Source organism: Bactrocera latifrons, unplaced genomic scaffold, assembly GCF_001853355.1.
Source record: "Bactrocera latifrons isolate USDA-ARS-PBARC rearing strain unplaced genomic scaffold, ASM185335v1 scaffold_2, whole genome shotgun sequence".
Lineage (NCBI taxonomy): Eukaryota > Metazoa > Arthropoda > Insecta > Diptera > Tephritidae > Bactrocera > Bactrocera latifrons.
The window spans coordinates 4,531,055-4,665,328 of NW_017535518.1; the positions used below are offsets into that span (position 1 = coordinate 4,531,055).

The following is a 134,274-nucleotide window of genomic DNA, read 5'->3' on the forward strand; positions in this document are numbered from 1 at the left end:
TTATCTTTTCTTGTCTTATCTTATCTTGTCTTATCTTATCTTATCTTATCTTATCTTAACTTATCTTATCTTATCTTAACTTATCTAATCTTATCTTATCTTGCCATTCTAAGCTGTCCAAGTGATATCTAGAACTAATAAAGACTTACATATTTTGACCTCATTCTCCTCTAAACAACTTTGACAACTAGCATCCGACACGATTTTAAGCCTTACTCTATGATTGCGGCAAGATGAAAGTTGCTCATGGCAAGTAGTTCGGTAGAGCTCTTGAGTTTTACTCTAGACCAGAAAATTCTTGCTGTCGTATGTTAAAAGCACACGAGTTTGAATGCTAAAACGCAAGACGTCAATGGAGATCCAGCTCTGACTAGTTGCCGCAGACCAATTTTTTTTGACAGTTATGTGATCACTGACAGCGAGTTCGGAACGGCCGTGAGGGCAAGGAAATTTCTAGAGATTTGGGGTGTTAGATTAATTTATTATTATGTCATATTAATGTTGGTGTTTCATAAATTTCTAAAATGTTCCGAAACTCACTCCTCACTCCGGAACTCGGGGAAATTTTCAACAATGCAGTGCTACTTTACGCGGGATGCTTTATTCGCAGAGACATTCCACAGCTATCATAGAACCAGTCAGCCAGCTGAGGTCCTAATCTTTTATAGAGATATAGGTTAAGTGAAGGATCGAGCTACAACAGCTCCACATGAACTGACCACTTCGTAATGTGGTTTGTTTCCTCCAAGAACTCATTATATATTAAAGATCCTATAGTTTGGCGCGTGGTTACTAGCTTTATATTGAAAATAACTTTGTTCCTTTCACAGATATATCTAGGTAGGTGTTTCTCAACATACCTTTCATATTGCAACATGTCGACTTCATATTATTGCACTCCATTGTCACTACATTCGTTGTTGGCCTATGATTTATACTCGTAGCTGCAACCTAGCTGCTCTTGCCATGAACGCTACATTAGTGGGTTGCAACTGCCAGGCAACACCCCAACAACGCCCACTGCACAAATGAACGCAAAGAACGCTTTTGTATGTGTATGTGTGTGTGTGTCTGAGTGATTGTTGGCATATGCACGCGTGTGTATTGCACCGGCAGTAGCAGTAAGAGCGCGCTGTGGCAAGTGCGCACATTTGCAACGCATCCCAAATCACGGCAGCAGAGGCGGCGTGCAACCTTGATGCTATTGAAGGCGTCCGATTGCAAACAAAGGCTTTTGTAGCAGCCGCGTCTAATTAAGATGCGTATCGTTTTAATAAGAAGCATCTATTAAGGCAGCGAGGTAGGGGGCGTTCATTTCGGGAAGTTAGTGGCGGGTCTTATGGCACATAAAAATTATTCGCTGTTAGCGGAAAGCATTTATTACACGTCCGCGTGGCAATCAAGTGGGTATATGCGTAGCTGCAGCGGAAGCGTGGATTTTGTTTGATATTTGATGTTGAGATAAGCTTAAAGAATATACTATTTAAGTTGCTCAGTCTTAACTAACTTTAGGTTTAAAGTTTTGGGTGCTATTTTGTCACTCGATTCGACTGGAAGTGAACATAATTTCAATTTGCTGTAGTAAAGGGTGGTTAGCATACTATTTATCAATATATTAATGCCAAATAAAAACTTTAAAGTTGGTAAGTTTCCTACTATCTTCGCATTAACACAACCTACGTTTTCTAGAAATTTAGGGACGACTTTTTTTCTCAATATTCTAAATGGGTTGCTCGGTATTTGCATTAAGGGTCTGCAGGGTAAGGAATTGTTCGTATTAAAGCGGCGTTCACCGCAGAACTCAAAGAGGTCGACGATTATGAAATGTCCAATTAATATCGTTTATACAAGGGGGAATAGTTTATTTAGTAAATTTAGAAAGAACCAATCCAGATCATAAGATGAATGCATAAGAACATTACTAATGACATGTTGGACTCACTCAGCGACGGACCAGATCTGCTCCACAGGGTCATAACTAGTGACAAATCATAATCAATATCATAATAATAGCAACTGCCGCATGAGCTAAAAACAAAAAAGGTCTAAGTTAAAACTTTAAGTATTGACCACAGTTGCCTTCATGGGTGATACACTGATTATAGCGACGCTCCAACTTTTCGATACCATTTTTGGCAGCACGTTTCGTCCTTTGCTTTAAAATTGGCTTCAGTTTTGGCGATTACATCTTTTTGTTTGCCGAAAATTTCTTTCCAGCGAGCATTATTTCAAAATCTGAAAACAATAAAAAGTCGATGGTGCGAAGGGGAATGCAGAATCAATTCGAAGACCAAATCATGAAGAAGTATATTATTCTTGAATACCTCTGTTTGAAATCATCAACTCCGTTGTTGTTGTTGTTGTGACGGCAGAAAATTTTCTTAAAGTAATTTCGAGGAATGGTGTCAAATTAAGAACCTCTCCTGGATAAAAATCCAAGTCCGTTCCGGTTACTTAGACCCGACTTTGGTGGGAACGGCCCATCAAATCCTTCGTTGTTTTTGGTTAAAAGTGAACTTGCGCGGCATAGTGTGGACCGAGATTTCTCATAAATTTCTCCCAAATATTCGTGAATGTTATGATGCACACATATCTTCAGAGGGCCTTCTATCTCGAGCAACTTCAATTTGCTGTCATCCAACACTATTTTGTTGACTTTTTTAACAATTTCGTTTGGAACAACTTCTTTTGGCAGTCCATCGTCATCGGGGCTCATTTCAACCAGTCTAAACTTAATATACCAATCATTGATGGTTTATGTTTCATTGTCGCGAAACTCGTCACCAAGTCAAGTTTTTGCTTCAACTGTATTTCCTTCCTTCAAAAAGCAATATTTTATCACCTCACGAAATTCCTTTTTATCAATTTTGCAAAGTTGCTTCACTCAAAATGCTATAATTTACATACTTATGTTCCGCCAGATGTCAAATTTCTAGGTGCGCCTTTTGAATGTAAAGGCTAAACCCTATAATGATTTATTTCTAGTAGCGCCATCTACGTATGTGTCAAGCCGGAAACTTTTTAATTTTTAATTGATTATCTACAAGTTATGTGCAATTCGTGGGAAGCAATCCGCCAGAAAGGAAGATCAAAATTTTCTTTTGCACAATGATTACGCCCCCGTTCACGCAACGGTGTTTGTGCCGCAGTGGCTGTGTTTTCCAGACCTGACCCCTTGTGACTTTTGTTGTTCGCAATACTGATGAGGACTATGAAAGGACAACGCTACGCTAACGAGGTGCTAAACAATATTAATGAATTACATGATCATAATATTTTTCGCTTGACTCTGTGGTAGGTGGTCTTGAACAGAAGTACACCAGTAATCGTACGCTTCAAAAATTATTAGTTAGATTAAACTGGTAAGCCAATGAGTGACTGGTTCTTTGCGACAAAAGCTGGAGTTCAGTTCGTAGGTTCAAGAGAAGTAGTTATTAGTTGTGTAAGATCATTAGATATGTAATGTATATGTTGTCTGAACATAGAACACTTACGGCACCAACTGGATATTGGAAATGATGTGTGGGGTTTCTTACATGTTTTAAAGATTATTATGAATGTAAGATAAACACGATATTCAATTTAACAAAAGGGAAAGTAAGTATGTGAACAATTTCTTTCACTAAAATTGTAAAAAAAAAATATTTCTCACCCACAATGTTTTCTCTGTATGTATGGACGCATTTATGTACTTACCCACATAATATCCAGTAGTATGTCCATTAATCCCGGATACAGTTATGTATATTACACGCACTGTATTACTCCCATTCCCTTATGCTGCTTTTGTTCATAAAAACTCATTTACATTTAATGAATGCTGGGTCGGGTCATGTCAGAACAATTAAGTTGTTAATGCACGTATCGACTGCTTACATAATAAATGCCATGAATACGGGTCGGCGTGGGTACAAACATACATAACGCAGTATAAATAATTATTGTAGCAAAGTCAGAGAAATCCCAGAAATGAAATGGTTGCTACTGCCAATGTGAGCACTCGTGTTCACTTGTTATTTCATGCAAAACGAGCTCGTGGAAATCGATTGGTAGATAGGTTGATTAATGACTACATCTCAGGAGCAGCTAAGACTATGAGTTCTAAAAAGAAATTTTAAAATCTGTATAAAAAAGACATAAAACTAACACAAAGTTTCGTCATGCCAGCATACATAAAGACCCAGTAATAGTTCCAAAGTAACCAGTTTGTAATTAGCTCGAATTTATACAGTGAAAAAGTGCAATCAAAAATTGCAGGCAAGTCCACAAGTAACTATAATTACCTGCAAAAGCCAGAAGCCAAGTGGCGATTTAATTAAAATGCAATACCATCAGGCGAAAAAATATGTTTATTTCAATAAAATGTTCAAGGGACTTCAGCATACCAATATTGATTAAAATTATGCGTTTTAATTTCTGGTTAATTACACAATAATGGAATGGCTGCATTCGCGATATAGTGAGCTTATGAAAGTATTTTTTATTTTAAATTGAAAAACCAAATATGGGAATGTATAGGTAAAAGCTTTCCATAAATCTAACAGTAACAGTAAGTTCGGTTAAAGAACCTTTTTCAACAATTTTTTCTCACAAAAATTTAATTTTTTTAATATTTTATTAGAATTTTTTATTTTTACAATATACACTATTAACAAAGAAATTGTGAAATTTTTGGAAAAAAAAAAAATTTTAAATTTGGTCATAGCGCCGCCATTTCCGATGCCCCTCGGAAAAAAGATGAAGCTCGCGTTGGCTAGGTAATTCCTTACAGGATCATCTAAAGATCGGTAGTTCTCCAGAAATCTTGAAAACACACTTCAAACATACAGTTTCGGTAAAAAAGCGTTTAAAGATGGCGCACTTAGCCCAGCTAGCCTTGAACGCATAACTCCTTGAGAACGGCTGTATCTCCGAAACTATTACTCGGATCAACTTGAAAATTTAGGAAAATAATCTAGAGGTGTTATAGAAATTGATAAGAGAATAAAATAAAACCTTAAATGCATGTAACCCCTCGAAAGATCGATCCTGTTAGAACGGACATCTCACTTGGATTACACTTGATGGTTCGTAATGATACCTAAAACTCTTATATAATAGAAAACCCTTTGAGCTTACTACACATTTCTGAGAACAAGTAGTTGAGTGAAAATATTGCGTTTTATTGTAGGCCAGAAGAATCTCGTGGAGTGGCACAAGAGCTGGTCATCAACAAATGGCTGGTAAACTGACGCAAGGATGTCATTGTTGTTGATGCATCGGTTATCTAATCCCTTCTTTGGTGATAAGGTTAAGGGTAATGGTCATCGAAGTAATCTAACGGAGCACCTTCTTTTTCGTAGGGGCCGGACCATAGAAGTAGAGTATGCTGGGCTTACAAAGATATGGTTAGAATCATGCGATGAACTAGTGCACTCCGAACAGATATTAGGGTTAGATTCAAGCGGCAATTCGAGCTCTCCTTCTGCAATAGGATGTGGTTTGACTACAATTCACTGAGAAGAAGTTTGGGAAGGTGTTGATGGCTCCACTGGCAATGGCGCTCAGTGCATCTCTAATATTTGTTGCGTGATAGAAGTTTTCGATATCGTCACCGCAACCAAGTAGGGACCTCTTCATGTTCCTAGTAGCGAGAAACACCTCAAGTAGACGACGCAGGGATAGTTTCTAAGAAAACATTCCAACAGAGGTCTTTAGATGCAGTGCCATAACACAGGGTGACAATCGGGTTCCAGTTTGTTTTCACTCCAATGTAAGTGTAACCATAATGCGTGTGAACTCATCAGCCCCACATTCACTATAACATCGGCTGTAATAATGAAGTAGCTTGATAATAGATATGGAGGAGAGCCACTCATTGTCAGAAACAGTAAAATTTAGGTAAAATACTGGATTAATTGAAACATCTATGATTTATGATATACAACTTTTAACTTAAACATCTCCTTGAAATTTGTATCTTGTTGTGGTGAGGGTGGTCAATTAGTACAATTATCCTGCCCGGTGGTCATTTGTCGATAACAGTAAATTCTAGGTCAAATACCAAATTACTCTGGACTTGTAGGTTTTTACAACTCTAACTTTAATCTTAAACACTTCCTCGAAAATTTAGTTATTGGCACGTCGGAGGTTAGTAACGAAGGAATCCTTCAGCGGGCGAAGTCGAAGCATCTCACGAGATGATATTGAACTAGAAAACCTGAGCTAATCAACATTTTTTCTGAAAATACTTGATTACAGAATCCAATAAGAAAGTAAAGAACAAAGACCCGAAAACAATATTGACGACCTGTTTTTATGCTCCAACCGGAGTAAAAGGAAATTATTTATTATTTATAGTCAAGATTTTTCCTTTTTAAATGAAACTGATGATAAATTGTGGGTTCTATTCTTGCTTTGCCCAGTTGCGAAGTACAAGCTGAGCTCTGGTAATTCCTTGGGGAATGAATGCGTGAAATGCGTACAATGTTATCAGCTTGATTTCCTGGTATCGTTGCAAGAAGACTGATGAATTTTGGTCAGATTTTTAATACTTGAATCTTCAGATATAACACTTTGTTTCATTGGGCTTAATTAAGACGATATATTCACAGTTATTTTATAGTTTATCTCATTACAAATATTGGATATTTCCTTCAACTTCAAAGTTTACGAAACCTCTTCCTCTCCGCCTCGAGGAGTCAAATTTAGCCGCAATAAATTGATATGCCACTCACATACAACTCCTGCTGGAACGTGTCTGTTCAAAGAGTTTTTAAGATGCATTGGAGAAACGGAAATATTTTTATCGCTCAATAGTCCGTAAGGCATAGCACGAGAATAGAAATAATTTACGTCACCTTGACTACAAATATACTCTATATATAGTTGCATATATATATAAATTTTATGTGTATGTATGTTTGTATGTTCCCAGTTGTCAGCAAATAAATGCCTGACGCCCCCAAACACGTACTTTTTGCTCGATACGTGATTTTTCACATTTTGTTCCAGTTAACTGTAAGGCTATAGTAAAACATTCATTAGCAATGTAGTCACACCTGCATACGAATGCTGTGGATATATAACTACGTATAAATGGGGCTGGCCGCCACATACAGCATAGCCTTAGTGCCTGGCAGCTCGTGATCACATCGGCATCAAAATGTAGCAGTAGACTGCGGAAGACAAGGCCAGGCACTAAGCGCGTATGTATGTGCATAGTAATTTCCTTACATGTCAGTGTATGTATGGGTGTCATAACATCCTTAAATGTGTCACAGTATACGTGTTGACTTTACACTCCGAGCAATAGTTTTTTTCCACATCCACCTTGACCATAGCCTTTTCGGTGCCTTGAGGCTCTGCACAAGGACGAGAGGCACACAGGCGTACAAACATACAAGAATACATTTATATATTCAGGAGAGTGTATGTGTGATCAAACTTTAGTATATTTAGCCACTCATGGAGTTAATTGCGAAAATAGAAATACTTGCAGTTATCTATTTAGATAAACGGTTTTATGTGTGCATGTGTGTGTCAGTGTTGCGTGGAAGACGTTGGGGTCTACATTTTTATGCTGAGTTGTGCAGACCCCACAGTAGGGCAAGTGTCACACTGACAAGTGTGTTTAATTCTCTGTATACAGCGTAAGTTGTAGCGCCATTGCAGACTGGAGAAGGAAGCAACAGTAAGTGACCATATGTATACATACTTATATATAGCACAGGCCCTGGGTAAGACCTTGCCTCGCCTACAGCTGGGTTAGTGCGGGAAGGCGCACACACATTAAAAAGCTGTGTGCGTGTGGTCGTTGCTGATAAATGAGCGTAATTAGTAAACTAATGTATGTAGGTTAGCTTTAGTTAGTCATTTTCTAGCTTTATGCGCCGATCCATTAAAATAATCACACGTAATTTTTATCATTTTCATTTTCTTATTTACTATTTGATTACAAAATAAAGTTTTCCGCACTACTTAAGCTAATTAGTAAGCTTTTATATTTTCTTTTATGTTAAGAATCCAAGATCATGCCCGTATTTAAGTACGAAAGTATAATATAATAATATAATATCTGCACCTAAAATGCAAAACAACGTATCATCAAAAAAAAAAAATTAAATCATTGTCAAATGTAATAACCAATATATAACCATTTTATAACGAAAGCTAACTAATTTATGGGTGTATAATAACCAATATATAACCATTTTATAACCAAAACTCAATTTCTTTCAATATGTGTGTGTGATAACCAATATAGATTCAATTTATGGCCGAAACTAAAATGTTGTTTCAATGTAAGTGGTTCTATTACATAATTTTTCTGTCGCCTATAAACTTATGAAAAATGATTTTATGTTGTTTTGCATTTTAGGTGACGGTATATTCGAAAATATTCTCCGAAAATTTGGGCTTGCTTCGGCATATAGTTTCGGTACATGAGCCTAAAGTTTTAAACGCGTTTCTTTCGAAATACTGAAAACTGAATCAGAGGCGGTGAGGAAAATTTCTTCGCGAGATTTTGTATGTCCGTCTTAGATACAGTTACTTCTTACGTAATGATGTAATAAATAGGATTTACGATACAGATTTCGATTTTTAAAAGATAAAATAGTCTGAATTATAAATTCTGTCACTAAATAATACGTTTTTGGAGAAGTCACTTATCTTATCAATAATCAAAATTTTGCCTCGTAATTCGATCAATTCTGGGGACCCATTCTGTAACTCGATTCGAAAAATCTTCTAATATTCGAATTTTTTGAATTTAGTAACTTGATTTTCGCATTTGTAATGTGATTTTCGCATAAACTATTCCAAATAAATTCACAAAAACACGTTTTCCGACTTACAATTGGATATAACCTTTGTCTCCGAAAGTATCGGAGAATTCGGCAGGATTTCAACTATCGAAGCTGCATCGACACGCTTCGTCTGCGTTTCGGGCGTGATGCGCCCGTGTCCTACGGTGGCACTTAAAGTCTTGCTCTAACTTACACCACTTATGGTAAAGGATAAAGTCGGTCAAGTGACAGCTGAAGAGTTCTTAGAGTACGGCTCATACCAAAATTGTTTATAGAAAAAGAAACAAGCAGCAATCAGCTGTTTCTTTTACATTATTTTGTCTGAAAATTCTATCAAGATAACTATAAAATAACAATAATTGATAAAAGTCTTGATAAATTATCAATATTTTGTTAATGTAGGTTATAAAGTATATGAGCAGTTTTATAATGGGGTATATAGTATATAATAAGCCAGTAAATAAAATAACGAAAATAATCCTTCCTACTGTTTAATAGAGAACATAGATTCCACCACGATTATATCTGCGTAATGTTAAGCTCATTCAGTCACCCAACATGTCATTCAATAAAACATATTTAACCCTTGTGGTTTCAAACATAAATATGCGTTTAAATGTGTCAAACTCTAAAAAACTTGTAAAATGGCGAATGGAAAGTGGAAAAAGTCGAGCATTCAAATAAGTAAGTAAATATTTAATATTAAATTGCCACGAACCGACTTCAAAATATCTTAACGGATAGACATTGCCAGTGACATCGAGACCGCTGGGGCAGACAGTCAAAACAATTAGCGCAGACTGTAAGCACTATGACATACAAACAGACGTGTATCAAAAATACACAATGAAGTTGGCTGTGGACAAATAAGATGCTGTATTACATAGGAAAGGAAAGTCGCAATGACGTAACTATGCAGCACGAACAACTGACGCTGACTGCTTTGAAAACTCTTAATTAATTTAAATTTAAAATGAAATTATTTAGACTATAATATGAAACATGTGATAGGAAAAAATTGCTTTGGATAATCTTAAAGCTTCTAAACTGCTCTGTTGACTTATCTTTATGAAGCGCGTATTTTGCATTGCAGAAATTCACATGAAGGCTTTTGAATGCCTATGAAATTTTATTTTGTATTTTCAGTAAATTCTTAAGTAACGCAATTTCAAGTGAATGGAAGTGAATTGCAATATTTTTAATCATCGTTGAATATTTGTGTCAGGTGGAAGGTGAAGGATTTACCATCACAAATGGAAAGTAACCAAAATGCTATTAACTATTTACCCCAAACCAATCGTTTGCATGTCATTGCCCCGTGTCGTTCGGTCTATGATTAGTTAACGTTTGTTTTGTGTTTTCTATTAGTGCACATTTATCAATAATATATTTTGTGCTTATTTAATTGTTTTTTATACATTTCGATTTCCGCTCAATTTTCCCCCTCAAAGCATTTGGAATAACGACCATGCAGTCAAGGCCATTCCGTTACACTCTGCAATTGTTATTGGGTGGATTGTCATTTGATAGTCAACTGATTTATTCTGCGACACAATTCAACTTGTTCTAATGCTAACCACCTTCAATTGGCTCTTCTCATCGTGAATATTATATGTCTGGGGTATCGTGTTTGTAGTTATTGCATGTACATATTATATGTATATACATAGATAAAATCGCAGTAAACGATAAGCAAATAAATTACAACAATTTTAGCTACGAAAATAGGTTAAACAATGTTTCAGATGTTGAGAGATTTACATGTATAAATATTTTTATATTGTCAATGCTATATTATCGGGAATTAACAACGGAAAGTTATACTTTTATAGCAGCTATCAAAGAGTGGAAAAATTAATATAAATCAAAGCACAATATACATATCGCTTTATCATTGAGAAGGCATTTTAAAATAATAATTAATAAATAGTTAAACAACTAATTTCACTCAAATTGTTATCGTTTGTTGTTTTCATTATTTTCGTTATTGATGTTGTAAGGGTTCGCGCTTTAAGTCGCTTTTTCCACTCGATTGTACAGTAGTATATTCGGTCGCCGTGACTGCGTGGGACTTAAATCAACTGAGGTTATATGGCTAGTTTAATGTCTGTGTTGTGCTCGTGGTCGGCGGCTGCCGTAAGTAAATTTCACAGCTGGCCTACGTCTTGCAGGAGGGGGTTCACTTTCCACCATATGTGATCTCGGCCGCAGAGCATGTTTAGGGTCCACCATGCGAGGAATAGTTGGAAAACTGCTGTAGTCCACCAACAGTTTCGGTCCTTACCACCGCGCCAACCTGCTCTATCAAATGACGGCATGGGTGTGCTCGATTCGACTTCCATTCTCGAAAGGAGGGTCATCAATAGCTTCATTTCCACCATTTTCCACCGCTTTTGTGGCATTTGTCCCGACTGGTTACTGCGCTCTATTAGCGCGACGGTCAAATGCCGTTTTGCATTCTTATTGGCTGTCGCCGCTACCTTCCCTCCTACGAAGTCCTTTTTCGTGGCCGCCTTTCTTTCGCGATTCGTCAAATACTGCCTCATTCCAGCAATATGTTCTTCAATGCAATTAGCAAATGCTGGATCCGAGACATTACATTAGTTTCGTGTGGCGGAGTGTGCCCGGCCGTTCTTCCTTTTCTCTCTAGAACAAGCCAGCCGTTTCATTTCTTCTTTATTCAGACTGGACTTGTCCTCGAGATGGTTGCATAATCCGACTGCCGCCTTGTACCTCGCTTTTGCCTTCATCCCCTCCTTCCTTGGCTTATACTGGGGCCCCTCTCTTGTTGCCAGAGTTGGAATCCTCGGTCGTCTACACAGGAGAGCGAAGAAGTTCTTCTTCCTTTTCCGCGTTAAGGTTTACAGCGCTTTCTTGGTCTGAGTCTTAATAGACTGTGGTAGCCTCGTCTGCCATCGAAGTTTGGACCGATATCCCAGTTCGCTTCGTTTCTTTATAGTCCTCTATTGTGATGGCAGCAACGGTGGCAAATTTCATGCAAAGGACCTTGGACCTACCGACTGATTTCGGACATACATTCGTGGATAGGAAGATAACATGGGGACCTGGATTTCTACCTTACCCAAATACTACCAGAAGCTACCTTTTCAAATATCGTCATGACTTTAGTCCATACTGCCCTCGGTTTCAAGTATAAAGGGAGAATTAAACGTCATCTTCTATTCCTTGAAGTAATACTTTGTTGAGTGGTCTAGTGGGAAAGACATCAGCTGGGAGTAGGTTAGGTTTATCGGCTGAAAGTCCCGCACCCCTTTTTTCGATGCTTCCTCCTAATATAAAAACAAAACCTGTACAGGGTATATTAAATTTGTCACGATGTTTGAAACACCCAAAAGGAAACGTCGGAGACCTTATATCTAAATTATCCGCGTGACGAGCTGAGTGATTGAGCCATACCCGACTGTTTGTTCGTCCGCCAGTATATCCGCGAAATAGTCTCTCAAGTTTTAAGATATTGGTTTGAAACTTATCTGGTATCCATTTCTGAGCAAGAAGCAGTTAAATAAAATGTTGTTATCCGCCCACTAGAGCATACAGCTGCCTTACGAGCTGAATGATCGAAATAAAATGCTTGTATGGAAAATTTTTTTATTTCACGAGATAAATTCACTAAATTTGCCATGGGTTATTTTTCAAAGTAACAGTGTAATCGCAGATCGAGTGGATATAGCATATAGCTGCTATACAAATTGGCCGATCAAAGCTCTTGTAAGAAATTTTTTGTATTTCTGAATAGCAGAATGCTATTGCTTTGATATAAACGAGCGAGATGGAAGTTTATGGTAAGATGATGCAACAAATTAGTTCACAACAGTTAAAATAATTCCTTATCCATTGTTGTATTGAATATTTTACCTCATTACATCGTAATAATGGCACAAATTATATATTATATTAGAATTAACCAAAAACTCCTCGCTTAAAAATCGAAAATGCTTTGTTTTTAATTTACACTTTAAAAATTCAAAGCTCTCAAAGCACTTTAGCTGCGCCACGCTTTATCGCTTTCGCCAGCCACATTGTCAAAATACATAAATAATTCAAGAGCACAGCACACGCCCAGCGAAGAGAGACAGCACAATCGTACATCTTTTACAGCTGCTGACCGCTGGCAGTAAAATAAAAAGTTAACTGCATTCGGTCCTTCCACAAGAGAAACGATTTAAGTCAACTTAGCCTTCGCTCTCCACTCTCCCGCTCACCAAACACCTGCCTACAGCTGCTCCACATCTCACCAGTAGTTGTTGTTTATTGCTGCTTAGCTTCGAGTAAGTAAGTAAGTAATGTCTTGGCTTTGTTGTGTCTCGTGCACTTCCATTACAATTTTGTGCTTTTCTTTCTAACAACAACAGCAGCAATGTAAATAAAAAGTTTGCTTTATTTATCTTTGGATTGGTTTATTATTCTCTGCATGCAGCAACTTGGTTAATTTTTTATGCCCGTTCACACTTAACAGCTTACTTTTTTCAATTTGTTGTTATTTTTATTCATTATTTTATTTCTGCATTTGAACTTTATTGTGTTTGCTGATTGTGTGCTACCACAACAACCCCAACTTAAGCAACAATTGCGCAGTAAATGCGATGGCCGGCAAGTTACTTGCGGCAAGAAAGTTTCAGATAGCAAGCAGTGAGTATAAGAAGAAAAAGTTTAAGACAGAAATTAGACATAGTCTCAGTATGGTTGGAAATAATTTGCGGAGAAAGTCCTCTCCTAAGGGCTGTGTAAAAGTGTGCAATCCGATGAAGGATTTAAATTATTTAGATTTTGCGAAATATTTATAAAATCGTGTTTTTTCGCGTTCTTCTTCAATTCAAATGAAGGTTATTACTTGTATAAGTATCGCTGGAGCTAATGCATTAAATAAATAACTAAACTAGAATTTCGTTAATTTATTTTGAAATCCCGAAATTTTAATTAAAACTATTTTTCATTTTTTACTCCAAAATTTCAGATATAAAAACATAAAAAAATTAATTTCAATACCGGATTGTAAAAGGAAAAAAAAAATAAATACCAAAATTCCAATAAAAATAAAATGTTTAATATTATTTCTGGTAATTTTTAGTAAAATATAAATATATGTAAGTGACCCACTTGTCTTTTCCATCCAAATTTTGTTCGGCGATGAGACCCATGTCTGGCCCAATGGATATGTAAACAAATAAATCCTTCAAAGTGTAACATGAAAATATTCTAGAGCTGACATTTCATCCAGAAAAAAAAAAACGGTTTAGTGTAGTTTATGCGCCGTTGGAATCATCGGTCGATCTTTCCTGATGTTTGGATTAAAAATTAAATGCACCAGGACCGCGCAAAAGTTAACTCGCGAGAAAGTTAAACTTTCGTCTAAGTTGACCGGTTTTGAGCGTTCACGTTAACTTTTGGTTAAGCTTGTGCATTTTTCAGTCCTAATCGTTTGTTTGGCTGGAAAATCAATTGCTATATATTCCCCGAAATTCTGTGTAGAAAATTATGGGTAGTGTCGCGTAGTAAATACGTAGTTTCTCATGAGGATTTGAACTTTAGAGTTGTTTGTAGTTAATGTGTTAGAAATGTCAACACAGCAGAAAAAATCATTTCAAATCAGATTAAATTTGCATCAAAAAAGTGAGATTTTCAGAAAAATCGATGAAAGTATTCATGGAAATCGATTTAAGGCGGCCAACTCAAAAATTAAGAAAAAACGGCAGAAAACGTTTCGAGGCAGTGGCAAACGTACATGAAGGTATAACGAAGAAAACTTTACATAAATCGGAATATGTCGATATGGTTCTTAAGCCAAAGACAACATAATTGTGCAATGAGTGTAACAATTTTAAAGCCAAGAGCGAAACTCGAATTTGGAAAATTGTACTATGGAAAACAATTTCATAATGGGTGGCTAGCAAATTTCAAGAAATGGTACGGTATTCGCCACTTGTGGTGGAGTCCCCTTAAGCGATAAGTCTGAAATAACACCGTTCATTCATAATTTACGGGCAAAATTAACGAAACTGAGATTTGGGACTTTCAGCTATGTAATGCAGATGTATTAGGACTGTTTTTTGAAAGCATTGATAATTAGTAAATCCTAAAACCTCCGTTGCTTCAAGGGGTCTGAAAACTAATTAGAACATGCTAACTCGCAAAAGTCATGGATAAATTCGGAGCTTTTCTACAGGTTCCATCATTCCTTTATTAAGCAGGTAAATTAGTTTTTTCTATCACTTCAAAATTGAAAGGATGGTAAAAATACGGAAAATGATGAAAATTTCCAATTGTCTGACAAAGAAGTTGAAGAACCAGTTATCGAGGAATATTGAATATATTAAAAAATAATTAAATTAAAAAATTGCTTATAGTGGTGATATTAAGGTGTTTCACATAGACTCATAAAGTTATAAGTTATAACGATCCGAAAACACAGCGTTCAGAGTTGTTGTATTTGTGTAAACTTATTTTGGTATGCAATCCAACAACAAATTTTCTAAACTACTATAAAAATGGATGATTTTATGATTTTACGATACTTTATGACACCTTGTGTGTACCTCAAATGTTGCGTATACGCACTGGCGAATTTTGTTTATGGTTGGGGGGGAGGAAAGTGCGTAGAAAAGACAACTTCTTTAATACTTAACAATACAATTCATAAAGAGAAAAATTATATAACTTAATTGCAAGAAATAAGAGAAGAAAGCGAACGAGAAAATATGAGGAAGTTATGTAGGTATACCCATGGAGTTCAATAAAAACGTACATATAAACTCTGTAAATACTAAACACATCATAAAAGGTGTCAAACACAAACAGAAGCAACAGAAGCTTCATAAATTGGTGCCACATTTGAGATAAGAGAAAATAAAATAAAATAGAAACAAGTAAGGAAGGGCTAAGTTCGGGTGTCGCCGAATATTTTRTACTCTCGCATGATAAAGTGATAATCAAGATTTCATTATCATTTCATATTATTATTTACATATTTTTTTATTTTGCTGTAAAATTAATTAGATTAGATCAATTTGTGTACTTTGAGTATTGAGTTGTATTTTCATGTATTTTAATTGTATTGAAAAGTTATAGTACGATCACGAAAATTTTTCCACAAGGAATACCTCAGGTCAAATACCGTATTTGTGTAAAGTTTTATTTTACTATCATCATTGGTTCCTAATGTATATATTATACAGAGAAGGTATCAGATGGAATTCAAAATAGCGATATATTGGAAGAAGGCGTGGTTGTGAACCGATTTTACCCATATTTTGTTCATGTCATCAGGTAAAAAAAATATTATATACCGATTATATTCCTGAGATATGGTTTTTGGTCCATAAGTTGGCGACGCCACGCCCATTTTCAATTTTTAAAAAAGCCTGGTTGCTACTTCTGCCATTTCTTCCGTAAAATTTAGTGTTTCTGACGTTTTATGTTAGTCGGTTAACGCACTTTTAGTGATTTTCAACATAACCTTTGTATGGGAGGTGGGCGTGGTTATTATCCGATTTCTTCCATTTTTGAACTGTATATGAAAATGCCTGAAGGGAACGACCCTATAGAGTTTGGTTGACATAGCTATAGTAGTTTACGAGTCATATACAAAAGTAGGGGGCGGGGCCAAGCTCACTTTTCCAAAAAAATTACGTCCAAATATGCCCCTCCCTAATGCGATCCTTTGTGCCAAATTTCACTTTAATATTTTATAGGTCTTCGGTTTTCGCCATTTTGTGGGTGTGGCAGTGGGCCGATTTTGCCCATTTTCGAACTTAACCTTTTTATGGACTCAAGAAATACGTGTACCAAGTTTCATCATGATATCTCGATTTTTATTCAAGTTACAGCTTGCACGGACGGACGGACAGACATCCGGATTTCAACTCTACTCGTCACCCAGATCACTTTGGTGTATATAACCCTATACCTGACTCTTTTAGTTTTAGGACTTACAAACAACCGTTATGTGAACAAAACTCCTATACTCTCCTTAGCAACTTTGTTGCGAGAGTATAAAAATATGTTTTCCAGTATTCGTAATATATTGGAGCAGGCGATGCCGATGCCAATAAAGAAATTATCCTAAGATGAAAGTTAAAGCTGGATACTAAACTCAAACATGCTTCAAAACTTCTTAAGAAATGTTGCCACAACCAAGATATTAAAGCGATGGTGTGACCTGTTCCATCCCTTCACCTAAAATCCAGTGATTCTCAGTTTCAAACAAAAAATTTAATTATTATTTTTCTAAGCGCAAAAAATTTTAACAAAAAAAAGTATTTGGTGCCTTAAAAAGAACTATACTTATTCTACATACATATGTATATTAGGAATCAATAATTGAGTAAATATTACCTAAGTTTAACGGGATATTTGCAGACAACGGACGCAATCAGCTTGTATTTATTAATTTTTCCGTCATTGTATACAGCATAAAATGTCAAATGCATATATATAATCAAGCACTCCACATATCTACATATCAGCGATCAGTGCTCCATAAAACTTGGCAAACACTATAACCAGTACTTATCGGCAACTCCTCCCCGAGTACGTGCAACACAAAGGACAAATGCGCAATTACTTTTAAGGCACACATGGATGAGCCACTGCTGCGCTTCCCAACAGTTTCGCATATTTACAGAAGCATGTGTGCAGCTATTTATGCACTACAAAAGCAATAACAATAAGTTAAATGCAGATTTGCATCACTTTCGCATAATGTTGTGCAACCGGTTGAGTGCACGTGTGTGAGTGCATAATGCTTATTTGACGCTTTTCTAGGGAATTAACCGAGTGCTTTACATAATTCCCCAATAAGCTTGTGCTCGCTAGTTGCGCGCATAAAAATGGAAATTAATTGGACTTAACATGTTTACTGTGAGCATATACCATATGCATGTTTTTGTTGTATTTGTAACAGGTATTAGGTTAATTGAAGGAAATAAAATACTTTGAGATTGTGTAATATAAATTGGCGTTACTATCGCTCACAAAAACCTAAGCTTGCCTTGCCATGACAACAACATTTTATACAAGGAATTTTCTTCAACGTTGTACAATTTCTAATCTCTCTTAAATTCCTCATATATCCTCAGCAAAATTAAATTTCTGATGCCGCTTCCCCACATACCGTTTCAAATGGATTTGCGCAATCAAACACACATACAAGCAAAAGCACGTGGTAAACTTAAATCAATTCAGAAATGAGAACGTGACTAGGAAGCTGACGTTTACGAAATCTTACGTGACGCTCATATATTTTCGCTTATGGAGCACAAAAATACAACAGACTTGGAATCAAATAAAAATAACAAAAAAATACAAAGGACTTAGAATCAAATAAAAATCACTAAACTGTACACAACAACAAACGTTGCGAGACGCAAAACTTCTAAGCATTTAGAGCAACAAATATATAGCTGAGCGAATAAAACGCAAAAGGTAAACACAAATAAATTTTCATCCACATTAGCTGAGCAAACAAAAGTAAATAAAACAGTGGCAAACAAAGCAGCACTCTGCGGCTATAAAAACTGCAAACAAAGGAAATAAGGAGCGGCGGATAAGAAGAAACATTAGTTTTGGCTGCAGCGAAGCTATGATATCCTACATAGTTGCATTTCTTATAGCATAAAGGAATACGAAAAGACCTTTATCTTGCTTTGGATGGTCAGTTTATATGACAACTATATGTTATAGTTCGTTGATTTGGAAAAAATTTTCACATCTTTTAGCAGTGCCTTGAAGTATCTTTTATGGTAAATTTCGTGAAGATATCTCGTCATTTAAAAAAGTTTTTCATTTAAGGACTTAATTTTAAATGTCTGTTTGTATGGCAGCTATATAATATAGTAGTCTAAACTGAAATTTGTTTTTCCGATATTGTAGTGTAGCTTTGGAAAATAAGTAGCACTGAATTTCGTGAAATATCACTTTAAATAAAACAGTCTTTCATATAAGGATTTAATTTTGATCGGTCAGTTTGTATGACAGCTATACGCTATAATGATCCGATCTGAAAACTTTTTTCAGATATGTTAGTGTTGCTTTGAAAAATAAATAATGCTTAATTTCGTGAAGATATTTCGTCAAAGGAAAACGTTTTTCATATAATTCCTTATTTTTATAGGTTAATTTGTATGGCAGCTATGTGCTAAAATGTTCCGATATCGGCGACTCCAACACATTAACAGCTTTTTAGTAGAAAAGAAAGTACGCAAAATTTCAGATCATTATCTCATAAACTGAGCGACTAAAGTCCTGCAGATCATTTATATAATACTTTACAGAGTCTCCAACAATTTCTGTTGTGAGTTACAAACCTCGTGTGCAAACTCAATATATTGCGTAATATGTTCAAAAATAAAGGAATTACAATAAAAGTGTTTAAATCAGCACATAAAATACATGTGGGAGAAGAACTCATATACATATACTATGCTCTTTAGTATTATAGAGATGGTGTGTACTAAAAAAAAAAAGGAAACTAAACAATATATGTATGTGCATGCGACTCCATCACTTTATTGCAGCTCTTTTGAGATTAGGGTTGAGACCGACGCGCGAAATTTTACTTTCTTTAACACCTGACACGTGGGCCTGACACGTGGGCCTGACACGTGGGCCTGTCACTCAGACAACTCTTAAACCTTTTGCTGCATTATTTAAAGTGTTTTTAAACGCACAACTACCTACTAAGTAGCAAACATTTTTTAAAGAACATTTTGCGAATAAAATTGCCAACAATTGCCTACTTATAGGGTTAGAAGCTGCATTAAATATATTTCTGTATACAAATGATTTTTAAAAAGTGAAAATTTATTCAAATGTGCTCATATACTTATACATAATAAACCGTTTCTAACAAGTTTCAGCAAAATAAATTATATAAAAGGCGATAAAGAAAACAAATCAATTAAGCCACGTACAAAAGTATGCAATAAATATAGTAATTGGTTGAAAAACATACTCCACATTAGGCGTTTTTTATACAAACAAGCAGCAAAGACATACCTCTCAAAATATTGTCAATAGAAAAACAATAGAAAACTTAAATATTCAATAAAATAATCCGCAAAATGCGCTTTGCTCTCCGGCGCCTATTAGCATATTTAAAGCGAACACAAACAATCAGCGAAATCGAAACGGGTGAAAATTCCATGGCACAGATTTTTGCATGTTCGCCAAATAAACGTCGCCCACTAATTGAATCAACATGACCCTTTCTGTACCTACAGACTGCTAAATGCCGGCTGCCACTGCTACTTTGCATACTTTCCGGCGCATTTCCAATGTTTATATAGGCTAAACATGTTTTGTGCAAACAGCAATAGAAAACGTATATTTAATGAGGCACAAATATTTGATTTACAAAATTTAAATTAACTCGAAGTTTTTGCGTCACTTCGGTAAGTCGTTGCGTTTGTGCCTAGCAGCAAGTGGGCGTATGCTACACGAAAGTGCAGAGGTAAACTATTTGATTTAAGTAAATGTGCTGTATAATTGGAGTAGGAAAATGTAACTGTAATTACCATTAAATATGGCGGAAAGGTGATGTGGGGGAACATATGATACTATAATTTGGTCTATAATATACATACTATATATCTATTGTGCTCTCGTATAAAATTGAGTATAAGAGGCACAACTGCGGTACAAGGAATATTTGTAAAGAAGAAACTGTTTTATTTAATTCAATATTTGGACCAAATTTTTTTTTATTAAGTCGCCTGGATACTTCATATTTCCAATTGCACTTTATCTTTTGCACAATTTTACAAGGCATAGAAATATAAATTTGTATGCTTATCTCTGCTTTGTAGTGTTCTGGCTATGAAATCCTTACAAGTACAATTACAAACTACAAACTACAAAACTACAAACTACAATACAAAACTACCAACTACAAATTATAAACTAAAAACTATAAACTCCAAACTTCAAACTTCAAACTACAAAACTACATACCACAATACTACAAACTTCAAACAACAACCACCTACTACAAAACTGCAAACAACAAACTACAGACTACATCCTGCAAACTACAAACTGCAATACCAGAAACTGCAAACTACAAAACTATAAACTACAACTACCAACTACAAACTACAAAACTACAAACTACAAAACCACAACTACAAAGTACAAGCTAAACTATAAATACAAACTAAGAAAATAAATACAAATGCGAATGCAATTAAAATCACAATGCAAAGTCATATTCAATAACAATAACTAAATAGTTGGGAGTGATGAATGGAATTAGAATTACTAAGTTTTCCCGTAGCACCACGTAATATTAATAAACCCATACCATGCATCATAGTTAATTCATTGAATCTTCAATCATATTATGTGAAAAAACAATAAAGGCGTTAATAAAGTAAACAATCATTTTCGTTGGAAATACTCTACTTGTTTATTAAGAATTTAACAGCTAATTATCGAAGACAATTAAATGAAAACGCATTAGAATTAAAGACAAGTTGCTATAAAATGAAGTGTATTGACAGCTTTCGAATCACTTATCTACTTAAGTTTAATAGTGAGTGAGACCAACCGGCCGCAACAGTGAAATGATGACAAAATTCTTTTGTGTAACTTTATTATCATCCTTCATCATGGTACAGGTAAATAATATGCATATAAAAATTTTCAAAATTTCTTTTTATTTATTTACGTGAATATTTTAGAAGAAATATGTAGATAGCTAAATATCCCAAGTTAAAACTAAACTTACTTCATTTCAGCTGATCGTTACCAGCTCAGCTGTACCTGTGCAAATCGAGGAGGCACAAGCAGTAATCAGCACAGGCGTTAATGAACTCCCCGCTGATAGTAAACTCGATTTAGCCGCACGCCATAAAGTGTTGTTGGAATTTGAAAAGCATTTTGCGCAATTTTCTTGTGAGGCGATTAAAGTTATTTTAGTTGACTTGAAAGCTGCGCCAGAGCATATTGTTGCGCATGACGACAAAATCACTGCTTTGAAGAACGCTTTGGACAAAATTAAGAAAATAAACTTAATCAATGAGCCGTTAGATCCGCTTGAAGTACGCGCCGCGACCAACATAATCGGCGAATTAATTTCTCAAACAAATATTAACTTAGTAAGCGCTGTGAAGGAGCATGGGCAGCTGGCATTTGAGTTGCAAAGATTTAATTTTTTCCTTGGCGAGGCCTTTGATGATCTCATTGCAACACTGACGCCAGAGGAGCGGGAGTTGGACGCTGGCTTGGTGAGTCTGCATAAGCAATACAACGAAAGTGACAATGATGAAAAATGGCAATTTTGGATTAAACTGTGGAATTATTTTGAGTAATAAAACTGCTATAAGTAGCAGGGAGTTTGATAGTTTTTAAGCTCAATGTATACATATATTAATTCATAATAAAAGTGGGTTGGTTTTCTGTCGTAAATAGTACCATTTTCGTTACTTAAAATTATCGTACGATCTATCGGATCAAGTGACTTGTTAATAATTGACAAGCATGTCTTCCTGGTGGTAGTCGTCAAGTAACGCATGTCTTGATACCAGCATTGAAAGCCATAACTTAGAACTTGCAGGCAATTTTATTTTGTATATAGACACCATTATCGGAAACGATAATTGAAATATTGCTTGAATTAAAAATTCGAAACTAAACCTCTCCTGCCAAAGCTACCAGCTAATGTCTCTCTCAGAGTCTCTGGCATAGTCTGAGCGAGATGTTCTTTGTGGTAAAGGCGTTCTATAGTGGAAAAGTTTAAGGACAGCTCTCGAAATGAAATAAAGAAAATAAAAAATATATTTTTATATATAAAATACCACGGAAAAAGTAAAAGTAACAACAATTTAAAAACTTTTCAATATGAAACCGAAAGGAATTGAGCTTTTCTCATGAATTTTCTCAAATCAAACAATTTTACCACTCAAGTAAATTTCTTTTAATACTTTCCCTGTGGTTCCCCCTTACAGGAGGGTACACAAGTAACATAACTGTTATAAATTTTTATTTCACAACAAACCTTTAATTGGTCATTTCCCTTACAAGTGCCCAATTACTTTTACAGCACGCTATAAATCTGAAAGTTTCGTGCATGGAACCAATAAATATTGAAAATGCTGGCGCTACTTCGGTAAAGTAAACTTCTAGTAACAAGCGCGCAGCCGTAAATTTAATTAAAACTTTAATTTGCTTGAACTTTATGGCTGCCAGAGTGACCGAAACCGAAACAAGGAGCCGCGCCAGAAGGCTAAGCGCGAGGAAGAAGGAAAGGCCGCCATTAAAGAGTCGCATTGAAGGCAAAGAAAGTGTGAACAAGTCCAAGTGAAAATACGTGGAAACGTCTTTTATAGGAAACATACTACATACACATGCATGCATACAAAAAAAAAAAGTAAACGAAATACCAAAACAATATGGTCTTGCTGCAAATTCAATGTCAAGTGCAGCCAACATTGTGTTATTGTTGTATTATTTTGTCTATATATAAAATGTTGCAGACTCGTGTTGGCTTTGTGGCAGCGTAGGTGCCATTGGTGGCCTTATAATAATGGCGAGAATTGTTTTGTGAAAATTCACTTCTTTGTTGAGGTTTGCCTTTCTTTGCTCCAAACCCTGCAAATCCTGAACCGTTAGCTCTCTCCTTCTTCAATCTTCAGAAGACTCGCTGCAGACGGGATGTGGTAAATATATTTAAGACAAACAAGCAGATTTGGCTCAGATATAAAGTAGCAAATTAAAACAGAGGAAAAAGCAACAAGTGTTAACCTTCAGTCGCAATCGTGGAATAAAAACTTTTTAGGTAGCTTGCTCTTATCCCAATTTAATCTGACCTCAAGCGATATTCTACTTTTTATATTATATTTATATCCGAACTTTAGCTTATTCAGTGATTAAATTACGTCAGGTCGTACTTAGAACTTGGATATATGTTCGTTTTGAATCCATAAGCTACACAAAAAAGGATGGATTTTAGATCTGAGCCACTCGTCTAAGCTCGATAATAGAAGATAAGGTGACAAGATGATTTCAGCTCGGCTTGGTTCAACTGGAACGCAAGGGGACTTCATGAAACCGACACATTTCCAATCGGATGAAATTGGTTGCCCTCTCTAACAAGCTCATTGAAAGTTCGCGATTCGTTGTTACTGGGTATGCATACAATTCTAAAATGAAAGAAGCTTGATACTACTGCCAACGAGGTTATGTACTCCTTGACAAGTTTTGTGCACACATTCAACGAGCTCAAAGCTTATGTATTTTCTCGGCCATTGTAGAGAATGTATGTACACAAATTTTAAGTAAGCTGCACTTCGGAGCAATACATCTACTGCTAACTTGATGATAGCCACCTCCACTTGAAAGACGCTACAGTGGTCTGTTAGCTGTTAGCCTGAAAGCAGTATTGATGGATAGCTTCCGACACAAGATTTCACCTCTAAACCCCGCCTAACTGCAAGCCATCCGTGAAAAAGCTTGCCAGTTGTTAGTAGTTAAAAGTGAAAAAAATGTAGGGGACATACCAGTTCCCATCATTGCAGCGGTATTCTAAACATGATTACGTTGATCAGTTATATAAGATATTTGATTCGCTTCAGCTTAACTTTCAAGGTATCTTCAGATATCGTCTTGTACTTCACCTAACTTCAGACAACGTTTCGTACTTTACCAGTAAAAAAACAGCCTACCGATTAATCTGCTTTCATTTATAACCCCTAACTGTAATTAAATCATGTAACAATCAGAAGAAACATCAGAGATCAACTAATGGTGTTTAATAGCGTACAGTCATACTTCTGGTTAAACAGTTACACTCTACTTTCTACCCTTGTGTCCTCGCCACGCACCCTGAAAATGTGAGCAACACAGGTAGCGGTCGTTCTTGAATCTCGCGACTCGCTATATGAATGTGTACCATATTGACGCAGTGATGATTAATTCTTTTATCTTCTTCCGCCGCCTGGCCTCCAGGTCTGAGAGTAGACACATTACCCGCCGGAAGAGAATGATCTCTACTCTGTTAGAAATACCTGGTGGAGAAGGACCAGGCTACAATCTGCGATTGGCGCTAAGCAGTGAAAAGGAGGTACGACTGACGCGCTGTTGTAAGTTCGGCTATAACCACGTAAGCCGTGTCTACTCCAATAAGGATGAAGAAGATATGAAGAGCTATTTCGTAAGAACTTATCGCGACGTAATTTGCACCGCGCTAAATGCTTATTCAGCTGTTCTAGATTGCACCATTACCGTTATGTAGCACTTCGTCTTATCAAATAAACAAAAACGCTCGCGTCTTAAATATCGCTAGAACGACAAATCTCCTCAGCTTACTCAGCGGCAGCTTAAGCAGTAATCCTCAATACTGCTTAGATCTAACAATTGACTTCCGAAATGACTGGAGATTATTTAAATACAGCCAGCTTGTGCAACAGTGTCAACACAAAGTCCAGCAAGGCAAAGCCAGGAAGCCAAAAAGCTAAAACAACAACAGCAAGCTGCTAAAGCTTCCTTCGGCAAGCCATGTAAATATGTAAGTGTGCGTATAAGTGTTTTTGTAACAACGCAAACTAATCCACAAAGCCGGAATGAACGAGCAAATCCTCAAGCAGTTTGAATCTTTTCAATAAGTGGGCAACGGCTGGTTGTTGTTGTACACAAACTTCTCAGAAAATGAAAGGAACAAAAAACACTTTGAAGATATTTGTTATATTTGAGCAATGTGTTAATAATAACTTTGAAATAAATTTCACAAATATTCAAAGGTCTGCCTGTGTATTTTGGTTAGTTAGCCGGTTCTTCAAGTTTTGCCAGCCAAATTAAGCGTTGAAAAGAGAGTAAATTGCGTAAATGTGCAGAAGAGCTTTATATGAACAGTATAGTTTATTATTATATATTTTGCACTATATACTATAAAACAACAACATGTTGGCAGATATCCTATTTAAAGCGCTTCAAGTCAGTGCTCGATTCCGGTGCGGAAAAAATATTACATATGCATATTAGGGTGGGCTAAAGTAACATTTTTTAAGTCAGTGCTCAATACTTTCCCAAAATAAATTCAGTGATTCTGGTACGGAAAAAATATTATATATGCATATTAGGCTGGGCCAAAATATTTCTAATAAATGCACTGATTCTGTGGCAGAAAAATATATAATATGCATATTAGGGTGGGCAGAAATAAAACTTTCTTAATTCATTGCTCGACACGCTCTCATAATAAATGCTCTGATTCCAGTACGGAAATTTTTTTATATATACATACATATTAGGGTGCGCCAAAAAAACCGTTTTTAGTTAGGGTGGGCCAAAAAAAGCGTTTTTACGGAAAAATAGTATACGTTCATATTAAGGTGAGCCAAAAAAACTTTTTAAGTCAGCGCTCGATACTTTCCTAAATGCACTGATTCGGGTAAAATATCGGAAATAATAGTATATATGCATATTAAATATATTATATATACGTATTAGGGTGGGCCAAAATAAAATTTTAAATTGTTTGTCAACAAGTTATTCGCAGTCACATTTCAAGCTTACATCGGAAAAGATAATTTTTATAAGTTTTTAAATTTGTTCACAAATTACAATTTACCAATTTGTTTCGTAATTTCGTAAGATACATATGTTCACGGTGGCTAAGCGAAAAAAATTATAATTTTGGATATGAAGAAAAAATTTTACCCACCCTAATACATATATTTATTTGAGGAATCACGTTCCTTTACACGTTTTCAAAATTCGGCACGCAATCATCGTCTTCGTTTCTTGGTTCTCCCTGCGAATAAACGTAGCTTTATCCACTGCCATGCATCAAGGACAAGCGCTCCACAATTATTCACCCAAGCAACCAAACAAAACGCAATGCGAAAAAGCTTGCAACGTGCAACAAATTCACACTGTGTACTGTACGGTGCATGATTGCTCAGCTAACTTCCCAGCGAATGCCAAATATTCATGTTGTATAAATAAATTTCCATACATTGTGGTTTCTGTATGTGTGTGTGTTTGGTCTCTCGTCGACACATTTGTATGTATTTATTTCCGTTTATTCACGCGCACAATGTTGCCCGCAAGTTGCCGAACGGCAGCCATAAGGCAACCACTTCTTGAGGTTGACAAATGCATTCTAGAATTTCATATTATACTCACACTTATAAATTTATGTATGTAGTTGTATGCGGAAGATCCAGTCATGTTTACAAATGCTGTACAGTAAGCTCTTTAAGAGGCAGTGAGAAGTCCGTTAAACATTTTATATTTTATCACTCTTAAAGAAATAGTAATAGTTGCCCGATAGTTTTGACAAATTTTCACAAAAATAAGAAAAATAGAAAAAATATCGTGGGTTTGCGAACATCCGCGTGGAGAGATCCTTCTTGATGGTTTTTCTTTGATAATATTATCAGACGACTGAATTCGTTGTGGTCGGATTTCAAACATTACAAACTCTTGAGAAGCCGAAATAACATTTACCATATATTCCATGTCCTAGAGACTTCTAATTCGTTCCAACTCAATCAAATACAAATATCTTCCAAAGGTTAACGCAGAAATTCTTTATTTCTTCAATCGTATTTCTGTAAGTTTGGACCAATTGACCACAGAAGCTACTGCTGATGGCTCTTTCTCCGCTCACATATCGACTAGGAACATGTCGTAACCACCTATTTCATACCCTGGATACTTCTAACTCGTTCAACTTCGTACTCAACTGAAGTAACCTTCCAAATGTTCACACTGAAATTCTCATTGTCTTCAATAACATGTCTGTAAGTTTGGACCACTTGATCGCAGAAGCTATGTGGTTTACGTGGACGGGGAGAAGTCGCTGGAAAAGAAGCGTCGTGATCACATATTCCATGCCATCCTCATTCCAACTCAATCTTATACAAGTACCCTTCCAAGGGTTCACGTTTAAATTATCTTCTCCTTCATTCGCATGTCTTTAAACATAGCAGAAAATACAACTGATTACTATACATATCGACTAGGAATATGTGAACGGGGAGAAATCGCTGGAGAATACGCATGGTGAGCTTTTTCATGGATGAGTCGAGACTAGGAGGCAAGCTTGGAGAGAAATCTTCTATAATAGTCTTATAATAAAGTCGCCGGGAACTACATAACTGATGAGCTAGCTAAAAGGGACACCCTTACTCCAGTTAAATCGGAATGGGAACGAGTTGGATCTCCGTTGTCATCTTGCAGCTTGAGGCAGTGAAGCTATGGGCCTCGTTTGTGTTTAGTAAGTTTTAGTTGACGACCAGGCATTGCGCGACTGAGAGATCATTCTGAGCTAGATTAGAACGTAGAGATCTATTGAACTGTTTGCTAAAGTTTATTTTCGGCAATCGTGGAAGTTTTTATTGAACATTGTTCAAAACTGACTCCATTTGTGTTTGTATTCATGAACTGCGCCGGCATGTCGGCCAAATATGACTTAAGCCAAGTTTTGATGCATTACTCTAATGTCAATTGTAGTCCAATGAGGTTGTTTTACATCGAACTGAAAAAATTATAATCGGTAAGTGCACGGTTTGGACTATAATTCGGTCAAGGCAAAACTTCCCAGCAGCTGCTTTATAAATAGTTTTTAACTGGTTTTGCAAGATAACGCCAAAGCTGTCATGATGCAAAATTCTTCACTCAATTTTGCGGTAATTGCTCGCTTCAATTGATGAGTTCTTATTTGTAGAGTTTCCCATTAATGGTTTTGGCCGGTTTTGGAAGCTCATAATTGCTGTTGTTGTAGCAGCAAAATTTTTCCGAATCCTTGGCTGGACACAAATCCGGTTCATTCCGATTACGTAGACCAGACTGTCGTGAAAATGGTAATACAGTATGCTCTTCGGAGCACAATAGCTTCACAAAATAAAACAGAAATACTTCAAATGAGTAAAGCAGCCTTTAAATTTCCTAATACATAGGTACATAGGTACATAGGTACATACATAGGTAACTGACGAAACTATAATATGCATAAGTATTATTGTAACGAAATAGCGATAAATTAGGCATAATCGATGCTTCGTTCGATAGTTCAAAAGCTTAATTTGAGCTTCATCAAGATGCAGCCACCGCAGAACACTCTGACATTACAAGACCATGTGACCACTTACAGCCACCGCAACAACCAGCGCTCATTACAAGGCCTGGGAAAAAAGACAAAACAAAGGTTCACTCTTTTCGCCAGCTCATGCAAAATGCACAATGAATAATTACTAATAATGATTTTGATACATTATGATGCCTGCTAACCTTCAGAGTAATGATTTTACGCCACAACCTCAAATGCAATAAAGCAGAACGGACTAAACAATTCATCCATTTCAATCCATCCATCCAGCAGGCCGACAACTGTTGTAGACAAGCGCACGGAGATGCATGCAGTCGTCGCTCAGTCGGCCAGTGCTACAACAAGCCGAACCATAGAAGCGTTGAAAGACTATCCGCGCCTAGTCATTAGAGAAAAGTGAGGCGTCCGTCAAGCTCCATCAGCCTCCTTACAAATGAGACGCGCTGAGTTGCGTTTTTGAATGATTTGTGCTCAGTACACGTCCTTTGTTTTTTCGAGATGCAGATGCTCGCTAATACTCATATACATATATATGTGGTTTTGTGTATATTGAAATAAACTTTTATACCCTGAATAAGGTATGTCAAGTTGCCCACGATCATTGTCATATTTACAGAGACCATGCCGTATCAGTTCGTGTAGTATAACAATGGTTCACTCGCTGCCGGTCTGGAAATTTCAATGTGAAAGATGCACCTCGCTCTGTTCGCGCTATCATTGAAAAAGTCGACGAAATTATGGAAAAGATTGACCAGGACCGTCACATAAGCAGCCATGACATCGGTAGGAAATTTAACCTTCTTCGTCAAACGGTTTTGAACCATTTAAAGAAGGCTGGCTACAAAACGAAGCTCGACGTTTCTGTACCACATAAATTGTCCGTGTAAAATTTAATTGACCGAATTAACATCTGTGATTCTTTGCTGAAACGAAATGAAATCGAAGCATTTCTGAAGCTAATGGTGACAAGAGCGAGAAGTGGATGAGGTACGACAATACTGTCCAAAAAAGAGCATGGTCCAAGCGTGGTAAAGCTCAACAGAAGGTCGCAAAGCCAAAATTGACGCCTCGAAAGTTATGCTGAGTGTTTGGTGGGATAGGAAAGGAATCATCCACTAGGAGCTACTGCAGCCTTGTCGAACAATTGATTCTACATTTTACTGTCAGCAACTGATGAGATTGACGCAAGCAATCAAAAAAAAACGGTCAAAACTGATTAATAGAAAGGGATTCGTCTTCAATCAGGACAACGCTAGACCACAGACATCTTTGATGACTCGGCAAAAGCAAGGAGAGCTTGGCTGGGAAGTTTAGATGCACCCACCATGTAGCCCTGATCATGCACCATCGAACTACAAATTTTTTTGATCAATACAGAACTCCCTTAATGGAGTGAAGTTGCCTTCAAGAGAAGCATGTGAAAATTACTTGTCGCAGTTTTTCGCTGAGAAACCAGAAAAGTTTTACAATGATGGAATAATGTCTCTAGCGGAAAAGTGGCAGAAAATTGTCGACCAAAATGGCAAATATTTGGTTCATCAAAGTTCATAAAAAAATAAGTTAAAGTTTGATTAGAGATACGAAAAATCTTTTTCGGCTACCCTATATTTGAGAAAGTATCTTCACGAAATTTGGCACAGCTTATTATCCAAGGCTTTCCAATAATGTCCAAATAAACTGTTCCGATCGGACTACTATCAATTACCATACAAACTGAACGATCAGACTCAAGTCCTTATATGAAAAAAATTTGTATTTGGCAAAATTTCTTCACGAAAAATGGTTAGAATATTATCCAAGATATTGCTACAATCTCCAAATATATCGTTCAGATCGGACCACTATAGCATATAGCTAACAAACATTTAACCAGTCAAAATTAGAACAAAGATATTTTTGTACAACAAAAGTGATGCAGCAAAAAGTACACCTGTGAAGGGTATATAGACGCAGTTAACATTTTTTCTTGCTTTTATCTTTCCAGTTATGATTTACATTGTTCTGTGCTATTTGTAATCTGCCATCCAGATATGGCTAAGCCAGCTTACATTATCGCGCTATATTTTCATATGGACGTGCATGTGAGTATGGGTGTGTGTGCTTGTGAAATTAATGTCGATTACACATAAATTCACAGATATTGATGGCTTTTGATCGCCAGCATCGGTCATGTTTTGACGATAAAATTTTATTACCTTCAACAGAAAGGGCGTAGAGGTCGCTCGCTGGTCGCTCACGTAGTACACATGTCGCTGCCACATCATGTTGCAACAGCCTCACATAGGTGAAGGTAAAGGCGTTGAAAGATGCAACTTTTGACTGACAGCTCAAGCAACTAAATAATGCTTATTACAATTGTTTGTTGTCGTTGTTGTTGGGCAACTGCAAAGTATATAACAATCGTTGGAGTTGTTGTTATGCTTGTTGCATTTGTGCGCAGCTGTCCTCTTTACAATTTCAATTATCGGCTTTTCACACGCCACCGACGTGAAATGCGTGCAACCGTCTACCAACAACAATAAAAACACAAATGGGTATATAGAGCTTGCAACATTATACTTCCCCACCTTCAACTTCTTACTATAACAGTGCGTTTGGACTGGGTGCCAACAACTCAAAGCGCACAAACTACTTTCAATTTCCTTGCCAAAAGGCAACAAAGAAACAAAATGTTGCATGAGTGTATAACACAGTCTGAGTTCTGTAGCCGCGTGCCAATGGCGCTTGTTGTTGCTGCAATAGTTGTACTAGTTGATTGTTTTTGATGACGATATATATGTACACATTTATTGTAGTTGCCTATTTTGTTGCTCCGTTAGTTGTTGTTGGCAGCCAAATTTTGTATACAGCAATTCATTGCTGTGGTTAAAGGTGAATGTTGCCACACCTTCGCCTCGTCGCCGCATAAATTTCGAAGCTGTTTGTTAGCAATTGTGGCATAACTTAGACTGACAAGTTGGATGAGCTTAACAAAGCAACTGAAAAGCATTTGAAAGCTCTGCTGAAAATTCATAAAAAGGTCAGCAGTAAGCTTTAGAAAGGCTCGAGGAAGTTTTTCTATTCAAACCCTGCAAAGCTTAGAGGCTCACTATGTCGTCTGAGTGCTTCACTAAAATATTTTCTTAGAAAAGATTTTCTAATTTCGCTTAAATTTGTAAAACTCTAATCTTTTAAGCTTGTAACACATCCAAAATATAATCCGCAAATCTAAGAAGAATTCATTGAAAACCCAAATCACATAGGGGTATTCCGAACGAAATATATTTATCGGGTAATCAGTTAAACGCAAGTATGCTTCCCAGATTCCACAGGGTCTCAAAGTTCTCAAAAATGTCTCCATAGTGTTAATATTTGAAAAGCTCTACTCTCTTATGAAAACCAAGAATCTGCATTGTTTTCATACTCATGTGCATTTATTCTTCACGGGCAACTCGAAGCCCCCAAACGGTTGTGTGAATAATTTGTGCGGCCGCAAGTCAACGTGTCAGAAACGTTGGGTGCGTTTGATTTAACCGATATTTGTAACTTAATGCAGCTGCAGCTAGTCAGATGCGCCGCTTTTGTAGGCGTTGTTGCTTTTGTTGTTGTTGAGTCAGTTGTACGGCAAATTGCAATTTACACTTGCAAAATTAAGCTCCGCGGAGGAGGAGGTTAGGCTGCGGTGAGGCAGCTGCAGTTGGTTAGGTGCGCTCTGCGGTCAGTGGAAGTGTGAATGAAGTATTATTTTGTGGTTGCGCTGGCGGGATATGTCTGCGGTCAAAATTCGCTATTTAATTATATACTTATTTTTTTAGTTTACAAATTTTCGTAGATAGCCATAAGCTACGGCAGGGTGGGTAAAATAATATTTAGTCGGCAAAAGGTTATATGTACACAAAAATTAATAAATCACATAAAGATTTATCATACTAAAACATTATTCTTAGATACATATATGTACAGAATGTAGACCAGGGTCTAGTAGAATGAAACTCATTAGAAACAAAAAAGAATAAAAGAAAAATTTAAGGAAAAATAATTTTCGGATTTATTTTGAGTCTAAAAGTGTTACGAAGGTGGAATGGTTGAGTTTTTATGAATAAAAAACGTATAATATTATCTCTATTTGTGGAAAAACTACAAATCGTATGTACATATGTATAAAAGATAAATGGTAGGGTTGTAGGTAGTAAATGGATCTACAACTTTTATGTTAACACTTTTATCAGATAGCATTAAAACTTCTTTAAAATGTCAAATAAAAAAATCCATGTTTTTCTGTAATACCACATAACCTCAAAACTTATTTAAAAAGTTGAAATAACAAAATCTATTATTTTCTTTTCTCTTTATAAAAAATGTTTTTATCACGAAATTTTGTGTTAAAGTAACCTTTTTTTTAATGTTTTGGATATAAAATATTTATTTTTTTTTTACATTTTTTACTTAATATCAGAAGTAACCTAATTTTCAATCAAAAATTCTCAGCTCAAAATATCTGCATTTTCTTCATTGAAATCACTAATTTCTGCTTTAGTAATATACATTAATAAGGTAAATTATCTCATCTAATGCAAAGAAAGACCCCACTGAAAGGTTCAAAGCTGTTTTCCGTAGCTGCTACTACGAAGTAACATATTGTATCGTGATAATCGGCAATTACGACACTCTTGCAATCTAGCGCTCAGCGTACAGCGCTTTCAAAACGTTCAACTCTCAATGCGCGTGTAACATCCAACACGTTGGTTTGTGTTTTGGCTGAATGTGGCACAATTTAGTGTGGACAGGAATCTTTTGAAGCGTAGCAATAAATAAATATAAYGCAATATCTTTAACTTCAGCAAATTAAGTATGAATAAATATATATTAAATACACATATATTAAAAGAAGCTGTACCTTAAACTATTTATATATATATACTTTTTTAATGTGATGGCAATAAAACACTCAAACTGTGTATTACAGTGGCTGTCAAACGGAAGGAAATGGCTGCAACACTGCTTATGGCGTGACTAGACGTAAACATAATTATATACGTTCTCTGACGTAAGTACGTGGACGCAAGAAAAATTGCGACAAATCAATCACAGTTTGGAAGCCAACAAATTTGCATCAATCAGCAACTGTTTTTCACAGATGTTCAAAGTACGGGCTAGTATATATTTATGAATTTCAAGAAATCATATTCTTATGCATTTGAAATACATATACATACATATGTTTATTTCGATATTGTCGGCGAAAATTTGAAGTTGATTCGGCTAATAGTTTCGATGGTTCCAAACGGCTCTCCAAAACTTAAACTTGTTATACTGGAAACAAAAGAATCGCAACTATCAGTCAAGGTTTTCCTTACAATGTTTCGGAGGCTGTGTGCAGACGAAACTTTTTGTCCTGATGAACTTCGTTAGCAGCACTGGGTGGTTTAGAGAGGCCAGAGTTGGTGAAAAAAAATTCTGCGAAAAAACTTGAGCAACTTTTCATAATTTTTATTGAGAACACGCTATTTTGGAAAAATCGAAATTAGAATTCGATTATTATCTCTATTCATCCGTTGGTCTCACAATTTTTGTGGTTTTGGATTTGGCATAATTTTGGGAGTACAAAATATTCCTCACCGTCAGACACTTACAATGTTTCGGAAGCCTTTCTACAGATCGGCAAAGGGATCTATTTATTACATACAATGCCTCTTCTGACAAAAATTCACAAAAACGTCTTTTTCTGACTTACAAGTGGATATAACCCCGTAATCGGTACCTATCTGTATTTTGCCTTAAAACTGGGGCTCTTGAAAAGTGCCAAGAAGATCCGACGTTTTCAAGTCAAATTTTGTTTAGCGATAAGGTCCACTTGGGACGAAGAGAAACTTGAAGAGATTCAAGAGCCACCATTTCATTCAGTGTGTGGTTTTTGGGCCGATGGAATTTAATGTTGCCACTTCCCACACATCGCATTAATCAATGGATTTGTTGAGATAATACTTCGGTGAGCAGTTTCACGTTTTGCGCCGGTCGATCGGCCACCAAGATAGTGTGATATCAAACCGTTAGACTTTTTTCTGTGGGGATAAATAAAATTTAAAGTCTATGCGGCCAATTCCGCTTCATTCAGTCCTTGAAGGAAAAAATCACGTGTGTTATTTGCCAGTTACCAGTCGAAATGCTTGAACGTGTCATTGTAAGTTGAACTCAGCGGATAAACCATCTGAGACGTAGTCGCGGCCAACATTTGAAAGACATAATCTTCAAAAAATTGATGCCAAAGAATGTTCTTTTGAATTTAATGAACGTTTCCAATTAGATTTGAAGTTTCTGGGTTTTTTCATTAAAAAAAAAGTGCGGTACCTCGAAATGGATCATCTTTTATTTAATTTTTTTTTTTCTGAAAATTTTTTAAAATTAAACGATTGATTTAAACTTTGAATATTAGAATTATACTATAGAAATCTTTAAAATTAATAACCCTTACTATGCTAATATATCAAATACTATAAAATTGACACAAGCCGCAAAACTTCATTGGAGTATAATCAGGCTCTCTGGAATATGTACTTCCTTCTGTCTGTCCTTAAAACTATCTCCACCTCATTGTGTAAGAAAACTCAAATCGTTCATATAATTTAGTGCATTTTATTTTATTTTGTTATAATTTTTTTCAGAAAATTGTCATTGCTACTTTATAAACTAATTGGATCAACTTTAAAATACTATATTAATAATTTTAGAAATTTAATATTATTTTATTAATTATTAAATTTGATTTAGCCTGTATATGCATTTATATAGAATGGCATATATAATATATACTATAATTAATTGTTTTGTTACTTCCCCCCGTAAGTATTTGTGTAAAAGTTGAAATTTTACAACTGGCAACTTTAGCAACTAATTGACAGTTAGATGACAGCATAACAGGTTTTTGAATTGCTTTTCAAATTATGATTCAAACACATTGTACGAGATTGAAGTTTATATCAAGAGCCTAAAAGCAACAAATTGTTAAAAGTGTTTGAATTTATGATACCAAAAATGTTTGAATTTATTATACCAAAATTAACTGTTTTTGCTTTGTTTCATAATTGAAAGTTATATTTTTTCTCTATGCCAAGCAAAAAGTGTGTGTTCTTGAGTGAAAACTGACTAATAGGTTACCAATCATACAAAATCATGAAAACGTTAGAAGGAACTTAAAGAGAAAAGAACAAAAAAATGTTGCCATTATGGTTTAAAAAATATTTTTGTAAGAAGAGCACTCTCTCAAGCAACACAACTTTATATAATTTAGTCATGTCCATAACTCAAAATATATAACAAAAATTATTTTTTTAAGTCATTTTTCTCTAAAAGTATCAAAAATAAACAATGTTTAAAATATTTTTGAACGTTTTTTGTTTTTTAATTCCTGGATCTTCAAAATGAAACGATTTTATTCAAGTTTTTGTAATGAAAACTGGTCAAATGTACTTTGGGAATTGAATTTTATTTTAAAGTTAAAGCTAAAAAATATTTTTGCCTTGATTATCGTTGCCAGATCGTTCAAAAATATTTTGAATCGGTTCAACGTATTATTTTAGAACTATTGGGTAATTCACTAAGTAATTAAGTAATTTTTTCAGCAATCTCTCGAATAAATTTGCGTCGACCCACGACTTTATGTTATCAGCAACGGCTTAAGAAATATACCTTCCAAGGCATGCACCTCGCCTTGAACATGCACCCTTTCCTGGAAGGTCTTAATAACTCATTGTTGATAACAAAAGATCTGAAAGTATCAAAATTGCTGGAACGAATTTTTTCCAAGACCAATTTTGGCCCTGGGCATGCAATCAACACCTTTGGCGTTTCGTTCACATAATTTGCGCATTGCTTCAACTGCATTTTAACCTTTTTCTTTTAACTGCAAAACAGTAAAATATGACGAAAATGTTGTTTTCGAACTTCCATCTGCACAAACAAAAAAAAAACTATTTCAAAAAATTGAATAAATCTTGTAAGTAGACAAAAATATATCAGCTATATCAGCTGTTCAAATATATTATATAACGCTAAATCGTATGGAAAGTTGGCTGCGAAAGCGTTCGATAAGATCAGCTATTGCCATCAACCGAAATAACTTTGTGAACGACCCAATATCATAAACGTTTTTAAGTACTTGAATTAACAACAAAACATTGACATTAAAAATAGTTTTATTATTATAATTTTATATATTATATATAGACAGGGAAGTTTTGTGTGGGCATAAGTCCAATAAATATAATACAACTTGGCAGAGAAATTTCTCTTAGTTTTGACCGCGCGAAACGCATTTAGGCAACGAATATTTTTTTTTTTTTTTTTTGTTTTCACAATTTCAGTGTTATTATAGTTTATTTTATTTATTAATTTATTTAATAGTTATACTTTACTTTTACTAAATACAATGATTAAGTCTTTTAATCTTTAGTGCGTATATTTGCTTAGCTACGAATAATATTTAATTTACATGCAAGAGATTTTCGCTTAGTTAAGTAGTTAAGCAGTGTTAATATTAGAATAGTCATCATTTAACTCATATTTTTTACAGTGTAATTGTCGCGCTGTATAGCCAGAAGCAGCTGCGCGTCTTTCATAAGAAACCCATGTCGAGCGCCGTGTAGAGCGCGCGTATATCACTATGCGACGATATGCGCCAGAAAGGGAAATTGTACGTCTTCGCCGCGTTTTCCTCCTCCGTGCCATCGCCGATCACGACGTAGGTGCCCTTGCGCCCGAAACGCGTCATAATACGCTCGAAGCAGGTGTCGTGGCCTGCAAACAAAGCGAAAATTGTTTAAAAATAAACAAATAATAGTGCATTATTGTTGTAATCGAACACTCACCGATCTTGTGTGCGCTGTAGATATTTTCAATGGAAAAGATCCCGCCGAGCCCGAAGAGCAATACTTTTGCCAAGGCGGGCGCCAATTGCGTCTGCGTCACCAACACATTCACGCAATTCTCACGTTGCGCAATCATATTCAGACACTTGGTGGCCAGTGAGGCCCAGTTGTCGGTGGCCATCTCAATGTCCGAGCGTATTTGCAGCCATGTATCGCGCTTCTCGGGACCCAACAGACCGCCAACACTATGGAAGTAGGAAATGAACAGTAAATAAATAAACATTTCTCTAGCGATAGCAATAGTGGTACTCACTTTCCTCTGTAGGTGTTGTAGATCTCCTTGATTTTGCGATATCTGAACGCCAGTTTGCGCATCCAGTCGACGCCGCCACGCACGCCGGTCGGCAGGCAGAGATTTGGCGGAGCGCCGGGTGGTGCCCCCGAATGAAAACCGTCCGTCGCGAAATTGTAACTGCTCAGGTCCTGTCCGTTGTCGTCGGAGGACACATCATCGATGTGCACCTGATCACATTCCTCGATTTCGTTGAAGAAAAAATGCGTATCGGCCATATTGAAGACCATCTCCTCCATGCGGAAGGCGATCGTCAGCAGCGTGCTTTGGTCTTTGGTGTAGCGATTAGCGAAGGAACCGGAGAGTAGCGTATGGAAAATGATGATCGTCTCATCCAGATCCCAGATGAATACGCGTTCTGGCGGCTTGGCCGCATCACTGTTCGGTGTGTCTGATGTGGTGCTGCGCGTTGGACTCGGTTGCTGATGACGTCGTCCACGCGAGCGTCCACTCTTGCTGGTGGGCGTGCTCTTGGCATGTGCCGCCGACGCGCCTGCCGTGGAGTTTGTGCTGAGCGTTGCGGCGGCAGCATTTGGTGAGATCGGCAGCGGCGAATGCGGTGAATGTGTGGCATGCAACACCGGTGTGGTCGAGTGCGTGTCGGTGGGACTCTCGGACAAATTGGAAGCGCCCACATGGAAGCCATGACTGGCGCCGCTGGAACTGGGCGAACTTACGGCGGCGTATGGTGAGTAGCTGGCTGGGTTATAGTAGTTGCCATACTGATCATTGTAGTAGCCGCTGTAGTCCTGTTGCGCCGCCGCTGCTGCTGCAGTGCCGAATTGCGCAAAGTTGTTGTAACCGTAGGCGGTTGGGTAGAGCTGTGAGGAATTGTTGTTGCTTGCCGCAGTGGCGTACGATGAAGTTAAGTACGGCGAACTGGGTTCAATTTTGGTAGCTGCACGCGCCGCAGCCGTTGTGTACGGCGTGCCGTAGGTGGAGTAGAAGGGTGGTGTATACTGCTGCATGCTGTTGTAGTAATTGTAGTAATCATGTTTGCTGGTGTCGTACGCAGCCGCCGCGGCTGCGGCTGCAGCTGATGAATTCACCGCCGCTATGGCAGCGCTGGAAGAGGAGTTTGTACCAATACCCGCCACACTGCTCTCCATGCCACTCAGCCCGCTGACACCGACCGATGAGCAGCTGTAGATGGAGCTGTTGGCTGGCACGCCACCATTGCCCGTCATCACGCTACCGCCATCCAACTGTGCAGCGTTGCTACCCAGCGCGGACTGCGCCTCAATGCCAGCGCCGACAGCATTTACATTAGATGAGCCACCGCTGCCGCCGCTATTATTAAGACCCGGGCTACGATTCTCCGACTTTACAGATGTCAAATGCGTTTCAGTTGGCAGCCAGTGCGACATACCCGCGCTACCGCTGCCCGCCACACCAACACCTAAGTCGCCATGTCGTCCTGCGCCTGTAGTTCCTGTGTTGCTTAGACCTGTTGTAGCATCGACACCGCTCGACGCGCTTTCAGCCGTCGCATGTGGATGCTGATATGTGGAGAAACTACTGCCGGGCGATTGAGTGAATGAAGCGGCAGCAGCGGAGTTAAGTGATGGGTAGGCGCTTAGCCCGGATGATATGCTGCAACTTGAATTAAGGTTGGGCGCTGCATTGTAGTGGCCGCTGAGTGACGCCAGTGAAGTGATTGTTGGTTGTAGCGGCTGTGATTGGGGTGGCAGCGTCAGTGGGCTGCATTGACCGGACGTAGCGGAGGAAGCGGCGCCACCTCCGCCCAGCGGCGACTGTGTATGTGGCAGGGAGTGAGGATGAAGTTGTGAAGTGTGGTGTTGAGGCTGCTGTGACTGTTGTTGTTGATGTTGCTGTTGCTGCTGATGATGCGGCGATTGAGCGGTGGTTTGAGAACAAAGGCTGGAAAGCAATAGAATATGTTTTTAGATATTTAAGGTAAGCTTTATTTTCTTGGTATGAATTAAGAAAGGACTAATATACGTAATACAATTCAAATTTGTCTCGGAATGAACAGCACTAAACCTAGTACCAGAGTAGTTGTTCCTAAATCTGGCAAACTTGATTCGGACTTGTCCACTTAGACTACGCGAATGAGCCAAATGGATACAAATTTTACCAGATGGGAAGTTTGATCTTAATACCAATGTATTTTACCACGAATACAAGTATTTGAGTGCCACAAAGCATTCACTGAACTTCGGGAAATCATCGACACTTATCTCATGTGTGTCGTCCAACCATCTCAGTTAAAGGCAATTACATTGAAAGAGTTAAAGAAACAGTGTTCGAAAATCGTCATGTCGGCATCTGGGAGATAGCAGAGGATCTCAACATCGCTTTGAATCTGAATTTGGATCTCAATACTTTTTGGTTAATATTTTGGGTATGAAGTGTCTCAATGCTAGGCAAAAACCACGTCGAGTCAAAATCGCTAAAGCGATGCTTGAGAATTCAGGGTCCATTCACCAAAAGAATCATTACTGGTCATGAGACTTGGATTTAAGAAGAAGAAGATAAATCTCTTTAAAACTTTAGTGCCTGACACTCAAGAATGATCCGAAACTGACAAACCCAAAAATTCGCTGAAGACACTGAAAATTTGATAAGGCGTTAGCATGCATGTATTGACACAAAAATTATCTTTTAGGAGATAATAAAGGTTTGTGTTAAAATTCACGAAAACAGTGTGTTTTTTTTTCGTTAGTTCAGATCTTAGTTGGATATGCTTTCAGGTATGTTCTGGTAACATCTTTTTCAAAACAACAATTTTTTATGTTTTTTTTCTTTTTTGTTTAAATTATAGATCAGAACAAAATCTATATATCTATCCACGTTTGTAACACAATGCCAGACAATAAGGTATACGGCTAAAATAATAAGAGTTTCAGCCCGAGAGAGCGAATTCTAATTTATTCGTTCGATCTAGAAATGTTTCAATGAACCACATACATTTATCCTTCCAATACTTATTCCTCTACACTAAAATAATAATATATTCTTCTAAGCGCTTAATTAACATTTTAATGGAATTTATCAAATAAGAAATCAAATAATTTGACTGTTTATATTTTATAGGCCTCTCGTATCTGTATATTTTGATTTTGATCTACTCTGCAGACAAAGCACCAAATTGAACTTAATGTGTGCTAGAGTCTCACAGCCAAATGAGCTAATAAAGCCAAGAATTATTACCCAGAGTTCCACGAATTGCTAGTGAATGGCAGTGAACTATAAGAAAACTGGACACGAAGAATGGTAAAAAATATAAATAAAATGCTTAAACGTTAAGAGTAAAGCAATAGAAAGAAAAAATAAATAAAACAAAGGAAGGATAGCAGAAAAGTAACAAAACGCTGGAGATGTCGCCAACGACGGCAACGAAAATGAGCAATAAAAAATCAATAACTCTTGGCACAAACATAAAAATCAACATAAACGCTAACAACACTAACAACAATAAAATAAATACAACAACAATAGCGCACAAAGAGAGAAGTGGCGTGAAGGAAAAACTAAACGAAATGGAAAGGCTGAAAATGAAATTAAAAATAAACACTTGAAGCATATATGTCCTGCAGAAAAGTCAAGTGTGCCTTCCTTAAGCTGAGCGAAAATAAAACGGTGAATTACTGTAACACACATGTTGCTATGTGCAGGATGTATGTATTTGGCTTGCAATCCATTTGTATGTGTTTTTGTATTTATACGTGGGCTGTGGATTGCTGTCAAGTGACTTTAGTGGCTGTTTTAGAGCTGCATTAAAGTATGCTACAGGCTCAAGCATACATTCATACACACACATACTAATAAAAAATTTAACAAAATAGGCGAAACTATGCAGAATTACAAAAAAAAATTTAAAACTGTGCACATCCTAATCATCTGCTTCGGTCCCATTTAGCGACACACTTGACTTGATCCGTTGCCTGTTTGGATGTAGCGTGCCTCGCTGGCAACCACGTGTGAACATGTGCGCGGCAAATGTTGCTGCTCTTATGCTTTTTGCGTCTTCTGCCGTTTAGACCGAAATTTGCCGCAAAACATATACAAATAATTTTAGTTTTTTTATTCCTATTATTTCTACCTTCCACTATATGAGATACAAGTGCTATATACCTATAATATAATATATGCATGAAGATGAAGTGAAGTCTAAAAGTTGTCTTAAAGGCGATTGATGACGGTTATAAATTTAAGTGACATTAAGCATATACAAACATATGTATGTATCTAAAAAGACATACCAACATATGTACATGCATGTATACATATATTGTGCACATGGGTATTATACAACTAACGTATAATTTTATGCATTTAACTGGATGATGATGATGACGATGATGATGATAACTCCAGTTAGAAATTATTGTTCGTTGACCGCTAAACATCAACTCATGTCAGGTTGATTGAATTGGTTTTGGGATATTGTTTTAAGGACGAAAATGTTGAAGGTGCTTCATAAAAAGCTTCTTATAAAGAGTGATCCATTTTGAGGATCACTACTACTACTTTTATAGAAGCAACACAGAAACTTCAAATTTAATGGGAAATATTTATTATCATTCAAAAAATCCTTAATTGGCATTTATTTTTTGAAGATTATCTCTTTCAAATGTTGGCCGTGGCTGCGTTTCAGATGGTTCATCCGTTAAGTCCAATTTTCCACGAGTCGTGCAAATATTTCGACTGCTAACTGACACACACACGCACAGGATACTCTGCTCAAAGACTTGACTCAAAACGGGATTGTTGGCATAGACTTTAGACTTTACATACCCTCACATGAAAAAGTGTAACGGCGTGATATTCGTTGAACTTGGTGGACAACAACCGGAATGTTTAACGTAGGTAGCTGGACAATCGACCCGCCCAAAACGTGAAGTTATCTGCTTAGCGAAGTGTTCACTCAATAACTCCAGTGATTTATGATGTGTGGGAAGTGGCGCCATCTTGTTGAAACCGATGTTTCCAACGACCCACAAACCACACCAAACCGTTGTTTTTTCCGATTAAAGTGGTAGCTTCTAAGTCTTTTCAAGTTGCCCTTTGCCTCAATTGCGGCAATTTTTCTTGTTTACATATCCATTCACGGGCCTCACCGCTGACAAAATTTGGCTCGAAAACGTCGGTTCATTTTGGTACTTTTTAAGAGCCTATAGAGAGAGGCGATGATGCATGAAAAGTCGAGCGACTTGAGCACTTGCCCAAGCTGTTTGTTCGCTTTCAATTTAAGATTTCGAATAAAAATGTTCTAGTATAGAATCAATTTCATAATTCAAAGGGCTAAGTGATCTCGCCGGGACGGAGAATAACACTGCAATTACGTTTGACAACTAGGTCCTGCGGCAAGATGCGATCTTTCTGTTTATTTTCCATAACTACATTCCTGTATTCCTATAGAAGTAATTATTTGTCAGGTTCTCCGAAGAAGAAGAGCTGTAATGGTCGAAACTTTGTATATGAACAACACGAAAAAATATCTCTACTAAATAATATCTACATATTTTTCTATAACCATTAAGAGCTACCATTTCAAAAATATCTATATATGTCTCCCACCAGAGATAAAAAAAGCGAGACACGAGAGACACGCACTATTGAAGAATGGCATAAGCTTGCAATGCCGTTTCATCGTTGCGCTCAAACCATCCGTTATGCTCTTTGTGGTTAGCAATTCAAGGTTTGGTGGCTGATTCAAAGATTTCTGTTTCTGGTTTGTAATAGAGCAGAGAAAATTGAAAACAAAAACTATTATAAGACAAACTCATTTTTATTGCTTGCAATCCAAAATCCCAGAGCTCCTTGCACTTTATTAGCTCTAAGTCTGTTTATTATTAATATATAAATTCTTGGTTGATTTTGCTTTTTTTTACTGCTTTTTTTCTTGCTGCCTATCATCCACCCTGTAATTCTTTGATTATTTGTTCAAAATGTAGATCAAGCCTCATTTTGATCGTTCCCATCTGTTGTGGCATTACTTCGCTTCGGATTCATCTATAGAGGTGCCTAGCTTTGGCAACTCGTCAGCTTTTTCGTTGCCAATAATCTTCCAGTGAACGAAAACCCAAATTGTGGATGAAAGCAGTTGCCCTACGAGTGAGCTTAAAGTCTGTCTGGAATTGTTTACTAACTGGAATCAATCTGTGGTGCCGACAGGGAAAGCAATGCCGCCCGCCTATCCGTTTATATGGTTGCTATGTGTATCCTCCTGTAGTTATTCAATAGAACTCCACAGAACTTTTCTATACCCAGTACTTCCATTTGGAAGATGCTGGCTGAGTTTGGTAGACGGAGTGAGATATCAAGATCATACGTCTAAAAACCCAAAAAGTTCAAAACAAAAGTCATATATAGAGCAACAACCAATTAACTCCCTGAATCTCCAAAAACACCTTTAGTGGATCTTTCCATATATACATATGTACATATATACTTAGATAGCTCTCTAAAAATTTTTGACTGATTTAAATCATTTCGCATAATTTTTTTTTGAATTATAGGACTATAATTTTTTATGTGCTCAAACCACTGCAGTGTCATTCAACTGACTGTTACGCGATATGACAATTAATCAACACACTTCAACAACAACAAAGCATCTAACACAACAACAATAATAACAACATCTAGTAGGAAAAGAGCGCTGAGAAAGAGTTTGGAGCGCGAGCCATAAAGAAATTTGTTATAATTTTCAAAATGAGAAACTTACAGCTAATTGAGGGGATAAAAACAACAACAACACCAACAACAAACACGACTAATCATTTGAGAATGACATGGCAATGAGACTCCCGAAAAAAGTTTCTGGTGACATTTTTACAATGGAATCTGACACCTGCATGCTGTGGCGTGTGGTTGACTAGGCAAGCACACAAATACACATTCACACATACATATGTACATCCATAATGATATGCATACATACAATTATATAACGCAGCAATCTGCATAAGTCAGAGTATTTGAATGAAATTTGTCTTCTCCCGCAATGTGGGAGAAAGGGTGGTTAAGGTGGACTCTTGTCTGCTCCGTTTACATACGCACTCCCATACGCATTAATATGTACCGTTAAACGATGAGCATGGGAAAATATTTGGCATCGTTTTTCTTACAACTAAAATTGGTCAGCTGCTTGTCGGCCTTCACTCTGTACCCCCTTCCTGCTCGTTGGCGTTTGTCTCGTGCGCTACTTCTGCAGCTATGGACACACATACATATAGTACATAAGTATGTAAATATGCATAATTCTTCGATGATAAATGAAGTTCATTGTCGTGCCGCTGTTCGATCATATTTTAGTTGTTGCCATTTGTTGTTGTAATTTGATGCATAGGTGCCGTAGCTAATGCTGTTGTTGTAATGAAATTCAATAAATGTCTCCAAAGCGTCAGAAATATGAGTGGGAAAATTGTACGGCTTCATTTGGTTACAAGCAACACTAGTTTATACGTGATTATGTCCAAGTGTGTGTGAGCCTACGAGTTTGTATAATCATGTTCACATTTATGTGTGTGTATGTATGAGTTGTGGCGGTGATTAATTCAGTTAGGTGAAATTTAATAGCTAATGTAGAGTTATTGAGGACTTTTATTATTATTTTTATGTTTTTTGTATGAAAATACAGCTGTGCGTTAAATAAATGAATCCGAATGCATATTGCAATCGTGTAAAATATTGTGGGAGATTAATAATTGTTTTGATGGATGTGGCACTTATAAATTTTAAAATAAAAATAACAAAAAATTGATAAAAATAACAAAAAAAAATTTTCTGAGCGTTGCCAGACTAACATTTTGGGGAAAAATATATATATATATATATATTTTTTTTTTTGATAATTTGAAGTCTAATATGTATGCTTTAAATATTTGTACAATGCTATTATTTGCTATATGTATAATCTGATCAAATTTGACCTGAACTGGTTCACTGGAGTCTAGTATATTTTAAATAATACTACAATGCTTGTATTTGCTATATGTAGAATATGGTCAAATTCAACCCGGATTGGTCCATATGAACTGAGCCCGTAAATCGCATGGATAAAAAACGATGGATCTTTCGCTAGATTGGTACAAACATTTACAATATCTACATGTCAATTAGTGTGTGTTTAGAAGCATTTTATACAAAATTCTAAAAACTTGTCCGGCGATTTTTAGCATGAAAAAAAAAATTGTTTGATAATTTTTTGTTTTCGATGCAATCTCGGCTACGTTGCAGTTGAAAATATTGCAGAATTATCTTGGAGAGTCTAATTTTTAACGAACCTAAGTATTTCATTAGTACAAAGCATTCAGTAAAGATCGTGTTATCATCGAAAACTTGCCCCTTTCGAACTGCACATCCACCTCTGTTGACGACGATCACCGAAAAAGTTAAAGAAACAGTACCTGAAGATTGTCGTGTTGTCATCAGAGAGTTAGTAGAGGAACTCACGATCTCTTACGGACCAACTCAACACGTTGTCTAATGTTTTGGTTAGTGTATTGGTTAATGGTTTAGATATGAAAAGTGTCAATGCTAGACTCGTACCAAATAATGCATTAAGCGCTGGCATGCTTATATTGGCTTAGGAGCATTATTACATTGTGTGGAAGTGTAAAACTTCAAGGAAGGGAGGAAAGATCTGTGAACGCCTATCACTTGGAAGTGGCCAGAAACGATTCTTTTATATACGGCTCAAGCAGCTCTGGGGAGCCATAAAAAAAAAAACGATTTGAAGGCGCGCTTAAGTGAAAAGGCGAATCATCCCAATGAAACTAATGGGACCCAATAAAAAGGACACAACGGCCTCGGTTGAGAGGCCTCCCTTCAAACTCGACAATGACCTACGGGGTCTACCCAAATAAAGAAGACTACATTTGGTGAAAATATAGTTTGTTACGGTCCATACCTGAGTTGAATATCCTTTCAGGCGTTTCGGCTTTTTTCTGTCAATCCGTGTCATATTTGATCATAAGTATAACTATATATTAAATAGATTACGAATTTTATACAAATACCTTATTATATATAGTAAATACATACGTCACACAATAAAAACACTCATGACCCAGCAAAGCAAACGCCTTCAATCCTCATTATTGTAACATACTAATCCCTTAAGTAGTGGGTGCAACCTGCATCTTGCCAAAGCATCTGCAGCAGGTTTCTATAGCTATATAGTTTCTATAGCTCTATAGTATGTATATTCAATAAACGTATGCGCATGCGCAGGCGTTAAGTGTTAAGCGCATTTCAAATGCTTAGAATTCTCTTTTTTTTTTTTTGCTTTAATTTTTTCTAGACCTATTCAAATGACATACGTCTGACTCTCGTGAAGTGTTAAAAATACTGAGGTTGTGTGACACTTCTTCTACACATTTATTCTATTTGGTGTCCTTTTTGTTTTCTAATTTCACTCATAAACCGCTTAGGCGAACAAGTACGGCACCGAGTGCGTGATTCTCCAATTGAAAAATGGGTCGGAAGATTTGTGACATAAATTTCTGTGAATTTCTTACACATGTTCTTAAACAAACGAGTGTTTGGGTTTGTAGGCGTGCGAGTGTGTGTGAGTGTATGCAAAATGTGAAAGGAACAGGCAGTGTTTCAGTGGAATTTCTAAGCATTTTGTTACACTTTTTTCCATACAAATTTGAGATTAATATTATTTGTTCCAAGTGCTCATAAGTTCATAAGTGTTTTCTAATTTCTAATTTTCCAAGTGTGCCGTAAAAGTATGCGCGAAGAATTTGTCGTTTAAAAGTGAATTGATTTGCTTTTTATTTTCCTTTTTGAAGCTGTGAATTGTATTGAGGAATAATTAAAGTAACAGAAAAGTACTTTTTGGTGCCACTTTGACTCCACCGATAGTTGTTAGAGAAATATATATGTATATATTTTTCTTTTTTTTTTTTTGTTTACGGGACATTAGGACTGCAAAAAAGTGCCATGAAAGACTAGATAATTAATGATAAATGTAACTAAAATACCTAAATTATAATACTTAAAAAGTTATTCCTTACTCCACTTTCCGATTTACAAAAATACCAAAATTACCTCCAAAAACATGAAGAAGAAGTAAATAGAAGTAATAGAAGTAACTGGATGGCCTCTGAATCAAATGCTATGACTGCATAGCTGACTAAGCAGAAAACAAAAGTCTTGCCCATAAGCTCCAGGAAATTGGAGAAAATATATCACTTAGTGAGATAGTGAGATTACTTCATAGCCACAGTTGAAGTTCATTGATGTAATAGTGGGCTCAAGATTCAAATTCAATTAGCAATTGGAAAATATAACATGTAAAGCACCGATTGACATCCAGGGAGACATATTCACGCGAAAATATACCTAATCAGAAGCGCCCCGCTGCAACTGTGGCAACCTTCATGCAAACGACGGTAGACACACAGACTGACTCCAGACATACATTCGTAGATTGACAGACAACATAAGAATCTGGATTTCTACTTGACCCAAATATTCAGTGGCTAGGGGTGCTTTAGAAGCTAACTATGCAAATATCGTTATGACTTTAGTTCATGTTGTCGGACGTGTATAGAAGTCTTCTACAACACCTTGTCTGTCATAAATTCAATTTTCAGTTTTATTTCCTTCGTTGAAGTTCTAAGTTAAGATTTTAACTAACTCTTCCCCCTGGTTAGATGAGTATCCTGCCAACGTGGGCGCATCTTTTTGCCGATGGTTCACCGGAAATGGCGTCGAAATGGCCGATCTTCAAATATTTTTTTTCCAAAAATTTCAGAATTTCTTTGCTAATAGTGTATGTTTGTAACAAACAAAAGTTCTAATAAAATATTTCATATTTTATAAGAAACAAATTTTTGAAAACAGACAATTTTTTACCCAAGGAAATCCCTTAAGGAGATTTAATTTTTCTAGTAAACTTACCGGTTTCGTTCATTTGTATCCGTGTGCTCTGTTTTGGGACGTTTGACCTGCAACAAAAATTATAAAAAAAAATTTTAAATAAGTAAAAATGCAACAATTCTAATAAATGCAATAAAATAGAGCATACGTATGTATGTATTTATGATTGATTGAATATTTGCAGTTTTTTACAACTCAACGTCTTCTAGCAATATTTATAGACAATATGAGGCCCACATAGAAACCTACACAAATAGCATACAACAAAAACAAACAATCACAAATTTTCACAATTTATTTATAATTTTCATATTTATACGATTACTGTTGCATCGGCAAATTGCATTCAGTTAAACAAAGCCAAAACCGCAATAGGTGCTCACGCCGTCGCCTAAGCGTTCCCATCGCCTTCGCCGGTTTATTTTTTTTTTACAAAAATATAAAAACATTTCAGTGTAAAAATAAATAAAAAGCAAATTGAATAAATGCTTGCATAAACCTTTACATTTTCGTTTATAGTTGTGCGCAGGGAATAAACAAAAGCTTTACAAAAACAAAAAGCACCAGAAGCTACCGCCTTCGCCTTGACGGTAGTCAGTCAACAGACTTTCATGCGCTTGAAGCGCGCAAGTGGCTCACAAAATGCATTTGTTTATATGCCAATGGCATATTTGTCACATTAATTTATTTAATTGTTTGTTGTGTTTATTTTATTTCTAAAGCGGCGACTTCTGCATTGACTAGCGCCAAGCGAGTTTGTGCCTTTAAATGCAAGTTTATTTGTTTAATTTTGTTTATAATTTTATTCACTTCAGTTTTGTTCTTTTTTCTACCGCAGTTCTATGCGAGAATGCAATTATTTATTTATAATTACATACACAAATATATATTTTAAAATTTTTATTATTTTTTTTTTAGTTTGACTACCGAATTTTGCTGATGTTTCGTCGCCTTCCAGGAAAGCTGAAGTCAGTTTGCTCTGTCTGCGCACTTTTTCAGGTTATACATATATATATATATATAGTAGGTTTRTATGTTTATATTTAGTTATGTTATAGGCATGAACCTGCCAGCGCCTGATAGCAGTTGCGTCAATGTATTTTACGTTTTTCAATATTTTTGCTTTTTCAGTGGTTTTCTTCTGTCTGTTAAATAAATGTGTGCTCCTTGCTTTTATTATGTAAATTCGTAAATTTTTATATTATTTTTGCATAAAACTTTTAATTTTATTTATACTGCTTCGCATATGATAATCGTGGGAATTTTTCAAGTGTCTGCTGGCGTGTGGAAACGTAAGCATTAAAGGCGTAGAGTAAAGTTAATGAAAATGCTTCCGAAATTTACCGTTATTACATAAATTATAATTGACTGTGGAAGGAATAAGTTTGTAGTTTTTATTTTGACCAATTTTCTTTTAATATTGGGTAGTCGAAAAAGTCTTTTCGTATTTTGGCAATAGATTTCGTTGCAGTCGTATATCGCAAAAGTGGTCCATCAAAATAGTACGTATTTTTTTATTTAGTTATTATTATAAATATAAAAAAAAATAAGTTAAAATTTGATTCGAAAAACGAAAAGACTTTTTCGACTACCCAAATAAGGGTATGTATAAAACAATTGTGCTACATAAATGTAATTGAATTAGTGGGAGTTCGCGTTAGGAAGGTAAGGATTAGATAACTTGTCATTGAGGTCATTAGGAAACTCGCTGTTTCGGTGGGGCGGACCGTAAGGAGAGGGATGTCAGAGGTGTAGGTTTCGCAAGGCATGCAAAGAGGTGATTAGTGTCATGCAGGACTCGTTGCATGCTGGACGTATGTATATTAGATATACAGGGTCTGAGCTGGATAAGTAGGAGTTTAACTTGCTACAGTATCCAGAATTCTCGCGGCAATTCGAGCTCGTCGTTTGCAATAGGTGGTGATTCTCTGTGACACCACCAATGATACCTCTTGAAGAGAGTTACAAAGTCCATGAGGAGTAGTCATTCTTTAGGATGCTTGACACGAGCATACTCTCACTAATGATATCTCTTGAATCTAATGCCTAGAGGCCCCAAATGCTTAAAGCATGGCGTTGCCATGCGGGTCAAGTATACCGATTTCCACTTCACAAATAACTTTTGATAACTTTTCGTCTTATATCATGTCCAAGTATTTTTATAGATACTGCATGAGTCCTGAGACAGACTTTATAGCTCGAATATCACATGTTAAAGGTCAGGGACATCAATACTCTAGAGTTGATCACGTCTTCGAATGACAACCGTAAATCACTCTCGGCAACGTCGTCTTCTATTTCATTCCATCGAGCTTTATGACCTGGCACCCAGTAGAAGTGGATTCGATTATTTCTGACGACACTCCACACTGTTGTAGTTCTTAGCTTTTGGCCAATATGAGAAACGATGACTGTTTGCTGTCCACGTAGATGTTAATTCTGGAGTTGTCTGCTGAGGCATTGAGGTTAGTTCCGCGACTTTCTCAATAGCAAAAGTCTCTGGTTAAAATATATTGCAGTGGTCCGGTAGCTGAAAAGGCTGCCTATACCCAACTATGCAGAGTACATCCCCTCAGTCGGTACTTGCCAAAACGCAACTACCCACGGAGTTATACTCATAGCTTCACAGATAACTATCTTTAACATTGTAGAAAGTTATTTTGTAACAAACAAATTCGCTCAAGACTACTAGTACGCACCAAATATTTCATTCTTGCAGGCTTAAGAATTATTTTCTTGACCATAGTGCCTACAGCCTAAGATCCCAACTCATATAACCCTATGTAAGTACTTAACCAATATCGGCAGCACCAAGATGGGTAATTAAAACACAAAAGAAGGTGAGTAAAAGCCACGGCCAGCCCAAAATATCGAGTTCCATCAGTCAAAATTAACATGAAACTCGCTGCAGTAAATGCAGCGTGTTAAAAGTGTAACGAAGGCAGCTGAAATTAATGAGCTGCGCACCGGTTAACTGTGTAACAATTAAATTTTGTAATAACTGTGCATTTTATATGGCAGTACAAACCAAGGCACATTCCTCTCACATTGATGCATACAAATACAGGGGCAACTAGACGGTGCTAAAATTGAAATTGAATTTCACTGGAGCAAAACGAAATTGTCGCCAAGTCAATGCTGTTGCATGTGCGACACCATACGCCCCTCTGGCCCTACAGCGAGTTGGCCACAAAGGTTACTTGGCGAACGACGGGTGGCATTCGACAGCTACGACATTACAGAAAGCGCGCGACCACCCAGTGGTTCATGTGAGTAAACAAGTACTGGGATTGGACTATGGAAGAAGGTGGCATTGGGTAGCGGTGAAAATATTGCTTAATTTAGTTTGTGGCGTTGCCACTAAGCAACGCTGTGAAGGTGGTTTGAAGAATATTGCAAAAGAATTTTAGTATCGAATTCACAACTCAACTCACTACAACAAAAATGTTCCAAAAGTTCATAATTTTTCTTTGTTCTGAAAATCTAGCTTTATACACGATTTTTAGTTAGATTTATGTGGAATCCTATTTCAACGCGAAAGCTCTGTGCTTCAGGTAGGCAATACGTCCTTAAATTACTACCGAAAGCTCGCAAAAAGAGCTTTCATACTTCAAAGTGCCACCCGAAGCTCAGCGCGTTACACTAAAAGCTCAAAAAGAGAGCTTTCATACTTTACAGTCACACCTGAAACTCAACACTTTTCACTAAAAGCTCGCAAAGAAAGCTTTAACACTTTAAAGTCGCACGTAATGCCTAATGCATTTCACTAAAGCTTGCGAAGAGAGGTTTCATACTTTATAGTCACACCTAAAGCTCTACACATTTCACTAAAAGCTCGCAAAGAAATCTTTAATACTTTAAAGTCGCGCGTAATGCTCAACGCATTTCACTAAAGCTTGCGAAGAGAGGTTTCATACTTTATAGTCACACCTAAAGCTCTACACATTTCACTGAAAGCTCGCAAGGAGAGCTTCCATACCATAAAGTCGCACCTAAAGCGCAACACATTTCACAAGTGAATTTTCAATCGCTAGCTCTTTAGCTATTGCTAAAGATTGTTGTTTTAATAATACATAGTTTATTGTTGTTGTTTGAAGAACACAACTGCACCTCGTGTTTGTCACATTTAACTGTCAACTAATTTATTGCGCAAGCGCGTACGAGGGGCACGTTAATTTAACAACAACCAATGTGCCTGCGTGGGGAAGACCAGCGAGTGCCAGTCACAGCTACCCAGGAACAGCAATAATACTGTGCAGTATGTGGCAACAAATACCTGTTGGTAACCATTATTTAGCTGATTTTATTCTTATTTCTGGACAAATGGAGGCACACACGCTCAAACATACATACAGACAGACAGACATTTGTACTTGTGTAAGTTGGAATTTTTTGTCGCCTGCTAAAGCGTTGTTGCAGCGAACTAAAATTCCTTGTGCGCGATCGTAATCGCTTTTGTCTTTACGGCTTATGATTCGGTTTATTATTATACCCGATTTCTTTAGGCGCAGCGCGCACTGATAATTTGTTGTAGTCTTTCTTTTATCATGTGTGTGTGTGTGTATTTTTTTTTTTTTTTTTTTTTGTTTTTGGTGATTCTTAATGCTATGTGCTGTACACTTGGTTTGTTTTATTGGTGATTTCATTCGTGTTGTTCGGCGCTGATAAGATCGATAGTTAGTCAGCTCGCATTTTTTTCTCTCAGTTTTTCTCCTTCGCTTGCGCGGCGTAGAGTTATTTAAATTCTTTAATTTTGAATTATGTTGCTTGCGTGACAATTTTTCTGTCGACTGCTGCTGCTGCTAATCGGCACAGCATTCCTGTGACATTGCACGATCGCATCTTCGTTGGCCGCTTGCGCTGTGCTGCGGCGCATGCGTGGTGAGTTTACGTTAATTGCCCGGCACATACACCGACGGCCGCGTGTGTTGCGGCTTGTGGTTGCACGTTGCACGCAAGGATCGTCGCGAGAATTGAATCATAAATTACAAGCGCATAAGCGTGGGGTCCGCGCGCTCCGAAATGACTGTAGCCGAGCCGTTGCGACGTCACTCGCCAGTCAACCGACCTTTGCTACGTCACTCGCCAGCGCGCCTACTGTCCTTACAACGTGCGTCGCCGCGTAATAAGGTGAATTTCATGGAGTTTTGATTTTTCCTCAATATTTTTGCGTTTTCGCTTTGCGCGCCGTGCCTTCTGCGAAGCCATCTTTTGACAATCAAAAATTATGGTGTGTTGAATTTTTATTGTCGCTTGATGATATTGATTTGTCGTTGTTGTGATTATTGTTGTCAGGTCTTGTTGTTGTGTGCAGCCTTCCTTTATTTCTTGTTTCACTTGCCACTTGTGTAACTTTTTCCCTGATTTTATTATTGTTGTGCTGTTTAGTTGTGTTGTGCTTGTTGTCCACTACCTCGCTTTTATGTTTTTATCATTTTATGGTTTGTTTATTGGTTTTTATTATATTGTTTTGCGTTTGTTCTTCTGTGTGACACATGTATGAACGCATCTTCAGACTCTGGGGTATTACTCTCACGTTGTTGTTGTAGTTTTGGGTCACATCTTTAGCTGCTAGCCAATTGATTAATGCCACCATGTCAACATGTTTGAGAATTAGTGTTTTTAAATTTGTTTTTATCTCATTTTCTTTCACTTCATATTTTTGGTTTTTGTCATCATTAAAGTCGCGGTGCGTAAATCTTTAATTTACGACAAAATAATTGAGCAATTTTTTACTAGACTCCAAGGAATAAGGAATGAGAAACGAAAGTTATAAAATTATGTTGTAAACAAGCTTGAAATAAAGCTAATAAATTGAGGACTTAACTGATTTAAGAATTTTCTTACAAGAACATGTTCTTAGAAAAACTGGAACTCTACCAAGAACAGAAGTTAAGAATACAACTAAAAGAGTTTTACAAAACATATGTCCTAAATATAAAAACTGATCTGAGAAATCTTAAATGCTCGGATCTCGGATCTATCGGATTTTTATCCATACGGACGACATGCCCTAGCCAGAGTAGCCGCTGTCTACTAATTCGCTGAACTATGTCCATGTCGTCGTATATCTCTCGAAAACTTGTAATGTCCACTTATCAGATGTTATCATCGCCAATGCCTTTACACTATACAAGTATAGCAGTGACTGGTACCTCCTTCAGTACCAGACCTAAGAATGGGAGAGAATAGAGAGGAATATATTTCATCTTGCTGCAAGTGTAGGAGTTCTTAGTGAAAATTGCCCAACAAACATTTCAATTGCTAAATTTAAAAGCAAATTATCAAAGTTGTATGGAAAAAGATGAGGTGGAAACATTCCTCTATTACCCAGCTTTTGCATACCTTCGGTGAACCAAGAGACGCAACCAAAGCTGATATTATCCGCCTCAACAAATTTGATCGACACAAGGCGCTTTGTTATTATTGTTCTTGTAACGAGCACCTAATACCGATAAAATAGTAAAGATTAGATAAGTTGTCATCGAGATCATCGAACGGTAGACTCAGGAAAAGCGCTGTACCGACGGGGTCGGACCATAGGGAGAGGGGTGTCAGATGTGTAAGGTTAGCAGGGCATACTAAGAGGTGGTTCGTGTCATACAAGACTCGTTGCACGCTGGACATATGTTTGATATTCTGCGCAAGGGCCACTCTCGTTTTTCGCGGTAACTCGATCTCTTCGTCTGCTACGGGTGGTGAATTGACTCCAAGTACGCCACTCACTGAGAGGGAGTCAGTGAAGATGTTAAGGGCTCCACTGTGAATGGCGGTCAGTGCCTGTTTGAAATTTGTGCGTCCTGCTGCTCGATGTATTATGTTATGTCGTCGATTTAACTGAAAAAGGAACTCTACATGCTCCTAGGAGGCGGTTCCACTCCAAGCAGGTGACTGCAGGGATAATTCCTGTGAAATAACCTCAGCAAAAACTACTTGGAGAGGTTTTCTTATAACGAAGAGATCTTCCCGCCTTTTTAGAAGAGCGTCATGGTTCGAAAAGGGCTCGGAAATAGATTGAGCTATCTTTGTAAGCTTACTGTTAGACTTAAATTGAGCAGATTCAGTAAAAAATGTAATTATCGAGGAAAAAAAATAAAAATAAAAAGCTGAGCAGTGGCATACCTCTTAGGATCGGCCAGTTAACTAAACCTAGTTTGGAAGTATGTATAGTAAAGACGAAGCAACCTTCTTCTTAAACAGGTTGAAATTATCGAAATTCTTATTATTTATATTGTACGATATACGTACATTTATCCAAAAATAAAATTAGTTTAGATCTGTTTCTTATAGATCTGAGTATCAGTCTCTAATTTGTATAAAAATCCTTGTCGCCATTCAAGCTTCATTATATATGAATAAAACAATTAATTGTAAATCGTTGTACTCTCAAAAAGCACCCCAATTCTCGATGGCTCATTAGCAGACCGTGAATCCCAATAGGCTAATGTTGGTAGCAGAGGATATCTTTTCAAAGTTTAGCTCAGATATATATCTTCCAGAGGCTAGGTAACGGAATGATACTTAACTTCGATTATTAGAGGACAATGTAATGCTCTGAAAAGTCCATCAATCGGATAGCTAGCATATAAGGAGAGTGGACGGTGTCTAAGCCCATAAATAAGAAAATATAGCTTCTAATTCCAGTCTCTAGTTTCTCAATTTCTCTCGGAATCTTGCTTTGAGGATTTAAAAGTACAACAGACTTATGAAATTGAAAAGTCCATCGAAATGGTGATTAGCGTATACTTTAAATATGCTACTGTCGCACAGGGGTGTTTAGAGAGGGTACATTTTATGTTCTCTCAGACGTGTTGTTAACGAGTACAAATGCGTTAATGAGCCAAGTTAAGCATTTGATGCAACTAACTTGCTTTTGGCCATAAAATTTCCAAGTTCTCACACGAAAATTTTTCTTTCATGAAGAAGCCAATTAAGCATATCTTTCCCTCAGTGTAAAAGTTTCGTGCAAACGTAATAACTTTCCAATAATTTATGCTCTAGTAAAATTTTCCACATTCGCCAATCTCATTAAGGGGTATAAAATTCAATCGACTGCAATCCGAATGCGCTTGTGCTCGATCTCCATGTAAGCGCTTACATATGCTCACTCGAGCAATTTAGCAATTAGTTGAATATTTCGTTTATGCTTTTGAGGACTTACGCATGTTGCCAGTTGTTGCTGTTAAAGGTAATTAAATGGGAGCGCTTGTGTGCTCGCAGTTTGAGTGTATTGCAAGCAGTTTGAAAAGATGTTTAAAAAGAACAGCAAATGGAACGTGAAGGAACCTCCGACTTTAAGCCGTGAAATTAGAAAATAGAAAACAATTTGCGCAAATAATGAGTTTTCACATTAATTTCTGACTAATGTTTCAGTAGTTCTCAAGTTAGGTATATTAAAGTAGGTTAAAGAAGAGCTCGGTTAAATTAATTCAAAAGGCTACACATAACAGCGATCTCACTATAATGTTTAATCTAACCGTCCGCGAATCCGTCGTTGACATTTCGAAGAAGATTTTTTGACAACTTGCTTTATATCCCATATAAATTAAACATAAGGCTGTTGTACTATACTTAGATACCTTTTTTACAATGTATTTTGTTCACAAAAAAATTTGAGCTTTTTCAAAAACAATTCTGAAGATGCGTTCGAGATTAAAAATTATCATAGTATAATAATCATCAACAATTTAAATTGTCTGGAAATTTGTAATACTCAGAAAGAAACGTCCGAGGCCCTATAAAAAATGTAATTACATAACATACATATGTATGTATGTATATCATCACCTAAAATGCAAAACAAGGCATCATCAAAAATATCGAGATTAAATTTTTGATTGCTAACGACTCACTACAAAACGTTACATATGTGTAGTATCGAATTTTCAGCTTCCGTTGTCAGACATAACCAATATATAACCAATATCTAACCAACATATAACCAGCATATCACCAATATATAATCATTTTATAACCAAAACACTTTTTTTTTCAATATGAGTGGCTTCTAGGGATATATTATTATGAAAAGCGATGTTACGTTATTTTGAATTTCCGGTGACAATATTTCTTCACCGTGACGAGTTGAGGCGCTTTAGCCATGTACCATATATCCGAACTAGTTCCTCAGTTTTTGAGATATTGATGTGTAGCCTTCCATACATTCTTTCCTCCACAAATAGCTTCACATTTCTGGGTATTGCTGGTATCGGACCACTATAAAATATAGCTGTCATACAAACTGAACATTCAAAATCAAGTTCTTGTAAGAAAAACATTTCCATTTGAGGGGATATGTTCACGAAATTCAGCAATACTCGTTTCTCAAATCAACACTACATTATCCGAAGAAATTGTTCCACTATAACTTATAGCTACCATACAAATTAAACGATTAAATTTAAGTTCTTATATGGAAAACTGTTTTTTGTTTTGATGAGATATCTTCACGAACTTTGGCATAGATTATTATGCAAAGCAGCGTTACAATATCCGCAGAAATGGTTCAAATCGGACCACTATAGCATATAGCTGTCATACAAACTGAACAGTCAAAGTTCTTATACGAAAAACTTTTTCAATTGATGAGATATTTTCACGAAATTCGACGTTACATACTCTCCAAAGCAACACTACAATATTCGAAGAAATTGTTTAGATCGTACTACTATAGCATATAGCTGCAATAAAAACTGACTGAACAAAATCAAGTTCCTGTATGAAAACTCCATTATTCGTGGTGTTGTAGCTTCACTGCAACTGAAGTTAACGTTTTTTCTTTTTTGATAAAAATACGTCTATACTAAAACCTAGCTCCTTCCAAACTTGCTTCTAACTTGATCTTAAATCAAGTGCATATTTTTCAAAATCATATTTTAGCTACCTTAGGTTCAATCATTTTTTCAATTAGCCCACATCTCGGTGCAGAGTAACTGTATGGCATTAGGGTGACCATATTCCAGTGATATTAACAAACTGCCGCGTTCTTCTTCTTACTAATTAACACTTTATCAAATACGTGAGCACTTAAAGCGCGGCATTTAAATAACGGTATTTGGTTTTGTGATTATTTTTTATAATATAAAATTGCTTAATGTAATATTTTTTTTTTAATTTCTGAACTTCTGTTATAAGTTTCTACTTGACAATGACGGTAACGAAATCACGCCTTTAGAGTGCACACATCACACAACACAACCGACTTTTGCGCCGCATATAACGCTTTGAGATGCTCGAACGTACTGAAGTGGCAGTTACAAAAGGAAAACAATATCGCCAATGCCAGTGGTTGCGTTGGCCCAACGACGTGGGCATAAAAATACAAAACACTCGCACCACTTGATTACCGCACTCCACTCATTGAGTACAAACTCAAGCGCTATGAGAAGGCACACAAATTGTGGTCGTGTGCTGGGGTGACAACAAGTCTTCAAATGAGTTCGTATGTGTATGTGTGTGTGTGTGCACTCCAATTGCTGACTGTGTGCGTTTTACTTGCTTTGAGTGTTTTATTAACGACTCGCAAACTGGTTTATGGCTTAGCTGAACGCTCACACACGTACACACGTACACACACACAAACACTGACGCCTGAAACCACGAATGAAGGGATGTTGCGCGAACGCCATCAGCGCCTCATCGCTCAGGTGTTGACATTTATTCTATAGCAACTGCTCTTTTTCGTTGTATATATGTGTTTGTGTGAGTGCCTGCGCACGACTGGCTTATGTGTGTGAGCAAGCTGGCAACTAGCCGGTTGTCAGTTCGTTTGTTTGCTTTGCTTGTATTTGCTTGTGCAAGCATAAAGCGTAGCGCATCTGTTTCCATAGCGGTTTTGGCTCCGCCCACATTGCTATTATAAACATTTATACACACACATACTCACAAGTATTTTGTATATTCTATGAAAATAAACTCAGATAAAGCACATTTATGTTTATACTAAAATGCATACACATTTATATTTATTTGGTTATATGTACATATGTATGCAAATATTTTTTCTACACCCTTTATATTGTTGATTGTGTTATTTAATGCATTCTTCATTTCATGTTCTTCATTGTCTATAGCTCTAGGGAGTTTAGCAATCGACATTATATTTCAATTAAATCTTATTTATGTGGTTAGATTTTCTTTATTCAATCGATTTTAAGCTCTTATTCTCAGTTTTATCAAAATAAGTAAACTATTATTACTACTTTTCTGGAAAGCCGCCATTTTGTCAAAAATCGAATACTTTCAGTTTTTTTTTTCTTTTTTGCTTTTTGGATTTGAGATAATTTTAAGCATAAAAGACTTCTTCAAAACCTAACACCGTTTTTGGAGATCCTCCAAAATCAAAAAAAAATCGATATATTATACTATATTGTAATAATATTCGGTAGTCGAAAAAGTAGATAAAATACGACGAAAAAGAACAAAGTCCAAGAGTGATGCATCTCAACAAATTGTCGGAAAGCCAGGATTGACACCTCGAAAGGTTGAGTGTGTGGTGGGATTGGAAAGGAATCATCCACTATGAGCTGCTCCAGCCTGGTCGAACGATTGATTCTACATTTTACAGTCAACAACTGATGAGATTGAAACAAGCAATCGAATAAAACGACCAGAACTGATCAACAGAAAGGGCTTCATCTTCCATCAGGACAACGTTAGACCACACACATCTTTGATGACTCGGCAAAAACTGAGAGAGCTTGGTTGGAAAGTTTTGATGCATCCACCATATAGCCCTGACCTTGCACCATTGGACTCTCATTGGTTTGGGTCAATGCAGAACTCCCTTAATGGAGTAAAGTTGGCTTCAAGACAATCCAATAATACGAAATATGAAATACGTAAAAACTTTTTCGACTACAAATATTTCTGAAATAACTGAAAGTTCCAAAATCATTAAGTATAAGGAACTAGGAAATATACCGAACTGATTTTAACCGTTTTAGTGTATCGCTTATAAACCGTTATTTTCGGTTTTAGAAAGCCACTTATAGATATTCCTGAATATGAATTAGAATACGAAAACACTAAAGCGGCTCGATTTGCAAAGAACCAAAATAACGAAAAAATCCCGTGTACGGGAAATGTTCTAAGTATCACTTTAAACAAAGTTACACTTTAACAAAGTTTAGTTAAAAAAGTATGGGTCAAAACCGATTTCGCACCAGCGTGAAGATACCCCAGTGAAATTTAATGCGTAAGTGCATTTTACTATTATACAGATCATTTGGAAGCCGCAAGATCGGACGGCTAAATCACATATCCCTCATACAACCGACTATTTTTATTTTGAAACTTCTTCTTAAAAATCGCTGACTCGCAACCGGTTTAGACCCATAGTGTCTTAGGCAAAGTTGTGCAGAATAATCTGTAGAATTTCAATTTTTCACAAAATGGCGGCTTCTCAAAAAAAGTAGAATTTCTATGAACAGTGGGGATTTTGTTCGGAGTAATCTATAGTACATATTCCTCATACACGATTTTATAGTAAAAAAAATCGAGCCGCTCTACTAAACACATAAACTTAAACTCATGATTAAAAACTAAAAAATTAATTACCAATTGAAAGTAATTACCAAATGAACCAATTGAATTTCATGGCAGATTGAATGATCAAAAGAAAACAGCTTTTATATTAATTAACTGTTAATTTTTATAGAGGTTTTTATTTTTTATAAAATATTTGCCTTAAATGGTGCCAGATGAATAAAGAAACATGAGTAATGTTGTAGCTGTACAGAGTGATCAAGTTCGTAATTGATTTTTATAAATAAAAAATACTAAATTTTTAAAGCCAGATTTTTTTAAATAGTAGTTTATACCCTTTGTTAGCAGCCATGGAGACTGCCAATAGATGTATGGCTGAAAAGTGTGCTCTAAAGCTCAGGAAAGCTGGGCATATGAAAGTGTGCGAACAAGGACACGCCGAGATTCTCTCCTTTCTTCAATTACATTGCTGAAAACTTGGATCACTGCAACTCAGAGGTCATTTGAGGCGGCTATTTCTATGCTCGTATACCAATGATTGAGTTGTGGATGGAGAGAAGTCGCTGTAGAAGAGGCACAGTGAGCTTTTTCAGGGATGGGTCGAAGTGTTTTTCAGGCAGGTGCAGGTGGCAATAGACGTTCAGGTAAGTGATCATTCAATCCGACAACAGAGGGGTAATACTTGCGATGAGCTCGCAAACTGTGTATCAGGGCCAGTCAAGGGGGATCTGTTCTCACTAGAGCAGTAAGATCAAGCTACTTGAACATCGAACTCGTTTGGGTACCTAGTCACAGCAGAATCGCTGGTAGTTCAACGCCGATGAGCTAGCCAGAGGGGCATGCTTGCCCCGATCACGTTGGAATGAGATCGAGTTGGATCTCCATTGGCGTCTTGCGATCTAACACTAGACCAATGGTAACCTCGTGCGCTTAACAGGCTCAGATCGACGACCAGTTCCTGTACATCTGCGAGATCCTTCTGACCTGGAGTAGAATATAAGATATCTACTGAATTACTTACCCTGAGTAAAGTTCATCTTTACGCAATTGCTGGAGTTCTTACCGGACCCTGTCCAATACTAATTCATGCGGCGATCTAGTTTTCATTAGTTTAGTGAAATACTGCTTAGGATCGACCTTTAAAACTGTTTAGCTACAAATTACTAAATTTTTCACTGTTAATATCAACCAAACACCATTTACATCGCAATTACATAAAATATAAAATTTCCATTAGAAATAGAAAACAAAAATTTAAATCAGTTCAAACTTAAGTTAAAGTGTTCCGTAATTTTGTTTTGAATATATCTATGTAAGCGCATTTGTTTAAGTATTGATTTTAGATTTCACGCAATTTTCCACAAATTTATTTAATAAACAACAGAAGCGCCACGTTGCAACAAGAACAGCTAGACATAATTATTTGTGGCAATCAGCAAAACAATTGCGGATGTCCGTTGTGTTCAATAATTGTTGTCGTTGTTGTTGTTGTTGTTAAAAATGTAACTCTAAACCACACAATATTAACAATAAAGCCACACACACCAAAGCACATTTGCATGTATTTAAGTATTTGTATTTGAAAACTAATAGCGAACTTTCACAAATTAACAACAAACTTTTTATTGTAAATGTGGCAGCTTAACAGTAACAAAACATTTATTGCTGCAATTCAAATGTTATTACAAAATTGCTAAAAAACATTGCTGCTTTTCTTTAGCATACAAATTTTATTTATGGCTTCATAAAATTATGTTGTTACTATGGAAATAATGAAATTACCAGATCGTTACAAAAAGTCGTTATTATGCATTATGGAATTTGCCAAAACACCCCCAAAATTTTTCGTATTTTGAACTATAAGCTCATATCTTAGTTAATTATTAACCTATCTTTAATTTAAGAGAAAGATCAGTAAAAATCATTTTGAAAATTTTTTTGGACTTATGAGAGTGAAAGTACGATTGGTTCCACAATCACTTTTTCAAAAACCATCGGGTTATCATCTGTGAAACAATTCTTTCAGACTACGATGATGTCGACCCGGAAACAGGCAATCTATCGGCCGAGTATCGTGCGACAGGTGAGCCGAAGCCGAAAAAACCACGTCAAAGCAAGTCAAAAATCGATGTTATGTTGACAATGTTCTTCGATTATCGAGTTGTGGTGCACACCGAATTCCTTCCAACCGGTCAAAGTATCAATAAGGAATACTATTTGAGTGTTATGCGTCCTAGGGCCGAAAACTCTGGGTGTTTGCGATAATGCACCACCGCATACTGCAACGATTCTTCGTGAGGTTTTCGACAAATTTTCAACCAATATCGTGCCGCARCTACCCTATTCGACGGACTTAGCTCCGTGTGGCTTCTGGTTATWCAGCAAGCTCTGTGTGAAACGTKTTGAGTCAATTGAAGRCWTTAAATGTCGCTCCGCGAATTGAAGGCGAATCGAATTTGATCAGATAATGTGCCGCACTTTTGATTTTTTTATCTTCCACAGCTATACACAGGTTGGTTAACTTACCATATCGTGACTTTAATTTCGAAATAATTGCGGTAATGACACGGCTTTATACCTTTGCGGCATTTTGCGACTGCAGTGAACTTATTTGTAGAATATCATAAAACTAGGACATCCTGCGTTAAGATAAAGGTTTTGTTTCAGGTATTTTTGAAAGAACTAGACAAATCAGCTTTTCGAAAGCGTAAGCCTTTCGATAAGAGTTTTAAAAATAAGGCAGAAGATTTGCTTTTAAACATTTTAATTCAACAGTTAGTGCGTTTTAATCTTCCTCATCTAAGTACTTCAGTTGATCCGCTTAAATGACAACGATTTAACATAAGACCGTCGAACCTTTCATCTGTTTTGGGTAATTAGAGCAGATTAGGCCTTAAACTAGTGCAAACATTTACAAAATATTTTTCTGCACTAAGGCTTTTGAAGGTGCTCAGATTAAGAGATTTAAACGAAGAATGGATTAGGTGAGAGCCTTATATAAAAGTATTAGTATGTATGTGAGAATAAGCGAGAATAAATTATAGACATATGTTTTAGAAATTTTTAAAAACACAGAGTTAAGAGAAATTTYGTAAACTAAGAGTATATATAGAAAAGATTAATATATAGACGTGTTCGAGAAAATAAAAACGAAGACAAACAGACGTTGTTTTCCATTATCCACATTGATATCTCGGAGCTTGGCTCTACAAATCGTCATTATAAGAAAATTCTCACACCAATTAGGAAAACTCAAAATTATGGAAATGTCAAGAGACCATTGTTTTCGTAATGAACTRAACCATTTTTTAAACTCTATAAAGTACATAAGAAAAATAACTCAAAATTCAAGTTTTCCTCGAAATTTCGACCAAAAAATGTCAACTGACCATTGTTTGCTAATTAAGAAAATATACGCGTTTAACCCTTTCCCTGAGCGCTACCCCCAAGAAAAGGCATTTCCACTTCCGTTGTTACTAATTTGTCGAAGAGTGGCACATATTGTCTGTGACCTTTGACTTGTCAAGTATTTAACGAGTGAAAATTGATAAACGTCTTCAAGAGGTTAGGCGCTGATGGGGTGGAAAGGCACATATACACGTCTTCGCAAAATGTAGCAAATGCTATGCTGAATAAGTACGCTTGCCCCTGGCGCAGAGAAAAAAAGACAAAAAAATCAGTCACATTTTGAGGAAAAATTTTCCGATAAACGCAGGAAATGCATTTTCAACGAGGAAACGCATTTGACACTTTTCGGTCTTCCAAGAGACGACGGTTTTTTTTTTTTGCACGCGAGAAATATGTTGAGAAATGTGTCTTGTAAAGGGGAAATAATTTACCAATTTCTGCCAGCAAATGGCAGCAGCGAAGCAATTTTCGGTTTGCAATTTGAAAGGTTTCTATGGTTGTTGTCGGTAGCGTCGGGTAAAAGTATCGAATTGCACGCGCAAAAGAAAGCAGGTAAAAGTGAAGGCACATTGTGGTGGCCGGTAGCATGAGCAACTACGCCGGCGCACAGCGCACAGCGCTTCTGCTGTGTGGTGCAATGAGGTACGAAAATTGGCAGAAAATTGAGAAAAATTGCTCATTTCGGAGTTTTACATGCGGTAAGCAGTTTTATTGCTGCCACAAATATAAATACAAGTAGGTATGGTGCGATGGAAGTAGCAGTGCATTTTTTTGGTTTTTAGTTTTTGTAATCTGATATTTTTTTATAACTGAAAAACTGCACCCAAGGCGTGTTGAATTTATGAAAAACTCAATATATATACATATATACGAGTATATATATGTATATCTAAGTTAGACTACTGAGTTGATAAACGTGATATTCTAATCGCTTTCGCGGGAACAGGGTTAGAGAATATGTTTGAAATAGTTATGTAGTGCAAATCTTATAGTGTTAAGTAAGCTTTTGCAGCGGAACCATTTGCTTGTTGATTCCCTGACGTCAATTTTCGCAATTTGGACGAATTTACTTGAATTGGTATTTTCAGATGAATTTAATGGTTATATCCACTTCCTACTTAGAAAAAATGYGTTTGTTTCTGAACTGTTTTTGAAAACGCACTTTCTCATAACAAATTTTGATTCTCTTGATCCCGTAGCTTATCTGCAGGAGTGCCTTTAAAAAAGCGTAACKCCGGTAAGGAATGTTTTACGGCTTCAAATAAGAAATCCAAAACTCAAAAACAAAAAAGAAATATATGAATACTCGCAATGACCACACCTTATTCAAAATTTTGAATTTTTGACAAAATGGTCATTTTGTAAAAATGGTCCAAAGCAATCGTCTTTTGTACAGTTTTATGTGCTATAAAATATCTAAATTATTATCAAAAATCTTATTTCTCAACTCATCACCAGAAAAATATATCTAAGAAGGTTGCGGTTTCAAGCCGATCAGTCTACCCATTTCGGAGAAATTTATCTCTGTAACCGAATCCTAGACCTATAAAACAGTGCTTTAAAATATTCGCGWAGGCATCAGAGAAATAGCAAAGCATCCCAATACCTCTAACGCATCGCCAAAAAATTTTTTTTATGTGAAAAAGAGGTCGCATATAAGATAATTGATACCGTAACTGAGGAAACTACAATTCATCAGACACGTCATTATTGGCGACGAGACGTGAGTTTATATACATATAAGTATGTCCAAGAATCTGAACAAAAATGACAAGAAAACAGAAAAACCTAAATTCATTGAAAGCATTGAAAGCCATTCCAGCCGGGTTTTTAACAAATGTTGCCGTGCTATGTTGACTCCGGAACAAATTTTGAAAAGGATAATAAGGATTTGTATTAAAATAATTGGATGGCTATATACATGAATACCTCCTCCACTGAATCATAACGTGGGGTCCCCAGATGTTTGCAACGTAGTCTTGCCAATGCGGAACAAGTGCACAACAGATGCTCCTTTGTTTCCCTGGTGCCGTCCTCTAACAATATAAAGCTTAATTAAACCCAAAGTTTTTTTTATAACTAACTAATATATTATTCGTTGGTCTTTTTCACAAAAAAAAAAAAAGGTTAACTTCTGCTGTACCGAAGCTAATATACCCTTCACAGGTGCATTTTTTTTTTTTTTTTTTTTTTTTTTTTTTTTTTTTTTTTTTTTTTTTTTTTTTTTTTTTTTTTTTGATAAGATAACTTGACGAAATTTGTGGATTATTGTGTAAGATAGCGATATAGGTTCCGCCGATATTATGCAGATCGAACTACTAGTGGATATAGCTGTCATACAAAACCAAGTTTTTGTATGTAAATCCTGTTAATTTGTGAAGGATATTTTTTGTGTTAATTGCTACACAGTATTACTACATATAAAAATAAACAGCTCTAATTCCAATTTCAGCATACATATATATATGAAGAATAAAACTGTATATTTCAAAAAATTGTTTGTTTTTGTTAAACTTGACCTTCAATGTGACGTGCTTCGCCTTCGCTGCTCGAAATTTTCTTTGTGCATTACATTTTGAATGGTAAAAAGTGTACGAAAGCTCACTGTTAATATGTATGTACCTGCCTACAATTTACAAATATAATACATTTCAAGGAAAGAAAACAGCAAAATGAAATWAATTGAAAATATAAACCTTTTTATGGCAACCAATAGAATTGACCCTTTGAAATTGCTCCACAACAAATTAAATTAAAAAAGAAATTAACTCTTTTTACGCAAAAGTCGCCATACTCATTAGCATTTGCATTGGCAACGCTCTTCGCAAGCGAAATGTACAGCGCACATTGTGCGCCTATTCTGCGCTTTTTACAGTTACTAGCCGCAAATTAAATTTGCCCGCCGTTAACATGGAGTCAACTTTTTTCATTGTAAGTATGTAAGTATATGCATGTGTCTGGTCGTCGCAAAAAGCGGGTGCGCCACCAAATGCCCGCCACTGTGAGTTGCATATTTCATGCACAAGCGAATCTGCTTTTTACCTTGCMGCTTTTTGTTGCTATTTTTCTGTTTTACTATTGCATTTACCTTTTTCGTTTTAAGCGAGGCGCAATTTCATCAGCCGTGCCACCACATTCGTTGAGGGTCAAATGGGCGTAAAGCTGGCCAAGTGCGGTCGTTTGACCCGGTTATTCTATTTGTTTTGCATGCTTTAATATGAAGTAATGATTTTTGCTCGCGAATTTTGCACGTAAATTTTTGGTGTGGCGGCACTTGCTTCTGGAAGAGCAANTTTTTTTTTTTTTTTTTTTTTTTTTTTTGTGATGATATTTAGCCAACGTTGCCCATATATGAACTTGGTTTTGATGGGTCGGTTTGTATGGCCGACCTTAACAATTCTTTTGAAGATTAAAGCGAATCTTGGGCAATAACCAATGCTAAATTTCAAGAAATGTTTCTTTTGATTTTCAATTTGTATGGCAGGTTTTGTTATCCGATCTGCAAAATTTCTTCAACTATTGTAGCGTTGCCTTAGAGAATAAACACCTCAAATTTGCAGAATATATCTCGTTAACTGAGATTTCAGAGATTACATTGTTGTCTTAGAAAATAATCTATACCAAATTTCTTCACGATACCACGTCAAATGTGAAAGTTTTCCATACAGGTCATTTGTTCCGATCGCTCGGTTTGTATAGCAGCTATATGCTATAGTAAGCCGATCTGAATAATTTCTTCCGATATTACATTATTTTTAGGAAAAATAACTCTTACCAAATTTCGTGAAGATAWATCGTCAAATGAGGAAGTTTCTCATGCAAGCATTTGATTCCGATCATTCAGTTTGTATGGCAGCTATATGTTATAGTTAACCGATCTGAATAATTTCTTCCGAWATTACATTATTTTTAGGAAAAATAACTCTTATCAAATTTCGTGAAGATATATCGTCAAATGAGGAAGTTTGTCATGCAAGCATTTGATTTCGATCATTCAGTTTGTATGGCAGCTATATGTTATAGTTAACCGATCTGAACAATTTCCTCGGAGATTATATTGTTGCCATAGAAAATAACTTGTGCCAACTTTAGTGAAGATACATTGTCAAATGTGAAAGTTTTCCGTACAAGAACTTGATTCCGATCGTTCAGTTCATATGGCAGCTATATGTTATAGTGTTCCGATATCGGCAGTTCCGACAAATGAGTAGCTTCTTGAAGAGAAAACGGTGTTTGCAAAATTTCAAAACGATATCTTAAAAACTGAGGGACTAGTTCTTATATATACAGACAGACGGACAGACGGACAGACGGACATGGCTAAATCGAATCAGCTCAACATACTGATAATTTATATATATACTTTATAGGGTCTCCGACGCTTTCTTCTGGGTGTTACAAACTTCGTGACAAAATTAATATACCCTGTTCAGGGTATAAAAATGTAGGTAACTTCCTCSTCTAAATATTTCAACATAGTCCACATTATGTAGAATTATTGTATATTATTGTAAGCAATAATTTTTCTAACTCTTAATGACACTTTTCTAATGCTTATTAATCGATTGTTTTCAGCGAAAAAAGCACAAGTAATTGCAAACTGAGTTGTCAAAAGTGACAAAGTAATTTCTTCGAATGGCGAAACAATTTTATTTTGAAAGCTGTGACCTTGTCTGCGTGCGTTGGCGAGTCTAAAAATGTCATTAAATAATAAACTTATGACAAACACCTAATATTTTAACAACAATTTGTTAAGCAGACTAAGCTAGCTGTGAGTAGTAACTTAAAATAGACGCTTTAGGAGCAGCCGAGAAAACATGTCGTACACGCACTCGTGGCAGGCGAAACGAGTTAGCAGAAAATGTCAACAAAAGTGCACAACAGCGTTGACAACACAGCTGTCACATCAAAGCCATGTCAAGACGCATGTTAATTGGTGTGTCTGTWACACTAATTCTCATGAATCGACAGTCAACGCTGATTTACCAACTGTGTGTTGCTTATCTACGCACTCCGTACTGTAAATACTCGCTTTTGTAAAAAAAAAATTACGAAAATAAATTGAAAACATTTTTTATTTCAATTTTATTTACAAGTAAAGGATGCACACTCCAAATGAACTTGTCATAATTTTTTGACAGCTCCTCAACGAATAGTTGAGAAAACTGAAGTACTCTCCAGCAGTTGTGGAGTTTTCAATTTACTTCTTCTTCTTCATTATTTTGCAGAGATACTCATTATATTTATGCGTTTAATGCAGTTTCTTCTGAAAATATTGAACGATATTCTTGTGAGGTGAAACATTTTGTACACTTTCAAATTTTGACAGCTGTAATGACATCTGCACCCGTTAGGCAAAGGAGGCTTGTCACAGTTCGACTGACGTCCATATGTAGTTACTGGCGGCGGAGCAAATAGTTCTGTATCTGAAGACCATTTGAGTTGCGGTGAAAATTACTTTGAATGTTTAATTTTGAAGGAGAATCAGTTGATTGTGAGAGTGAGTAAAGTGATCAATGGTATATTGTCTCCTATGCCGTAGCAACCTCTTGACTTTTGTGTTGCTGAAGTTGATCTAAAAACAAACCGTAACTAAGCGGCACGTCTATTGTTAGTACCGAACTTTTGTGGGGTTGTGAAAATATTTTGTGAWTTCTTTAAGCAAATCAAGCGCTTCATGCTACTTCATTTCCGTTATAAGCAGTCGAGCTGACATACGACATTCTGTGTCGAAGTGTCAATCAAAAGTTTCTGTAGTGATCTTCCTGAGATTTAGGGGAATGCTGATGGTGGCAGCAAGTTGAAAGATCAATAGAGACGAAGAGTGACAGCAAACCGAAGAAACACCTGACCCGAAACTACAGAAATTGGTTTTTCGTTTAAATAAATGTTTTTTAAAATTTGTTTTTGAATGAAGTGTGTTCAATTTCGAAACGAAAATTGCTGTTCAATTTTGTAAATTAAAGAAATGACCAACATTTAAAAACTGGATATACTAGAGAATTTCCGAAAAAACAAGCTGAAAATGCAAGAAAGCGCTAGGGAATGAGCAATGTGAGCTAATCTCTTTTCTAACTCACAAATACATTTCAATTTTAACGCAGAATCTTTTATCAAGACAACAGAACAGACTCTAACTATCTCACCACAATTCCTTTTCCGCTCATCAAAGCTTACCTGACATCACACTACTAAGGCTGCGAAAACTTTCTGTTAACTATCAGAAAAGTCATTTGCAAAGCTGTAGATCAGAAATACACAATATTTCTATTGGCACCCGTTAGAAGAGACTGTAGAAACATGATCGGAATACTAACTGGTTACTGGCTGGTGACGGCACACACCCGCACAATGGAGCTGACAGATCGAGAAATGTTTAGAACAGGGCACCARGGAAATAATGAAACATCTCTTGTGCACTTGTACCGCGTTGCCAATACACTGATGATGATATGATAGTGAGTCCGCAGGGTCTGTTAAAATTCACATCAAGCGCAGGCATCCTAAAGAATGACTACGTTTCTTGGATCTAGGCACTAAACTTCTTCTGGTATCGCAAAGAACCAAAACTGATCTATGCGTGGTTTATTGGCCTACCAGTTTAACCTAACTTAACCTATCAGATTGGGTGTCGGTCTTGGCCGCACCGAAAAGTCTTCGCCAGAGGTCTCTGCATTGCGCACAACGGCGCCAGTTGGAATTTTCAATTTTAACAAGGTCTACAAAGAGTTGATCCCTCGATCTGAGTTCGGATTGGCTTTTTCTTCATCGTGGATGATTTTCTTGCATTCGAGCAATCTGACCAAGTCAGCGCAGCCGCTCTATCTGCACTACGCCATCAATCCATCAAATCCGGTACTTCACCCAGGGAGTAGGAAGCCAAATACACTTCGAAGAACTTATATCTCAAATGCTTCCAAATAATTATCCACTCTCAGTCTTCACCCATGCTTTCGTGCCACACAGCAGGTCGGTTATTATGAGTGGTTTTTAGAGCATTAGTTTGAAAGAGAGAAAGGTGGATTCTTCGATTGCTTTCGCGACTTACGTCTTACTGGTAATTATCCTGGATCCTAAAAAGTCTTTAACGAACCAAGGAAGTCTTTAACTACCAACAGGCTATAATTGTTGTTTAATTAGATCCATTTTATATTTGCTATTGATCCCGAATCTCAGACTAGTCGTCCAGCGATATTCTAGTGATTATATAAGTCCAGTTTGAAAGAAGGTATTTAATTATGGTGATGGATCAAACGCCAGTTGTTCTCACTGCTTGATAAAAACTCGTTAAAGTCCAAAACTACTAATTTTAGAGTACACAGGCTTTCAAGAACTGTTTAATAAAACTTTTCAGCAGTAAAGGGAGAGAACAGACTCTCTTTTCTAAAAACAAACTTAAATCTTATTACGAAAGCATATTACCAACCGCCACTTTCCACAAAGTAGCATCATAAGTGTGCGACTATGCTGAAATTTGCCATTCTGCAACTTCATCAAAAAAATCTCAAGTTGAGGCAAGCATTTTGTTGCAGCATTAAAAGGGATAACAAATAGCGGCTGATCGCGCCCACCCAACAACAATCAACAACAATTAAAGCACCATCATTGAAGTTTGAGAACAATGCGCAAACGAACGGCTGAAGAGCAAACCATGCGGCATATTGAACACGAAGTGTGACCACAACAACAACAAGAACAAGGCGATCACTGGCCATTTTTAAYTCAAGCAATAACAACAAACACAATAACAGTGGCAAAAACAAATAACAATAACACTTGAGAAACGCTTACTTTCTGCACAAACTGAGCAACAACAATAGCAAATTGCGTTGCAAATTCGCACTCGGGAGGTCCATGCCGATCAACGAATGATCACGGTTCGTAAATCCCGCATGCGCTGCACGCCACTACTTGCAGTTTACAAACTCAACAACTGTTGGCATAACTTGGGGGGGAGGAGTAAAGTAAAGTTGGCGTGCCTGGGGCGGGTGAACGTGGCGAGTGTGGAGCGATTGCGCGCGCACGATCAGCACGTTCGCCGCCAGCATGCCAGCCGGCAGTGCGGCCACAATGTGCCACCACGACACAAATCTGCAAGAAATTTGCTAAGATCAGCAGCAAGCGGTGTACTTCAAACTACAACAACAAATTTGTTGTTGTGTGCTTACAATATATGTATTCATTTGCATAGATGTTGCACTGCAGAATGCTGCAAAGCTCGTTTATGTAGTGGAAGTGCAAGCGCACAAATTTTAGCGCTAGCTATCAACAGCAACACATATAATATTTTGCCATCGCTTGTCTTTGTCGCCGATCTAAAATGTTGAGCAATAAGAGATTTGTAGTTGACGATACTTTGACTCATGATCGTGCCAATGCGATTAAAGTGAATTTAATGCTCGGGTTCATAGAAGCAGAAGGCGCACAATGTACTCTCTTATAATATTTGATATATTTTTTTTTGCGATTTTGTGTTTTTTTTTTTTTTAATTGATATCGAATTAAAATGATTTAAAGTGCTTGCATAGTAAGTCATTTAGTTTTTAATGCGTTAAACAATATTGAATAGAGCTTATGTTCCTATTTGGAAGATGTTATTTGCAGTATCATTTTTTATCACCTTGTAACTGCTAACTCCTGTTTCTGCGAATACTTGGTTGCCGGAAGCACATACGCCTTTCTGACAGTCATTTAGGGAACCAACTTTTTTTTGAGATTTTCTCGTTGGGGACTAATACTCATGGCCCACAAAAAATAAGATATAGGGGCGGGTTTGTGTCCAAAAACAGACTTAAGTAAGTTATTCCATATCAGGTCGTATTGAGACTATACATGCATATATTTTTTTATATTTAAAGGTTTCTGAAGTAAAATTGGTGGGTATGAAAAATTACTTTAGATTGGTCCATTTCACAATTTTTTATAATAACAAGAAAACATAAAAATACTTTGTGTCCGTTGGACTTACCCAACTAAGAACCCACAAAATCAAATTGTTTTTAGAGGCATACTTTCCGGCGGTTAAGGCCGCATTAAGCCGAAATTTAAATATATGCGCAACTGTCAAGGTGTCAATATTCTTTTTATTGGCGTAAGAGCTAAGCATATAGGAGGAACGACTGGAGCGCTGTAGTAAACTCGAATATAATGGCGTAAGCGGTGTCTGTGCCAAATAAATAAGAAGAAGAAGAGCTGAGTTGTTTTAGTCATATCTGTCCTTCAGTCTGTCTGTATATACGCGAAATATTCATTCAGTTTTTGAGACACCAACCCGCAATTTCGCGCACATTGCTCATTGATCAAGCTTATTCTCAGACAGAAGCTATTCTATTGTGGTAATCACCTATATCAGACTCATAAACGGTATAACTGTCATACAAACTAACCGTTAAAAATCAAGTTCCTTTTTTTTATCAAAAATGTCCAGTCAGCAAAAAAAAATAAAAAAAAAATTTAGTGCTCTTTTGATTTTTTGCCTAACTTCTATGTTGGATGTGCTCAATTCGAAAATAACTTTATTTTGTCTAAGAAAGATGTTTTCTGACAATTCAGGTATCTATGTTGAACAAGTTATCATGTTAAAATAAAAATTAAAGGCTGAATTGCATTACCAAACTTATTGCTTTATCCAAATACATTCATTACTAAGTACTATGTACACACATTTCTTTTTCTCAGTGAGACCCTTTTGGTGTATTTTCGCTTGTAGGAAGCATCTAAAAAGTCTCTCTGAAGCGTCCAACAATAGTCTGCCACCAATGAGTCATTCCATCTTCCTTGGTATCTTCTTTCCATTTCCCTAATATCTTTATGAAATCAGTATCCTTTTTTTCGCATACATTTCCTAAGTTTTCTGGAAAGTAGTCAAAGTGTGAATGAAGAAAATGCACTTTTAGACTTAATAGGCAACTTTAAGCTTGAAATGAATTTAACATTTCTTTGACTATTTATTTGTGGTTACGTTCTCTGTTATTCTCTAAAAATTTCTTTATGACCTAGTATTTACAGGCAAACCAGACGCCTATTTAGGGATCCGCCGAGGTTGTGATGAATTGTCAATCAGTCATAAGCCATCGAATATCTGGACCTCCGAGAGGCCTTCGATACTAAGAATTTGAAACGACATCCATCTCTTGGAATTGACTTTATAAATTGATTTACCAATTCCAGTTATATTTGATGCGGTAATAGAAGATATTTATGAGCAGACTCCAAAGCTTATTCCGCTACTTTAAGCTCCCATGGATGCCAAACCTTCTAAACCAGTGATTTGCTTTGCGTCTACCATTCCAAAGACTAAATAGCAATTGAATTTGGTAAATAGGGATCGTTTTCCAAGCAACATGTCCAATAATAATAATAACCACAGACTCGATAACCGTGGTTTTTATATTTAAATTTGCAAAAAAACAGTTCCAAGTTCTTATAAGACCTTCTTGAGATTTGTGCGGAAGGTCGCAGGAAAAGGAAAATTAGAACCCGTTATTGTGAAACAAAACTTCTCATTCATAACTGAGGTTGTTGTTGTAAACCTAATCCCCGTTAGGATRGTAAGGATTAGAAAAGTTGTTATCGACGACGTTTCGACGGGTCACACAAAAGCGAGAAGGGTGTGAGATGAGTAGGGTTAGAAGGGAATGCAGAGATGTGGCCAGTGTCGCTATGCGGAGGCTCGTTGGGAGACATCAAAAGGCATGTTGCTATAATTCGGCTAGCGACTTGAGGATTTTGTTGCGGCTATGAACTTTGGCGATAATCACGGTCGTATGAGGAGTGTAGGAACCATCGACTACAATATTAAGATCAAATCTGGATTCCATCRTACAGTTTGTGAATATGGCCGCTGTGGGTTTAGTAGGGGAGAGCTTTAAGTTCCATATAGCGAGGAAGCGAGAAAAACGTCGGAGAGATAGCCTTTTRCTTTGGAACACATGCTATCGACTCCATTGCCCGACGTCATTGTCGTACAAACATTAGCATACGAGGTGGCTGTGGGAGCTTCGAAATATAGAAGTTAAACATTAACGGGGAGAATACCATCCTGCGGAACCCTTTCACTAATTCTTCCCAGTTTTGAGTTTATRCCTCGAAGTAGTACAGATGACTGACTGTAGTTCATAGTCCACCTCTTCACTCATGGAGCGAGCGTAAATTTTTCGATGTCCTCAAATAGCGTTTTWTAATTGACTGTGTCAAAGGCTTTTGACAAGYCCAAGGCTACAGGATCGTCCTCTCGCAGGKTGGTTTTTAGTTAAGGTCATGAACTACATATATGGAAGTTTATGACGCTAAGAACGGTGGTGGAACTGTGCACTTTTCAGAGGCCAGAGAAGCTGGTCATTTGCTAGCCCCAGTTAGTGTGTGAAGGTCRAGAGTAGTCTTCACTATTGGAGAGATAATAGTTATCGGACGATAGGACTCCTCTTTGTTGGTGGGTTTCCCAGGTTTCTCTTCCAAGATATAGCTGTTCATAACTATTCCTAGACGTACACTATTTTCAATYTTGACTGATATATATGAGATTGGTGTTCTGTAAATGGAAACCTGATATAACCTATAAAACAACCGTTACATACATAAGTGTACCGTTAAATTTATYTTTGGGGAAAATTCCGCATAAATCAATACGAAAATCGCAACAAAAACACATAAATGGGTTTCTAAAGCTACGCRATGTAAGTATAACACATGAACCAGCCTGATACTGGCAACTTCACTCACTTTCAATTAATTTCTAACGTGAACCACCCCAATACTTTCCCACTTTCATCCGCACGCTGCTCAACTCTTTTAGCATAACATTTTAATTACCTTTGCAGCGCACGCATTGTGTTTTAGTATTTATGTACGTGTGTTAAAACATCAGCTGCGGCATCATGTTGCAACATTTCTAATCAATAATATTTTCACGAAACACCTATACATACATATATAATATATTGATACTGATGTATAGACTTTCAGGTTCAATGTCCAATGTCCATGCAGTTAATTTATTTCACTGCTATATGGCTTAACACACACACATACATACCTCCTTACGAACATACATATCTATACTATATACATGTATATGTAAGTATATACTGCCTTTTGTAAAAGTTTGTAAATCGATACTATTTTGGCAAAGAGCAGATGGCCTTGCCACACAAACGGATTACAACACACCGGCGCATATGGCTAGGGCTGTGAGTAAGTAAATGTATTATATAATTACCTCCTAGTATAAATCAAGCGAAAAGCGAAGCAAATCAGACGAAAGTGAACTGCTAACAAACTAAAATTATTGCGGTATTTCAAAATAAAATCATATAGGAGGAAAATTGAGGAAAACGTCTTTTTTTTTTTTTGTTTTTGCTGTAGGTTAAACTCCTTCAGAACAAAAATTGAAAAAGAAAGAAAACCCGTTAACCACGCATAAAATGTCATAAACGGATTCTGATCGATCAGTTTGACTGACAGCTATATAATAGTGGTCCGAAACTTGTGAAGTTTACGAAGACGATGCTGTATCAGTTCGTGTAGCACAACAATGGTTCGTGAAAGATGCACCTCGCTCTGGTCGACCTATCGTTGAAAAAGTCGATGAAATTACGGAAAGGTTGACCAGGACCGTCACATAAGCAGCCATGACATCGCTAAGAAACTTAACATTTATCATCAAACGGTTTTAAAMCATTTAAAAGAGGCTGACTGCAAAAAGAAGCTCGATGTTTGCGTACCACATGAATTGTCTGTGAAAAATTTAATGTACGCCTCGAAAGGTTATGCTGAGTATTTGATGGAATTAAAAAAGAATCATCCACTATGAGCTGTTCCAACCTGGTCGAACTGTCAAAAAGTGATGAGATTGAAACAAGCAATCGAAAACACCAGCCAGAACTGAACAACAAAGGGCTTCATCTTTCATCAGGACAACGCTAGACCACACACATCTTTGCTGACCCGCCAAAAACTGTGAGAGCTTGGCTGAGAAGTTTTGATGCATCCTTCATATAGCCCTGACCCCTTGCACCATTAGACTACCATTTGYTTTAGTCAATGCAAAACTTGAGTAAAATTGGCTTCAAGAGGAGCCTGTAAAAATTACTTGTCGTCGTTTTTCGCCGAGAAACCAGAAAAGCTGTACACTGATGGAATAACGTCTTTAACGTAAAAATGACAAAAAGTGCCAAATATAAGTTGTTAAGGGTATAAAARATCATAAAACGTAGATTTGTGGAAAAAATTCGTTGCTCTTTGCTACTCCATAATAAACGCTTTAGAGACAAAAAATGGGAAAAAAAATTTTATAAGCGCGTATAATTGGAAATTGTAATCGATATGGCCAGCAAATATTTATTGAAATGCACGTGTATTGATCTCGCAGGTATAACCATAAAAAAGCGCGACTCGTGAAAACCAAATAACCCTGAAAAAGTCTATGTTTTTCTCCTGTCCTACCCTTCGGCTTACTCTAAGGTATTTATTGTGCTATTTTTTTTCTTTTTGTGCTCTTTTTTCCATTTTTCTTGTATTTGTGTATATTTCAAACAATTGTCATATTTAATTGTCGACACCAGCACTATGCGTCTGTTCTAAATTCTGCACTATGCTGGTGGTTACAACCAATAAATACAATAAGATTGCCCTAACAACAATCAAAACTTGTATATGTGTATGTGGAAATGCGTGTTTGCAACGCAAAACGAGCAACCAACAAAATGTTTTCAACTGGTTCATTTGTAATTGATATGCTAGAGTTGGTATTGAGTTGCCATYGGTGTCTGTAAATATTGTATACCCGCAACATGTACTTATATGTACATATGTATTCATATAGTACAATTGCGTGAAGAGAAGCTTCTGTACATAACACATATATTACACTTCAAGCGCATAAATCCACGTATATATTATATTAATATATGTAGTTCTATATCTTTCACTATCAGTCGTTTGTGCAGTTGCTCGCTCCACTGGCTCAATGGCAGCTTTTCATTGCTTTGGTTGGCTGCCTCATTGTCTTGCTTGATTGATTTCGAAATGAGGATGCAATTGAAAATCAGCTAAAGTACATATAGATAAATATATATGTACTTAAATATACAAATACCATATAAGTATGTACACATACATATGAATTTAATATTATTCTGTATACACGATTTATGCCTACTGAGCTGACAGCTTTTACCTTTGCCTCTGGAAACTAGTTCAATGAATTGCGCTGTGATATTAAATTTAATCGGATTGTAKTCAAACTGCGTAGTTTCACAAGGACAGTATACTTTAAGTATAAATAATAATGTTTTATTATTTATGGCTGTATGTAAATATAGTTCTAGTGTACCCACACCTTTGTGCTGTTTTTACAGATCTTAAAATTTCAGACATGTTTGCTGGTGCTTAATGCGAGCAAAATACCAAATATGAGAAATTTCGACTCATTTTATGCTCTTAGTGAATTATAGAACAACAATTTTTGGAGCTGCGTAATCTMGAAAACCTTTTTCGAGGGAGCACATTGCTTAAGTGGCTTTATTAGTCAGTCATCGTGTTTTGCAAAYAGTGGCAAAATAACGAAGTTGGTCCAGCGCTAAAATGAATAGACTCGTTCATCTCAGCAGAATGATTTATTTTCTTTTTAACACTACTCATTTCGAACCAAGCAATTGAATACTATATCTTCTTCTATCTCCATAAACTCTAAATTAAACAATATTCTATAACTTCTGATTAATTTCCAGACGTAGCTTCAGCTTTAGCTATTTTCTGATAGTACTTGATCATCACAGAAAGATATGACAGAATATCAATTAAATCCTGTCATTGCCCTGGACAAAAAGAATAAAATATGTTTAAACTATTCGGTATATTTACAAAAATTAAAAAAATCAGTAGCTGCTGAGTCTATATTATCAAAATAATCCATAATTTAGGCCACTGAGGGTAAGTAGGGAGATTAGTACTCAGAATTGCTGTCTAGTGACGCACCTAGGTCTCTAGAAAGCCCCCTATGATACCACCGAGAATACAGTCCCCTCACTTTTTTTGTAACTTAGGGAACTATTCTATCGAAAATATTTTTATTCTCTGAAAACGGCATTTTAACCTTGCTACGAAGTTCGGAACTCAACGAAACGTTGGATAACCCCTTAGTAAGTATGGTGGATGACTCACGACGCACAGGAGCATTTAAAATGTAAAGCAAAAAAGGCTAAAATCTCCTCATTATGTTTTCTCTGAACCACTGTGCGCTTCTGGTGAACTTCATCAGTACGCACAATTTTATCTGTGCAACTTCAGAAACGTCGTCAAGAAACCCTCGACCTATAGTTGCGACAAGGCTTGGTGCTCCAGCTAGAGTCCTAAAGAGCCCCTTTTGAATTTTATTTGTTGTTGTTGTTGTAGTGACAGAAATCTGCCGAGTTGACAGTCCTTGGCCGAACAAAAATCCGGGTCCGTTCCGCTTACATAGACACGACTGTTGTGGGAACGGAATTTTATGTGTCAGCAGATGTCAAGAGTGGACTCCTCCGAAACTCAGCTTTATTAATAAATGTTTGCCAAATAAATATCTACAAATAGTCAGAAGTAGAAGATAGTGCTTGCTCTGGCTAGTCCATCTGCTAGTTATTAGGGATATCACTAATTGCTGTGATCCCCGCTTAGAGACGACTCTGGTAGACGAAAAATGATGTTGGTGTATAACTTTGCTGAAAATGGACCACACCCTTTTCAATTATCAGATTTGGGCTCATCCGTATAGATGTTTATCCCTGCGTACTTATTCTCTTCGCCCCTGGAAGAAAAGGCATGATTAAGAACCGAATTTAAGTTCAATTCWATGGGATTTMSAAAATYCGAGCTGTAGGGTAAAAACAGTMACTTAGTATCATAGAATGCTTCTTATTATACCCGAATGTTAAGGAGGTTTCCTTTAGTCTAAGGGCTGACTTCGCTGCCAGTTGCTTACAGAACAAATCTGTAGGCGGTAAATATAAAATGACTTTTAATGTCCGACTTGTGGCTGTTCTAAGAACTCCGCTAACGCATACACTAGCTGCTCTTTGTGGACTTTTCATACGATTTACCGCGTATTTCCGTCCAATAATAGGACTTACAACTGCTGTTTAGAACCAATGAGCTACCCGAGAAATAAATGCTGTAGCTATTTTCTTTACCTTAGCGTCTAAATTCCATGACAGCTTCAGTCGGTGCTACCCAAGCTAACCCATGAGTGTAAGATATGCATTTTTATTTGATTTTTAGATTTTCAGCAGCAACGAATCGAGCTAAAGAACAAATATTTTTAGAATTATGATTTGACCGCACGCAATCCCCTAATTAAAGATGTCAAGAGCTCTTCAGGAGCCTTACTTAAAGATTAGAAGGCTCAGCACTAATGAGTTAACAATACTTGTCAATATTTTTCTTCATAAATCAACAAAATCTAGGGCATAGACAAGGTCAACGTTTAATACCTTCTCAGGAGACAGTATGAACCACGACCTTTGAAGTCAAAGTTCAAATATATTTGCTAATTGAACAATAGATTAAGAGGGTTGACAAATTATTATCGACAGGAAAAAACTGAAAGAAAAATGGGGAAGATTGTGAGAAATATATGTTTTACCTGTGGTTTTTTCGAGGAAAAGTATATGAAAAGGGTTGAAATGCTAGAGTATAACTTCAAGAATTTAATGAATTATAAAATTTGTAAAATAAATTGAGCGAAAAATAACTCACACTAAATTCCTTCTTATTACGAATACAATGTCAGCATACTTTAAAACCAACTTTTTAATATCCCCAGAAGGGCTCAGCTTGTTTCCAATTAATTTTTCCACTCAAAATCCGAAATGAAGTAAAGTTTTCAACTAAAACAAAATGAAATTTCTTGGTAATACAAAACCGTACATTTTAGCACAAAAAAAAAAAAAACAACAAAAACTCCTCTAAGAAACAACAAGCAACACAACAACCACTGATAACAAATTAAGAGCCAAAACTATGCTTCCAAACGAATGGCGAAAAGCAAAGGATTCCTACCTAATTTGACGCTTTAGGGTGTTGCCAGGTGACGGCAGCAACWGCGGTGCGTAATTCCAAATTAGAACACAAAAAGACGGAAGACAAACTGGAGAAGATAAATGGAATTTCCAATTAACTGCGGAAGACAACAAATGGGCGCAAAAAAAAAAACAACAAGAAAAAAGTTATTTGCCTTAGCAACGTCGCCAAGGTGAGAGCGAACTCTTTCGTTTGCACTGCACACACGAGCTGACACCACAGCCCTTTCACACACGCGTATTAGATGAATAAGTCCACGCAGTAACGACCTGCTCGCGAGGCGTGTGAAGTGATAGCACACGCGTGCCGCTGCGCCCATTGCACTTTGCTGACGGCAGGCGATGGAACACCCACGTAGCGGCGGGTGGCTTGTCAACGTTTGGACGAGAGCATCAGCTTCAGCAACAAAGTTCGCCAAGCATGTAAGTATGCCAGCTGTCAGTTGAAATAAATGTCAAAAAAGTCAGAGTTGCGTTAATGTGAGAAATTTGTTAAATTCACAGTGAAGCAGTTTGAAAATTATGTAAGTGGAATATAATACGAACGTTGAACGAAGTAAATTACGCAGTTTAATTTCCAAAACTTCTAAAAAATTCATTTTTAAAGAAGAAGATGCAAACATATTCGTTATTACACAATGTAATATGTTGCCAACAAGTTTATAACACACACAAGGAGACATCGAAAATCCCATAAGCTATAGAATTGAATGATCAGCATGATGAACTGTGTCTATTTAGCTCCCACCGTCCGTGTGTTAGATGTACAACTTAGTTCCCTGCAACAGATGGCTCCAGCAGTTAGTGGTGAACGATTTTGGTATATCCAAATGTGATAAATCTAACCTAAACATTTGAAAAAGAAACTCCATTTCTATAATAGTCCTTTTTTATGTGTTATATCYCTTTGGTTCTGCGAATATATTTGATTTCCTGCCAAATAGTCTTCATTTGCAGGAAGTTTCGATTATCTTCTTTCAGTCAAAGAAATCAGCGGCTGAAGCGCATCGGAAACTCCAAAAAGTTTACGAAAGAGCTACCCCAAGAGAAACAACCACGGTGCGGATGGTTTCGCCCATTCAAAAACGACGATTTCAATATTATGGACCGTCCGCGAAGGTAGGCCGTTGCTCGATGAGGATCCGTTTCAAACGGGAAAAGCTTGATAGTTACCCCCCAAGCCATTTCAAAGCGATTACATGAGTTGGGATTGATTCAGAGACAAGGAACTTGGGTTCCTTATGGCCTCAATAACAGGACAGACACAAAAAGTCAATCTGCTGCACTACAATGCTTGGCCTCACGTTGACAAACGTGTTAAAACCTACATAGAAGCGCTTAAATGTGAAGTTCTACCTAAACCGCCATATTCACTTGATACTGCAGCATCCGATTATTATTTGTTACGTTCGATGGCACTTGGTCTGGCACAGAAGCAATTCCACTTAGAAGACGACATCGAAATATGGCTTGATCCTTGGATAGCATCACAAGATGAAGAATTTGGGCATAATATTATTCGAGCTTTGCGAGAAATATTAGAAAACGCTGTGATTAGAATGGGCGATACTTAGCAAAATTCATTTGCAACACCTCCTTAAACTAAATTATATTTTTATTAAAAAACAMAGCGAGAACTTATTTGCGCGCCTAATATCTGTCTATCTGTCCATATACCCGCGAACTAGTCCTTCAATTTTAAAGATATCAATGCATTTTCCTTTTCAAGGAGCAGATTATAACATAAAAACCTCAGTTTGTGGATCACTATATGATAAAGCTGTCTCGAAATCCAACGCAGAATAACTCTTAACAAAAAGTGCTACTTCGTACTGAGTAGACAATGGAGAACTAAAATCCTCTCTGAACGAAGAAAAACCAAACGCTCTAAGTCATTCATTATTCCCGTCCTGCTATATGGTGCAGCGGCATGGACGATGTATGAAGAGTCAACGTTACGAGTTTTCGAGAGAAAAGTTCTGGGGAAGATTTATGGTCCTTTGCGCATTGGCCACTTCGATACTGCATTCGATGGAACGATGAGCTGTATGAGATATACGACGACAATGATATAGTACAGCGAATTAAAGGAGGGGGGATACGCTGGCTAGGTCATGTCGTCCGAATCAACTCTCCGTATTCGACGCAATACCGGCCGGAAGAAGCAGAGGAAGAGGAATACCTCTGGGTTTAGAGATTATTTTAGCTTCCGTTYACCATATATGGACCGAACTGTTATAGGATCGAAATTTAGAGGAAATCGAAGAGAATTTTACGAAAAATCATGATCATCAAGCTCTTAAACCACAAGAACTAAAACCCACTGTGCCCTGCAAGTCAGTCATGATACTCTCTTACGAAACCAACAACATACCAAAGCCGCCCAACTACAGTCCACACACGTGTACCAGCGCCCAAACTGGGCGGTGCCACCAAACACGCGCATATRTTTACAAGAAAATTACTAAGGTAATAAGTACGAGGGAGGGGTGGCGCTTAGCTACACAGGCATTACCATTTCACACTCTAATTAAATTAATTATAAACATTTCTGCGCAACACACACACACACACACACAAACAAACAAGCAATCTGGTATCCTTGACATGACTGTTAAATTAAATATATACACTTGAAGGCTTTAGGACACGCACTAGCTGGCAGCAAGCAATTTCTGTGACTATATGTGTGTGTGTGTGTGCAAAGTGGCGGCGCAAAGGATTTGCCGAACTGTAATAATACTATAGAAAACATGTTTTCATTTATTGTACGGTTTGTTTATCGAGGGTTGCTGGTAATCCCGTTATGCGCCAAGGCACTCTGCATGAAGCTGTCAAAAGCTATCAGCAACACCATCTCAAATGCGTGTACCCGACGCCGACGCATGCCGTGCAAATTTAATTTGTGGGTTCTCTAACCAAAGTCGCTTGAATAATACCCCGCACCGCTGCCACCACTACCACCATACTCATCCACCACTACTACCACCATAGCCAACACACTCGTGCTACGTCTTTCGAAGCATTAAAAGTTAAAGACGGTTGTTGTTGTAGAATTTATTGCATATATTTTTGGAAATTTTTATGACAAATTAAATTATGTCCGCCTCACGGAAATAATCATAATTCAGCAACAAAACACTTCAAAAATATACGTACTTACACATACAATTATATTTGGTGTTTTTATTTTTTGTGGCTTTTGGGTTTTTTAAGTGCCGCTAAATTCCTTGGAGAATATTACTTGTATGTAATTTAAGCTGGATTTAAGCAACGCACGCCTGCCTAACTGCCCGCGCCAGCGCTACTGCCTCGACATCCCTACCAATTCGACTTCCGCCGCCGCCCAATGCGTTGCTGTCACAAATTGTGAAAGTGAAACTCTAACCTATGTTAGGTGTGGGTAAAAAAAAATCCCTCCACACACACGCACGCCTGCTACAATCTGCATCAAATTGTCGCTACTGCGCTCCCGCTCGCACCATAAACATATTTTTTACGCTCCATCCTTGCACGAGCGCATAGAACCACGGCATTCCCCAGTTGGCTTGTCATCATTCATCATTTTTTCTTCTCTTCCTACTGCTGTTGTTGTTTTTTAGCTGCAATCAGCAGCAGTTAATGTCACATGCTTTATTGTTGTTGCCTGTGTTGTGTGGAACTTGACAAAGCAAACGCCAAGCGCCGGAGCTTCCCCGGCAAAAGCTCACAAGTCAAGTAAGCGCACTTTCGCCTGCGTCTGGGGACATCCCGGCGTTGATTATTAACACTTTATTAGTGTTGAGGTTTCAATGCARTACTCCTTCCGTTCCTGCCGACAACCGCCCCTTTAATGCCAACAACAGCAGCAACAACACTGTAAGCGGTCGCCAGTTGCTGCTGCGGCTAGCTTTTGTATGTATGACACCCCAGGGATCAAATTAACACTTTTCGCTTTCCCATCGCATTATCGCTATCATCAACGCCTTGATTGGGGCGTTCAGCTTTGGCACATTATTTGTTGTTGGTGTGTGTATGTACAGTGCATACATATGTTCACTTTCATACTTTTCTGATAAGATTATGTGATTTTGTGCATACATTTGGTAAATGTACCGGAGATTATTGGTAGAGTTGATATTGTTGGTGTTACATGTACTAATTTGAGAAATATGGTTAGAATGGATGTGAATTTTGATTGTTTTAAACAAGATCAAAAACTCAATTTAATCGGTTTCAAACTTCACTTATCTACATATTCATATACAATTTACAACAATGAAAATTGTGCTTGAAGAAAGTACTTCTTCAAGAAAATGAACCTGTGTATTGCACAACTTCTTAACTTCTTATATTAGGGGTATTCACTTGCTCTTGCAAGATTGCAGATAGCAAAAATACTATACCGAATACAATTACAAGGGCACGAAAGCATCCTTTGCAGAATCTAGTGATATATGAACGGCTTATTCGTTCAATTTATTGTGAATGACTATTATGCATGGCTATTGTGAATTGGCGCATCTTCTGCATACATTTTTAACAAAAAAAAAATGTAAATCTTTATAATTTAAGTATGAATTATAAAATTTATTTAAAACTTACCTTCCTCAACAGTTTAACTCCATAATATATCTTTATGTAAAATGACAGCTAAAACAGGGTTGCAATTATATTTTTGCGTGACATTGATCGCAAATAATAATACATGGGTTTTGGTCTGACATATTTTACAGCCGTGCAAGGGTTTAGCAAGAGCAAGCGAATACCCCTATTGTATTTTAGAGCAGTGAATTTAACCGAATACTTTTTCCCTGAACTTTTTTAACAACTTTTTTTAGCACCCATACCAGTCTTATCACAAAAACACGCGAATTTTGAACTTTTGCGTGCAACGTGTATGCAATTTTCGATCGTTTTGTTACGTTGGTACTCATATKCCTTACTTACACCGAGGAGGTCATTTTGAATGTTTAGCTGATTTTTTTACAACTACTTTGCTGCAACGCTTTTTTGTTGATTTTGACAGTGCTCAGTAGAGGTTGGACTCAGTTCGCAACGACCCAGATCTGCTCCAGGGGAACATAACTGATGATAAATCAAAGGTTTGTAGTTATAATGTGGAAACCAAAGCTCAGTCATCCCTATGGAAGTTGCCGCATAAGCCAAGAACGCGCCAAGGCCAAAGAAAAACCGTCAAGTTTGGTCGAATGTGAAGCTTTTTCTTCGACTGCAGGACCGTTCAGCCAAAGAAGTTATTGCCAAAAGTTCGTCAATCCGTCAGAAAGGGCTGGATTTGTAGAAGAACAAAATTTTTTGTGAATTTTTTGAATTTTTGTTCTCAAAACTGAAGAAGGCCATGTAAGAATGCCTACTGTATCGAAGAAGGAGCTAAACAAGATCCCAAAAATTGCTATTTTAAGAACTTGCGGGTTGGAAAAAACGCTGGCAGAAGTTCGATACATCTAGTGTTGATTACTATAAAGAGAAAAATTGGATATTCATGAAGAAATAAATTCTTTCTTAAGAAATGCAAAATTCGCAATTCGCAATTCGTTTTGAAAGAAACTTGTACAAAAGTAAATATCAAACTTATCTGTCTAATGAAAAGTCTGAAGCAAAACGAAGCAAAGGTTGTTTAAGAGATTTAACCCTTGACGTCGATTCGACTAAAAATCACCGTTTTTTGCAGACGGCAGCAAAATAACGATGCCCGTCTGGCGTTAAAGTAGACTCTGGGAAGCGATCGAGAACCCCAAATAATTTTATTTCCTTTTTTACCCGCTCTTGAAGAACTTACTGCTAAATGAGAATGTACATTTATTCGATAAATTTTCATATTTGAAATATATTTTTGAAAAGAGTAACAAGTTCCCGGCCTAAAATGACAAATGTTTTGACTAAAGAATGAATAAATTTCTCACATATTGTTTACTGACGAATATTATTAACTGATAAATAGCTCCAGGTTATTTCATCTGAGATCACTAGTATAATGTAGAATCCAGCTTTTCACTAAAGTATTTCAGTTTCWGATCTGCCAGTCTCTAAACATTCAGCTTGTATTGAAAATAAAACCCTTCCAATTTATTTACCTTCGAATTCAGACAGTGACGAAGCCAGTTTCAAAGCATTTCATTCGGCAAAGTGCCGCAGAATGATACGAGTAGCCAAATGCGCATTAATGACTCCACTAATAATCGATACTGCATGACAAAAACAAAATAAACAATGTACGGTAGTGCTAAACAGTAGCTGCAGTAGCACAAAACTTCCACAACCAAGCAAAATTTTACTTTCTGCAGACAGTACGCCATCATCGACTGCAACGGCTGCGGTASACGAAGAATTCAGAGAACTGGCCTGGTGGTCAGCTCCTTGAATGCGGATTGCAGCACTATAAGCACGTATATATTTATGGATATGCAAGTAAATACATAACTACATGTGTTTGTTTTAGTACCCTCCTAACTTATTGGATATGCACATAAAAATGTAGAAAAGTGCAACAATACTCGGAGTCGAGAGAGTATTCTTAATGGAAACTATTATTCTACTTTCATACACTTGAAAAAAAAAATTTCAAAAAAGATCACAAACCGAGCAACGAAATATAGATTTACTTAAATTTTAGTACGATTATCAAATTTAAAAAGCATAACTATAAATTGTCTATTTTCGCYAAGCAAAAGTCTAGTTTAGAACTAACCAGTTAGTGCTACCTACCTGAAAGTAAAGTAGAAACCAAACTACAACCGAGCAAACTCACAAAGACAACTCATAAAACCTTTGCTAACGCTCATATGTACACAAAAGTTTCAGTTAGATTTATTAATTGTACCTTAAGAATCGCATAGAAACTTTAACCTTAATATCAGTTATCACTGTTGGGTAGTTAATCGGTAGCACTCTTGAATAGTTAACCGGTAAATTAACCAATAGTTGGCTTGCATATTCCCTGCGGTAGAATTCGCAATATTTGCAAGTACTTCGTGGTTACACTGTGACTATAAAGATTTGTGCTGCATCATCTTGTCACAGATTTTGTGCTGAGTCCGCAATACCGAAATCCACATTTTTATCTTAGTGCATTTATACACTGCCAGTCTTTATTTTTGTTTATGCAACAGCACCTTCAAAGCTTCTTGTTTATTTTTACTACGGTATTTAATGAGAGTCATTGCTGTTGGAATGGTCCATGCCGCATCGTACTATATTTATGCCAACGTTCTTCCAAAAGTGCGCGCCATTTGCACTGTTTATGTTGCTGCGCAAGCGCTTTGCCATTTGGTAGCCGCCAAAAATATCATAAAATTTTGATTATTTATCTTGGACACTGCTGCAGAAGATATCAGGGACACGGTATGGATTATTTATTAAACAGTAGCGAATTAATTTGCGCAGTGATGCTTCTAAAAACAAAATATTGTGAAAAGGAGATAAAAGAGTGCGTTAACTTCGGCTGCAACGAGGYAATAATACCCTTCACTTGTGCATTTATTATAGCATAAAATGGTATACAAGATATTTATTTTGATTTTGATCGGTCAAATTGTGGCTGTATAATTTATATTTCACTTTTTTACCACAAAAACATGTGGAAGATCTTGTAATCCTGGTGAATTCATGAAATACACTAATAAAAAGAAATACATGGCGCATTATATTGGAAAAATTTCATATTTTCATATCTCCTCAGTCTACATTACACAAATATTTTCTCTTACGACTCATCGCCTAAAAATTTCACTCTCAGCGAAAAGTGGTTTATGGTAGTGCAGTTTTTGTCCAGCTCAATAAGCGCCTAGCGAATTAATTTATTTTTTATTTTAAATTATTTAATATTTCGTCAGCTCATCGTTACTGCTGACCCAATTCGTTTCAAATGACTAATTAATGTAAATTATTCTGGGAATGACGTTTGTGAAATTGAGTGGAGTGCATTTGGACTTTAGACATGAGCGTTCCAGCAGGGAAGAATAAACTTAATCGTATGCAAAAATATTTTGCACAATATTTTTACAATTGGCGATATGTAGTTACTACATAAAAATTTTAAAAAAATTTATAAAATTGCTTATATTAATAAATATTTTTAACTAGTTAATGAAATTTTCATTTCAAAGCATAATATTTACTAGATTGCATGTATGCATATGTATGTAAATTGTTGCAGGCGACCACCCACTAGCCAAATCCGACAACTCAACACCAACTCAAACCCCTTGAAAGCACTCTTATTTGCCTAACCCCACTTAACGTTGCGTGCTTGAGTGAACAAAGCGACAAATCCATACCTACATATTTATCAATGAACATAATCAAGCTGCAGCAAATTTTTACATATGCTTGCGCACCCACCAATTAGTGGCTTGCAGCTCAATGTGCCCTCTCAAAGCCTTAAGCAACGCCAAATTAAATAATTTCATTGGAAAATTCCACAAAGCAAAACTGGTTAATGGAAATTGTGTGGGATTTTCTTGTAACGAAAGCGAAGATACTCATTTTATTGACTTAAATGAGATAAAAAAAGATAAAAGAAAGCGAATATAAAACACTTTCYCGATATGTAGCATAAAATATATCGCTAATTGATTCAACCAATATACTATAAAATTGTTAATCGAGCAATTATTTGGAATCGTGTTGAACAAATTTCCACTCATATATATGATATTTGTATCAGTTTAATAATTGCCAGCTAATATTTTCCTTTATATGCCCTTTATAAAGGAAAAGCAGTGAAGCAAGTTCTCATTYGAAGCATTGAATTGACCGATTGAAGTCTTATAACTGACATTGACAACCAGTTAAGTTCGTTGGCATTGATACCGCGGCAGCCACTCGCTTACTAGAGGCAACATGAAGGTTTGTAGAAATACATAGTTCCGCTCTATATGAATATAACGTACTCCGGTATATGGGTTTGARTGTTCCCTTTCATGTATGCTTATATGGATACTTAAATATACGAAGACATGCATAAAGTTTACGCTAAAGCATAGGTGGGAACTTTGCTTAGTTATTCTCTTCAATTTGTGAGTCTTCTTCCCAAAACAAACATAAGTTGATATATAAGTATATACTAATGTACTTATTTGTATTACTGAAAAATTTAAGTATATGGCTCTCTTTTGTATAGGCTATTCAGTCGTTCTCTACACTCCTGCACCAGTAGCGATTAGATCTCGTAGGAGGAGACAGTTTTTAGTGCCGCTTGACTATCGCTAAGTTATACGCTCATTGCGATAGTAACGTTGGAGGTTTATCTCAATCGACTTATGGCAAAGACTGCTGTCTSAGAAATGCTCGGAAAACTTCCCATAGGTATGGAGAGCTTAGTGCATGGCCTGCGACCCCAGCACCGATTCCCTCCGACGGTTTTGAGCCGTCAGTGTACCACTTGATCGAACCTAAGCAGCAGCTGGAGAGTGATTGCCTATGCAAATGATGTTGATTTTATAGTTAAAGCAAAATTCCTGTTCCTGGCTGGGCGGAAAAAAGCGGGTTAACTGTTGATTCAAATACAACTGAACAGGTTTGTTTTACCCGGATTTAACGAATCCCATATGCATCCCTTTCCTCATTAGGGGGCTCTCAACTTCGTCTTGACAGAAAGATATCATAGATAGCCAATGATGAAGGAAAGGGTAAGAAAGACRTTAGCTGCCTGATATACCCAAAATATGCACCCCCGCCCTACTTGAGGCGCTCTCGACTTAACCCTATCATGGAAAACCAATGTTGTAGAGAGGATGAGGAAGGCATTAATTGCCTAATTGTGCTTTAGCTATAGTAGTTAATTCAATATAGTGGTGTATTTAGCTGAGTGAGGCTTTTCATTAAAGGCACAGTCGCTAAATAGYTAAAACGTGTTCAACGAGCGGCTCCCATTAAAGTCAGTGCCACACTTCGTACAACACCAACGATGCACTTAGTGTGATTCTAATATATTTYTATACACCCATGGCCATAGCCAACAGTTCCATTCCTGTGTAGGTTGCTACCAAACTCCGGAAAACTGGACACAATAACGACGCCAGACGGCCTTTAAAATCGACTGCAACAATGATAAGTTGATCCACTCCACCGCGGAACCTGCTTTTAGTGGCATCTTCTCCGCGCTCACAACTCCAAGAGATATTTTAGTGAAACGAAGTAGCGGGAGTATTGAAGATTATATTGGAGGGGGAGTCTTCTGTCAGTAGCTCTCAATGAACTCTTGTTTCAGACTGACAGCCCAAGAAGTGGCCGACATCAAGTTAACAGAAGATGGACTTCATCGAAAAGTGGCTTCTGTACGGAGGTATGCAGCCACTTCAATAGCAGAGCTAGTCAAGGAGTRCCTTTCCTCACTAACATTAGTAACCAGCTACTTCTATATTAAACTTGTCTACGGAATYGTCAAAAATTGTGGGATTTCGAAAGCATTCTGTAGCATAGCGGAATATAAAAGAACTATTGAAGTTCTAGCTATTAGCAAACCTGACATCGCCACAACAATAGGCGTCCTAATTAGAGACTAAAGGGTGAAAGTTGTTAAAGTTTCAATGAGGAAGATGAGGTGAAGACGTCAGAAGTCATGCTTTTTATGAACCCGGCTTGAATTGATTTTGGTMACCTCCATAAATTTATGACAGGCTCGAGGCGTTTCGTCGGTATGCGACGATCTTTCAGATTCATACCTAATTACAGCTCATACATCGTTATTGTTTATCCTTGGACTTTTTTCCGAATTTTTACGACTTAAGTTCTGCAACTAAAATTGGTTTTCAAGTTACTTTTAAATTATAAGCAAACTATCGCAGAGCSATTGGTTCCAAAAAAATCCGCACAAAAATTTTAAATATTTTTTTTCTCAAACCTTCGCAATATTTTCTAAAATATCTGTAACTCCATCTCCCTCTTAAACAGTTACACTTTGACCTAATTTTTTGCTGATCTGCACATCCTTCCTGTGAAAATGCGCAATGCATTGGGCGAGCGAATTCAAACAAAAGCCAGWCTATGGGTTCAGCTTAGTGATTAGAAGCGAAGATTACACAGCGATTTGTTCGAATTACCATTGACATTTGCGAAAACAAGAAGGCAAACGCAAACAATGGCGACAATGACAATGCAACTGCAGTAGCCGAGCACGAGATCTCGACAGAGATTGTCATTCTGTGCCATTTTGACTATTTTTTGGCGCCTATATTAGGGGTTTAGGCGGCTGGGAAATGATGAATGGGCCATTTGCAAAGCAGATTTTGTGAATGAAAATAAAAGTTGCCGGTTAATATATTTTTCTCATTGATGTTGGGGAAGAGTATGTGAATTTGTATTTGCCAATAGACAAGTGGCGTCAAATGACAGTGTGTAGTGAGATCATATTGGTTGTGAGAGAAAGGAAGTATTTGAAAYTTGCTAGTGAAAACTGAAAATGGTATCGAATAATATAGTGGCGATCTGAGGTGAAAGTAAGGAAAGCGGCGTGGTTGAGTTTTTAAGAGTTAGAAAACAGTATATCCAAATTTCCGACAAAACTACGAGTCTTATAGAAAAATTTCATAAGGCAATGGTGTGGGTAATGAAAAGATCTAAAACTTTGGTATGAATACTTTTTTCACATAACCGAGAAATGTGTGTGAAAAATGCAAATAACCCAATTTTTGGATTTTTTTAGTACAAAAAAATTTTTTCAACGAAATTTGTAATACTTTATTTTTAAAAAAAAATATTAACTTTTGTTTTTATATTGAGCTAATGTGGAAAACAAAATTTAAATTTTAAAAAGCTCTCAATATACATGGCTATGGTAAATTTTCTGAGAAAATACAAAAAACATGCTCCACCAACAGAATTTTTTTTCGTAATTTCGAACAACACTTTCACGGTATCCAAGGAAAAAATTAATTTTTTTCTTAACYACCCTAATATATGCTCAGTTAATATCTTAAATATACGGTATTTTCTTATAAAACTGTCATACCTGTTAATTAACCACTCATATTTGTGCCACAATCTAAGTTACCCACCACATTTGTTGGTGTAAAAAACTGCACATCGAATCGATATGAAATAAAAATGCAGAAATCTCGTAATTATGAAACTGAAGTTGAAATTTGAATAAACCGTTTAGTTGAAAATAATAAATAAAAATGTACTTGACGAGATCTCAGTTATGAGTTTATTGATAATTTTGATTTATGGCGATTTTTAAATAACGCAAAACGGGATTAACCAGTTTGCTAATGAGAAGGGGAAAACATGAATGTGTGTATGTACAGCCGACCAAAGGCAAAAGGAGCCACAAAGGAAACAAAAATGCGCTCAAAATCACAAAAACGAAAATATAACGCAAACAAATACTCAATAATTTACTCATTACTAAATTGAGACACACTCCAATTAGCGCTCACTTATCGGTAATATATWTTAGTCTCACACTCAAATTCGTACRCATGCATATAATACAATAATTACTCAATTCCTAAAAGGCTTGTGAGTGCATTTTGTGAGTGCCTCATTACCACTCATTACGAGCGCAGCCAAATGCGGAGTGAATTATTGCCAAAGGTAAGATTTTTTTACTTTTCCTGTTTGTATTGTTGTTGTTTTAATATACGTTTCTCATACTCTTCTAGTATTTGTCATGGCGTCAGTACTTGCTTTGTATGTGTTTGTGTAGTTTACCTTTACATAATTCCCTACGGTGACTCTAAAAATGTCTGCATGTGTGTGTGCTTGTACACATTTTGGTGGGCTGTGTTTGTCTCCCTTCATGTACTTGTTGTTGCTGGTTTGTTATGGGATACGCCCATTTAGCTTCTCACTCAGTAKTTTAGCCATGAATGAATATCGAAATTAATTGATAGTATTTTCTAATGTACACTTAGTATGTTTGTATGTGTTTAAATAGGTGATAATGCTTTAAAGTGAAATTAAAGGAAATTATGTGATAAACGAGAAGTGGTGGTTGTGGAATTTTGATAACTTTTGGAGCAATGAACTTGATTTTAAGCTGAGCGTTGACCTTTCTAATGAGCCAAATTTGCTTTCAAATCAATACAGGCAAGCGAATTTGGTATACATTTTTGCATTATCCAAATATCAAGTAATAATTTTTAATGAACGTGACGAGTTCCTCAGTATTTGAGATATCGAGCTGAAATTTTGAAAGTGAATAGTTCCTTGGATTACTATAACTGCCATATATACTGACTGATCAAAACCAAGTTTTTGTATTAAAAAATTTTTTATTTCACTAGACATCTTCAAAAAATTTGACACACGTTATTGCCCCTTGTGTTAACTATATATATAAATGTTAAACTTACTAACTAAATCTAGTCTTTATATTTGATAAATTTTTCTAAGAGTGTAGATATCTATGCTAAACAAGGTATTATTTTATAATAAAAAACATTTTTTTTTGTTAGTAAGTACTAAACACATATTTTCCAAGTGGGTTTCTTTTTGGTACATTATCGCTTGCAGGAAGCGTAAAACAGAAGTCTGTCATCATTGAGAAGATCCATCTCTCTTAGTATTTTTCTACATCTCCTTAACGATATGGATGGCAGTTGCCTGCGCTTGAGTTGAATTTCAACAAACTCTGTGGGCCTCAATATCGACCCCTCTTTCGGTGCGGCACAAGACATGACAGTATATCCCAACTCCATCCTCCATTTTTCGAGCCATCTATAAACGCCGACCGCTAGCATCTAAATTTTCTGGAAAATCTAATACTTATTAAGCAACTCTTTAACATCTCTTTGACGATTTATTTGTACTCGTAGTTACAGGCTTTGTTATTGTTCTTTTCTTCAAGGATCCGTCATAGTTGTATAGTTGTTATGAAATGTGTATTAGCCGACAAATTTCTGGTCAAACGAAAAGACGTTCCTTCAAATTTACCTTCGATAGACCTGATAACCTTGATGATTGATTGATTGGAAGCGACTTTACAAATTGATTTAGCAAACAATCCCAGCTTTTTGTGAAGCAGTGGTTGATGGATTTTATGAGGAGACACCAAAGTGTCAAGGTCGGGTTTTTCCCAAAATTTAAGTTCCCTTGCAGTTATTTTCTCGGTCTCTACTATTCCACTACATAGACACAAAGAGCAGGGAAATTGTGTAAACCAAGCAACATGCCCAATGTTTTTAAACCACCACACACTTGTAAACCATGGATTTTATATTTTAGTTTGCAAAGTACAAATTCATAGTTCCTGGTGGTTTCTTTGTGCTGTACGGTATGACCGACTGGAATGGAAGTGTAGACACGTTTGAAGAAAAACTGCTAAGAATTACTTTTAGAGAAACAAAAATAAAAGATGATCCTGAATGATCTGAGGGGCCTAAAAAAWTTTAAATTCCTTATGTAAGGTCAAACTGTTTGAGTTTCAGAAAATGTGTCATCGTGATTGTATTATTCAGTAGACAGAAGGAATTAGTAAAAGTCCTAGGAATGATCTTATTCAATTTAAAGATAGATAGAAAATACTTGATGAGGGATCAAATACGGAAAATAGATCTGTTATCATTTTCAATTTAAAAAAACTTCTTGAATACTTGCTTGATATTTGAGATTTACAGAGTAAAAATTTATAATACTACCTCTTCGTCGATTTCAAAGCTCCAAATAAGGTTTCAGACAAGGTGACTCACTATCGTGCGACTTCTTCAATCTACGATGACTGCATCTGATGAGTGGGCGTAACGAGTTTTCGAGAGAAAGATTCTACGGAGTATTTATGGTTCTGGACTTAAAGTGGCCATCAAATAAATTTTGTTTTTAATCAAATATTGCTAACGTATTGGAACCTTTTGTTGGAACTTTTAACTTCATATTTATATAACCTATTCATAGTTTCATAGTTTCATTGTGAAATTTTTGATTTTTGATTTTTTCTCTTTTAAAGTAATTAATCTCCCAAATTTCCATTGAAACGAAAGCAATAGCAAATCCAGGAACTCTTAATGAATATATTAAAAATTTGTTTTTTTTTTTTTTCACTAAAATCTCATCTAGTACTAAATTGCATACTAAAGAAACTAATTAGCAAACAAAGGCATTCCATGAAGTTAGCGTGTAAATAATTCCGCCGCAAACAATTAACGTTCTTTAGTCGCGATAACGAGCTACTAAAGTCAAGGCACACCCCACAAAAACAAAAAAAAAAAATAAAATAAAAAATAGAACAAACAGCAGACGTAACCAAACCTATTATTCAAATAAGATAGACAACTAAACTGAAAAAATGTAAAATGGGTGGCCAGGATGGCAGTAAAGTGATATCAAGCGGAGCGGCGACGTAGAAAATGGCGGCGGCGAAGCAAAAAATAAGAGCAGCGAGTTGGTATGGATGTTGGCGCAGCGTTAATAAATTTTAATGTTCATTATAAAAGCATAGAACACAAAACTATTGTTCATATGTGTGTTTGCGAAACAGCCTGGAACCACTAAATGCTACCACAAGCGCTGAAAGACCTCAAGCCGAGAAAGGTGTGCGCCTTTGAATAAGCAATGAAATGGCCAGCTGAGCAAATAAGCATACGCTTTGTTATTGCCTTGAGTCGAAAGTACGAGGCGCGTTGCCAAATTCAGTGCCAGCAGCCACAACAACCTCAAAATGGTGTAAGTCCTGCCGGCGACGAGGGCGTGCGGCAATCGAAATGAGCAGTGAAATGACCACAAAACCCGCAGCGGGGAGGTAAATAAGCAAATAATTACGCAACAATGCCGAGCAAAATGGTGAAAAGTACACCTAATAAGCAAAGCAAAGCATAAAAATGAACGAAGCCAAAAATGCGATCCTTTGGCGGGCCGAAAAGCACGCGAGTAGCATATGAACGCGCAGCTCAAATTCTACATATGCATACATACATATTTGTATATGCAGAAATATGTGCATGTAATGACAGATTCCGAATGCTTATTGTTGGATTTTTGTACTGAAGTTGCCGCGCGCRGGCTCTACACCGCTGTGGATGCTGTGACTCGCAGCGGCAATGATTGCGAAGCACACAAACACAAGCACATGTAGGTATGTGTGTGTTGATTTAAGGACATCAGCAAACGCATTAACTGCCACTTGAATAACAAGCAAATCCTGGTGCCAAATGTATGTGGYACATAGTCGCTGCTGGCATGTAGCTCTGCCTCTTCGCCGCGTTTGTTGCACGGCGCTCAGGACTACCCCGCCAGTGGTGTTTACCAACAATCTTACAGCTGGCTAGCAATTATTTGCTATGCTGCTGCGGTATGAACTTTTCCAATTTCCATTGCGAAAATCTCAAATCTGTCGAATTGCGCTGCGTTCCCTGCTTTTGGTCCTTTTTTCTATCCTGCCATTGCCGGAGCAACTAATCACTGTTGTTGTTGTTATGACGTTTGTGCGTCTATTTTGTACATTTATTCGCTTGCCAACAGCTATTGTTGTTACTTTCACTCGAATTGTTTTTGTTGTTGTTGCTGTTACTCAACTTGTTGTTGTACATGCCTTAACGACGCATCATTACACAGCGTAAAAAGCTGCAATCTCAAATTTCAATGAAATTATCATCGCACACACACGAACATACCCACATACACATACGAAACATAAATTCCGAAAATTACACACAACATCTCTTAGCAATGGCGAACACGAAATGAGCAAGGATTCAGCATTTCTGAAACAGGCAAGGTTTAAGCATCACTCATAGAAATACATAAAGAGATTTTAATTTAAAAAAGCATATTGTTGTTTCTACATTAGGAGGATTGAGCGTACTATGCGCAACAACATCATCCATCTTCAGATCCATTCATTCATTATTGGATAACATTCGACCGAATAGATCACGTCCAGCATGCAGTGAAGAAAATGTAGCAGCCATAGCTGTGAGCATATACGAATACCGTGGAGGGTGTATTCGGCGCCGTTCACAGCAATTCGGACTGATTTGGCGGACTTCTATGTACGTCGAAATCTTAAACTGAAAACATACAAAATACAGCTTGTGCAAGAACTCAAAGCCCCTCTACCCTTCCTTTGCTCTATGGACTCTTGAAAATTTCAAAGCAGATTCGCCGTTTTCGAGCAGAACTTTCTTCAGCGTTGATTACCATTTCTGGCTCAACCGGTATGTAAGCAAGCAAATTGCCACATTTGGGATGAAGAGCAACCTGAAGAAATTCAAAAGCTACCATTCCATTCAGAAAAAACAACGGTTTGGTGTGGTGTACTTCAAAAAACGATACCGGTGAGAACGTAACCGTCAACGGTGACCATTATCGCGCCATGATTATCGACTATTCGATGCCTGAAATTGAAACTAGTGATCTCGGCAATATGTGGTTTCAACTATGCGGCGGCACTTTCCACACATCTCATCAATCAATGAATTTATTGGAGAACACTCTAGTGACTAGATAATTTTACGTTTGGTCGGTCGATTAGAAACCAATATTGTGTGAGATTACACCGTTAAACTGTTTCCAGTGGGAGCATGTAAAGTCTAAAAATATGCGGACAATTTTCGATTCAAGCCTTAGAGCAAATCATGACGCACTCACATCACTCGAAATGGATCACTCTCTGTTAGAACCTAATGTATCTAGCTAACTACTTGGATGATTTTTCATGTAACTGAAGTACCAAATATCTCGAACGATCCATTGTGAACAAAAATTCCTCTTGTCCAATTATGACATGTGCTCAAAGAAAATGCATATAGGCACAAAAATGTGTCTCTGCTCTATTATAATATGATAATAGCTCTTTGAGATATATGTTCCATCGTGATTCGATCTATCAAGATCACTGAAACAAAGAGTATAGAGTTTTATGCATACTTTGGCTTGCCGAAAATAGTTTATACTGCATTCAAGGACAAACTCGCGTTGTTGGAACCAATCCAGCCATAAGCACTTAGGAAGCAGAAAACTATGTCAAGGAAAATGGATATAATGGATAAATGGATACAACGTATAAAGAACAGGTCACTGTTGAGACAATTTTCACACGAAAGCCTACAGTCGGTCAAGTGTTCATCTTCTTACTAGGCAGGGTAAACGACTTCTTTAGTGGCCCGGTAAAAGCATGACTTTTAAAAATTAAAAAATGTTCACTATTGAGGAAGTTTTTAGATAACAAAACAACATAACCTTTTCGTGACCTTTCATCGAAGCAAAATATGTTATCCAAAGGGTTCAAAGTGATTATCATTCAGCCCCTGTAATATGTAGTTTCATGGGATGTCTTCGATAATGAGATTCACCTTTATGAAAAATGGCTTAAAGGTGGGCAAAAGTTTACCAACAGCATGTTTCGGAAGACCTGATTAAGTGGCTAAGAAATACTCTCTTCGTAGGAGAGCAATGGAGCAAGGTTATGCTCCACACGTCAAAAACCATCCARCAGTGACTTAAAGCAATATTTCTTATTTCATAGCTGCAGATGATTGATCATCTGGAAGTCCAAAATTGAATCCATTAAAAACAGTTTGTGATCCAAGTAAAAGAACAAAGCCTATCGAATATACCATAGAAATTTGGCGAGTCGCAAAAATTTTTGGTTCGAGCAGCGTTGCCAATACCAATGCAAAGTGTGCGTGCTGCTTTTAATCAATGACGGAATCGTTTGAGGTTTTGTGTGAAGGCAAAACGGCCCGACCTTATAACAGAACTTGTGGCAGAAATAAGTATCGGAGATATTGGAAGATCTGTATATATGTAAATAGTAAAGACGTATAGGGCAAAACTGAGATCAGAAAAAATCAAAATTTGCAGACAAAACTTAGGAAACCTGAACCTAAGGCCACACTTTGCCAGAAATAACAAATCCTTCTATACAAAATATACGAGCACGCCTATATCTATTTAGTTAGACACTGTTAGGTGCAGTCAAAAGAGCCATCAGCGTCACCAAAAGCAACAACAACAATTTCAACAATACCACCAACACCGCCAAGCGCAACATCAACATGACGAACCATGAACACCACCAAAAAAAATCGCCATCAAATAGACAGAGAACAAAACAGAAGCATTAACGACAACGTCAGCAGCAGTAACGCCATCGTTGTCAACCGTTTTCATTGTTCAAACCGAAATGGTTTGTTGATATATTTTTCTTGAAATTATTTTGCGCTCTTGAAGAAGCTCAGATTTCCAAGCAGCAATCAGCGCGTTGAACAAGCGCATCGCCAAGCCAGCCACTGGCGAAAGGCAGGAGCCAACGAGTGGAGCGGGGCAGCAGCCGAGCGCGGAAAGCAACGCGCCGAACTGACAAAGAATTTTCGCTTTGAACAAATGCATACAAAACGGCGCATCAAACGGTGAACAAATAATAACAACAAAAGGGTGATGATGGTGACGGTGGTTGGGGCTGGAGTGCTGTTGGAGCTGAGGCTTTGGCAAAAGGGTGTAGTTTAGATGATGTTTGAATTGGGGTGTACATATACTATATATAGTTGTGAATGTGTGTGTGTGTGTAACAAAGCGTTGCACAAATGGAAATTTCACTTGAGTAGAATGACTTTTAATGGCTAACGAAACAAAAACAATGGCATTAGAAATACAAATAAATAAAATAAATAAAATGTTGAAAGCAACACCTGTATTTGTACAGTTGCATACGCATTGGTGGATGGATGGGTGGATGATTGAAGATAATGTGGGGTATACGTAGGTTTGAGGAATGTAAAGAGTTGATTGTCACAAGGAATACATAGAAATGTTTAAGCGCTTAAATTTGTAGTCAGCAGGAAGCACCAGCGACTCTTGGCAATGACAATGGGGAGATACAAGGGTTTTTAGGTTTAGCATTAGGCGCCCTACTTGCTTGATATTCCACTCATTCGCGATTCTTTATAGTATTAAGTGAAAAAGTGSCGCATAATGGAGTAGTGAAGTAACGATAATTATGTAGGGAAGTAAGTCACGCTTCTTTAGCAAAACAAGGACCGGTGTAGACCGACGGCAATTTTATTCTCAAATCTAAAAAAATCGAAAATTAGGTGGAAATTAAATATATTTTCATAAATGCTAAATAAAAGTGTGAGGGTGTCTGATCAAAATTGACCCGGACATTTTCAAAATTGTATGCCAACGCTTAATTCAATATTTCGTATTTTCAGCGAATTTTACTTTTTTCCGGATTCATAAACCAGTTTATAAGTGATTGATCAAATTTGACCCGGACTGACAAATCATTTATGTTACCTTCAAAATAGTATACCAACGTTTAAATAAATTTTTCAGTGCTTTCAGCGAATTTTAGTTAATTTCTGATTTGGGTCATTTTAAATTGTTGGATAGTTTCGACGAAATATTCATAAAATCAAGTTTCCAGTAATCAATCTCTAGTTATGATGCGTTTTAGGAATGTAAAGTACTCAACTAGGTAGTCAAGAAATTCTTTTTCATACCCAAAACTTTAACCAAAATGTATTCAATCGGGAGTTCGAGGTTCGGGAGTTACGATTCCATTGGAAACAAAAAATTTAAAGAAAACTTGCTGTACAATACTTTGCCATGGTAAAGATCGTCAGAAAAACTTTTTCGTCATCTGAAGAAACCCGTTCTAAACGATCAGTGGGGGTTAAGTTTGATCAGATGTATAATTCCATTTAAATCCGCCTCTTAAATAGAATAAGAATTAATGACATCGATAGTGAGTTGATCAACGAAAAATTAACCAATACTTTCAGAACTCATACGGCTTAGTAGCTGTGAATAACACATAAGATGGTGATATGAACTTTACAAAATATCTTACCAGGAAAAACGAACATATTCAACACGATATCACAAAAATTCAAAAGCGGTGCAAAATCTGGAAGACTCGCGTTGCGTTATTTGAATACAATAATCGTCTATATATGCCCAGTCAATCAAGAATAAATTCAAAGTAATCGAATATTTTACAACTTCCACCTTAAATGAGCAGAATAATTGCACATATAGACACTCAATGGCATTTACTAGTTAAAAAAAAAAAACAATCAGTAGCGCACTATTAAGACTCTTCATCAGATAAAAATGACTGTCAATCAAAAATCAGAACGAAATCAAAAATAATCCAATGTCTATACCTCGATCCACAATAAGAATAACAGCAAACCAAAACAAAAATAAACAGCAACAACAGATCAGCACAAAGTACAGCACATCGTTCCTTCAAGGATAACATTAGCAAAGAAAACAAACACAAAACAAAACGAAGAATAGAAATTGTGGAAAATAAAGAAACCTGCCATGAGCACTCTTCCTTGTGGTTTTATATATAAATTTCTGGTCAAATGATTTTCAAGCATACAGCACAAATACTACGAATTACTGCAAACGGCACAAAAGGATCAACAGCGCACTGAAAAAGGACAAAAACACCACGAGCAAGAACACATTTGGCATATAAAAAACGCAAAAAATTATAACATTCAAACGAGGTATTAAGTATTTACTACGAAAACTCATTTGGCTTCTGTTGAAATCGAAATCCTGGCACAATCACACACACACAAGAAAGATCTGCAGAATCTTAGGGATTATAGGATCAGCTGCCCGTTCTCCTGCCTGACACGCTGGCAAATGCAAACAAACAAACATGCAGCTTTCTACTACTTAAAACTGACTTACTGCTTACCCCAAAAGGACAATCTCTGCCTAGAGTTCGACAAACGATAGCCGTAAGTGCAACAGTTTGCTGAAATAATTAAGTCAAACGTGATTCTTTAAGGTCTAGTAACCTTTTTAAAAAGCATTAACATTCCAACACTTTGGCAGTGCGGATTGGAGTACTTCTTCGATTAATGCAACGATAAGACATAGTAGAAAAAAGAAGGTCAACATTTAATTGAGCCTCGAATTTTTGGTTATTAATATAAAATGCAGAGTTTTGCCCAAAAAGTAGGTGGTCAAATATTTTGAAATGTTTTGCATAATTACAAAACATTGCAGTTAATATATATATTTTGTAGTCATCAGTGGCTGATTTTATACCTTGAGTAATTAGCTGAGTCAATCATTAACTGACTGACTGAGTTTAAGTTTTGGAATTGATTCAGCTATTCTACAAGTGGACTTCCAAAAGGCTAATCAAACTTTCATTTCAAAAAGTTTCTTAAACCCATTATTGAGATTCGCTAATAGAAGATGGCTCTGATAAAGTTTGCGCTCTTTTGCGCCAGTATCCAATATGTGTTTTTGCCACACACATGTTACAAGATTATGTTTTTGTATGATTCTTTTGTGTTAGGTTTAGTAAATATTTTATTAGGGCGGCCTTCTCTCTTTTCTTTACTTCTGTCAGCGCAGGTTAGATTAGAGTAGGTTAGGTTGGGTTCGATGGTAAATTTTTAAGATGGAAATCACAGTTGGACTATCACATGTAATTCCTTGTGAAGCTATAAAAATAGAACTCCGTATAGATCTTATAAGCCGGCATGCTGACGTAGACCGTGCTGGGAGACCTCCGACTTCGACAAATACCGGCAATGTGAATCGTGTGACTCAGACAGTCGACTATGTATTCGTTTAATTGCCCAGAAGTTAAATTTATCCAAATCCGTGCTTCATGACATTAAAAGAAGGGTCAATCGGAAAGACATTGGAAGTTGCACCACAATAACGCCCTGGCTCACACCACCTTTCTTGTGAACAGTTACCTAACCAAGACCGGCATCCCAAAGCTTCCGCAGCCGTTGTACAGCCCAGATGTGGCACCCTGAAAAGGCCGATGAAAGGTAAGAATTTTGAGGCGACAGAGGGTACCCAAGCAGCGTGCACCTCGGCTCTAAAGGCTCTTCCGGAGAATGATTCGTGACGCCTTCAATGCTTGGAATTCGCGCTGGCTGCGCTACATCGACGCAGAAGGAGCCTATTTTAAAAGTTTTTAAAAAATTGTAATGATTGGTCTAATTACTTTTTTTAATCGGCACAGTCCCCAGACATATCAAACATATGACCAAGATACAACGAATCCTTACAGGACTTTAACCAACTCTTTGCATTCCCAGCCCTCTCCCCGTGGTCTGTTGAAAGTGTTATTAGTGTTTACGGGGCCTTGGAAGACCTTGATGAACACTAACGGTTAGTAGATAACCGTTAAAACAACAACAACAAAATGAACATGAACCCAAAAAAAATTGATTACCGTTATTATGGGATGAATTAGTTGTTCATAAAGTTAGTTGTCCGAATTTTTTATATAAACAAACATAACCTAACTATTTTCAAAACATAAAACTGATGTTCAATACCCGCAAGTATCAGGTAGACAAGTATAACCAGTTTGATACAGACTATTACATTGCAGAACTAATTAAGCTAAAATAAAGTATCTACATTCAAAATAAAAATGTCGATAAATAGAATCCAAACTCACCTTGTAGTAATCCAGTGTTGAAAAATTTTGATAACACGGCACATTATACAACATATTTCAATGTTGCACAAACTACGGCTGTCAACACACAGCGCCTGTCGGATATATTGTTACGAACCGGTAAATTATAGCGTTACTTGACGCAAATCAAAGAAATCCGCAATACGAAAAACAAACATAAAAGCAAATTCTCAACATTTTTTCCACAAAACGCATCAAAGCTGCCGACGGCAATACGATGACACAAGTAAATCACTTCGACACTTGACATTCACTCATTGACACTTGTAATAAATAAAAGTCGCGATTTCGCGAATGCAATGCGCGAAGAACAACACACACACATACGCACATGTATGCAAATGACGCGAAGAAAAGAAGGAGGCGCAGCAGTCGCCAAGGCGCGCGTCCAGAAACGCCGACAACCGTGTCAAGCCAGATGGTCAATAAAAAATGCAGATGGGAAAGCGCGTGACGTTCGGCGACCGCTGACGGCAATATCAGCAGGCGCTGCTGTCAGTGCGGACAGCTGCAACAATTGGGTGATACTTTCAGATGATTGCAGTAGATTGTGCTGGTTGTTGTTGTGGCGGATTGTTTTTGCTAATATACGCGCATGTTAATGATCGTCACGACGCGCTAATGAGCAATTAATTTGCAGTAAATTTACAAAGTTTAAACATTTTATATATTTTTTTTTCCTTTTTTCTGCCACGCAGTCGTTCTAGAATATTGTTGTTTTATTGTTATTTTAATTGCTGATACTCAACATTAATTAACAAGCTGCGAACGTCGCTAATTGGCACAGGCAGACAAGCGTATTAATTAGCGAGCGGCCAGTTGAAGTTGCATTTTATGTGTCAATAGGGAAATGTCAATTTGTTTGCGGTCGAATTCTATTTTGTTGTTATTGTCATTTTGTCATTTACAGCTTGTAGCCTTTCACATTAAACGCAGTAAAAATAAAATGTTTGACATTTCACCGACGGCGTGGCGTGGTACTCGGTGTGCTTATATGAAAATATAAACATTTATATTAAATATGCACACATATACATATGTCCATATGTATGTACATATATAGCATATTATTTCTTCAACTTCTCTCGCGTCACTTTTATTGTTTAATTAGCATGCCATAATTTTATAATAACCCAAATACACGCGTATTTACAAACATTTGCAAATTCCAATTGTCATTTTATGTGTTTTCAAACAAAGTTGCACTCGTACTGATTGGCCTGCTGCCGCGACTGCTCCGCGCAAGCTATGGTGGGCTGACAGCTGCTGGCGTTCGTGCTTACAGTTACAAATGCACACCCAACAAGGCGTCTAAAATTCGTTTTTTTCTTTGTTCACCTTTTAGTGGTGGTAGTGATACAACAAAAATTGTTGTTGTTGCTTTTTTATATAACGCATTTTTTTGGTTTTATGTCTTGACGCACACCAATACACATCGCCCTTTTGAGCGCTTTTCTGCCGCTTTCGTCACTGGCCGGCCCAACCAACCAGTCAGCCGGCCTGCCATGCCAGCCAAAATGCTCACTCAATGCGCCTGTGGTGTCTTATGCATGTGTTTACTTGTGTGCATGTGTTAGTTTTCTCATATACCACCCGAACGAGGCGTATCCAACCGACTGGGTTGCCGTCGGCGGTGTCATCGGTAAGTTTCGAAACGATTTTAATTGCTTTGCTGTAGTTCGATTTTAGTTGTATACAGTTGGGTGTTCCTAGGTATTTTTGAATTTTCGGTCATCAGTACTGATTGTCGAGTTTTAGAGCGACAATTTTTGGATAATACAATTATTCGATTTACCACATACATAGTTAGTGTAAGATATTGGTTAGACTGGATTATTGAGGTTAAAATGAGAAGGAAGGGAGATTAAAAATATAAATTACAATACTGCAGTCTCTTTGACCTGCCCCGATATATTTGATAATCTATAAGATACCGTTAGATCAAATAGAAGACAATATGGGACGTAAAATTAAAAGGTTAGATTTACATAGGATACGACTTGAACAGCTGAGAAAGCCGACCTTTTATGATGCCTAAATATCTCAAAAATATCTTTATGTAAAAGACTCTCAAAGAACGACAAAGCGGTCTGAGCCAACCAAAAGTTTAGTGAGGCGGCTAATATCTTTACCGGCTATTTCACCAGGTTTCGTTAATACCGTTGGAGCAAATAGAAGTAATATAGAAAGTCAGGTTAGATTAGCTAAGGTCAAAATATCGATCCAAAAACGGATCCGACTTGAACAACTGATAAAGCCGGAATATTATGGTACAAAAATGCTCCGAAAGAGAACTTGTTCGAGAATACCCTCAAAGAACAACGGAAGGGTTTGACCCACCCAAAAATTTGTTGAGGCGGCTTATAATATATCAATTCCGTTTATTTCGCCAGGTTTGCCGAGGATAGGACTGCCGAGCTTTTTCTAACTCAGTCTTGCAAAAGCTGGACAATGAACTCAACTTCCTTCAAAACCAAAAATTTAAAATCGAATAGGCAAAAGCTAAATTAAAGAAACTTTTCTGTCAAAACTATTCTTGGCAAACAGTATTGAAACGACACAATATCGAATTAGGAAAGGTTCTTATAAAATCTTATAACTGCTGGCAACTTATTTAACATTTGTAGATACATTTATCTCATTCTCCCAAAAACAACAAAATACACTCTACCAAGTAGAGGAAAACCTTAGACATAACCCTTATAATCCCACGGTTTAAATTGTTTAGCTTCTTCACATCTTAACTATATGCGAAGTTCCTGATATGGCACGACAAAGTGCTCATTATATTAAGAATCAATATTTGGAACTTCAACCACCAAGTAAGTGAAACGCTCGAATGCGTTGCCGGTTCTGTACTCCAGATTTGATTGAAAATAACTTCCTCTGATTTCCTCTTCTTTATTAGCATATACACCGCTTAGCCAGGTCCTTCTCCACCTGGGCTTTCCAACGAAGTGGAGGTATTCCTCAGCTTCCAACAGCGGGTACTGCGTCGAATACTCTCATGTCCTTTGATTCCAAATAGATGAAAAAATCCCTCATATATAAGTACATACTTGTAAATATGTAACTGGCGTTTTAGACGAAATCTGGTCAGGTTATAGCTTTAGTCGCATGTTAACTTAAATATAATAACTGGGTTCTAGGACACAAAGGAATTATGGAAAGCCACATAGCTGACGAGATTGCCAAATGTGTCATCCGTCTGGCTACTAAGTCAGTACAGGAAATACGGACGTTACTAAAAACGATTTAAAAGAAATATTGAGATCAGGGCGAGATGGAATAACTAAGGGCATGCAAGATCGCCAAGATCATGTACCAGAACTCCGAAGGAAAACAAACGTGCTTTTTACTTACACGGACTGAAGGATGGTTGTTGCCCTACTGACAGGTCTGCCGCCAACACATGCGAGGCGGATGGGCATAAGTTACGACGATACACACAGAAAGTGCAGAGAAGTAAGCATGAAGGGGACGCTGGTACAGCTCCTATGGACCTACCCAGCACTATTTAGAACTCGGCTTAAATATCTAGGAGCTTCGCAGTTCAAGGGACTAAATAAAGTATAAAAATTAAATATAAACTCACTCTTAAAGTTCACAAAAAACATTGACGTCCTGTATGACGTAAACTTTAGCTAACTGAGCCTCCGTTTAGCATTACTAAAAACAAACTAAGGATAGATCCACTATGTATGGCAAAACGTGACAGCCGACTAGTAAAACCTAACCTAAGTTCCTTTACAAATTTTCTTCATGCAAGGTGATTTTGAGTCCCTTTCAAAATCAACAAATAAATGCTGATCCATACAATCCTTAAGCTTGACTGAGATCCTTCCGCGAAGCGCATATCCTTCCACGAAAACTAGAGAAGTTCTTCCAAGTAAAAATGCGTTATAATTATGCTATTATACAAGCAAAATAGAGATATGTGGCTAAATTGTGTGTTCAATACACAGACTTATGTCGCATTATAGTCACAAAATAGTTCACCTCATTAACCCGACACACTTGATTGGGCGCCAGCCAAATCTACTTCTTGCTCTTTTTATATTAACTTTGCGGCACTAAGGCAAAATTTAAGCGAGCATACAGAAAGAAAAAACCCTGAGTATCCAAAATTTAAATCACAGCTTGTAGACAGTTCAACAACTGCTGGTCTTTAAAGTTGTTATTTAAACCCGTAAATATGAATACGAACAACAAGCATAAGCACACCACACAGTGACGACACTGTGGCGCTCCGCCAAAATCAGTCAATTGTGCAAAATTTAATTGATCAAAGACAACAACAAAAAAATGTACAAAAATTAACTAAAATGTGGAGAAACATGGTATCAGCATGTTATTAAAACGGGGCTTAAATCAAGTAGACAAGCAAATATACAAGTGGAACATGCTGCCCCAACAAATATTGGCAAAAAATGTCATAACGTACCACCTGAATCTCGCTTTAATATTGTTTTCGCCCTTGTGCCTGTCGCCAATAACGTGGTCGGCCTGTCTGCAGCTTGAGCAACGGTCGAACAAATACGGTTATCCAAGTGGCTGGCCGTTTGTGGCGACCTTGTTAGCAGACGAACACTTTAAATTGGCCTGCAAGTAGAATTGCTTTCTTTCGAACTCTCTCAGTTTACTTTCTTGTTTGGTCGAGTGTTGGAKTTTTTACCCTGAATATTGTTAAATCAGGCAAAAGAATTCAATGAATTGCAAAGTTAATTTTTTGATTTTATTTCAGTTGAGATTCGCTGAATCGAGGAGGAGAGGGAGAATTTTCAGAATATGTGATGAGTTTTGAAGAGCAGTTCATGGTAGGAGGTATGCTATTAAAATGTTAAAAAAGTTACACTGTGAAAATTTTCGTAATCAAATTAGTTTGGAGAAAGCGAAAAACTAAAACAGGTCCCATGAGGAGTAATTAGCCAACTATTTTATTTTATCCGAAAGGGAATGGTTTATTATTCCCGTTAATTTTGTTAGATGTCTAGCAGAGCTTTTSTTCTAACAGATCAGGGCTGGTGATTTTTGGAAAAATTAATGATGAAATTTATCGGAAAATGAAGAGAATATAACATAAATAAAATGAAATACAATTTACGGGGGTAAAAACGTGGAAGGGATGGGGCGTGGTTGAAGTCTAAGGATGGAAACTGGTTTATCTCGACTTCCGGACGTGGCGTGGTTTAGATTTAAGGGCAAAAGCCGGTTTATCCCGACTTCAGAAAAAACTACACTTCATTTGGCAAAAACAGCGAGMGTGAATCCTCGCCTTGATCTCATCAGTTAGGAAATGTTGGGACGATGAAAGGCGATTATCCTTGACGTGAGACGCAATTGCCAGCTATAGCAATTGAACCTYTGTTAGGACATTGGGGAGTCCAAATGCCTCGGCAAAGGCGCCGATAAAAAATATTGCGATAGCAACGAAGATCTAAGATCGCTTCGATGGCAAGAATGTTGAACAGGAATCTGAACAGCATGATAGTACACTTGAGTGGGCTAAGAGAGTGCTGAGAGTGCTCGCTCAGGTGGAAACCCAATCTTTTTAAGGACGACAGAAATGGAAATAGGGTTAAGCAAGAGCACAGAACTCCAAAGCTAAACTTTCAGGCTCTATTGAACTCGGGGACCGCACCATGGCGAACGGAACTATCTAATGTGTTAATTGGAAAAGGCTATCAGCGGTTATATCTGCAGTTTTTCGGTATAAAGGTGGTTTGGGAGACCCCAGGCCACCCCCCTCACATGTGAAATACCGGATAACACTATGGCCTACAAAAGATGTTTACGTATGCTGACGAACGCTCAAGCTTTACAAAGAAGCAATCTCAAGGGTGGAGATATGTGGCAGAGAGTTAGACTAGAAGCAAGAGTTAAAGTACACATACTGGTGATATAAATAAAAATATATAACACATTTTCTCAAAACATGCAAAATAGACTCTACTAAACGATTGAACGCTTTTTTCTTTACATATTTATTTCATCTGCCTATTATTTCATAGTACAGTAGTAAATCATTATAGGTTATATTACTTGCAATTTTTTCCCGTGTAGCCTTTGGTAAATATTTGCGTAGCCATTTTGCATTTTCGTTTGACGAGTCAACATGAAAATAAGCAAAGTTCTCCACCTACGCACACGAAACTCCCCGAAATCAGCCGCACTGCCAAAGCAATGAAGCCAAAACAAAAACACAGACATACAACCCCCAACGGCTTGGCAAGAACCATGGTAATGGCTGGACAATGCGTCGGCGCATAAGCAAATCCACTCAATTGCCACTGCAACCTGTCTCCTTTTGAGTGCAAAACGGATGTGAGCGAAATTGACGASATACATACAGATATACAGAGTGCGCTGGTGTGAAAATATGTACATATATGTGTGTAGGAATGTATGTTGTAGGTGGGCCAATAGCGGTTTGGCACGCTGAAGGATGTGCGTTATTTTCTTTGCATACGTTTGCGCAAAAACACTTCACGCTGGTGCCTTGCACTGCCATCAACGCTTCTAACACGCTGTTGAGTTGTTGATTTTGAAGCAATTGACTTTAATTGCATTAAATTAGATTACAAAATATACAAAATACAAGATTAGCAAACCAATAAATACACTTTGCACAGGATCAAATTTTCTTATTATAAAATGTGTACTGCAAACATGCATTGTAAATATATTTACTCGCATGTTTATCGCGAACATTTCTACACATTAGAGTGACTTGGTCATGCTAGTGACCAAAGAATAATGAACATATACATATGTAAGATAACGGTAATGCTAACTTTGTCGTGATTTTTTGTAGAATCTTAAATTTAAAAATCTTTACTTTTCYAGAAMTTGATWTTGATCGTTYAGTTTGTATGACAGCTGTATGTTATAGGAAATCCGATCTGGATAAAACGYTCGGATGTTGTATTGCTGATTTAGTTAAAATTGCAGAGTTGYCTTGTACAATAATATGTGCCAAAATTTTAATAGAATTCTTGTCAAGTGTAAAAGTTTGCCATACAAAGACTTGATCCTAATCGAACAGTTTGTATGGCRGCTATGTGTTATAGGGGTTCAATCTGAACAATTTATTCTAAGATTGTACAGTTACTTTGGGCAATAATCTGTGCCGAAAATCGAGATGAAATCCTGTAAAATATAACAGTTTTCCATACAAGGACTCGATTTTTAACGTTTGGCTTTGTATGGCAGCTATACGCTATAGTGGTCCGATATGGTCGGTTCCAGCAAACTTGCACCTACTTTAGAAGAAAAAGACATGTCCAAGGTTTCACAGCGATATTTCAAAAACTGAAGCACTGGTTCGAGTTTATACATACGGACTGCGGCATAAGGATAAGTCCACTCAGCTTGCCACAAAGTGGCACGCACTTCCTTCTGGGTCTTACAAACTTCGCGGTAAACCTAATATACGTTAACACAGTTCTTAAAAATTTAATTTACAATCGGATTTTCAAACCACGCCACCCAGTATAAAATTTTTTTTAAAAATCTTTTTAAATATTTTTCAGAAACATTTTTAATGCGGAGAAACGGCATTTTTTTGAAAATTTGACAAAATCATTTTTTTTTTTTCATAATGAAAAACCACTCTACTCACACAACAACAAAAACAAAATCCATACAGCATTACGTACGAGTCAGGTCTGCGCGCTCATATCGACTGACGGTTAATAGGATTACACACGTGCTCAGTCATTGCAACTGACCGTGTCTCGTAAGACAGCCAACCGCACAGGAAAGCCATAAGCCCGACGACCACACAGATCGGACAGTCTACTGCACACACGATCACCGATCGCCTTTGAGAATATATACAGRGCAGCTGATACTGCAAASGAACGRMACAGCTGCAGTCTCCTGCACAGCAATAGGATGGAAGGTGTGTTGGGGGAGCAGTGGTGCCAATGGCATCGACGTCTGCTGCTTAAATCACGAGCGCAATCGCCGACGGTTGGCGTTCATGCATAACGGCTTTGGAGCCGCACACAGCTTCTCTACTTTCCTGCTGCTTGTAAGCGGATGTCTAAACGAAAGCATGTCTACGCGCATACTTACTACACATATGGTATGTATTGGGTGTGCAGAAAGCCCTTCCTACTTTTGCCACAAAGTCGCCTTTTACTTGTGYGCTTTCAGTCTACCAGTCAACTTGACCGATATACACACGCGAGAACATATGGCCGACGTGATCGTCAATTGGCTGTCTGGTGGCCAACAAAGTTTCACACATATACAGTTATTTTTGTACTTGTACAGCGCGTTTACTTGTTCCATTATGTTTTTGCTGCTGACGGATTTCCAAGTCATTAGACAAAATTACTTTTAGACCACCAACATGGCCGAGCGCTTTTATAGTCAATCGGATGTACATGTAGGTATATGTGTTACTTATATATAAGGGGTTTATTTTTTACATATAGCTACAATGTTTGAGCACACGCAATTCTTACTCTAATTTACCACTGTCATATTTCCAAAACTTGAGACAAGTCTTTCCAGTCAAAGCCACACTTCAAGCAATGTTTTACATATCAATTCCTGTGAGACGGATTAACAAGGTTTGGGGATTGACATCTTAGAATTGTATGAGGGAATGCTTCTCAAAGCTATTGAATAGAGGTAGTAGCGATTTATCCATCGAAGATTTAAAAGGAGCTCGAAAAGGAAAAAATAGAATAACAATTTGATAAAATGGAGAGTGAATTCGTGTTCACACCAATATGGGTTCCGCAGAACTCGCAAGGCAACTCATCAGATGTTGTCATCGTCCACGCCTCTGCAACATACATTTAGCAAGACGAGAATAATGAGTGAGAATGGTCTTTACTTCTCAATTTCTTCCTCACTCCGAAGTATCATCTATCATCAAGTCAAGAGTTATTCTGCGTTAGATTTCGAGTCTGACATTGTTGTTGGTGTTAATACTGGTTCCAAGATAGACGAAATTATTTACGACGTCGATGTTATGACTCACAACAGTGACGTGGGAGCCAAGTCGCGAGTGCGATGACTGTTTGTTTGATGAAAGAGATATTTCATCTTGCCCCCGTTCACTTCCAAACACATTTGCTTCGTTTCCTTATCCAGTCTGGAGAAAGCAGATCTAATGACACAGATATTGAGGCCAATGTATCAATATAATCGTGAAAGGAAATCATGCTTTGGTATCGAACGGCTCGGAAAGATCCTTCCCGATCCCGACGGAGCTTTTAGAACAGCCATATTAGTTTTATGGGGATACCAAATTCAGACAAAGCGGCACTCATGTTGCAAAAACAAAAACTATTTGTAAAGCCGGGGCTGGGCTGGGACTGTCTCTTATACACATCTAGATGTGTATAAGAGACAGATATAATCGTGAAAGGAAATCATGCTTTGGTATCGAACGGCTCGGAAAGATCCTTCCCGATCCCGACGGAGCTTTTAGAACAGCCATATTAGTTTTATGGGGATACCAAATTCAGACAAAGCGGCACTCATGTTGCAAAAACAAAAACTATTTGTAAAGCCGGGGCTGGGCTGGGAAGTTTTGCTTCATCCAACTTATAGCCCAGACCTTGCTGACTTCCATTTGTTCCGATCGTATCAAAAATTGGCTTGATTCGTCCTTGGACGCCAATCGGCAGAGTTCCCTTGGAATGAAATGAACGAGTATGTGATAGGTTTAGACCCAATTGTTAGACTTTTGTGTAGAAACTTTTTATTTCGATGCATTTTGACTTTCCAATAGATTTACTGCAATAAATGAGAATTAAAAAAGATATTTTGTGGCGTTTACTTTATAKACAAACCTAGAATATGCGAGGTAAGAGTTTTGAGCTTGTAGAAACCTTGAAGCAGATTTTCAATCCATGAATCAAACGAAAGATCACAAATAAAAATCGCTTAATGTGTAAGCCAAACATTATTACTCAGCTCATACCAAATAGGCCAGGTTTATTTATGCCAAAACAACTACGAATTGAGCATGCAGAATTGATTCATACTAACAAAGCACAAAGAGAAGCCATCCTTATTCCTTATCTTCAAAATTCGAACTTCTGTGAATTTTCCTTCTAGCAAACCTCTGATATTCACCCAAAAAATGCGCTTGAACTCCTTTGAAGAATTTTAGAATTCTTTCAGAACTCTAAAGAAATTAGATTAAACGCAGTTATGACTATATAACATACGATCAAATTTGACCCGGATTGACAAAAACTACGATTTGACGTAATTTCAAACATACTTTAATTTCTTAGTTCAAAATAGGTTCCTGAATCTATACAAGTATGCGGACGCTTAATCCAGAATTTCATACCTTTGTTATAAGCCGCGACTAGGATGACCTTCGGTGCCTTCGACGATTTTTTATTATTTTTCAGTTTCGACTAATTTTTTTTTTTTTTTTTGCATTGTTTTCTACATTGTTTGACAGTTTCGATGTCATATTCATAAAACGCAGTCTAGTCACAAGTAATGATGCATTTAATGAAGATAGGGTCCTCAGCTACATTATCAAGGATCTCTCTTGCGAACTCTTCTCGACAGCGTTTTTGTCAAAAGGTTCAGTTATCTTCGTATGAGTCTAATATTGACAAACTTCATTTTCATAAAAGATGTTAAGATTAAACACGACCATTTTCAAGCACTGTTTCTTTTACCTTTTCGATGTCATCTTCATTCGCAGCATGAAGGTAAGTGTCGATCGCTTCACGACCTTCGTGAAATATTTTGTGCCACTGAAATAATTGTATTARCGATGAAGTATACTCTCCAAAACACTTGCGCAAGATTTTCATTGATTCTGTAGCCGTGTTTTCATTGGAAACACAAACTTTTCGTCGTAAAAAGCTGGCAGGCACACTAATTAACTTACGAATATCGAACACACGAACAATAAATGTGTACTAATCTAAAAAATATTGTTTTGTCACCAATCCGCGTCAAATTTGATCAGATGCTAAATAATAATAATTTTTATCACAAATCAAAGTATTAGTTTTTTTTAACAGAAATTCATTCAAATTCATTGAGACAAATACTACTCTTTTTAACTTCTTAACTTCCTTCTTAAATAAATTATCTATATTATATTCCACAGCTTTTCGGAAATCCATTCAATTTTTTTTCTAATTTTCYCAAATCAATTGAAATGTATACATTTAATACTTAACGGCCGCCATCACTTGTACGAACGTGAGCATATAAATACCGTTTTAAATAACTCAATTATGAAGTGGCAGGAAATGCARTAAACAAGACTTAAACGCTTATCTGATTAATAAAATTAGGAAGTTTACATAAATAAAACGCACCTAAAGTCGATGAAGCTATCGAATTTTAATGGCAATTGAGGTATGCAAATGAGTTTCCAAGAAATGAAAAATCAAAGACGCATACTTATATAACATCTAACATAACATAAATGATCGTCTTACATACAAAATTACATACAGAGACATGTAAGTGAGATAATGTAGAGCGCCCGACCACGCAGCCAYAACGAAAATATGAAACGAATCGGTTAAACAGTTAGATAGACAATAAAATAATTTACCACTAATTTGGGTGTCAATTACAAAACGGGCCATACCACCGCGTCACAGGTAACTAAAGMAGTAATATGCWTAAAATATGGAAAATAAAATMTCGGCGACAGTAAAAACCAAAAAARTACTCAAAACATACAAAAAGCGTAGCAAACAACAAAAACGAATTAGGCRTATAAAAAAACATTTGTTAAGATATCAAATTTGAAACATGTTTTCATTTGAGAACGCTTGTACTAAAGCACATACATAAATATATGCAGTGCAACAGTCAYATAATGCCTGATTCACATGCATAAAACATCGCTGGGTATCAATATACACGCACACGAGAAGCAAGTCAAATGAGATGGCCTGCTGTAAGCGCCAGCCGATGATCGATTTTCTGTCCACTCGACAACAGTGCTGGTGTATTTGTATGAGTATGTGGCTAAACTGTCGCATAGTTCAGAGTCACTGAGTGGCCGACGGGGAAAAACAAAGCTATGTGTGTGGGTACACCTTGACCACCGAAACACCTTTGCCGAATATATGTGAGTATGCATGTAGTAGACGACATTGTCACCGCCGCCGCCGCCGTCGCCGCCGCCGAGGGTTTTGACACTTGACCACCCCACCACACCGCTAGTCTCAGTCATACGAATATTAATTTCAGATTGTTCTTGCAAAGAATTTACCGTTTTACATACACAGTCACATACTTCTATTGTACTAGGTTCGTAATATCAGCGACAGTGCCATCGTATCTGCTGTAAACATGTGTGCGTGTGCTTGTTCTCAAGAAAATCCGATACCAAATTGGCTATACCGGTTCATTCTTTCAGTTACTGAATATGCATGAGCATTTTTGCTATGACCATTAGCTTGTCAGTTGGTTGCCTAAAATGGTGAATGTCAATAAACTTCACACATATTTTTCTCTTATTGTTGCTATTGTTTTTGCCACCCTGGCGTTTCGTACAACCATCGAAACATATGTGTGTATGTATTTACATGTGTTTGTAGGTGTGTGCATATTTATTGTCGTCTAAAATGTCACATTATTAATCGATGATTTTATTGAATGCATAAATATGGTCAAAATATTATTCAACTTTATTACGGCGAGACATTTCCAAAATGGCAAATATTATTTTCTAAGGAAGTTCATTGCTCTTTGACTTCTAAAATGTGGGAAATTTCTTTGACATAGTGTACATACCAGTATCATTAAATACCACGAGACTTTGTTTCTAATTTGCTTCGAATATTCCACAAAAGCCGTCACTGCGGAATCGCTGGAAACCGTAAAGCCCATGAGTTGGCTAGGGAGGAGTTTAGAGTTGAGTCGGTTCTCCGATGTCTGCTTGCGTTCTGGTGTTGGACCTCTAGTGAGCTCAGCAGGCGGCTAGAACTTGTTCGACTGCGAGATCGTTCTGGTCCAAAGTGAACCGTAAGAGGTCATCCGAACTACTGGGAATTAGCAGTGTCAGTCTCACCATAATTATAGTTGTTCTGACTGGACACTGTCCAATAAGCTTACAWGCAGTGCAGCTAAATACTCTGAATTGTATGGAGGAAGGCCARATGAAATCATCTTGTCACTTCTTTGTCTATTCCCCAACTTTTGCCAGACTGARATTAAAATATCTCGGTAGACACACTTTTGGCGAACTTATCAAAGTAGCACGGAAGCACAAAACGCTGACCTTAAAAAGTCATCAAACCCTGGCTCTTACCAACGTGAATCTCGCCATAATTATAGGTGTTCTCACTGGACAATGTCCAATAGTACATACGTTGCGGCGAAATATTCTGAAGGACACTCTAAGCGAAAGCTGTATGCAGGAAGGTGAGGTATAATAAACTTATCATTTCCTTCTGTAGTGCCCAGCTTTTGTCAGACTGAACCTGAAATATCTCGGTAAACCCAACTTCGACTGACTAGTGAAGCTGCTGAGAATGATATTAACCGCCTTACTAAATTCGCACAAAACGCTTCGTTGGACGATGGGAATCTGGGGTTCTACATTTTAGGAGTTTATGGATAACACAAAAGACGAACATCTATCCATGTAAGACTCATCTATTTGGGATCAACCCTACGACCTAACCTAACGAATCCACAGCAGAGTTTCATTAATAGAAGCATTTTCTTTCCTACGATCCGGGGGATAGTGTACTTTTCTTTAACGGAGCCTCAAATGCAAGCACTCTGTAGATTCCAAAATGATTCGGATTCAGCAGAATGAATTCGGAGAGTAATCGTACGCCCTTTGAGATTTGTTTAACAAAAACTCTTGGTAGTATAATCCACAAAATTAACCATCCTTCTTCATTCTCCTTTTCTGTCTCTCAGCAGGTAGAATAACATAGTTCCCATATAATTAGTATAAGTATTTGAGGAGAGGTCTTTTATTCCAGTTATGTTCTGCCGTCGACCGGCGAGGACAAAAGCTTTCGATTCAAAGGTTGATACACTTAATTGCTAAGAGTATCATAGTGATCTGATTAGTTAAAGTAGATGGCTGATCCCTCAAGACGGCTGAGGATCACACTAAGACTTGAATTCAAAGTCCTTCGGGAAGCCAGATCAAAACCTCCTGTGGTTGATAGCTGATCAACAAAACGCCTTGAACCTGTGACAAATCTGTTTATGTGCAAAGGCGGGACATTCCAGAAGGGAGTGTTGAAAAGTGAACATTGATGCGACCTAACTAGTTCTTACAATCGCACAGCTGATAACAGTTAATCAACGTTTGCCGTGGTGGTCTAACGTCCAACCATCCGGTAGTAAAACAAGAAGTCAACGGAGCTAAAACTCGTTCCCAATCTACCTGTCATAGCAAGTTCAGCAGCCTTACTGTTACCTGCAATAGTGTTGTGGAGAGGTACTCAAACTAATATCCCTTCACTAGCCTTAAACCCATAGTCAGAAAGCTAAAGCTTTCTGTCCAATACAATCGGAGGGGATAATCATTGCACACTGGGAATAGTAGACCTTCTGCTGCCTTTAAGGTAGCCACTTTCGTAAAACAATATAGGCCAATTACTCATATTAAATATTCCGTTGCTAGTGACTATCGGGTTGCTTTAATCAATATTAATTACAATGCATTGAGCAATATATATTCCGACATTAGGGACTATCTAATGGTAGTGGACTCAAAGCTTAAGTTAGCCTAATCCAAATGCCTTTACTTAATAGAATACTTAAGTATTACATTGAGAAAATTCTAAGCTCTTAAATACTATTCTTCGTATTCAGTTAGGAGCTTGGGGACGCCTATTGGACCCATTTAATAATGACACAGCATTAAGCAGGCTTTCTGATCGAGTTCACTAATTTTACAGAGCAAATTGAATTTTAAGCGTAGGTGACAGATTACTAAGTGACATTAATAGTCTTCCATCAATTGCTTCGCACGAATCTATCGCTCAAGCCTCGCGGCGACTCGCGGTGTTACCAGCCCAAATTGATTGACTTGAATAAGATCGAATAAAACTCAATTAATCTAACAGCGCATATTTTTAATTTTATTGTCGTTATAAGCACCCGCGAGAGAGGGAAAGGTTTATATTGTGTGGTAAAATTAAACTAAAAGTAAAAGAAAAGAAAAATGAGGAAATTAAAATAAAATGGCGCTACGACTGGCATAAATCACACATGAGAATTACCAAAACAAACATAAACAAGCAGCACGAGACCAGCTGACCCAACAAGACGACACAACAAAAGACAATGACAACTTTTCAAAGCAATAAACATACAAACATTCGGTTGTAAATGAGAGTGTGTCCAACGTGGAGGCTGACTGCCGGCAGACAGACGAGCATCTTCACACGTCTCACCGCCCAGTGCATGAGGAGGCGCTAGGTGCGGGGGAGACCACGCATATGTGCGGTTAGCTCAGCCCAGCAGGTGGGCAGTTGACAGTTAAAATTTTTCTTAGTATGCATTTTAACTTTTTTGTGTGTTCTTTGAGATTTTGTATTTTTTATTGACCGCTTAATGGGGGAAGGCAATGTGTGTTGCTATCGCTGTTGGCAAGGCTGTTTCGTAGACGCCAATTTTATARCCTAAAATGTGGAAATAGTCAGTTGAAATTTATTTATTAAAGCGTATGTGTGTATGTGTGCCTTTAGCGCGACTCACTTCATTATTTTTTATCACTTTATAACGTGGTTATGACAGACTGTGACAAAGCGTAGGGTGCAGCGGAGTAATTTATCGAAAAATAATTGGTTGACAGTGAAAATTATGTGATTAAATGAATGCCATAAGCTGCAGCTGGAATTAGGGCGTGTAAAAGTGGAGAGGGAGTTCAATATTCCGACTTGAGTGCATTGGATATTGACTATTGTCTTTTATTAACTGTTTTATCTTAACTTTTAATAATAGAATCCAAAAGTAGTAAGAGAAGTATAATAAAACATCATATGATTTATTAAGGTTGCGTAATAAAATAGGTGTTGTATTTTTTATGAGTTTCTTCAAAACATTACCAAATATAGAAATAATTTTCCACAAAGGAAACAAATAAAATACCTTCTTTATTGACCGAAAAGTTCTCGTCGACCATGCCTCTGCACTATATAGCAGGACAGAAATAAGAAGTAACTTATAGAGGCTGACCTTTGTTCGTCGTCCTCAATCCGAAGTAGCACCCGTTGGCAAGAGTTATCCTGCGTTGGATTTCAGACATAGGAGGCTGACATTATTGTTGGTTTTAATAATACTGATTCCAATATAGACGAAATTATCAACGACTTCAAAGTTATGACTGACAACAGTGACGTGGGAGCCAAGTCGCGAGTGCGACGACTGTTTGTTTGGTGACAGGAGATATTTCATCTTATCCCCGTTTACTATCGAGCCCATTTGCTTCTCTTCCTTATACAGTCTTGAGAAATCAGAACTAACGAAACGGATATTGTGGCCTATACTGTACACTCGCGATTCAGTTTGCAGCTCGAATTCTTTTCGGCAGCAATAGATTGAAAAAGTCGCACGATAGGGAGTCGCCTTGTCTGAAACCTCGTCTGATATCGAACGGATAGGGGAGATTCTTCTCGATCCTGACGGAACTTTTAGTGTTGATCAATGTCAGTTTACACAGTTGTATTAGTTTTGGCGGCCAAAGCCAGATATAGAATCATAAAGGCAGCTCACTTTCGTGCTTTCAAAAGCAGCTTTGAATTTTACGAAGAGATGGTGTGTGCCATTCCGCTTTTCACGAGTATTTTCCAAGATTTGGCGCTTGGTGAGCATCTGGTCAGTTGTTGAGTTTTCAGACCTAAAGCCAAACTAATAAGGTCTAATCAGTTTGTTGACGGTGAGCTTTAATCTTTCAYAAAACAGATTGAACCTTATATGCGCTATKRRGARGSYTWWYCCACAGTAGTTKGCGCAGATTTTTSGGTCTCCCTTTTTGTGCATTGRGMAGGCAARTACACTTAAATTCCATTAGTATATCCATCTGATCAAATTTGATGCGGACTGGTCCATATGAACTGCGCGCGCAAACCGCATCGAGAACACAAAAAAAACATGAACTGGTGCAGCCTTCTTAAGTTTTATTTGTTTTCGTCGATTTTTAGCTTGAAATTTTATGTTTCCAAAGGAATCACGGATAAAGAATCGTTGAAAACATTGCAAACGTATTTTGGATAATCTATGTAAAGACGATAAGATCGAAAAAGTTAAAAAATTAGTGGGTTTCAAGCACGTTTTAACATCAGAAAGATACAGAGGATCTCAACACCTTTTATGGATCAACTCACCACGTTTTGGTTAATATTTGGGATATAAAGTATGTCAATGCTAGACTAGTACTTAAACTTCTGAATCTTTTGCAAAAAATGCGTCGCGTAGAGGTCGCAAAAGAGATGCCTGTCAACTTGGCTGAGCACCCTTCATTTATCAAAGACATCATTACCATTGAAGAGACATGAATTTATTAATATGACTCTAAACTGTCCAAGAATCTATTGAAAAATCGTCGAAAAATGAACGGAGAGAAAAAAAAGAAAATTCGTTAAATGACATTACAGCCGAAGCTTATCACAAATGTTTGGAGAATTGAATTATTGAAGTCTTAGTATTTTTTTTGCCRGKYCSGGKYMAAMTTKRWYMRRAGCTAAATCCATACTGTGGMCGTTTTATGATTAATTTCACACCTACTGGAATTTAATTAAACAACTTTCCGATTCCTGTCTTTCCTCTTAAGCCACTACTTGTATTCACTTATCTTATTTAGTATATACGATTATCTTGACTTCTACAGGACTTCTCACATCTTTTTAAGGATTTTAAACTATTTAAGAGACTAAACTTTCGAAATTTCCCTCTTTATCCTATAATCGTTATCCCCTCCAAAATGATATCTTATTGACAGCAAAATATTGACACCAGTGCGCAGTCCCAACAACTAAGCATGCGCGCATTAAACGGCAACAACAATGCARTGACTGCAGAGCCAGAGCAACCGCGGTTGGAATGTGCAGAGCATTTTAATGGCGTGTTTGATTAGCGCGACAGTTTCACGCAATGAATGCGAATTGGACAGCAATTTAAGTCACCACTCTCATCGCCACCACTAGGCTCTTGGCAAGTCCAAGCCTAACTTCGTGTCGGCAATTGACAGCTGTGTTGGAAACGTGATGGAGCCAAGCGTCCTCAAACTCGTTGCAGCTTTAAAGCAGCCTTTCCCACCAATGCTCCCACTACACTTGCCACCTCTCTGTCGCCTGTCAGTTGCCGGTTCTCGGTGTGTTGCATGTCTTGGCCCAGCACAGGCCGCTGGAAACCGGCGACAGATAAGGATCGTGTTCGACACCATGTATTATAGGCAGTTCGTGTGCATGTTCGTGTCGTTACCTCTGCCACCGTCATGCTACAGCCTGAACGCATTGTTGGCCGCCGTTGTTATTGTTATTGTTTGTGTGAGGCTTTAAAAAGTTTTATTTATGGTTTTGCATGGCATCGTTGACTTGTTAAATGGGTGTTCCCTTTATTTACCACTCTTGTATCCCCCTACAATGCACCCATTAACACGGCGGACCCAGCACACTCCACATTCGAGCGAAGACCATGCGAGTACTTACGGTCTTTTATGTTCTACAACCTTTATTCTTGTTGCTTGCGTTTTGCCTTCAACAATTCGGAATGTTGTAACTAATCAGCGCCACCAACAAAGCAATAAAGGCAACGACGACAATAACAACAACAAGAAAAACAATAAAATTATAAAACAAATTGTCACTTGTCAGAAGCTGCAAACGTTTAAGGGGCCGTGATAAGCTCTGTGCTGCTGTTATTGTGGAGTCTTCAGGGCGCTTTTGAAAAAAGGAAGTTTGCAGTGACGAAGCTGTCGCGCTTACATAGGCATCACGTCCATTTTGACATATTTATGCCAATTTGAACAGTTATAAATGTCACTTAAGTTGTTTGACAGCCCCTCGCCTTGTTCTGTTTTGTCAATGACAATTGTTGTGACAGATATCAGGAAAAATCATAGCTCTTCAAGGCATACGAATAAACTTATAAGTACATTTTTGAAAACTAACAACAATTCGGCAAAAAATTAATTTGATGATCCAACAAGCTTTTGTCTTCCTCTTAACCGTTAAAGTATATTTTTAGAGGTCCAGATACACAAATTTATCTAATATGCTTGTCAAAAAAGTCTTGCGGTATTTTCGCTAGTTGGGGCTGAGAACGCGTAGTTCTAGTTTTATTCGTCGCATCGGGTCAGCTTATACCTTTTTGGAAAGCTCATTTCACGCGCTAACACGTGTTTGATTGATTGTCGTTTCTTTTAAATAGTTCGTGAGTTGTAGCGACGCAAACATGGAGCAAAATAAAGAGAAAATACGGCATATTTTACAGTACTACTACGATAAAGGTAAAAATGCATCTCAAGCCGTCAATAAAATTTGTGCAGTTTATGGACCCGATACAGTTTCCATTTCCACCGCACGACGATGGTTTCAACGTTTTCGTTCTGGTGTAGAGGTGGTCGAAGATACGCCACGCTCCGTAAGGCTTGTCGTCGAAAATTGCGATAAAATCGCTGAATTGGTCGAAAGAGACCGGCATAGTAACAGCCGTAGCATCGGTCAAGAACTGGGCATGAGTAATCAAAAAAAATTTTATGAACAATTGAAAATTCAATAAAAATACCGCAAGACTTTTTAGACATCCAAAATAATATAATATAATAACATGTATTGAGATATAAACACCCTAAATTTTCTAGGAATTTCTTATTCTATACTTCAATGCCGGCAAGTTCATTTAATAATGGCATTAGCTCAGCCTCAATATGAAGCCGCATAAAGAAATGCAAGGACATTATAGAAAGGAAGTTTTCCAGTGGCGGATCATTACATATAGAAACAGTACCGAACAAAAGCAAGCCATTTCATCAAAAAAAAAAAAAAAACAAAAAACAAAACAACAGTTTTGTCTGGTTTATTTCTCTTCCATTCAGGTCTTCAATTAAAGTCAGTTCTTGCTTCGTATATTCAAGAAAGGTCCTCATTTCTAACACCCTTATCATATCTTTGTCAACAGTCATAAGATCGAAGTTGCAGCCATATATCTTGGAACAATTTTCACCCTGAAATTGGAAGTTGGAAAAAATGGTGCATCTGTAGAGGCATTTCAAAAGATAACCTTTTTGTATCGTTAAAGACGGTAAAACGAACTGTACTGACTTTGTATAACTAGTGATCAGTAAGGAAATGAAGAAAGGAATTTTGTATTCTGGCAGCACCAAGTTCAGCAGTAGTTGGCCTCACCTTCTATGTTTTCGTGCTTGGCCACTTTGTTCAATGAAATACGCCTAGCGGATCCTAACTAGATCTACCAAAATTGCTTATTTTGTCTCCGTCTCTAATTCTCACAGCGTTGGATTATGAAAAGCGACACTAATAGACTCTCGGTGGTAAATTTGATTAAAAACATCTGGTTATTCAGTCATATAGCAATGGAAAGAAACGAAGAGGCAAATAATGTAGTCCGCTGAGGGGCAATATGGATAACAATGGACTCTAGAGGATTATCTCAAGTCCTGGAACACTAACAACACAAGTAAGTCAGAAGGAAACCAAGTAACATGATAAAGGTCATCACAGGGTACTTATCTCTAAGGTGTTATATTTACAAAATTGATAAAATGGTATCGGTGGAATGCAGAACATAAGTGAAGGATGATAAGACGTTGGAATATTAACTTTGCGAATGCCTAGCTTTAAATCGGTTGAGACGGATATCTTTCAATGTTTGATAAGTTCGAATTGGTTATCATATGGAAGCCCAATGGGCCTAATGACGGCCTAAGTGTGGTCACCTGCAGTCTGAAATCTTTTTTTAACCAACCAACCAATAAAATACCTAGACCCGTTTTAACCCTACTCGTACCCTGAACCCTGAGAAATAAAGTTCACCACGATGTTTGTAACACCCAAAAGRAAACGTCAGAGACCTTTAAMATGTATATAAWTGATYAGCGTGATGMGCTRAGTCGATTTAGCCGAATCCGTCTCTCCATCTGTCGTACATCTGATTATTTTATGGTAGCTAGTCCCTCAATTTAGATAAATCGTCTTGAACTTTTGCTCACATTCTTTTTTCAGCACTGTTCAATTTCGTCGTTCAATTTCGTCTATCCTGGAACCTGTATTAACAGCAACAACAATGTCAGCTTCGAAAACCAACACAGAATAACTCTTGCCAACAGGTGCTACTTCGGACTGAATAGACAATTGAGAAGTAAAGTTCTCTCTCGACGAACAAAAACCAAATTCTACAAGCTACTCATTATTCTCTTCCTCCAAAAATATATTTTTATATCATTTTATGCTAAAAGAATACACCTGTGAAGTATATTAAAGTTAAAGTTTTTTCTTTTCTTTGACTAATTTTTAGACAGAATAGGCGAGGATAAGTGAGAATAATATTTTTAAGATATGTATCCGACTTTGCTTTACATTTTATGCTTTCTTTTGAAATTTTTAATTTTGCATTCTCTAATGCTGTGCCACTTGAAGCAAGACGATGCGCCTGCCAGTTGCACGCGCATAATGCACACGTCAGTATTTAAAACCCAGAAAAGGTGCTTCGCTAGACACTAGACATTCAGTGCACATGCATATATCTAGCTACACCCATAGATGCTGCTGCACAAAAGATACGTAATATGTTTGATAGAAGTGTCACATTGTTTTCTATTTAACTCACCTTTTGTCGTCGACGAGTATTTAAAATGTGTTGCGTTGCATTTTATTCGCTTTTGATACGCTTGCTGATCTTGCGGTTTCATGGTTTTAGTTATGGACATGCGCGCTTATTACGACGATTGTAGCTTTACGACTAAACAAGGAGAAATCATAGCAAATAAGAGGAAAAATGTAGCGAGAAAACGAGAAAAATAGGAAAAAACGCGCAACCAAAGGTATTTTGAAATCTAAGATTTGTGAGATGTGCATGTGTTTGTAGGTGTGTGCGTCTGTCTGTTCGTTGTGCTTTGCTGGCTAAACGCTTGAGAGTCAGCTTATCGACTGTCAATGCTTTGGGCGATAACAGCAGCAACAATTTCGACACCTTCGCGACAAACTAAAAATAAATAAGTAAATAGAATATTTCAAGTGGAGAAGGAGTTAAGAAGGGAAGTTGCTTCGCCGCTAATGCGCATGTCAATGCACCAAGCTCCGAAGATTAAAATTCCACAGATTAACGATTAAATCATATGTCTGCCGTCCTGTCCAATACCATACATACAAGCACACACTCTGCGATTACTCTTCGCCTTACGCTGCCTTTATTTCATTTATGCCAAATACTTGGGTGTGCAATACAACAAAAACAAGAGAAAAAATTCGGCTGCATCGCAGCTGTAATACCCTTCACAGGTGACTTTCTTGTAGCATAAAAGAGTATAAAAAGATCTTTAACTTAGTTAACTTTTCGGGTAGTTTGTATGGCAGCTTTATACTGTGATTTGCCGATCTGAACAATTTCTTCGGATATTATAGAACTATATTCTATACAAGAACCTGATTTCGGTTGATCAGTTTGTATGACAGCTATAGGCTACAGTGGTCCGATGCTGTCAGTTACGACAACAGAGTAGCAGCTTGGGTAAAAAAGGAACGTGTGTGAAATTTCAGATCGATATCTCAAAAATGGCATCAAATTTTCGGCTTCAGATATTAAATATAACCAATATACGGATACATATAACCAACATATCACCAACAAATAACCAAAATATARCCAGCATATATYCAAAATATAACCAATATATAACTAAAATGTAACCATTTTATAACCGAAACWCAAATTTTGTTTGAATTTGAGTGGTATTTTAGAGAAGTTCCAACGTTTTCTACTGGGTATTGCAAACTTAGTGGCAAACTTAATATACCCTGTTCACTGAATGATAAGAATAAAAAATAATTCCTTACAAAATGAACAAGTGAAATAATTGTCCGTACGCATTGATCTAAACACGGTGTAGTCAGCGCAGAAACGCAGTCAAAAGTCAGCCGAATCAGCAACAACGCCGTAATCGAACTTGKCTCCACGACTAAGTCGCCCATCCCGTACGCCCCGCTGCATGCAGCACAACATGCAGCAACAGCCAAACTCCGAATRGCGAGTCAACAATTTAATGATCGCCTATCGTGTACTTAAGTGAAAAGAATTAATTTCGACTTTATCTTAAACTGCCTAGCAGCAGCAGTTGAGCATGCGTGTTGACCACAGCGCGAACCACGACGCCACCAGCAAGCATTCTTCAACGCACATGTGAATACACAGCTATACAAACATAAATGCTACTATGTACCACAACACACATAAATGGGTAAATGCATAACTGCTTGAGCGTGTGTACGTCCGTCTGTCCGTCTATAATCTTGGCTCGCAATGCTGCACAGCTTATTTCGCTGTGTGTTGTGGCGCTGTTGGCAGCATGTATTGTCAGCCAGGTGACAAATCTTCGACAAAGTACCCACCAAGCACAACAACAATAGCATCCAAGCCAGCATACAACAACAACGTAAGGAACAGCCATCAAAGTTGCTTATTGTTGTTATGTTTCCCATGTCCAGCTGCTTACCTCCGCCTTATTGACATTTATTCTCACTTCTTATTTCTGTGATCGGGTTATGTGCGTGGACCCACAACGTCGTTGCTCTACTCAATTCTAAGTGGCACGAACACAATGGTCTTATGGGTATATTTAGGCCAAAAATGTGGCGCATACATTCATGCCTCTTATTGTTGTTATATTTTTTGTTGTAGCATAATATTTCTTGAACTCTTGATACTGACTGTTGAGTATCCGTTTGCTGTGAAATATTTTGTGTTCTGGTGAAAATTTTTACAAGCTTAGAAATAGGGTTCTAGCTGTCTTTATTTCTATCTAACTGCATTTTTCGATCTTAAACATAAATTTTTAAATATTAAAGATCACTGCACTGAGCTGCTAATCGTATATAGAATTCGCTGGTCCAATATGGACTTGCGCATACATTTAGCACTACGGACAGATAGGGTGGAAGCTGGAATCTATTGCTTAGAGCTGTACCTCAGACAACTCTTCAAACTTCCTGAAAACTGCAGTATATTCCAGGAACGCAGCAAACAACATAATGAAGATCAATACATACACATGTATATACGTCGATAGCCAGTCGGCAATTAAGGCAATAATGTCGAACCACATTACGTCAAAGAATGTGCTTAGAAGCACGAAGGTAGTAGATGTGGTGGTTGCTGGAAAGCGCCTGCATATATAGTAAGTTCCAGAGCACAAAAGAAAACGAAATAGCGGAGTAAATTGCCAAAAGTGCCAACTGTCTGGCTGCCGCACAAAAACGGGCAATACAGAAATCAGTGGTAACAATGTACGATGAAATTTCCGAAAGGGCTGGCAGAATGATCAAGGCAAATGAGAAACGCTTAAGGACATACAGAATCGCCTAGATCAYATGCAAGAGTACCGAAGGAAAACACGAAGGCTTTTTACTCGAAAAAATGCAAGAYGGTTGTTRGTTTAATGGCAGGTCCCAGCCAAMTGGCATCACATGGCATCCGAATTGACTTAAGTAAGAATGATACTTGCAGGAAGTTCATAAAAGTAGGCAGGGGACACCACCTTTTATCTCCAAAGCGTGTTAAGAGCAAATACAACTGAAATCAGTGTGGTACTATCAGATCAAAACAAGTGTCTAAGGCATGTCGGTCATTGATCTAAGCTGCTGCTTGCTGGTAAAAGTGCAGGGTGTGCCGATTGGCTGTGATTGTGCTGTGACTGACCTTTGTCAAGGCGTCGTGTAGCGATATTGTCATTTTGACACTTAAATAACGAAAATTACTGATTACGGTCAGTTTAGTGGACATCTAGCCAAATCTACTAAATTAATTGCTGAAGAACTTATTTACATACATACCTACATGTAAGGTAAAATATAAGAATGACGGTGAAAAGGAAAAAGTGCAGCAATAGAAATGGTACTTCGAGGAAATCATTCAAAAGCAGGTRTAGATATGTAAGCCACATTTATGTACTGTTTAGAGTATAACTGCTAATCACAGTCCTCTAATTTCAYATTCCCCCCAAAATATTTCCTCAAAAAAATACCCTCAGCAAAACTGTGTATGTATTTAAGTGTGTTTTATGACTCACGTGTACAACACGCCTAAGATTTATACCGAACAACATTTGCTCAATTAAATTTATTGTCATTTGTAATTAATTTATTAAGTGCGGCTGCGCGGCAGCTCGTTAGTCCGCTTGTAAGTTCCTGCTTGGGGATGKGGATGCGCCGGTGTGCGCTTAACTTGTTGGAGCGTGTAAACTAACATTTGATTTTTGTGTATAAAACATGTTTTTGGTGTGAAAAGAAATGATTATGGCGTGACCTGTTGTTGTAGCTTCATTAATGTGCGAGATTTTCGAGTTATCTGTCGCTGATCAACTTTGTGATAATTGTGCGGCGCTCGTTTGCTTTGTGGAATTAACTCATGAATTTCAGGTATCTTTTTTGAAGAATTAAAATTTTGATTTAAGATTTCCAATCTGTATGAGTTCATGGAAGAGCTACTCGGGCTGAACATCCAGGACGTTAGTGCGGCGTCTCAGAGGTCTGACGTGAGGATGGTCAGTGATTTTATTCGCTTTGCTTTCGAGCGCCGTGGGGTAAGGCTATCCTCAACAGGTACCCACGTTAAACACACCGGACGTTGTATGAATAAGAATCTCAGTTGAATAAGAACGTCGAGTGTTAGGCTTCCAGGCAGCTTTATTGGCGTCCATGCAGTAAAGCTGGGAAATCCTACCAGCTGTATGGAAGAATATCAGGCGGAAATAACTTAATACTTGCTTCCTGTCTTGGAGGTCCAGACTTAAACACTTGGAAACGCATACCTTCAGACATCCGACCGAGCTGGCGGTAATGCAAATTAAACGTCTGTGTAAATTCGTACTGGCTGCTAAGCGTTTTGCTAATTTATAAGTTTGAAAACAGGACTTCTTCTTTCCGATGGCCTCACATAGGACTACATATTGTAATCCACGTGTGATCTTTGATCAGCCATCTAACCTAACCTAACCATGGCATATGAGTAACACCAGCTATTTATCGGAAGAGCAGCTTTTTAACACATTTCTTAATGCATCCATACATATCTACATATATAAGTAAAAATACTGGAGCCGCATTGACATAACACTAAAAATCATATTAAAGTAAATAATAAAATTATCGAAATTGCAAGCGTCATTGGCAACGCCATTACCGCCACCACTTCCACCACTAAATAGCCATCATCCATAGAACAGACACATGCAGCGCTGAAGCTAAGGCTAAGGCTAAACTACATGCTATCTGTATAAGCACATACAGACATACTTAAATGCACTTTAGCATCTGCCTCCTCATTCACAGCTCCTAACCTCAATTGTTTTTTTTTTACTGTTATTTGTTTTTCATAAGCATTCACGTCTAACTAGCGCTGGTAATCAGCGTTTCGCGTAGATTTTATGATAATTTCTAGCACAACACCTAAAACAGCGTTAGTTTTTGCCATCACGAGTGCCAAGTTCAAGTTTTTCTGCATGTGGCGCCTTCTTATTACTTTAATCGCCACCATCTTCCTAAAATAATCATTATTGTTGTTGTTATGTTAGCGCCAGAAAGCATGACTGACTTTTTACTTCCTCGTTTTAGAGTAAAATAATTAAATGCTAGAATTAGATAAAGCCTAGCTGGTTAGAGGATAAGAGGTAGAGCAAAAGAACAAGTTTTTTTTTTTTTTTTAGATTTTTAGACGTTTGAAGACTGTATGTGGCGAGAGTAGGGACTAATTTTTTATATCATCGTGCTCAACTTGTGTTCTCAATGTAGGCGCCAGAAAATGATGGTACCACCACATTTAGGCTTGTCATCGTCGACGATAAGAACGTTTTTCTCTGCGACCAGACCTTACCAAGTTATAACCTATACGACGAAGATTTATCTACCATACAATTATCGTCATCTTGACTTCGATGTCTCAAACTAATTGCCAATAAGACTAGCCTCCGGTTATTATCCATATAGCTCACTAGTAAAGTCCGTACATTTCACATGTATTTCAAAACTGCAGATCAGATTTAGTTCCACATCGGCATGGTGTTCTTAAAACATTAGGCATAAATTATTCATTCAAAGGTTATAAATCAATATAACTGTCATAGTAGCCAAACAGCTAAAGACCCAATTAACACCATCACAAAAGAGCTCTGATCATTCGTACAAGTAATAGGCTCTACTTGTGACCTCGGCTTATGAAACGCATGTGTCACCCTCTAAACCAATACACATATTTTCCACCGATTCAACCTCGTCCTTGCTTGTTCCTTGGTCATGCCGTTAGATGACGTCGATAATATAACTTAAATGTATTCATAAAGACATTTTCAATGAACAAAGCTAAGATTGCCGGTTAGGAAGGTTTTGCTATGTGGGAATCAGCATATATGGGGATTGACAATAGTTTTCTATAAGTTGCACCCCTCCGATCAAAGCTTGCGCTTTATGGCTTTAGCGTGCCAAATTCACAACGTATCAAATATCGGAGAAGATCCTGGACAAACAGTTCGACACCCATCACCTTTTTTCGATTTTCAAGACTTTCGGCTGCTTTGATAGGAGATGTCTTTTTGACGCCATGTCTAAATTTGGAATTCGTGCGAAACCCAGAATGACGTTGAGCACAACCATCAGCTCCATAAAAACCGAGAAGGACTTATCCGAACTTTTTGATACCAGACGAAGTTTTAGACAGGATGAATCCCTCTTATACATTTCTTTTCTCAATATTATGCTGGAAAATGTGACATGTATCACTAATCTGAACCGCAGTGACATTGTCTACGCTAAAAGTATGTGCAATGGGACCAAGGTACGCAAATAATATTGTTTTCGTAGACCTAAACGACAGAGCTATCAGCGTAGCCTTTTCCAGCCTGGAAAAATTAGCGAAAGTGGCTGGTCTTGCGGTGAACAAGGACAAAACAAAGTGCCTGGAGGTTAGAAAAAAGATTACTCGCGTCTTGGGTATTAAGTCACTGTTGTGGCAACTATACATTTGAAAAAGTAAAAATCTTTGTATATCTCAGAACCAACATAAATTCCAGCAATAATCTAAGTCTGGAGATCAAACGCAGAGTACTTATTATCAACACGTGCTACTTTGGGATCCGTGGGCAACTGTGAAACAGATCCCTCTCTATAAGAGCATAAATTATGGGAAGTCTCGGTATAAGCCTCATTATTCCCCTCCTAATATACGACGCAGAAGCGAAGACGATGACGAATAGAGATGAGAAAGCACTTGGAGCATTCGAAAGATCAGTTCTTCAGTAGAGCTTTAGAGCCATCCGCGTGAGCGTTGAATATCTAAGAAGATGAAACCACCAACTGTATGAGCTCTATGACGACATGATTATAGTTAGGCACATAAAAGACCGAACGCATAGCGACATGTCTGGACTAGGGATGTATAGGGGTGTCGGGATGAATCTTGTACCAAAGAGGAGCTTGTGGAAATCGACTCTTCCAGTTTTTGCCAAAGGTGTCGAGGGTTTCTATGAGAGTGACAAAATGAAATTACGTTTAAAATGGCCGGAAATTATCGAACAAAACATTATAAATTTTACCAACTATGCCAAATAAAAAGAGGACACCATATTCTATAAGAGTGTACAGATGCTGTCGAACGCTGGCACTCACGTCACTATTGACAGTCATGACTCCGAAGGATAACTCTTGCCAACAGGTGCTAATGCGGAATGAGTATTCAATTGAGAAGTAAAGGTCTCTCTCGACGTATAAAAACCAAAGTTCATTATTCACGTCCTGCTATATGGTTCAGAGGCATGGGCGATAGAAACATCTGATTAAAAGACATCGTCTAGGTTATGTCGTCCTAATGAACGAAAACTCTCCAGCTCTGAAAGTATTG

At 37.3% G+C, this 134,274-nt stretch overlaps 2 protein-coding genes across 3 annotated transcripts; one reads left to right on the forward strand and one right to left on the reverse strand.

Annotated features, from left to right (window-relative positions):
- The first annotated feature begins 21,329 nt into the window (after nt 1–21,329).
- LOC108967843 lies at nt 21,330–22,198 on the forward strand. Its single transcript, XM_018931467.1, has 2 exons — nt 21,330–21,421; nt 21,542–22,198. The coding sequence occupies exons 1-2, from the start codon at nt 21,368–21,370 to the stop codon at nt 22,112–22,114; spliced, it is 627 nt and encodes a 208-aa protein (XP_018787012.1). The 5' UTR covers nt 21,330–21,367; the 3' UTR covers nt 22,115–22,198.
- Nucleotides 22,199–36,243: 14,045 nt separating this feature from the next.
- LOC108967922 (developmental protein eyes absent) lies at nt 36,244–106,427 on the reverse strand. Of its 2 annotated transcripts, none has more exons than XM_018931614.1 (5): nt 105,199–106,427; nt 48,934–48,980; nt 38,011–39,930; nt 37,698–37,942; nt 36,244–37,626 (listed from the first exon to the last, which is right to left on the reverse strand). In XM_018931614.1, exons 1-5 carry the CDS (start codon nt 105,250–105,252, stop codon nt 37,445–37,447), a joined length of 2,448 nt encoding a protein of 815 aa, XP_018787159.1. In that variant the 5' UTR covers nt 105,253–106,427; the 3' UTR covers nt 36,244–37,444. The 2 variants fall into 2 exon arrangements, with proteins under 2 accessions (XP_018787159.1, XP_018787158.1); XM_018931613.1 differs by lacking the exon at nt 105,199–106,427 and adding an exon at nt 58,796–59,139.
- Between the last annotated feature and the right edge of the window lie 27,847 nt (nt 106,428–134,274).

What these genes read in the sequence shown, in the direction of transcription:
- LOC108967843 (XM_018931467.1), top strand. Translation starts at nt 21,368, where the DNA reads ATGATGACAAAATTCTTTTGTGTAACTTTATTATCATCCTTCATCATG. An exon ending in CATCCTTCATCATGGTACAG is followed by an intron (nt 21,422 to 21,541) that starts GTAAATAATATG and finishes ACTTCATTTCAG; the next exon opens with CTGATCGTTACCAGCTCAGC.
- LOC108967922 (XM_018931613.1), bottom strand. Translation starts at nt 58,867, where the DNA reads ATGGTCACCCTAATGCCATACAGTTACTCTGCACCGAGATGTGGGCTA. An exon ending in TACAACACCTACAGAGGAAA is followed by an intron (nt 37,943 to 38,010) that starts GTGAGTACCACT and finishes CTACTTCCATAG; the next exon opens with TGTTGGCGGTCTGTTGGGTC. An exon ending in CTACAGCGCACACAAGATCG is followed by an intron (nt 37,627 to 37,697) that starts GTGAGTGTTCGA and finishes CTTTGTTTGCAG; the next exon opens with GCCACGACACCTGCTTCGAG.